At 34.7% G+C, this 134,362-nt stretch overlaps 7 protein-coding genes and 4 long non-coding RNA genes across 11 annotated transcripts; 5 read left to right on the top strand and 6 right to left on the bottom strand.

The window, feature by feature from the left end:
- Positions 1 to 4,317: 4,317 nt before the first annotated feature.
- On the bottom strand, positions 4,318 to 8,238 carry LOC124455573. The gene is made up of 2 exons (XR_006951910.1): positions 8,194 to 8,238; positions 4,318 to 4,521 (listed from the first exon to the last, which is right to left on the bottom strand). It is a non-coding gene; the product is annotated as an uncharacterized LOC124455573 (long non-coding RNA).
- Positions 8,239 to 36,190: 27,952 nt separating this feature from the next.
- Positions 36,191 to 59,430, bottom strand: LOC124455825 (myotubularin-related protein 5-like). The gene is made up of 21 exons (XM_047006444.1): positions 58,888 to 59,430; positions 57,401 to 57,550; positions 57,058 to 57,126; positions 54,884 to 55,049; positions 53,911 to 54,110; positions 52,499 to 52,685; positions 51,263 to 51,433; positions 50,788 to 50,861; positions 50,307 to 50,502; positions 49,351 to 49,484; positions 48,082 to 48,318; positions 46,434 to 46,609; positions 45,941 to 46,200; positions 45,732 to 45,763; positions 45,294 to 45,482; positions 44,913 to 44,960; positions 44,389 to 44,523; positions 42,609 to 42,713; positions 37,623 to 37,889; positions 36,671 to 36,834; positions 36,191 to 36,215 (listed from the first exon to the last, which is right to left on the bottom strand). The coding sequence occupies exons 1-21, from the start codon at positions 59,428 to 59,430 to the stop codon at positions 36,191 to 36,193; spliced, it is 3,528 nt and encodes a 1,175-aa protein (XP_046862400.1).
- Positions 42,472 to 45,349, bottom strand: LOC124455567. The gene is made up of 4 exons (XR_006951903.1): positions 45,294 to 45,349; positions 44,913 to 44,960; positions 44,389 to 44,523; positions 42,472 to 42,713 (listed from the first exon to the last, which is right to left on the bottom strand). It is a non-coding gene; the product is annotated as an uncharacterized LOC124455567 (long non-coding RNA).
- A 2,558-nt stretch (positions 59,431 to 61,988) lies between the features above and the next one.
- Positions 61,989 to 64,395, top strand: LOC124455824 (keratin, type I cytoskeletal 9-like). Its single transcript, XM_047006443.1, has 5 exons — positions 61,989 to 62,115; positions 62,254 to 62,469; positions 63,396 to 63,494; positions 63,558 to 63,608; positions 64,052 to 64,395. The coding sequence occupies exons 1-5, from the start codon at positions 61,989 to 61,991 to the stop codon at positions 64,393 to 64,395; spliced, it is 837 nt and encodes a 278-aa protein (XP_046862399.1).
- Positions 64,396 to 80,945: 16,550 nt separating this feature from the next.
- LOC124455823 lies at positions 80,946 to 92,374 on the bottom strand. The gene is made up of 3 exons (XM_047006442.1): positions 91,698 to 92,374; positions 90,438 to 90,509; positions 80,946 to 81,217 (listed from the first exon to the last, which is right to left on the bottom strand). The coding sequence occupies exons 1-3, from the start codon at positions 91,906 to 91,908 to the stop codon at positions 80,946 to 80,948; spliced, it is 555 nt and encodes a 184-aa protein (XP_046862398.1). The 5' UTR covers positions 91,909 to 92,374.
- Positions 92,375 to 100,208: 7,834 nt separating this feature from the next.
- LOC124455822 (myotubularin-related protein 5-like) lies at positions 100,209 to 107,642 on the bottom strand. The gene is made up of 11 exons (XM_047006441.1): positions 107,499 to 107,642; positions 106,944 to 107,210; positions 105,995 to 106,158; positions 105,481 to 105,643; positions 104,518 to 104,598; positions 102,993 to 103,122; positions 102,317 to 102,453; positions 101,988 to 102,101; positions 101,393 to 101,483; positions 100,940 to 100,965; positions 100,209 to 100,539 (listed from the first exon to the last, which is right to left on the bottom strand). The coding sequence occupies exons 1-11, from the start codon at positions 107,640 to 107,642 to the stop codon at positions 100,447 to 100,449; spliced, it is 1,410 nt and encodes a 469-aa protein (XP_046862397.1). The 3' UTR covers positions 100,209 to 100,446.
- Positions 103,397 to 103,682, top strand: LOC124455572. Its single transcript, XR_006951909.1, has 2 exons — positions 103,397 to 103,444; positions 103,596 to 103,682. It is a non-coding gene; the product is annotated as an uncharacterized LOC124455572 (long non-coding RNA).
- Positions 107,643 to 110,612: 2,970 nt separating the features above from the next.
- Positions 110,613 to 111,099, top strand: LOC124455570. Its single transcript, XR_006951907.1, has 3 exons — positions 110,613 to 110,640; positions 110,707 to 110,944; positions 111,015 to 111,099. It is a non-coding gene; the product is annotated as an uncharacterized LOC124455570 (long non-coding RNA).
- A 2,642-nt stretch (positions 111,100 to 113,741) lies between these two features.
- On the top strand, positions 113,742 to 114,221 carry LOC124455821. Its single transcript, XM_047006440.1, has one exon. The coding sequence runs from the start codon at positions 113,742 to 113,744 to the stop codon at positions 114,219 to 114,221; it is 480 nt and encodes a 159-aa protein (XP_046862396.1).
- Positions 114,222 to 119,156: 4,935 nt separating this feature from the next.
- Positions 119,157 to 119,910, bottom strand: LOC124455820 (protein ANTAGONIST OF LIKE HETEROCHROMATIN PROTEIN 1-like). Its single transcript, XM_047006439.1, has 2 exons — positions 119,424 to 119,910; positions 119,157 to 119,215 (listed from the first exon to the last, which is right to left on the bottom strand). Exons 1-2 carry the CDS (start codon positions 119,908 to 119,910, stop codon positions 119,157 to 119,159), a joined length of 546 nt encoding a protein of 181 aa, XP_046862395.1.
- A 7,542-nt stretch (positions 119,911 to 127,452) lies between these two features.
- LOC124455819 (glycine-rich cell wall structural protein 1.0-like) lies at positions 127,453 to 128,734 on the top strand. The gene is made up of 2 exons (XM_047006437.1): positions 127,453 to 127,462; positions 128,391 to 128,734. The coding sequence occupies exons 1-2, from the start codon at positions 127,453 to 127,455 to the stop codon at positions 128,732 to 128,734; spliced, it is 354 nt and encodes a 117-aa protein (XP_046862393.1).
- The last annotated feature ends 5,628 nt before the right edge of the window (positions 128,735 to 134,362 follow it).

Below are 134,362 nucleotides of genomic sequence, written 5' to 3'. Positions count from 1 at the left end.
CTCCATCCCAAAAAATGTTACAAATAATTACAATTTATTTTTTAAAGCAGGAAGACCCAAATACCAACAAAACTCTCAAAATTGGTAAATACTTGATTCATCATAGTGGGTTTTACTTTTGTTTTAATGCTAAACTTTAAGCTTTCCTTCCAACGAACAAAACGGAGGAGATCGTTTTAAAGTTTGAGAAAGCAAAAAACGTTCTTGTCATACGCACTTTACTTTTATTAAACAACCACTTGTTAGAAATACGTGAGCATTCTATAAAGAAAAATTCCACCAAATAACCATATAAAAGCAACATGTTTAAAATATGTTAGTTTTATGTCATGTAAAAATCCAATTTTAATTTTCATAGCTAGAGTTAATTACTTTCGCGTTCTTTGTAAATATAACATTTCTAAACGATAAATTTCTTTTTTTCTGTCGTTGATTTTGAACACAAAAATGTAAAGACCATTTATTTAGTTCGTGGAGCTTACATCAGATGGGACTTTGATTTAAAGAAAGGAAAAGCTATCAAAATTCTGGTTGGGCAAAAAGCACTTGTTAATGCTTTTTACCAATCTTCAGGAGGAGGTGGAGGTTCTTTTGTTGCAAGGAACAACAATGTTCCACTACTGGTTGCTGGAGGAGGTGGCGGTTTAGAAAATCTTAACAAACGTCTAGATATGATACTAGACAATTCTTCATATGATACTTTCTTTTTTATCATTTCACGCCATTTTATAAATTAATTGATCCATTTACTTTGTAAAGTGACAAATTTTTGCCATCCTAACCGTAATAAAGTGTGTAAGACTTTATATATAGGTTATTTGAAAAGGAAAGCCTTTGAGTAGCTAAGCCAGTTATAATTGTAACTTTACTAAAGTCAACTTGATGGCAAGAGTTGTTCTTCTTGCTTTCCTTAGGAGCTCAACAACATTTATCTTTTTGTATGTTATGTAAACGAGCAAAATACTGTAGAAAATAATTGTGTGAATTCAGTGGTGCCGAAGATGAGGCAGTTACCCTCTCGGTTAAAACACGGATGGGCCTCAAAACACATGTTTGTATGACATTAGCTCATCCGTCCATAATTTTTCATCCACATCTATTATCCGTCCGTCCGTATCCGCGTTTTACTTAACCCAATTTAAACAATCATTGATTAAAAATACGTAAATCGCATATTTCTGACATTGTTAACTACTGTTCCACACAAGTCAAGATAATTTAATTTAAAATTTGTTTCATGAAACATGACATGTAGTCTATAAGTCTTCGTCACGCAATAAATCTTTTGAATCTTTGAACTAAATTAATGTCTTACTTAAATCAAATGTTTCTTTTTTTCTTGCCATTTGTATTTTGCAGACATGAATTGAGAGCATAAATGTTTAAAACAGTGCACTAAAAAAAGTTGTTGGTGTGTTGGTATACCGTTGCTTACTCAAATACTCTTGAGTGCTTGCTATACTCGGTGTTCTCTGACACTTTGCTGCCACATATGGATAAGGTATATTTAAACACTCGAAACAATTTTATAAGCACCTTTCTTATGTTGGTGTGATTGTAATAATATTGCTAACTTGTGCCATGAGTCAAGCAAAAGAATGATTGTTTGTGTTCTCCAATTTACTGCAGGCCCCTACAAGTCACGAAACAAAGGCAGTTTCTTTTATTGGAAAAAAGTTGGAAGTAACATCTTAATTTTGTAATTACTATTGCATGATCAAAGTTGAGGTATTTACAAAGACGCAATGTCTTTAGAGTGAAGAGTTGTTTTAAAATGTTTGTCTACTTCATTATAAAGTATTTAATATACTTTTGCATTTTTAATTGTTCCTATATTGATCTAGGAAACATTGTCTGAAAATTCATATCTACCACGATACATTAAATGTCTTACTGCAATTTGATGTTGTTTCCTATTCTTTTCCAGCAAGCAAACGATTGTTTTTAGTCTAATTTTTGTGTCTTATCATATATTGTTTTATTAACGAATTTCAAATGTCATCATAGCACATGATCACAAGTGAACAAGACAAAGTAATTGCTGCAGACTATTTTTAGCTTTATAAGTTAAAGTATGTTCTTTTATAAACACAATTAATTTATTGCTCCAAATAAGTGTACTGATGTGGTACTCTTTGATTTTAAAACGGCTATTGATATTTATTGTTACTAGGACTGCCATACTCAGCATAGCCATTAGCCAACGCTCTATGTAGCTATTTTTGATTTCCTGCTGTAATTAATGTTTGTGTCAGGAAAATATCAGAAAGAGATTGATCAGGGGAAAAACCTTATTTGAAACATTTTTGAATCTGTCGGTAGCTACATGTAAATATAGATTTTAATTCTACTATTCTTCATCATGATAAGCAAAGGTACAACATGCCTTTTCATATATCTATGTAATACAACAACAACTTTCATATTTTTCCTTATAGAACTGTATTTTTTTGGGGAAGGAATATAGAAAATTGAGACACCTGGATGGGCTTTATGTTTGAGGTTTTGTTTATAAAATTTGTTATAATCAATGCTGGTTTTTTAAAGTATCTTAATGTCACTAAAGTAACATGTGTTATTTGAAATACTACAACATAAAAATAACACCAAAATTTGCAACGTTTCGCGTTATCTGTAATTGCAAAATGTTCTGTCCACTTAGTTTAATAAAAAAGGAACAATATTTATAAACAAAAGTTAAAGAATATTTGAAGAACCAATAAACTCAACTTGATCTAGATTCCAAGTATTTTAAAAATTTCCCCTCTTTTTGACTATTAAAGAGTTCCTCTAATAAAGCTCTAAATTTTGTGTATTTACCTTCTAGTATAATAAGCATACCTTCTATTTTCTCCGTATAAACGTGTAAATTTGAAGGGAATTTAGCATGAGCAGTATCATCAGACTTTATTTCTTTGAAAAATATATAAAAGTAGAGCAAGTGAACAATAGCGTAAAATAGAAGGATGCTTTTTATAATAAATATGTTTCTAGAGAAAGACTGGATTAATTTGAGTTTATAAAGTTTACTAGATTAAATAAAAAAGAAAAAACCAAGAATTCAGTTCTTCAAGAAAATTACTAGAATTGAGCTAAACGTTCTTTCGAAGAACAAAGATATTTATTAATCTCGGATTTTAATCTAGCTTTTTAAAGTAATAAAGAAATTTTTTAGAATCCAAGTATTGTAAAACTTGTATTTTTCTTTAAACATTCAAAACTAAAAAACTGAAAAATGTAAAACTTTATTTATGTCCTAATTTTTACTTAAGTTTTTTTAGTTTTCTAATTTATACGAACAAAAGTTAGAAGCAAGTAGTAGAAAGTTTTTTAACTCGTCATATATAGAACAAACAAAATGTATTTGTAATAAATATAACCAGCCCCAGCCTTGTAGCTATGATAAAAAGCAAGAACAATTTTAAATAAAGTACTTGAGATTTTTTAAAGCATACGTTTATATTAAGTAAAAAGCAGATACTTAAAAAAGTAAAATAGTTGAACCTAAGCAAAGTCAAAAAAATTGTATTTAGGCATATCAGTTTGGAAACAATTAGGAGGAAAAGGCTCTCAGTAGTTTCTAGCCCTAAATTGCAAACCACATAGTAAAACATAAGACAAAAAGAAAACAAGGAAAAGTTTACCAAAAACAAATTTTAGTTGCAATTGTCTTTGGTTCTTAGTAGTTTAATTGAGTTTAGTTTTATTTATATGTTAAAAGAGATTTAAAATAATTTTGCTCCCAAATATATATTGAAGTGCATTACATTGTTCTCAATTTGCTAATCTTTCTTATCTACTTTAAGATAGCTCTACAAAAGGACTATATATAAGAGAATTTGACTAGATAAATGCCCAGGATGGTTAAACGTCCTAAAATAAGATCATTACTCGAAGTAAATCCAATTCCAATTTTACAAGAAACAGCTTTAACTAATTTTATCAATATTCCTGAAATTGTTTTTTTTCTGTTCAGATCGAGCCAAACATAATAGAAAAAGAAGTCATGAATTGTAAACAATAAAGACTAAAAAAATTTCGTATGAAATTTCAAACACTTCAAAAGTTACACTTTAAAACGCTGATATGTGCAATAATATACAAAAATAAAGATGAACAAACCAATACTGTTCAAAGATTCATTAAAAACAACATGATCCAAAGCAAATGATTTTTTTTCGAATTGCCTGCGCTTTCTTATAAAATTCTTTTGTTTGTCATTTTCTTTTATAGAATGAAACACATTACCAAGATATTTTAATGTCGTAGCTACATCAACATGTTCAGGACCAAGTGCTTTTTGTTGAATTTCCAACGCTTTTTCATAACACTCTTTGGCTTTGGCATATTTGTTGATATTATAATACACATTGCCAAGATCGTTTAAAGTCGTAGCTACATCAACATGTTCAGGACCAAGTGATTTTTGTTGAATTTCCAACGCTTTTTCATCATCCTCTTTGGCTTTGACTAATTTGTTGGTATCATAATACACATTACCAAGATTGTTCAAAGTCGTAGCTACATCAAGACATAAAGACAAATAAGCTTAATTGACAAAAACTGGACCCATTGACTCAGTTAACCCTCTGATCTGATAATAGTCTGGTTATATAGCTTCTATAGGTATCACAAAAGTGAAGCCCGATTATAAGTTCAAGGATGCGACAAATTAGACTTTTGCATGGACTGTTTTAAATAGGACACAAACGGCAATATTTCTTGGCCACAGAAAGCATTTTGATGTCAAATTCAATTGAATTACTCCTTCTACCCATGACGTATATTTTCATATCCATCACCGAAAAACAAAGAAAATCATTCATATCATTCGACATAGTTGACTTTTACCCATCGATCACCGAACACCTACTGGACAAATGCCTAGCGTGGGCAAAACAATACACAACAATCACAGAAAAAGACCACACCATTATAAAACACGCAAGAAAATCACTTCTTTTCCACCAAAACAAATCATGGTCCAAACGCAACGCTACCAACACGTTTGATGTAACCATGGGCAGCTATGATGGAGCGGAAGTTTGCGAGCTTGTAGGGCTATTCTTACTCGACCGACTACAGCAGCGGTACGGAAGCAACGTCGGCTTATACCGTGACGATGGCCTTGCAGTCATAAATACGAAATCTGGAAGACTCTGCGACAAAGAAAGAAAAACCCTCTCACACCTATTTGACGAGCTTGGACTAAAAATCACAGCGATGACAAACCATGAACGGACAAACTTCCTTGACGTAACATTTGACCTTAGCAACGACACCTACAAACCATATAGAAAACCCAACGACGAGCCCTCTACATTCACAGATCTTCCAACCACCCACCATCAGTATTACGCCAACTACCCACATCCATCAACAACCGAATTAACACACTCTCATCTGACAAAGACACCTTCGAAAATGCCGCACCAATTTACAACCAAGCTCTTAAACAAAGCAACTTCACCACCCAACTCACCTTTAATCCATCAAACATCAATGTAAACACCACGTACAACAGAAAACGTAACGTCACTTGGTTTAACCCACCATACAGCAAAACGTAAAACTCACATCGCCCATGACTTCCTACAACTTATCGACAAACATTTCCCACCAAATACTATACTCTCCAAGATATTCAACCGACACACAATACGCGTAAGCTACAGCTGCGGCGAAAACATGAAAACTTTCATAACCAGACACAACAAGACTATTTTAAAAGACTTAACCCAGACACAACCCAGAACAAGAACAACCCACCAAAGAAATGTAACTGCAGACAGAAACATCTATGCCCGACAAATGGCAATTGCCTGAAACCCAACGTGATTTACAAAGCCGACGTGACAACGACTGACAACAACGAAACAAAACTTACATAGGTGTTACTGCATGCGCTTTTAAGACACGATATCGAAACCACATTAAATCAATTACGAACATTAAATACCGCAACGAGACAGAACTTTCTAAATACACGTGGACACTGAAAGAAAACAAACGTAACTACAACATTAAATGGGACTTCATCAAACAACTTCCACCTCCGAACAAAACCAAAGAACGTCTTTGCCTTGAAGAAAGGCTACTTATCCTGAAAGGACGTAAAAGAACATTTTAAATAAACGTTCCGATATGTTTAGTGCATGCCGTCATGTAACTTAACTTTTAGTCGATGTATATAGTCAGCAAATAAAATATTATCTGTCAGTTGCCTGAAGATCGCCCTACGGCGTAGAGACAGCAAACAATTGTCCATTTTATTTTAGTTCATTTTATCTTACGCTCTTCTAATATATAGAATATTGAGCGCTCTTTTATCCAGGAATATTATCCATAATAATATATATATATATATATATATATATATATATATATATATATATATATATATATATATATATTTAAAATGAACTAAAATAAAATGGACAATTGTTTGCTGTCGCTACTGGAGTTTCACGCCGTAGGGCGATCTTCAGGCAACTGACAGATTATATATTATTTGCTGACTATATACATCGACTAAAAGGTGTTAAGTTACATGACGGCATGCACTAAACATATCGGAACGTTTATTTAAAATGTTCTTTTTACGTCCTTTCAGGATAAGTAGCCTTTCTTTCTAAGAACCTGCCGTCTTTGCCCAGAACCTGCCGTCTTTGCCTTGACAAGAAAATACAAATATTTGTATTTTCTTGTCTGTGTAAGTTGAGAAAATTACACAACAACATTATTGGCATGTGCACTTAATGAAAGTGAGCATGTGTCTTTCATTGTCTTTCAGTTATAAGTAAAACAAAAAGGAATGGACACATATACATAATGCGTACCTTTAGAAACTTTCATTTTAGTGCAGGTATTACATTTGTGCAAGTTTTGAATTTTGTTAACTCAAACTGCATGATTAGATTTATTATATACAATTTGTTTAGCGTGATATTAAGCAATTATTGAATGAAGTAGTATATGAATTAAGACTTATGAAGGCCAAGGTTTGTTTAATCTACCAATGCTGAGGCAGATAAAACACATTGATGCCTTGATAATTCTTTATATTACGTAAAAACCAATTCAATAATTGTTTTATGATTTATATAAAAAAGCAAGTGTTGCTTAAATGTGAAAAAGGTGTCGTAACGATTAAAGTTTTGTTCACTTGTTTTGTTTCTCGTGCGTATGAGATGGCGATGTAGCGCAAGGTAGTTTCTTATATCCGACTTACGTACGTAGTGGCATTCATATAAGTGGATTTATTCGATTGCTTTTAAATGAATAAACTAAGAAATATTATGATCCATATGTTTATATAAATTAGATTAAGAAGATATGCATATAGCAGACGATTCAGTTTTCCATTTAAGTGGCATCTCTTACAGATAAATATGTCAATGTTGTTGTAGGTGGTAAGACAAATAAAAATGATATATAGACTAACATTTTCTAATAATCATATATGTTATTTTCTTGCAGGTCCGAAAAGGCAACTTATTGGAATCGGCTTAATTAGCATTTTTGTAAATATGTATATTAAAACACGCACAGCAAAGTACATGAATTATAACTTGATTATATGGAAATTAAACTTTAGTTCGTATCTTTGAAAAGGCTGTTTTATGATTTCACAAACAATGCATCATTAATTGTCTGTTAAATGAACGTCGGATAAACGTCAGGTAAACGTTGTATGAACGTCGGATAAACGTTGTATGAACGTTGTATAAACGTCGGGTTTAAGTTGAAATACGTTACATCCCAACGTTCATCCTAACGTCGCCACCACGTTCCTACGAGTTCACAAAAAAACGTTCACCCAACTTTGTCCCGACGTTGAGTCAACGTTAGAGGAACGTTGGAACGCATTTGAAATGTTTTATTTTGATTGTCTCTTAGATCACTTCTTTGTTTGATTAACCAATCAGGAGCAAATTTTTTTAAAAAAATTGCACTCCATTTCCCTTTCCCTGCACCGTGTTTCTTATATTTTTCCACTGGTATTCACAATAAATTGCACTGCTCTTAATTAACCAATGAGAACTTAGAAATTTTTTCATGTATATTATTAAAGCGTAAATCAATAAAACCAATCCAGTGTTGGCTTCTGAGATTTACATAAAAATGGCAATTTTAAAAAATTGACAAATGACTTTTTAATTTCAGTTTAACAATATTTAGGAACATTTTTACCTTTATGAAGAACGTCTTCAGCCAAATTATTTTTCTCGATCTTGCGTAAAGCGGCGGCAAGTTCTTCGTACAACAACTGCTTATTTTCTCGTGATTCAAACCAAAACTTTAGCATTTCAAACCCTTGCCAGATCACTTTACGATTTTCTAGTTCAATTTCTTTTATTCTCGCATCTCTGACATTCAGAAATATTGCCAAATTCTTCCATATATCGGGAATTTCTTGGGCAATCTCTAGCAGAATTTGGTTAATTTCTGCAAAAAATACACATTTAAAAGCAAGTTAATAGCATTTTTTACTTTTGAAGAAAATGTTGGACATCCTACATCAACTATATAAATATACATAGCATGAGACTTGGTAAAATACATCAAAGGTGTGTCGTGTTGATTTTAATACAACTATGGATAACAATATCATAGTGCTTTCAGTAGTAATGTGTCAAAATGCTAGCACCAAATTAGCGTGATCTACTTTGGAAATTTTATCAAAGTGCGTTTTGCTACGGTAAAATTGATTCGTATTTTTTTGCATCATTTAAACTGCATACGCATTTAATATACACCACAAGTTCTTTTGAAAATAGACATGTTTCGACATCTTATGATGTCATCTTCAGTATGAGTAATATAATAAGTGATACAAGGTTTATATAATATGATATGATACATAAATTACAACAATAAAAAGGAAATAAGATAAATGAATGGAGAGCGTCCGAGCGTATTATAAACCAAATATTGTATTGAATTTAAAAACTTGAACATTGAGGTCAGGGTTAGTTTTGTTAATGTGGAGTGCTTCTTTGATTTTAAGGGTGAATGAGGTGCTGGCAGTGTCGATAATTTTGAAGCAAGAGGGTGAATAGTTTGTTTTAGATGAGTGAGATTTAAGAAGGTGTAGGTAGATATGAGAGTTTTTGTCTGTTGTTGTAGAGTTTTTATTAAGTGACCTTCCTATGTAAATGTCCTCTTAATATATACATTATAAGCGGAAGTAATATTCAACAGGAAGTGACGTCTACACATCTTCCCTTTTTAAGTAATATAAAAACTAATTGTAATAAATATTTATACCTATATAAATATACAAAAAGTATCTTTCGAAAGTTTTCTAAGTTCAATCTATTTAGGGGTTTACTCCCATTTCAGTAAAAAGAAATTAAATGAAGGTTAAAGGATTAAAGTAATGCGTTAACTGACTACTTTTCAAGATTTCATCAAAAAATAAGAATTCAGAAACATTAAAATTTTTTTACAAACTGTGTTCGAGAATCTTTCAAAATGGCGGCATGACACTAAACTCATATTGTTTGAAAAAGACTTTTCAAAACACGGGTGCTGATTAGTGCAATGCTCGAAAAAACCGTGTCTATAAAACCCTTTGTTGCACGAGAGTTTTAGTCTCCAAAAATTCTTGAAAAAGTTGCGTGGTTATTGCGGAATTTATTGTCTTTATATTCTTCTTAAAACGTTATTTCATAAAGAAAATAAAAAAAATTATTTGCCCAGTCCTATTGATATATATAAAAACTGTAGAGTTTTTATTAAATCTCTCTCCTATCTAAATGTCCTCTATATATATACATTATAAGCGGAAGTAATATTCAACAGGAAGTGACGTCTACACATCTTCTCTTATTAAATAATATAAAGAATAACTAATTAATAATAAATATTTATACCTATATAACTATACAAAAAGTATCTTTCAAAAGTTTTCTAAGTTCAATCTATTTGGGAGTTTACTAATTCTTCCTGGACGGGTTCGAATTACCTTCGAATCCAGTTCATTGTCCAAAGTACTTGAAGATTCGTTTACTTTATTCTTATCACTGAAACTCAGCTTTCTTCTTTCGTTCAACTCACTGTTTTCCCTCAGATTTTCAGGATCAGGGATAAGATGTTTTCTATTTCTTCTTAAAACAGACTGCTCCGTCCTGACTATATATGATATTGGTTTATCAGTTTTTCCCACAACTACAGCTGGTGATTTTATATCTTTTACCCAAACCTTTTTATCATTACTCAAGTCTGGAAGGACTTGAAGCTCTGTGACGACAATTAAAGTTTTCTGCTTGACGTCGTTTGTAACTTTTTTCGTCCCTTCTCAATTTTGCCGTATCAGCAAGCTTTGGAGTTAACTTTTCGGATATTACTGGTAGATTAGAACGTAATTTCCTTCCCATTAATAATTCTGCTGGTGAGTACCCGTTCTGCAATGGTGATGATCTGTATGCAAGTAAACCTGAATAAGGATCTTCGGATTTTATGATTAAGTTCTTTGCAGTTTTTACAGCTCTTTCTGTTTCTCCATTACTTTGAGGATAGCGAGGACTACTTGTTAAATGTGTAAATCCCCATTCTTCAGCAAATTTGGAAAAAACAGCTGCAGCATACTGTGGACCATTATCCGACACAACTGTTTCTGGTATACCATGACGAGAAAATATGGATTTTATATGATTGATAACATCTTCTGCAGTTGTGCTTTTTTTCAAAGGAGCAATTTTAAAATATCTCGAATAATAATCTACTACAAGCACATAATTTTTTTCGCTATGTTCAAACAAGTCTGTAGCAACTTTCTGCCACGGTCGTTGAGAAAAACACGTTGTTAGTAAGGGCTCTGCATGATTTTCTCTGTATTTACAACAAATGGAACAATCAGTAACCATGTTTTCAATGTGCTTACTTAGTCCAGGCCACCAAACAGATTCTCTTGCTCTTTCACGACACTTACGGATGCCTTGATGGCCAGCATGAATCTTTTCTAGAATATATAAACGTAGCGATGATGGAATTATCAAGCGGGAGTCTTTCATTAACATTCATTTCTGCATTGTTATTGTTGCTCTTTTAAAGTAATAAGGTAACAAGATACTAGTAATTCGATTTCGGTCCGGCCAACCTTCCGAACAAAATTCAACAAGTTTCGTACAAATCGGATGTTCTTGTTGGTGTCGGCGAATTTCTTCTAGCCTTCTCTCACTAGCTGGTATGTTTTGAACAGTCTGTGCAACATAAATGTTCAACTCTTGGGATAAATTGTTATCAGATTTTGTAGGTTGTTTCATAATAGGAGCTCGAAACAATACATCCGCTGCAACCAACTCTTTTCCTGGTATGTGACGATTACCAAACGAATATTTCATCAGCCTCATCTTGAATCTCAATATTCTTGGAGGAAGTTGGTCTAATATCTTTGAGCCAAGCAGAGGAACAAAGGGTTTATGATCAGTTTCTATCACAAAATCCATTCCTAAAATATAATCATTAAATTTCTCACAAGCCCAAGTTGTTGCCAACGCTTCATTTTCAATCTGAGCATATCGTTCTTCGGTAGTTGTCATTGATATTGACGCATAAGCAACTGGTTCCTTTTCTCCTTTCTTATTTAATTGCCAAAGAACTGCTCCTATACCATACGACGATGCGTCGGCTGGCAAAACAGTTCGCTTCGTTGGGTCATAATAGGCTAAAACTGGTACAGAACTTAATTCAGTTTTCCTCTCTTCAAAAGCTTTTTGTTGAGCACCTACCCACTGAAATTCATTCTTTGTACTCAACAGATCACTAATAGGATTTTTTTTTCGGACAAATTTGGAATGAATTTTCCCAATTGATTAAACATTCCCAAAAATCTTCCCACATCACTCACATTTTGTGGCACTTCCATACCTTGTACTGCTTCAATCTTTTCTGGGTCTACTTGAATTCCAGCTTCACTCACTATATTACCTGCAAACTTTACCATCTTCTTAGCAAACTCACACTTCTCAGGATTTAGTGTTACTCCAGCATTGTCACATTTTTTCAGCAAAGCTTTCAGTCTACTGTCGTGCTCATTCTTCGTCTTTCCATGAGCTAGTACGTCGTCAATTATGCTTACTAGACCATCTTGTTTCTCCAGCATCTGTTTCATCCTTTTCTGAAAATGCTCAGGTGCAGATTTAATACCGAAAGGCATTCTATTGAAACAGAATCTTCTGAACAAAGTAATAAATGTACTTAACAAACGAGAGTTTTGTTCTAGTTTTTCTTGCCAGAAACCAGAGTTACACTCTAGCTTCGAAAAATATTTTGATCCTCTTATTTCTGCCAAAAGATTTTTGATCTTCGGAAGTGGATAAATTTCTCGCAAGTCCCACTCATTTAACTTTGGGAAATCAACACAGATCCTTATTTTACCATCTGCTTTTGGAACCACAACCATACCAGCGCACCAATCGGTAGGAATTTTAACCTTTGAAATAACGCCAAGTTTTTCCATGCGCGTCAATTCATCATGAACTTTCTTTGTCATCGTTAAAGGTATTTTTCTAGGTGTGGTTAACGCAAATGGGATAACACCAGGTTTTAACTTAATGTTGTATACTCCGTCTAATTCACCCAGACCTATAAACAAGTTTGGATAAGTAGCCTTTATTTCTTCTTCCATATCACTTGCATCATTTGACTGAATCGCTTCGACTGTTGCTATTAGATTAAAGGCATTGATAGCTGGACGTCCCAAAAATGGCTCTTTCAAATTTTTCACAATATAAATGTCTTTCTCTGTTGTTTTTGAAGTAGCAGTTCTCAATGTTGCTCGAATTTTTCCCGTTACTGACAGCTTTGCTTCATTTGGCCCGAACAATTCTTTATTAGTTGATTGCATCCGAGTTATGCCTGTTTGCATAAACACCGGTTCTGGAATCACCGTCACATTAGCGCCCGTATCAATCTTAAATTTCACTGTAGACTTTCCTAATAATTAGTCGATTGCCCAATTTCGCTCATTTTCTATATCGTTAATTGTCCCAAGAAAAAAATCTCCTGGGGATTCCGTGCTTTTGTCATCAACTGATTGAATTTTCGCGCTTGAGTTACTTCTGCATACCACTGCAAAATGCCCTTGTTTATTACACTTTAAACAAGTTTTATTGTTTGCTGGGCAATCCTCTCTTTTGTGAATAGTTGATCTTCTACATGGAGAACATTGACCGTTTTCCTTGCTCGAATGTTGATTGGGACTCCTATTCTTATTCCCTTTTAACTTCTATTTTTGTGTCGTATCATTACCTTTTTGTCGATTTGTTCTTACGTGACCAATCAGCCCATTTTCACTGTCTCCTTTTAGAATATCGTGATGGTGCTTGACAAGCTCCGATGATTTCACCTCCCTAATAGCTCTCTCCAATGTTAATTTATCATTTTGCATTAGCCTTTGTGAAAGGTTTGCATTTTGTATACCGACGACAATTCTGTCTCGTATCAACTCGTCTTTCAGTGTTCCAAATTAGCAAGTTTCCGCCAGTTTGTAAAAATCTTCCACAAAGTTGACGACTGATTCTTTTTCACCCTGTATTCGTTTATTGAACCGAGCACGCTCGAAAATTGTGTTCGATCGACCAACAAATGGCGATGCAAATCGTTCTACAACATTTCCGTACACCGTAACTCTTTCGCTTATTTGAAAGCTTTTTAATAGATCATCGGTATTGCCTCCCAAAGCATATACCAAAGTATTGATTTGTACTTTATCATCTTTTTCGTCCAAGCCAGCTGCGATGCGATAACATTCGAATCGTTCAACCCATCGCTTCCAATCTTCGGGCTTTTTCGATTCTAATTTTTCTGGCAATGGAATTTGTGTTTGAAATGCCATTTATGTCCTCTATATATATATATTATAAGCGGAAGTAACATTCAACAGGAAATGACGTCTACACATTTTGTGGGATAGGTTATCTATGTAGACAAAATGAGTATTTTCAAATTTGATTTAAAATAGTTGTGATATTAAAATTGTCAATTAAGAATAAAATTTAACTAACTTTCGTTTTTCTTTTCCATGTTTTTCCCTTAGTGAACTGTATCTCTTTTTGGATAGGAATAAAGAAAAGGAGACACCTGGATGTGCTTTACGTTAGAGGTTTTGTGTATAAAATTTTTTACAATCAATGCTGGTTTTTTAAAGTATCTTAATGTCACAAAAGTAACATGTGTTATTTAAAATACTACAATCTAAAAATAACACCAAAATTTGCAATGTTTCGCGTTATCTGTGATTGCAAAATGTTCTAACCGCTTAGTTTTATAACAATGAACAATATTTATAACCAAAAGTTAAAGAATATTTGAAGAATCAATGGAATCAACTTGATCTAGATTCCAAGTATTTTCACGATTTCTCCTCTTTCTGACTATTGAAGAGTTCATGTACTAAAGTTCTAAATTTTGTAAATTACCTTCTAATATCATAAGCATACCTTCTTTTTTCTCCTTATGAACGGGGAAATTTGAAGGGGATTCAGCATCAGCAGTATAATCAGACTTATTTCTTTGAAAAAGATATGAAATTAGAGCAAGTAAACCATAGCGTAAAATAGAAAGTTTCTTTTTATAATAAATATGTTTCTAGGCGAAGACTGAGTTAACTGGAGTTTATAAAGTTTACTAAATTAAATAAAAAGAAGAAAACCAAGAATCAATTCTTTAAGTAAATTATTAGAATTTAGCTGCACGTTCTTTCCAAGAACAAAGATATATATCAATCTAGGATTTTAAAGTAATAAAGAAATTTTTTAAAATCCAATATTGCAAATCTGGTATTTTTCCTAAAATATTCAAAATATTCAAAAATGTAGAACTTTATTTATGTCCTAATTTTTACTTAAGTTTTTTTAATTTTTCTAATTTTTACGAACAATAGTTAAAAGGAATTAGTAGAAAATTTTTTAACTCGTCATATATAAAACAAACAATATATATTTGCAATAAAAATAAATATACGCTTGCCCCAGCCTTGTAGCTATGGTAAAAAACAAGAAAATTTTAAATAGAGAACTTGAGATTTTTTTAAAGCATACGTTTATATTAATTAAAAAGCAGATACTTAAATAAAGTAAAATTGTTGAACCAAGGCAATGTCAAACAAATTTTATTCAAGCATATCGGTTTAGAAAGATTAAGGAGGAAAAGGTTCTCAGTAGTTTCTTGGCCTAAATTGCAAACCACATAATAAAGCATAAGATAGAAAGAAAATAAGGAAAAGTTTACCAAAAACAAATTTTAATTCCATGTGTCGTTGTTTCTTAGTAGTTTAATTTAGTTTAGTTCTATTTATATGTTAAAAGAGATTTAAAATATTTTTGCTCCTAAAAATATATTAAAGTGCATTACATTGTACTTGATTTGCATCTAACTTTAAGAAACAAATCTTTTTTATCCATTTAAAAATAGCACTACAAATGGATTATATATAAGAGAAATTAACTAAATATATGCTTAGGATGGAAAAACGGCCTATAATAGGATCATTACTCAAAATATATCCTAATTTCACTAAAAACACATTTTTAACTAATTTTATGAATATTCATCCAATTGTTTTTTTCTGTTCAGATCTAGCCAAACATAATACAAGAGACTTAAAAAATTTAGTGTGAAATTTCAAACACCTCATAAGTTACACTAAAAAACGCTTATATATGCTATACTATACAAAAATAAAAAATAGCATACCAATATTGTTCGAAGATTTAGTAACAACAACATGATCCGAAGAAACTGATTTTTTTTGGATTGCCTGCCCTCTTTCATAAAATTCTTTTGCTTTGACATTTTCTTTAGTAGAATGATACAAATTACCAATATAGTTTAAAGTCGTAGCTACATCAACATGTTCTGGACCAAGTGATTTTTGTCGAATTTCCAACGCTTTTTCATAACACTCTTTGGCTTTGGCATATTTGTTGGTCCCATAATACACATTACCAAGAGAGCTTAAAGTCGTAGCTACATCAACATGTTCAGGACCAAGTGATTTATGTCGAATTTCCAACGCTTTTTCATAACACTCTTTGGCTTTGGCATGTTTGTTAGTCTCATAATACACATTACCAAGAGAGCTTAAAGTCGTAGCTACATCAACATGTTTAGGACCAAGTGATTTTTGTTTAATTTCCAACGCTTTTTCGTAAAATTCTCTAGCTTTGTCATATTCTTTAGTATAATGGTACACGTTACCAAGATCATGAAAAGTCCTAGCTACATCAAGATGTTCAGGATCTAGTGATTTTTGTCGAATTTCCAACGCTTTTTCATGAAATTCTCTTGCTTTGTCATATTCTTTGATACGATAATACACATTGCCAAGAGAGTTCAAAGTCTTAGTTACATCAACATGTTCAGAACCAAGTGATTTTTGTTCAATTTCCAATGCTTTTTCGTAAAATTCTCTTGCTTTGTCATATTTTTTAATATAATGGTACACGTTACCAAGATCATAAAAAGTCCTAGCTACATCAATATGTTCAGGGTCTAGTGATTTTTGTCGAATTTCCAACGCTTTTTTATAACACTCTTTGGCTTTGGAATGTTTGTTGGTGTCATAATACACATTACCAAGATTGTTTAACGTCGTAGCTACATCAACATGTTCAGGACCAAGTGATTTTTTTCGAATTTCCAACGCTTTTTCATAACACTCTTTGGCTTTGGCATGTTTGTTAGTCTCATAATACATATTACCAAGAGAGCTTAAAGTCGTAGCTACATCAACATGTTTAGGACCAAGTGATTTTTGTTTAATTTCCAACGCTTTTTCGTAAAATTCTCTAGCTTTGTCATATTCTTTAGTATAATGGTACACGTTACCAAGATCATGAAAAGTCCTAGCTACATCAAGATGTTCAGGATCTAGTGATTTTTGTCGAATTTCCAACGCTTTTTCATGAAATTCTCTTGCTTTGTCATATTCTTTGATACGATAATACACATTGCCAAGAGAGTTCAAAGTCTTAGCTACATCAACATGTTCAGAACTAAGTGATTTTTGTTTAATTTCCAACGCTTTTTCGTAAAATTCTCTTGCTTTGTCATATTTTTTAATATAATGGTACACGTTACCAAGATCATAAAAAGTCCTAGCTACATCAATATGTTCAGGGTCTAGTGATTTTTGTCGAATTTCCAACGCTTTTTTATAACACTTTGGCTTTGGAAATGTGTCATAATACACATTACCAAGATTGTTTAACGTCGTAGCTACATCAACATGTTCAGGACCAAGTGATTTTTTTCGAATTTCCAACGCTTTTTTATAACACTCTTTGGCTTCGGCATATTTGTTGGTATTATAATGAAGAATACCAAGAGAGCTTAAAATCGTAGCTACATCAACATGTTCAGGACCAAGTGATTTTTGTCGAATTTCCAACGCTTTTTCATGAAATTCTCTTGCTTTGTCATATTCTTTAATACGATAATGCACATTGCCAAGAGAGTTCAAAGTCGTAGCTAAATCAACATGTTCAGGACCTAGTAAAGTTTTTTGAATTTCGAGACATTTCTCAAAACATTTTATAGCTTTTTCGTATTGTCCAATTTTGTAATACTCCATGCCAAGTTCGTTTGATATCTCAGCTTCATTTTGCTTTTGTGTGTCTTTTTTGAATTTAAAATATTTGAAAATGAAACTCATTATCTTTCTGACATTAACACCGCTAAAAAAAATTATCAAAGTTCATGTACTTTTCGTTATAAATAAATACATAATATAGGTTTACTTCGTTTTTATTCATGTTATTTTAATTTTTAATGTTTAACGTCGATTGCCTGCTTTGACAATTCTGAAACAATTATAAATAACCGTTATCTCTCTGGTCTGATAATAGACTGGTTATATAGCTTCTTTATGTATCACAAAAGTGATGGCCGATAATTTGTGCAACGATATGAAAATTAGATTCTTGCACAGAGAGTTTTTAATAGGACACAAACGCCAATATTTCATTGCCATAGGAAACATTTTGGTGTCAAATTGAATTGAATAACTTGTTCTACCCATGACGTATATTTTTTACTATTAAAAAAGTCGCGAAACTAAAATATTCGAAAATCTACATTGGTAAACATTATTCGCCATCATTCCTTTTTGGTCTTTGATTCTTGTACTGGTGGAAAAGAAAATGATAATATGGTATAACTTTGTTTATTCCCACCCTGCTATTTTGATGCAGTTAGCTCAGCATATTTTATGTGTTAATTATACATTTTTTAAGAAGTGTTTAATGTGATGTTCAAGCGTCAATAGTAAGCTTTAGTAAGTGTGTACTAATATACAGTGCGACTTAATTCAAGAATGAGTTCGAAGTTTGACCGTGTACTGGTTTGGCACGAGAAGGTCTGATGTCGTTGTTGCTTTTTCAAAACTTTATTGCAGTTATAAAAAAAAAACGGAGGTTTTTTACTTGGAAAACCACTGAGTTTTGTGAAGCATATAGCTCTAGCTACGGCTTTATTTCTTAATAATAATATCAACGAATCGGTAATAATTATTTTGCAAGAATATAGGACTCTTTATAGACAGAAAAATCTTTACTAATTTACATTTTATGTTTTATATATTTGTAGTATTTTACTGTTTGCTTACACCCATTTGCATTTAAGATGCGTGGAAGGATAAAAGATATACAAAGTTTTTTCGCAAGTGAATGATATTTTGAAGCTGTTCTATTAAGGCATTTCTGAGTTGCAAAAAATATCCACAAAGTAAAACTTTTATATCGCTAAATAAATACTTACACTAGCTACATGGACAAGGTTCGACTTTACTGATTCAAACGGTGACAAATATTGATGGCGCTTGATATTGTTCAGGGTCAACAATGAGATGGCCGCCGACTCCAGTAACCGATTGGCTATGATCCACGCCAACGTAAGCCAGCTTTGCACCATCGTGAACGGGCAGAACCTCTTTGATAACCCCCTTAAGTTGTCGTGGCAGTGCAGCGAGGGCGAAGCTAACCAAGCAGGAGCCACTCACTTCTACGACCCCAATAAAAGTTCCTAACTGAGAGGCTACTACTTGGTAAAAGAGTTCTTCGAAAAGACGCACAGCACGGAAGTGCCCATCACGGCCGAGGACTACTGTAACAACTAATTTATGATCCTGATCAATCTCAATCTGGATCCTGTCACAGACAACGCAAAAGCGTGAGGCAATCTCACAATCGATTATAAGTTCACGGCAGTGACGGACAGTTCTTTGCGCTCCCCTCCGACGCTACCACGTCAATCAGAGGAACCTTCTGTGCCTCGATCAGTATATGTACAAGATGTCGAAAGAGAAAGGCATCAGCTGGAGCATCGTCTGAGTTATTGCCAATTTGAAGTGTGGAGTTTTGTCGTTATAATGTAATTATGCTAGCAAGAAGCTAAATACAAGAAGCAACATGGAAGGTGGCGATTTGAAAACGCACAACCGCCGTTATCGCGGAGTTGACATCGTGACGCAAACCGCCGTTAGCGTGGGGGTGAACTCGCGACGACAAACCGCCATATGGCGGATTTTTCCCCTCCTACGCATGTTTGGCGTGTGGGGGCGATGTGTCGCCATCGGAGCTGCAAAAGCGATGAGCAAGCCGATCAAGTCACAAATGCTCATGCAGCGTGGAGACTTTCCTTGGGCGTTTACGGGGTTGAGCCTGCTAACCATGCTGATGGAAAAGGGGGCGGGAGACCGGATCGCCAGCCAAATGAAGGCACCCCAGCACGAACGGCAAACGGCAACCATGATCTGCGTGTGGTTGGCTTTACTGCAAAGTCTGTTGGGAGCCGCCACCAGGATGTCTCCTTACGCGAAGAATGCCATTATCCCCTTCGCCCTCAGTGTGCTCAGCTCTCAGGCGGACAACGTCATTGACAGTATCTTCGGCGTTGGTATTCTTAATGGCAACATGTCTCACCCCTCCGACGACTACCCCGTGGAATATGTGCCATCATGCAAGCGGACGAAGGGCGGTGCAAAAAGATCGAGGGCTGGAAAGCCTCGCAAGACGACGGGAACAGTTCGAAGAACACGCGCAGCGCCAACTTCTACAACAAGACGGAAGACGGGGGCGTCGAAGCGCGCAGCGCCTAGAACAGCAGGGAAACGACGGAAGACCACTGGGCGAGCAAAGAATAGTGCCTTGGATGAATTCAAGAGCAAGCTCCTGGATGCTGCAAAGAGAACGGGCAAGAGAGCAGCGAATCACGCAAAATCGAGGCCATTTCTTGGTTGAAATCATCAGCCACAAGTTTTGCACCCCGTCCTCGACCCCAACGAGTGCCCACATTGTCCAGTCGATCAACATTTAGAGCGGTGCATATCTATCCGAAATGGATTTTCTGCTGTTATTTCCCACCTCCGGGTCAGTCGTCCCGACGCCATCACAGGCGCCCGCGCCTCCTCTTCTTTTAAGTGTTATTGCGAGGGATACTAGCACTGGTGGTGGCAAATACCCGCTATCTCCAGGCTTGAATTTTACGAAAAAAACTGGTTTCACAAGCTTCTGCCTTCACTCAACAAATGGGGGCAAAATGTTTTGCTCTTGGGTCAGAGCAATATGGGCAAGAGCTTCTTCATGAAACGCCTTCTTGATAACGTTCGTCCGAAAAGGCTGTACGTCATTTCGAACTCCTCCGCTGATCAATTTATTTAACCTAACACGATCTTGAAGCATTATTCTGTCATGCCTGAATCGATCGAGGATACGAGTATAGAACCGAAATCCTACGTCATCATCGACGACATCCGCGTCATGAATCTCAAATGCGGAACGCCGAGGGAATGCCTCTATAAGTTCTTTACGATGAATAGCCATCATCTGAAATTGAACGTCTTCTTCCTCTCCCAGAGCTTCGACAACATAAAGGGCCGAAGGTTAACACAAACTTTCTCCATCTCTTCCGATTCACGGATAAGTCGAACTTGAAGCGGTTTCTTAATACGCTCTTCAGGCAGCACGGGCAATAAACCTGCTCTCATCTTCAAACTGTACGAGAAACTCTTGACCTTCTTCTAGCGCCTGATCCTCGCTGTGGATTGCACCAATCAGCGATTCGCCTAATATTGCGACGAAAAATCTATTACGGTGAACTTTCAGTGAAAGCTTTGCTTTCTCCGTCATTACCAGAAACCTTTTTGAGCTTGCTATACGTTTCACTGCTTTGCTGGGTCGAAAACTCAGTTTAAGGATTGGCGGTTCTCCGTAATCTTAACGAAGAACCAACGCTTGGAGTTCCGTAACGTAAAAATCGTGCACAACAACTGTAAATATCCTATCAAAGTGTTAAATGTAATTGTGAAAATACAGTCCCATTGTTCGATTGAAATTTTGAGATTAGTGAACCAGCACTTCGTACAGACTGTGCAAAAATTGTTAAATTGGTTCAGTGAACCAGTGTATGAATTCGCTTTTCAAATAAAGATATGATTAATTTATTAACGAAGTCGTAAAAGTTGAACAGGTTTGAAAATCGAGTTTGGTGATTGTGTCTCAAGTCTAGACAATGTAACAGTGGTACAAGAGGACTTTTAAACTTGGAAAACACATATTGCTATAAACATTTTCCATTCACTGGAATGAAAAATGATTCAGCCTTGGAAAAGTATTGATTCAAGCTGACGCAATTTCTTCAGGCAAAGAAAATCAAAGGTGGAAACAAAGCACACTTAAAATTCATGAGGAATATTTAGTTTAAACGTCTCCAATAATTATATTGATGATGGATATTTAGAACCAAAAATCATTCTCCTTGATATTGATGGAAATACGTTTGTAAACGTTCCTGTGATGACAAATCATCCCGATGCAGCTCTGTTATTACGTATTTAAATGTTAAGTGGGGCTTAAATGTGTGGCGAACATCTGTTACATTACAAATATTGCTAATAACGGTAATAAAGTCAGTCTCGAACTGGAGTCATTAATTCTGTTATTTTATCGTAAGTTGAATGGTTACTTTATCGTAAGTTTGAAAAGTTGGCATGCATGTTGCAACATGAAATATTACGACGTTTGTACAAGTACGTTTTGCACTCCAGCACTCGTTAGTCTTTGTAGTAAATAATATCTCATAATTATATTTTAATTAATTTGATATGATATAATTTTGAAGAAACGAAAATGTATGAGATTCTATTTCGTCACTGCTCTACGTCTCTCGGAAGTCATGTGAGATAGAGCGCACGATATCAACATCAGTTCAAACGTAGATTTCACAGCGATCAGTAACAAAATGTTCCTTTCCACTCTATAGTACAAATTTTTTCAATTATGGCTTCTACAAGTGAAGAGTATACGACAAGAGATGATGTCGGAGATGATGCAGCCCTCCTGGGATTTTGCTGAACACGATGAACAAGATGAAGTGATGGAAGAAAGCGAAGAAGTGCAAGTCACATCAAAGAGTTTGAATGTGGCAACCGCCCTTTGTAGGATGAGTGAAGCAATGACTGCAATGATTGACTCACTTAGGTTAATGCAGCAAACGTCAGTATACTCTACAGTAGAATCACTCGTAAGAGGAAAGCAAGTGCTTTAATCCCTGAATCAGGGCATGACGCAGATTGTGAAGTCATGTTAGCACAAAACAAAGAACCTTCGACCAAACAGAACATTCTAAAGCAGAACAACTAGCAGTGGACCCGTTTCTGGAAGAGATTTCGCAGACTCGAGACGAAACTAAGAAAACTTCACCAATCGTGAACGAGAAGCTCGCCTCGATTATCAACCAGTATTTGCTGGATAAGCTGAGCGTCGAGCAATTGAAAGAAAAACAGGCTAAATATTTTAGGCCTAAGAACTGCGATCGCCTTATTGTACCTAAGGTAAATCCCGAAATTTGGGGAAAATTAGAGGGCGTGACTTACAATCGAGTGCCATTTAATCAGCCCTGACGAATGTTGGTTGCCTGCAATAACAGCAGCGAACTGAATATTCATAATGTGGGACATTTAAGTTTTGAATTGTCTCAACGACGACGTGACGCTATACGTCCCAATCTCCATCGAGAATTTAGTACTTTATGCGCATCACATGTTCCCATTACGAAATATTTGCTTGGCAATGAATTGCAAACACAAATTAATCACATTCCCGCATCCAACAAGATTGTCAACGTGACAACAAGTTCTTCTAATACCACTTGGCAGCAGCATTCCAAACAAAGGAAACGACAATGGCACCCTATTTTATCCCGTCATCAGGGCAACACCCCCTATCGGTCGAAGACGAACCAATTCGGGAAGAAACAATCCGACACAATGAACGATTGTAAGTAAAAAAATACTGATTTTTTAGGAAATTCACTCACCTCTGATAAGGAAATCTTATAGACAGTGCCTGGACAAAAAATTTAATTTGACACAAATCCGATTCAAAGAGCTTTACCCAAGAAAATACAGCTACCCGAGGTTGAAATGAACAATATTGATTTAGAAATGAACAACTTACGCAAAAAATGCGTTTTGCAGATTTCTCACCGTGAATCAGGGAAATTTGTATCTCTAAATTTTAACTTGCCCCAAAAAAGACGGTTCTTTTCGCATGATTCTTACTCTGAAATCCTTAATCAGGCATGTCACCATTTTAAAATGGAGTGTGTTTGGTCCGCTATTAGGCCGATGAAACCAAATTGTTTCATGGCATCTATCGATCTCAAAGATGCTTACTATTCCGTACCTATTCACCAGCATATCAAAAATCTCTCAAATTTTGGTGTGGAGGACAAATTTGTCTGTTTTCCTAACGGCCTAGCCATCTGCCCACGAAAATTTACAAAACTCCTCAAACCCGTTTTTTCAAATTTACTTCAAAAAGGACGTATTTCGGTTGGATTTATTGATGATAATGACTGACATCTGACACATATGCTTCACGTGTTCGGAATATTCGAGATACCATCTGCTTATTTAGTGAAGTGGGGTTTTACGTAAATCTTGATAAGTCAGTTTTATTCCCTCACATACTATTACTTTTTTGGGTTTCCAACTCAACTCAATTCTTATGCAAATATTTGTGACGACAGAAAGAGCTGAGAAGATGAAACGCATGTGTCATTTGCTGCTACAAGTTTCTCACCCAAAAAAAGCGATGTTTCTCGGGTTTTGGGCACTCTAACTTCGAGTCTCCCTGGCATAAAGTACGGTCAGTTGCATTATCGCTTGGTGGAAATGGATGAAACGACGCCCTTAAGTAATGCCCTTAAGTTAAACCGGGATAATTTTGAGAAGACATTTACCCTGTCTTCTAAGGCCATTCACGATTTACGATGGTGGCAGTCATCAATATGCACGACATACAGGCAAATTACTCGCAATGAACCTAGCATATTTCTAACAACAGATGCGTCGTTAACAGGGTGGGGCTGCTTCCTAAATGGTGTATGTGCTGGGGTGTAACTAAACCATCTTGGAGGCTTCCAATCATAAAAATTATTTGAAAATTCTTGCGGTATTGTTTGCCCTCGAGTCGTTTTCTTTAGAACTAAAAGGTCAGCATGTTAAGGTATTAATTGATAATACTACCGCTGTAGCTTGCATTAATCAAATATGCATATGCCCACTAAAGGTCTATTAACAAGTTGACATGCAATGTCTGGACCTACTATATTCCGTATGATATTTGGTTGTCAGCAGCGCACATTCCAGGATTACAAAATGTCACTGCGGATCGAGAATCTCGAATATCACGCAGAGAAACATAATGGCAGTTCAACAAGACTCTGTTTACGTGTACCATTCAAAAACTAGGCGTAACTCCGAACATTGAATTGTTTGCTTCAAGGTTCAATAATCATGTGAAATCCTATGTTTCATACCAACCTGATTCGTATTCTGTAGCTCTCAACGCCTTTACGATATCGTGGGCCAATCATACATTCTATGCGTTCTCGCCTTTTAGCAAATTTCGCAAGTGTTACATAAAAAAGTACAAGATAAAAGCAAAGGACTAGTCTTATCCCCGAACTCGCCAACACAAAGTTGGTGGCCAGCTTTAATGCAGATGCTAATAGCTGATCCTGTTGTTTTACCTAGAGGAAGAATGACTTTAACTCTTAGAGCTCATCCGGATGAAATCCACCCTGCCAATGCAAAACTGGAGCTACTACTTTGCCATTTATCGGGAAAATCCTCTCTGATAGAGGCATTTTACCAGAGGCTTCTCAAATCATCCAGCAATCTTTGCGGACCGGTACCAAGAATAAATATCTTACATACCTTAACCGTTGGTGACAATATTGCGATGCAAACAATATCGATCCTGCTGCCTCCTCTGAAGAAGAGGGCATTAATTTTTGTACAAAATTATACCAGGAAGATTTATCTTACAGCGGTATTAATACCACAAGGAGCGCCTTATCTACTATCCTAATGCTACCAAGTGGCATCTCGTTTGGTACACCCACTCGTTGCTAGGTTTGTTAAAGGTGCATTTTTACAAGATAATTTCTTCCTAGATATGCCATGGTCTGGGACGTTTCAGTGGTATTCAAACATCTTCGAAATCTCCTCATTGCAAAAGATCTCAATTTGAAATCATTAACACTAAAAACAGTAATGCTTTTAGTTTTATTATCTGGTCAGCGATGCCAAACACTTTATGGATTGGATATTTCTCATATGGAGAAGAAAGAAGATCGAATAGATTTCCATGTGCACCAACTGCTCAAAACATCTAAACCTGGTAAGCATGCTGCTCCTTTAGAATTTCGGGCTTATCTACTAGAGCTTGGGTTATGTGTATTCAATTGCTTGTCCCATTATCTAAATGCCACTGCACCCATACGAAATGGTGCAAGACAACTCCTATTGAGCTTTTAAAAACCTTATCATTCTGTCACTTAAGCGATCATTTCACCGATGTTTAAAATACGTGTTAAAGGATGATGGTATAAATACTAAGGTTTACAGTGCACACAGTACTGCATCAACTTTTGCGGCAAACGCATTGAATATTTCTATGGACTCTATTATGAATGCAGCTACATGGCGTAATGAACAAACTTTTCAAATATTTTATAATAAACCAATTGAGGCGAAAAACTTTGGCAATGATCATTTTTCTGCCATTTGTGAGTCATGAAATGTGAAATTTCAATTATATAATTTTGTTATTAGTTATTGCTCATGTCCATATTGCTTTACAATCTCACATGACTGCCTAGTGACGTAGACAGTGACGAAATAGAATTAGAAAATTAAACAAGACTTACCTGAAGTCGGAGTTTGATTGAAATTCTATGAGTTACTGTTCAGGATATAGGAAGTCCCCCAACTACTAAACTTTACTTTTAGAATGATGTTAAATACTACTTGCCTTCCAATATGTATAAGGACGTTCGTAAATTTTTTATAAACTGATCTTGATATCGCGCGCTCTATCTCAGATGACTTCCTACTTCCTGAAAAGTAACTCATAAAATTTTAATCAAACTTTAACTTCAGCTAAGTCTCGTTCAATTTATAATTCTATTTTCGTCTTTCGTTAGCATCACCATATTTACAATCCTATAACCTACATTGAAACGTTCGAATTTACCAATGAACAAACATTTACGTACTTGTTAGCAATGAAATTATGAGCTCTCACTATACATATATCGTATATATCTTTCCTGTTTTCTTAAAACCTTTTGCCATCTTTCAAAATCTTTTGGACTAATGTTCCAAAATCACTTTTTTTCAATACAACTTCATAGTACGTCTTAACGCATGCGCACAGAAAATATGCCACGCATTACACAGTTAATGGGTGGGGCTTCGAAATCACTTTATACATATTCAAATCCTCAGTTTCTTTCAACTGATTCTATGATTTGAAATATCTATGAGAAAATCTTGCAATAGATGGAGAAATGACTTTGCTGAAGATTAGATAGAGTGTGATTTTTATGTCGCTCTCAATATATGTGAATGTGAGTGAGCTTTTAGTTTACGGGTATAGACTTCTTCAAGAATTTTTATTGCCGAAATAAATATAAATCCCAATTCCGTCAAGCAACTTCGTGAATATCTCGGGAAATATATTACATTTCGGTCCGAAAGAGAGGGAACAACGAAAATTACAAAACAATTAAGTTCCTACGTAAGAAAGGAATTGTCTACGTTGAGTTTTAAATCGTACGCACTCACCTACCATGAATTAGTTTATTTAAATTATATATAATTCACATGTCGTCGTATGGATGGCTTAGACGCAAATAAGACATTGAAAGGGCTTAGTGCAAAAGCTCAAACAAAATATTTTCTTTTTGAATCACATGAAATTCTGTCAAAATTCATCTATGGTGTGTCTACGCTATATACTAGTCATTCAGTGGTGGATTCAGTGGTGTAAAAGTAAAATTGAGCGTTGTATACCAATTGCTTCTGCGATTTTACTTTCACTAAATGATCCTCATCCTCGAAATAATCCCTGCCTTACAGCGACGCAAAATGCACAAATACAAACGCCAACGCTTCGATCGCTTGTGGACAAATTAATTTGTGACAAGGAAGTCAAATTTGAGAAGGTTACAGCTACTTTGGAAACATCTTATGATAAAAATGTTAGAGATGTTATTTCATTTCTTTTTGGAGAAAGATTGAGCAAACATGAAATAAGCGAAAAAATATACAAGTCACATTTGGAATTATTATAAAAAGAGATGATTGCGTACAAATACATCAATGATAAATGAGAATTCGCCCTGACAAAATCAGTAGAAGCATTCAGGCTTAGTCAAATCGAAGACAACTTCCTGTCACAATTTTAACCAAATTAGCTTCCTTTTTTTTCTTTTTTGTACACAACATTTTGTCTTTTTTTATTAGGTGTTAGATGATCTTGAGTATATTAATATGGCAGTAAGCTTTCAACTTAAATATTTGAATGCCGATTCTATTTTCTTATGCCATGTTTATAATGACACGTGTACTATCGAAAGAATAAGGAAAATTTTCACCAACCTTTGGGACTTGGGATATATCTTTTCCTATTTTCAGTTAGAGATCTGTAACGTATGAAATTCTTTACCAAAAATTAGCTTCTTGTATTCTTTACTTTGTAACAGAGAGGATATATGTTTTGATGGAGAGCCCGGTAGTCCAAGCCTAAAATGGTCTTGACCTTTCTTTTGTCTATACCAAACTTGAAGAGAGTGACCACCCATCGTTTGTGACGTTAATTAAAATGTGATATTGGCTTTGTTGTTGTGACCATCAATGAAGCTATAACCGAAAGGAACTCTGGTGAATTTGCATGAGCTATTATTTTCAGCTTATTTTCGTGCGGAAGTTTATGTTTTGATAAGTCCTTTTTCATTATACAACTAATTTATATCACCATTAGGCAACACACAAGAATTATTTTTATTTGTGGCGAAAACTACCCAACACTTTTAATAAAGTCTATTTATCCTTTCGAAGATTTTGTTTGCGTTATGTGAAAATAACAAAACATCTAAGATCTTTATATAAGGTGAATATCACAATTATTTAAACGCTGTACTTGAATAATTAAAAAATTTATACAGCTGTTTATAAATATATATAACACGAAAAATTACATTGAAAACGTCATGAAACAGGGGCGGATCTAGGATTTTGGATACCATAGGCAAAACATTATGACGTCATTCAGTGCTAAACCTATGACGTCATACTTTGCAAAACATACTACACTATTTATGCTTTCGATAAATTGTTTAAATCAAACAGTCTAATCATTCAGCTATGCAGAATCTTGTAGATCTCAATCGTATAAATACATAAAAACATTGTATATTTATACTTACATATCACAAGGTCGTTGATTTTCACTATTCAGAATATTGAATGCACACAAGACTGTTTTGCCCCATATCAGGGCTCATCAGCATGCCTAGGAACACTTTAACGCAAAACAAAAAATCGTGATCCGGCATGGACAGCCCTGTGAGAGCCGAATTAAGCAGACTGGTTATGGCGCCAGAAGTTCGCCTACACACCTTTGAAAAGGAGTTTGGTTAGAAATGGGTGACTATATGGGATATTTCATGGATGTGATATTGCTCAATTTTTCACACCATCCCAGTCAATTCCAACCCTTTATCCCCCACCTAAAATGAGCACTCTGGTTTTTGAAGGCGCCAGAAACTCGCCTTTCACACCTTTAGCAAATAGCAAAAGGAGTTTGGTTAGAAATGGGTGACTATGTGGGACATTTCATGGATGTAAGATTGCTCAGTTTCTTACACCATCCCAGTCAATTCCAACCCTTTACCCCCCACCTAAAATGTGCACTCTCATTTGCCAACAAATGAGCAGAATGTAAATGTAATGTAATAGTCAAAATAGAGCTTTGTATAAAGAGTCTTTGTGAAGACTAAAATTTGGTGTAAGGAAAAATTATTCTATTTATGCTTAACAATTTTTGTGAAAGTAAATTTATGTCGACAACGGCCGAGTACCATACACGTACTCAGCAGTTTTAAGATTGGAATGTATATAGGGAAAAAAACCTTTATCGGGCGAGCTATTAGTTTGATGCAAATTCTATTGACGTTACTATTGTGTACAACGCACAATAAATGGTTAACATATGGACATTTCAACAAAATAAAAAACTAGGATATGAATAAATTCATGCAAATTTTAGCCTTGTATTTCCAACAGCAAAAGTATTAATAACCTCACCAATATCTGGTACAATTTCCTGATGAATTTGCATCAAGGCCAAACCATTTAAGCGTTCCCCAACCATGGTACTTCGCTGATAGTTTTAAGTGTCCTAAGGGAAGAAATAGATCGTTCACATTCACAAGAGGTAATGGGAGCGTTCCTAAAATACGTAGTAAAATTTTAATGTTTTCAAATCCGGCGAAATGAACAGATTTTAAAGTCTGGGCAATGTTATCAGGAAGGAGGCCGCAGTGGGTCTCCCAATAAGTGTACCACAACCTAAGTTCAGCATCTAAGGCCAAAGGATTTGGCAAATCATCATAATAAAAGTTAGCCACAGTTTTGAATGGCTCTTTCCAATCCACCCCATCTCTTGTCATGGACATCATTTTCGTCGGTACAATGCTAAGGCCTTTATAGACATTCACACTCTCAAGGTCGAATCGTGATTCTAAAGAAGATTGCAAATGATCTAGTAGAGGAAGAGTAATTGCACGTTTATAATACTCAGAAATGGTTGTGTGGGGAATATTTTCCCTGGTCGTTTGTTTGCGCACTGTTCTTGGTTTCCATTCTTCAATGCCAACTTTGCTGCCAGTTCAAGCGCTTCGTCATACCAGGTGTCATGATAAAAATCAGAGGAATTCCTCATGTTCACCACCTCAGTTTTCAAAGTTGAAATTAAATGAATACCATCCATTATATCGATACTCTTACCCTGTAATAACTGTGTTACTGGAAGAGTTGAATCAAGAATATTTCTCGTGATAACTAAAGCAACGACGAAATCAAACCTGTCAATAAGTTGAAACAAAGATGAGGCATCAGACTGAAGCGACGGTTTGAACTCACCATCTAGATTTTCAGACATATCGTTAAGGGTGGTGTATACAGGTACAAAAAGCTCTTGGAATGTATCTAAACCTTCGATACGTTCTACCCATCTAGTTTTGCAAACGTCTGTTAATCTAGTCTTTTCGAGTTTGTTTCTGAATTACGTATATGTTTTCAAAGGGAATATTGCGAGTTTGGGAAATTTTAATAAAATTAGTGGCATTGTTAACATGTTTCAACATATCATTGACAACACGTATACTCAAAGAATCGCAAATGGATAAGTTTAACCTATGACTATAGCAGTGTGTATAAAGAGCCTTTGGGTTAAGCTTTAAAATTTGAGCTGCTAGACCATTAGTGCAACCAGCAACTGAACCAGCCCCATCATAACCTTGCCCCCTACAATCATCTATTGATAAAGTCAGTTCCTTTAGAGCCTCTAAAAGTAGCTTGGCAAGTTGAGCACCACTTAGTCCCCACTTACAAAAAGAAATGAAATGAATTCTTCCCTGATATTCATATCGGTATCAACAAAGCGCAAAACAAGAGACATTTGTTCTTTATGTGAAGAATCAGATGCTTCATCAGCAATAACAGAAAAAACTTACTTTTTGATATCAGAAATAATCTGATTACTGATTACCTGGCCACAACATTTAATGATTTTATTTTGACTTGTTTTAGAAATATAACTTCTATTCTTACCACAATTTTTAAATGATTTTCTAAAACTTTATCCCCTCTCCTAACTCCATAATTGAGTGTTTCAATGAAATTACCAACCCTCCAGATGAATAACAACCAACAGTAGGGTGATACTTGGAATCATCACGATGCCCACGAAGAGGTAAACCTAGACGTCCACAAAAAATGACAGAATCAATAATTGGAGATAGTATTTCCCTATTCTGTTCTATTTCTTTCTTGATACCAGCATCCATGATCATCTCGATAGGCTGCAGAGTACCTGATATTTGGGAACGCAAAGCATCAAAATTGGTGATGTGGATGCATGCAAACCGACTTCCCTCCTTTACTTTTTCCAGCATGTTGAGTGAAAGAGCATTTAGCATTCTTCCAATCTTGAAGAGGTTCAGTAAACAACTTTTTTACTTTACTGGCCTTGCCTGGGAATCTATTGCCAAACAACACACACGATAGACAATACGCACCATTTTGTGAAGGTGAATAGCAAAGCCATTCATGCTGGTCTAGCCAATCATGCCTAAATGATCTGCCATTAGATTTAGGAAAATGATACTTTTTATCTGGTTTATATACATTTTTTATCAAATGACATATTTCAGAATTATCCATACCCTTAACTTTCTCCCTATACAAGGAAACATCAAAATTATGGGTTAAAACAGCAGGTTGCATATCACCAGAAGTTGGAATACCAGGCAATAGTTCCTGGGATGATGTGTGAAGCAAAAGACTATTGGCTTTATTTAATGTCTGAGCAAGAGCTGCAGCAGAAGAAAAACTCTCATTGGGCATCCTTTTAAAAGTTGGTTGGGCAGCAGGCCTATTAGTTGAAGTAAAAAAATTTGAAATGTCAACTGTTTTGGTGCATATTTGGAAAATTTTGACAAATTTTCGTTTCTCTGTTGTTGAGCTGCTAGAATTAGACTGTGTACAGGAATTAGACAATTTTCGCTTCAACCTGTGGGCATGGAAAATGAGAGGCACAAAATGATTAGACTGAAAAGTCTCACCTGGTTGTACAGATCCTTCATGACAAAACAAAATATTAATAGCATCCAAACCTCTTTGGCTTAATAACCGGGCTGAACAATACGATTAAATAACAATTTATATCTACTTTCACCAGAATCAGGATAAAAAGTATGAATTTTTCTACCTAAAACAGAAGATAGGCCCAAAATACAAAGAAAAGATGACCATTTCTGGTCATTACAATTTAAAATAGCCTCCTGTTTTACCAGTTCATCTGTTGTATATCCAGTGTCTAAACATTCTTTAGACACTGACAAAGGCAAAAGATTGTTTAAGCTTTGGGCAAAGTAATCACTGTGCTCACTTATAACAGACAAAAAGCATGGGTGTTGAGCATAAAAAGCAGCATGAATAAATAGCTCAAGCGATGTTAAAATTCGCAAAGTAGGGACCAATGCATTGTTACCTACCAGAACTAGGGAAGCTGAACTGTAGAGGCAATTGCCAGAAGCTTCAGATCTTAAAAAATATTCAAGAAAAGAAATTAATATTTTGTTTGGTAGATTGATTGCATTGTATGAATGAATTGCTGACTGTAGACAAAGATATAGCCTAGCGAAATTGAGATTTAACCATTTTACACGTATATATAAATACTACAATACGATATATATAATTATAATATATTTACCTTATTGCAGTACAAGTCTTTCCGTCATGAGCGTGCTTTGGCACATATATTTCAGCTCCAAAATTTCGACACAGAGTATGGTCGGGGTCATAAATTCTATCTAACAGCTGCTCGTTAGTAAACATAGGTCGAACGTCGACCAATAAACGAGAATAAAGCTCATTAAGGCATTTTAAATCGTTTTGGCCAACGCAGACTGAGCAGTCTCGTATAAATTACCACAACACAATGAAGACATTATAAAATATCACAAAACCGTAAACTGAGCACAGAGGCTGTTCAGAAACAATACGAGTGTATGTTAATTTTCAATTGCCTAATTTGCCTAGCTCAACTATGCTTATCAACAGCAATGATTGGTTGGAATTGCTCGTTAGGCAAAAAAATTGACCAATGAAAGCATACGGTTGCAAAAATTGCCCAATCAGAATACCTATACACGATGTCAAGTTAGGCAAATTCATCTTGTTTAGGCAAATTGCTAACAACCAATCAAATGGCTAGATCGCCTTCTTAACTTAGGCAAAATGGCTGCTTTGCCTAACGACACGGAGCTTTATAGATAATCATACGCATCTGGACTACGATTCATATCAAAATTACGTCATTTAATTGCACAACATTTCTAAACAAAAGTCAGATGATTTGACTGCGATAAAGTGCTATTCATAGTTTCATAATTCGATAAATTCGTATCGAATCTAAGTCGAAGTATATTTTGGTAATTTCACCATAGGCACTTGCCTATGGTGCCTACCCCTAGATCCGCCCCTGTCATGAAATGTACAGAAATGTTAAAACTATCAAGCATTCTATTAAGATTATTTCAAAGTGCACAACTCCATACAGAAGTCATGTAAATTTATACTAATATAAAACTTGTCCTCGCATGCCCTTCAAAAATCGGATCATAAAAATGGGTGTTTTTAAGAAAAAGCAAACACTCAAGAAACATTATATGTTTGTAAATGTAGATCGTCCAGGTTGGTAAAGTCCTGAGAAGGACTGTTTTTGTTGTTGTTGACTGACGTTTCGACAACCTTAGCGGTAGTCATCTTCAGAGTCAAATGAGGAGTAAACGTCAGGTTAGCCGTATTTGTTATCTGGTTCTTACGTCCTTGTATTGTGTATACAGGAAATGTGTATTGTCAATGTGAATTAGTGTGAAGTGAAATATTTTATTTTTAGTTGTGCTGTGTGATTTAGGTGTGATGTTTTTAATTGTAATGTGTGGGTGTCAATTATGTATTGTCATTGTGATCTATAGAGGAACGGGCGCTCACGACTTACAAACATGCACTGCCTTTTTGGTTTCGCTACGTAGATGACACAATCATAGCACTACATGCAGACGAGATTGAATACAACCCTACATCACACAAAGCCACCACAATCAGAACATTAACAAGACGTGTACAAATCATATGTGATTCACCGGACGCTCTACACAACGAAAACAACTATCTCAAACGTGTTTCTGACAAAAACAACTATAACTCTGACTATATCAAACGCAACACTTACAAACCCAACGAACCCAACGAAACGAACAACTCAGTGACAACAGCAACGATACCTTACATCAAAGGTACGTCTGCGACTATCTTGAGTATCTTACGACCATACAACATACGTGTCGCACATAAACCAATCACAACGTTACGACAAGTACTAACGAACATAAAGGACAAAGAACAACCCAACGAACGAAAAGGCAGTTTACAAAATAAACTGCCGACTGCCACGCCTATATCGGGAAACTTGCAGGAACTTAAACATAAGACTTACTGAACACAAACGAGCTACTAAGAAACAAGACAAAAATAATCACATTGCCGAACATCACCGAATCACAAAGCACAACATTGACTGGGACTCGGCAAAATGCATTACTTAGAGTACTGACAATAGACAACGGCTTACATTAGAAAGTTGATATACCAACTTCGAACAAACCCCCCTGAACAGATCACAGCAATTACCGGCACCTTACAAACGACTTATTCACAATACAAACAAACGATCAACTAAAAACATTACACTTCACACTAATTCACAATGACAATACATAATTGACACCCACACATTACAATTAAAAACATCACACCTAAATCACACATCACAACTAAAAATAAAATATTTCACTTCACACTAATTCACAATGCCAATACACATTTCCTGTACACACAATACAAGGACGTAAGAACCAGATAGCAAATACGGCTAACCTGACGTTTACTCCTCATTTGACTCTGAAGATGACTACCGCTAAGGTTGTCGAAACGTCAGTCAACAACAACAAAAACAATCCTTCTCAGGACTATACCAACCTGTACGATCTACATTTACAAACATGCAACGATACTCCCGGGTTCAAACCATTTACTTTAATACAACAAACATGTTAGCCGTTATTGAATTAATACAAAAAAAAGTTTATTGCATGCAAATACATCAATGATAAACAACAATTTACACAAGAAGAGAAACAAGAAGAGATAAACAAGAGAGGTATACTCAATCCTCCTTCACGTTCTTATATGCTTGTATTTCAAACCTCATGTATATAATTTATCTCAAATAATCTGAAGATGTCTTAAGTTAAAGACGAAACGTTATTAATAAATCTTTCTTTATTTTACTATTGTGATGGCTTTTTAAAAGTCTTATGTTGGGCTATTATGTTCATATTGTAAACATAGTTTACTGCTTTAATAACGTCGATAAAGACATCATCAACACACAATCCATACGTTGCGCTAAGTTCTTCTACGTGTAAGTTTTGAGAGATCGCAAAGACGATAATAATTCCTCGTAAATCGACACCAAAGTTTCTACATCTTTGCTAGATAAAGCGCTGCTAACAAGATGTTGAAACAACGCCATCCTTAAATAAGGTCTAGATCTAGCAACAAAAAATTCGACTGATCAACGTACAAGTGCATGCAAGTGCATGAGAATTTTTTGTTCTGCTGGATTTCCACATAAAACCGCGCCGAATTTTGGTAAAAACGAAGGCTCGATAACATGCAGAATGACGTATTTCATGATTTTGACCGATAAGATGTTGAGTTTAAGCTTACCCATGCCTTCAACTTAGTCAAAACTTGCAGGCAACGACGTAGTTAATTAAAGATTCATCATTCATATTATATATAGAATATTGTAGCTTCGGCTTTCGGCTTAAAGTAATACTTCATGTAATTTACTTATAGAAATATCAATATATCGGAGACAAGCAATTTATGCGATAAATATAACACACTTCGAACTTGTTAGATTTCTCTAACAAATTGCGATTTATTATGGGTCATTGATAAAGAATATTTAATTTAGAAGTTGCAGGTCGTGATGGATCTATGAAAAAGGAAAGTAAATTTACTATTACATGAATTTTTCAACCACGTCATGCGACGTATTTAACGTAGTCTGGATCCGCCCCTGTCTGCGCTACATACTTGTCATTTAGCGGTGGACTTAAATTTATATTAGAAGATTAATAAATACAACACTTAATTTGGCTTTATTTTATGTATTTAACGATAAATTCATGTTACGAAGAATTTTTATTGATGTTTAAATCGTCGGATCATCCGATTCCCGGTCTGCATTTAAACTTAAAAACGTCCAATCATATTTCCCTTTAATCATAACTCATTGCTTTAAAGGAACGCAAGACAAATAATTGTTAAATGTTTATTGAGTACTATTGGTTTTGTAAAAGTTTTTACGCTTGTGATTTAAAACAAGCCAAGAATATATTCAAAGTACGAAATCATTAATATGACAGATAAAATAACGCATATTTATACCTGTTGGCATTGTACTTGTCTTCTAACTTCTGTTGTCCTTCCTCTGCAGCAGTTTCTGTCTCATTAATGACTTCTTGATCAAACTCTGGACCAGTGGAGACATTCTCCGAAACAAAGTAACTCCATAATTTCAGGTTGGAAACGTTGCAATGAGGACGAAGCACCTGGGAATTTAGAAATAATGTATTAAATCTGGTTTACGAGGAGAAAATCTTCTAGAGAAAATAAAGTAAACGAGTCCTTGTGAGTAGTAAATATATTTTAGGTGCTCAATAAATTATAATTTTTGTGTTTGTGAGCGAAATTCTAGCAACAAAAATATTTTTATCGTCCAATTTATAATCAAACCTTTCCTATTTACCCAAACAAATTTTGTTTAAATTTTGTTCTATCTCATTAAAAACATAGCACAATATAATTATACACAGACATAAGTATTTCTCTTCGTATTTGTCTAGAGAAGAAAAATATTCAGGTTTAGCCATTCACACTACAAAATTTTACTCTCAGACACGCGTGTCTGTGGGTGAAATCCCGCTAGCTTATCACTGTAAATGGACTTTTTAGGTCGTGCGAGGAAGGATTGGGACTAGTTGAATTGGTGGCTTTAAATTTTTGGCGGGAAGTAACATTCCAGTTCTATTTAGTTCAATGGATTTTACAGTCCAATAAAGTCACTTTAAGTACAACACAACAAATCAAGGATATTCTAGGATTTACTAAATGAAGTTTACAAGTTTAACCAATACACGTATTCAATAAAAGATAAACAAGGTGTCCATTGAAAAATAAACTTAGTTAAATGCCTGTTCTTATTTGATCTTGTTTTAAATCAATTTGATGGTTATTACACAACTACATGACCGAAAAGCATTCAGGTAATTTCATTACACTGCATGCGAACGGTTGCTGCAAAGATTTGCTAAAATATGGCTGCAAATCAACAACTCACCTTTTCAGAATGTTCTTTCGAAAACTTGAAATTATAAAATAATGATGATTTTTTGTGTAGCATGTCGATGTAATCCCAAAGACTTTTTATGTGAGATTTAGAATTCTTTGCATCTTTCTTTTCAGCATCTGATAGCCAACCCATCTGCACACGTTCGTGCTCTGAATCCAGTAAAAACGTACGAAAACGCATGGAGACATGATGATAGGCGAGGAAATGTAAATAATACTCGTTGAATTCGAAGGATAGTGGATACTGACGTAGTATCTGAGAACATAAAAAATATGTAGATATGAGTAATTTTTCCAAACTTTCATAAAAAAATAAATAACTGAGAACACAAACAATATGAACAAATAGCTAAGTCACTTTATCATTAATTTTGAATTATAGCAAATAAAAAAGATGGGAGACAATTGATGTCTAAACATTTCCCACCAAAATTCTTTAATAATATACGGTGTTTTTACTTTACGAAACGAGCGTGTTCTCCTAAGTGAGTCACTGATGGCGATGAGTAACTTATTTCTGGGCCCGAAAAGACCATTGAAAAAATATTGTGCACATGTTCTTAAAATGAATTTAACTATCCAGAGAAGTTATTTTTTGAACCTGATCTATGCATCATTAAGATGTTTATTGAGTCGTACAATGCAAGAAAACTTTGAAGATAATGACCACGAAAGAGTTGCTTTTAAGAGTTAATTGTATATTTCATATTTATAGCGCGAAAAGCACCTTAACTTCATGACTAAAATTTTTGATGGAATAAAGTTTTCAAAAAAAAACCAACAATATGCTTAACACAAGCTTTTGTCAAACGTATTTCTTGTGTAATATAAAAAACACATTCGCACAATACTCAGACGAAGGACACCAGACCATCTAAACTCCAATTTTTTAAGACAACTTTACGAAACAATGATAACCTGATGGACGCCATCAAGAAATTGCAAGAAAACAGGCGTGAAGCCACTTGATTGCGTTGAATGTGTATGATTACAGCGATGTGAGAAACGATGTCCAAAGGACAACTATTCTGTTTCAACTAAAACTTTAAAACCATTAATTGTTCGGTAGTATGGATCTAACGTTACTTGAGCAATTGACGTCACCTACAAAAAACAACATGAAGTATTAACTGTAGTTGTTCGTACGTGAAGCATTGAGTTCTATAATAACTGGAGCGGCTAAGTGGACTGGGACCTGACGCCAAAAAATGGCGGCCAATGGACCTATTTCCGCTGAGATGATGGCTTTGCAGAAAAATTATATTCTCGACCTCACCCTGATGTCTATAGCTAATTATACAGCAATATTCAAAAACAAACAAGATATCTTTTTTTGGCATTTATTTTAAAATGCCAGCACTTCAATCATATAATTGTTGGATATCGTAGTGTCCACACAAAAGGAACATGTCGCTTTTCACAGGTGAGATATTTCTTTTGTTTGTTCATCAAAAATTGAAAAGCAATTGAACTTGAAGCCTGAGCGATAAAATCCGACTGATGTTTTCCTATTTATGTTTTTAAATATCAACATACGTTTGCACTTATTTGTTAATGTGTGAAACCGTAAATCTGTTTGCAAAATAGTTTTCCTGACGCGAAAAAAGATTCTGCTTCGTTTTACTCAGTGGGCAGATACTATAAAGAGACGATCACCCTCAAAGAGAACCCATGAAGTAGAGCAGAGTTTGTTCTGGTCAATTTGCTGACAACATGAAGAGATGATCGGATAGCGAAATGTTTCTGGAATATGCTGCAGTACCACTATTTCATAGATCACTATATTAAGACAATTGGAAGATGCTACTGACCAGAAAGAGTCTAACTGTAAAATGCTAAGGCTGAATACAAACAAAGGTAAATGATTTACCGACTTCCTGTCTAACAGCTATTTGAACTTGGACTACTTCTATGGATAAAGATAATGGATTTAATAAAGATGCCTTGAATGCTTTGAAAGTAAAGGTCAAGTACCAAATAAAGATAACAAGGTTATGTGTGTTTTGATGCCGATGAATTGTCATGTCTTTTTCCTCACTCTTTCTTAAGGGGGAGAGAGAGAAATTGTGAGATTTTCAGAAAAGCAGCCAATTTCGGTAAATCTCAGCGGTAACGGAACAAATCCTCCATTTTTTGGCGTCAGCCACTAATTAAAGCCGTGTTAGGGATAGGCGCTCCAGTTATTATAGAACTCAATGACGTGAAGTAGAGACATTGCCAGTTCAATCATTCAAGGAGTGGAGAATATTCATATATGCATATTAAAATGGACTGAAAAAAAAAACACATTCGATTTCAAAGGAACTGGATATAACAAAACATAATATCTTCCCCTTTAGTATTAAGGGCTTACACTATTATCGCCATTGACTATCGTAAAAATAATAATACAGATAACAAACACACCAAGAAAGATTACACTATAATAATCTGATGTGTGAATTTTTACCACTTATGTATAACCACATTGAATTGTATAAGACCTGGAGGGAACACGTCAACATAATTACTATAAATTATTAGCGCACGGCACGTGGTCAAAATCATGAAAGACGCGGGCTCATGAAATAAAAATTTTATCGCCTACCCTGATTATACCACCACGATTGGGAGTATAGAAAATATCAAAACTACTTTCCTAACATAAATACTTTTTTAAAATTTTATTTATTAAACAATCTGCCAACTTCCGTGGTTTGCGGATGCTGAAATATCGACAGAAAAAGAAACATTTCATGACTCCGGTAAGTAGCACAGTAGTAGTTTTACTATTTTGTTTTTAACACGATACTTGAAGAGTGTTTCTGCGACTAAGTTTTAATTTAAAGTTATTTTGGTCCAGTCTTGTTTGTTCTTCGCTTTATCGCTCGCCAGACGAGGCTAAGCAGCCAATTTTTATCGAGTTTTGCATCCATCTTGTATTATGATCAAGCTAAACTCTACTGATTTGAATTGAGTTTAACTCCCAAAAATGGGGCAGAATTTGTTCATATTTTTTTTAAAAGATGAATGGAAAGTTAAAACGGAGTTGTGTTAAAATTGAATGCAGTGCCTTGCAAAATTAATGAGAACTATGGTATATGCCGTATAATAAAAAAAACTATTAAACTGCTTGTCGGCTCAAATTGACTGACTGTATAGTGTAGACAATTATAATGGGTTTGGAAAGTTGGATTTATGCAAACAGTTTTAAAGTACTATTTAATGTTTCCGTAAGTGAAGTATTTATTGTTATAGTAAACAGGTTAATACTTCAAAACCAAGATAAAAGAAGTGTGCTGAACAATGTGCTAAGATTTGCTCCTACCTTGAAATTTTTGTTCATAGTAGCTTGTGATTATATCATTAATATGCATGAAATTAAACATAATAATGTCTCATCTCACCAAATCCATACTTGGTATGATTCCAGGTGATCCATAAATTCACATTGGATGCATTGGTTACAATGAAGTTAAATGTAGAAGAAGAAAAAATAGATGGCAAAGAACTTATCTGTGTCTTATTATGAATTAGTAGAAATCAATAAAAAGAATTCTTTAAACAAATTGTAAACAAATTGAAATTGCTCATGGTCAAGCAACCTAGTCAAAGAAGCAAAGTCTGTCTTCAACATGTGACCTTTCCAATTATGTTTAGTTTCTTGGTACAAAATACTAATTTCGAGAAAATTGATTTGTATGTCTTTTATTAATATTTTTTTACCAAGAGATAAAAGGAACAAATTCAAAGGCTTGATGTAAAATACAAAGATTTATCAAGTTGTTTATCATTTAATTCCCAATTGTTAGTTTGTACATATAAATAATTAGTATTGGTAGCTGTAAATTGTTCAAACAGAACAGAAGAGTAGTAGTGCTCGAAGGGGTTAGCATTTTTGAAAAATTATATATTGTTCTTGACACATAATTACACAATTCCAAAAGACTCTAAGTAATGCACAATAATATCTATAGAACTTGCTAAATTTCTTCACGTACACTGTCAATTAACTATTTTGCCTTCATGCAGCAATAGACAGAGTGATTTTGTCAAAGCCAATGCACTTTCCAAGTTTCCAAACTAGTTTCCAAGTTTGTTATTTCAATGGAAAATTAATGTAGTTCTGTTCAGTAATAGACCCAAGGTTCTGCCAAGCAGTTTACAAAATACAAATTTCCAACCAACAGTATCATCTTGGTGTTTTGAATTTTTTTTCTTTTTGCAGCTCTTCTAGTTCAACATACTTTCTTTATGAGTTTTTTAGTAGATTTATCAGGTAATGACAATACACTTATGATACTTATCCATGGTAAATTTTCAGTTGACTTATGTCGTAAGACTGAAGCAAACATTTTCTCGCTTCCTTAGGAGCATTTTAACACAGATTTATAAATTTGAGCAAGAAAAATAGTTGCATCAAACTGTTTACAGTCAAACGCACAGAAGCATGAAATAATGTATAAATTTGACGAGATTTACAGGTCTACTAAAGAATGCCGTTTAATTTTCACTTTTAAAAGGTTAAAATATCATAAAATAACTTAAATGCTACAGCCAAAATATGCGTTTCTCTACCGTCGATTTTCTTTATTTAGATGTGTGTGTTTACTGTGTTTTCACGTAATGCTAAAGAATTATTTTCACATGATATGCTGACGGTATGGCAAATTTTTCACTTGTTGTCGTTCATATAAACAGTATTAGAAATCAGGAGGGAGTTAATATTGAAAACAATTTTTAAAGTGGAAGTTTGACTACCAAATCCGCCATTACCGCCATGTTTTTGACAACCGGGTCCAGACACCCTTCCCCTCCATGTCTTATAGAACTCAATGTATAACCAGAGATCAAACTCCACGCTACTAAAAGGAGATCTTACATGAAATATGACCCAATATAAAAGATGCTTTGCAAGACCTCAATGGTTTATAGGAGCATACGTAACAAGTAACTTTAGTAAATAACATAAGGTAGGTGCTTAAATGAAGCTTACTTGTGTAGTAATGTCCCATCCATCTTCAAACGAGACAAGAACAGATGATCCCTGAATGTCCAAAAGATCCACGACAGCACCGGATATCCGAAGTACAAGCGATAACTACAAATGAAAATAGGCATGAGATACACCAAAAAAAACAACAAAAGTCTATGTTTCAATACTTTCTTCTGCATATCTTTCAAGAACGTTCTCGTGGCATAAAAATATACTTCATTGGATAGAGTTAACCATAGGTTGCTGTTTTATATTTATGGGAAAAACGTAAACTAATGTTCTTTTCTATTGACTGTTGACTTTGGATCGTTGCTAGTTGAGATTTAATATATTTTTTAAACAATCCAATGGTTCACAGTAGAACAAGAACGAATTTAGGATCGAGATGTTTCGAGGGTTGTGCATCCCTTCTAGCCTTGGCCAGATGGAATGCAGGAGGGGTGCCGATTTCCTTACAAAATACTAAGTATACAAAACAACTAAGGATGCATCCATTCTAGCTTTGGCCAGATGGAATACAGGAGGGGTGGAAATTTCCTTACAAAATACTAAGTATACCAAACAATTAAGGATGCAACCCTTCTAGCTTTGGCCAGATGGAATACAGGAGGGGTGGAAATTTCCTTACAAAATACTAAGTATACCAAACAATTAAGGATGCAACCCTTCTAGCTTTGGCCAGATGGAATACAGGAGGGGTGGAAATTTCCTTACAAAATACTAAGTATACCAAACAATTAAGGATGCAACCCTTCTAGCTTTGGCCAGATGGAATACAGGAGGGGTGGAAATTTCCTTACAAAATACTAAGTATACCAAACAATTAAGGATGCAACCCTTCTAGCTTTGGCCAGATAGAATGCAGGAGAAGTGGAAACTTCCCAACAAAATACTAAGTATACCAAACAATTAAGGAAAAGAAATTGCGATTGTAGCGTTCAATGGAACAGAGTTTGAACAATTTAACGAAAATAGCCTGACTTTCGGCAACAAGCAGCTACCAATATCTAATCAAAATTAGATGCCTCGCCCCCGTAATATCCGAATCAAATATCAAAAAATATGAACAAACGTAAACTAATGTTCTTTTCTAGTTGAGATTTAATATATTTTTAAACAATCCAATGGTTCCCAGTATAACAAAAACGAATTTAGGATCGAGATGTTCCGAGGGTTGTGCAACCCTTCTAACCTTGGCCAGATGGAGATGCAGGAGGGGTGCCGATTTCCTTACAAAATAAGTATACAAAACAATTAATTATGCATCCCTTCTAGCTTTGGCCAGATGGAATGCAGGAGGGGCGCCGATTTCCTTACAAAATACTATGTATACAAAACAATTAAGGAAAAGAAATTGCGATTGTAGCGTTCAATGGAACAGAGTTAGAACAATTTTTAACGAAAATAGCCTGACTTTCGGCAACAAGCAGCTACAAAATCTAATCAAACTTAGGTACCCCGCCTTAATATCCAAATTAAATATCCAAAAATGAGTATAGTATAGGAGTAGACTGTAAATTACCATGCTTAAACTATACACAGCCGAATATACAAAAGAAATTTGGCATTGGAATACGATTCCATCCTTTTTGACGACGCAAAAATTGTAAATAATGCATTGTCTAGCAACAACAGTTTAGAATTTAGAAAAATCACACAACAGCATGTTGAGAAACGTCACAGTAGAGAACCTGTTGTTAAATATGAGTTAGATTATCATAATACAATTGAATCCATCAATATACATATATTATATAAAACAGCGTAAACCAGCTGATACCTGCTTCAACCAATCAGTATCTTGCAACGACTTGAAAAATGGATCACCTTGTGTTAAATCTTTAGGGGGATTGCTGGGACAGCAAACTTTGAACAACTTACGTAAGCTGGTTTTGAGATCACGTACATCCGGTATCTTGTACGACAGGAATAAAAGACCTATGATTTAACGGATCAATAGATCGTACATTGATGATGTGCATATGAAATACGCTCGACTGCTTTTAATTAAGTTGTTTTGAACGAAAGAATTGTGGACACACAGCAAAAAATATATGATATTTTTATTTCAATGTCGATTTTGAAGCTGCTCTTGTAAAAACTTAATATAGTTGCAACTATTTTCTTGGTGTTATCACATTACGAAATGGTCTCTATGTTGAATGATTTTGACAATGTATTTTCTTTCTTTAAAACGCAAATTTCAACCAACATGGCGAACGTTCCATTGTTTCCTCACTCCCAGGCTGCTCTCAGGTGAAGAGGTTACACACTACATATTGTACGATAGTCAAAATGACATACCTCAATAGGAACGAAATCAATATTAAGATACGAATCTTTCTTTAAATTCTGTGAAAGATAAACGGTAAGGTAAGATATTCAATTGATTAATCTGAAAAAGAATTTCATTTTACAAGCAATTTGCTATAAATATAAAGCAATCGTTCACTAATTAAAATAATTTATCATTATCATATATTTGCAAAAAGCTCGTTTGAATAAATTATTTTTTGCTTAGTGAACGACTATACATATGCTTTATATTAAGCCCTTAATAACCGAGCTCGAGGTCTTTACGGACAAATAACGGACCGAGGTCTTTTTGTAGAGACGAGCCCGTAGGGCGAGCGGTAAGAAAATGTTAAGTCCTAGTTTCAGCAGAGCTTCAGGAAAAAATCTCACCTTTAAATTGCTTTTGTCTCCAAAAACGTACAGTGCAGCAGGCTCCCATCCTTGCTGAGTTATTGGTTTGTCAACGGAATCCACAACAGAAACACGTTTAGATGCCTTGTCATTTGATCGTAGATTCATCGTTGCTTTAGACATGCTGACGTTGGCTGCCAGTGAACGATGTTTCGCCTCCGCTTTATTCTACGATACAGGATTTGAAGACACTTAAAATTAAAAGCATAGAAAATCACGGTTACATAATCACTTAATAATGCTTAAAGCAAAACTTTAAGATTGATAAAAAAAAAGTGATAAATGCAGGTACATTTGCTAATGTTAATAAAACTTAAAGAATGGTAAACAGTCCCTAAATACTTATTTCATACATAAATATTAATCTAAACTTATATCTAAATCACTCAGTTTTAGAAAAACAATTATGCAATTCACTTTCATTAGTTCTCGTTTATTTTTCGAGGATACTTTAATTCAAAATGTGATTTTCAAAAAAAACGAGTAAAGTAATATATATTGCTGTGATACCAAGGGTGGCAATAGATTTGTGTTCATGTGGGAGAGGGGGCGTTGCCTTGGGGGGGAGGGCACCTACATGTTAGGGTAGGGGACGAGGGTTGAAACGATAAATATAAACAACTAACCTAGGGCAGATAAATATTTATCTTGCTCCACGTTGGATGAACGTATTGCGTCAGTGCTTCCACCACTTGCAGCTACACCAGAGTGAATGATGGATGCCACAGAGCTTCGTTCAATGGCAGAAGATCGCCATAAAACGGCGAATTTATTGACTTTATGTCTCCACGTCGCAACAGGAAAACGCATATGGCGATGGTTTTTAGACACGCGTAACAAAGAGTCATCGGTCACGTGTTGTGGCACCACTAAAACAGCTGGGTAACTGAAAGAAAAATCCACATCATGATGACTACTTTATCGATACATGTTTATTCTTTAAAGACTTGTAAATTTACCATTTCGCAAAATAAATGTATTATACGATAGCAAATATGAGTTTTAAAACGCTTATGGTAATAATGAAAGGGTTAAATGCTCCTAAGTCTTATTCGTAAATTTTGAGCATAACAATTCTGTAATTGAAAATTATCTCCTCCATTTTTCTTATAACTTTACCTTCGACAGGCTGCGTACGAAAGATTGACCATAGAAAGCCTCCAAGATCCACTTTTACTCCCTATACGTTCCTCAAGTACAGAGCCAAAGCCAAGTCTTTTATACTCTTCACAATACGGGGTTAAATTCAAGTTTTCAATAACCGGCGAATTTCGTACAACAAAAGATCCATCAACCTAACAGAAAATGTATAACCAATAACATTGCAGAAAAACTAACAATAAAATAAGTAATGGTAGTTAGTGGTAGGTAATGGTAACTAATGGAAACTAATGGTAAGTAATGGTAGGTAATGGTTATTAAGAGCTTAATAATGTTGGGTAATGGTAGGTATGGTAGGTAATGGTAAGTAATAGTAGGTAATGGTTACGTATGGTAAGTAATGGTAGGTAATGGTTATTAAGGGATTAGTAATGGCAAGTAATGGTAGGTTGGTAATGGTGGTGAATAGGTAATGAAAAGGGAATAATAATAGATAATGGTAATGGTGGTAATGGAATGGAATGGAAAATGGTGTAATGAAAATAAATGGAAGTAATGGTAAAAAATGGCAGGTAATGTGGTAATGGTAAGAATGGTGAAATGGTGGAAGGTAATGGTAATTAATGGAATGAATGGTAAGTAATTAAGTAATGGTAAGTAATGGTAAATAATGGGTGGTAATGGTAAATGGAAAATAATAATGGAATGAAAATAATGGAATGGAATCAATGGTAATAATGGAGGAATGGACCAATGGAATGGAAATGAAAAGTAATGGAAGGAATGGAATAATGGAATGGTAGGAATGTAATAATAATGAGTAAGTAATGAAGTAATGGTAATGGTAATAATGGTAACATGGAATGGTAATAATGGAAGTAATGGTAAAGTAATGGGACAATGGAAGGTAATGAAGGAAGTAATGGTAATGGAATAATGGAATAAGGTAATGGTAATGGAATTAATGGAAAGTAATGGTAGGTAATAGTATGTAATGGTAAGTAATGGTAAATAATGATAAGCAATGGTAAGTAATGGTAAGTAATGTGCTCATAAGTTTAAAAAACTTGACAAACTCCGAAGTTTGCAATAAACATGTACAAACAGGAAAATAAATTTAAAACAACGCTTTAATTTTTCCTTCAACATGATTAATTTGGGAATTCTCTTTGCGAATCCTCATTCATGATTGATTTGCGAATTCTCTTTGATTTATTTAACTGGTTGACCTCAGATTGGTTTGCACAGGCCAATACAAGCTCAGTTACTAACCAATAAACGCACGCGTTGTATTGTTTTTATTTTATAAATGCAAGTAAAAAAACACCGTTCGGCTTTATGAAGATATTTTTGTTCCTTTTCCTTCAATAGTGGGTTATTGTCTACTTATATGAACAAAATTTGTTATCGGCTCAAAGTAAAAAATAGAACAAACCACGGAAATTATTCGTTCAAACAACAAGTCGTCTATTGTCACCTTCACCCAGGTATATTTACTATCAACTCTTACTAACCACTCACCTGTTCGCCGCTCACACTTTCTACAGAATCATCAGATGAAAAATTATTTCTAGGTAATCTAGGGGATGATATGCCTCAAACAACGAGTCGTCTATTGTCACCTTCACCCAGGTATATTTACTATCAACTCTTACTAACCACTCACCTGTTCGCCACTCATACTTTCTACAGAACCATCGGATGAAAAATTATTCCTAGGTAATCTAGGGGACGATATGCCATTTCGAGTTTGGCCTCGTTTCATCGATCCTCTCGCTTGCTTTGCTTCCTTTCGAATATCACTAACAGCCCGAGGTATCCTAGCGCCAGTATTGCGCGGTTGATTTTCTGCGGGTGGGATTTGCAGGCGGTTTCTTGTCCGCTTCTTTAAACGAGAATGTGTCTAAGACCAATGAAGGATATCGTAATCGTGTCAACGTTTTACGAAACAGTTCAATTTTCTCGGCACCGACCACCTCATCAAAATAAAGCTTTAACATCTATAACAAATAAATCATTTTTACCGAAAGAGGGCGATAAAATTATGAATGTGGCATGAAATCATCGTGGTGAACAATTTAACAGATTTACTCCTAGCAAATGTGGCATGAAATCATTGTGATGAACAATTTAACAGATTTACTACTACCAAATGTGGCATGAAATCATCGTGGTGAACAATTTAACAGATTTACTACTACCAAATGTGGCATGAAATCATCGTGGTGAACAATTTAACAGATTTACTACTACCAAAGGTGGCATGAAATCATCGTGGTGAACAATTTAACAGATTTACTACTACCAAATGTGGCATGAAATCATCGTGGTGAACAATTTAACAGATTTACTACTACCAAATACATTCTTTTAATAAGCTAAAACGGTAATCTGATGCTTTTCGTATTTTTTACTTCTCTGATTGCTTCATTTCCAAAAGTTAAGCAAAAAATCTCACAATTGATGGAGACATGACTTTGTCGTTGATTAGTGGTAAAACCACTTTTATAAAGCAGTCAGAGACTGTGAGCTTCTAGAACACGGGGGTAATTCATCATATGCAAAGCACCTACTGAACAATACCTACCACTTCTATGGGAGACTTTGTCAACTGAATGAAGAGTGTGAATGGCTTTGACAAAGTTGTAAAAAAAGTTCAACCTTCCTCCCCGGGTAGGATTCCATGCTTTGAAAATATTCCTCAAAGTAAAATCAAGTTTTTCTTGTTAGCCATGCGATTCGTGCAGCATGGGTACATGCATGTGCTTACTGGGAGTATTCAAATTTGAAACATCCTCAAAAACTATATTTAAAGAAGCCTTCCTCACGGGTGGTACCCGTCTCTACCCGCAAATTTTTAGGTTTTGATAACTTTACTGACGACAGTCAGAATCCTATTAACGTCAGAATGTTATCAATGCATGGAGTCAAAAACCTGAAACGTCGCAGATCGCAATTGAACACATTCTTGCAACCAAGATCTAAGATGTCGCAAATACTGAGCTGGGAGTTTCTTATCTCTCACTAAGGATCCAATTGGAAAACTTCCCGTCACGATCATTTCTGAAGCTGAAATTTAAATTACATTGTTAAATACCCATTTTCAAAGTTCATTTTTCCAACTGTTTCATTGATGGAGAGTCTATCACACAAGAAAAAAAAACTGTTTCCTTACAAGTAACTCAAACGTACGTAAGATAGATAATACGTTATCTACTGTTAGATGATAAAAAATCACGTTTGTCATATCGTAAAAGCGCGACCTTTGCCCGACTTTGGTTGGCGTCTTATCTCGATCAAAAAAGAGCGGGAACTTTTTAAAGTATTTTTTTATTATTTTATTTAAACATTCTTTTGGGGAAAGTAAGTATTTCGTTTATGTACGTTGTTCTCTGTTTTCTCATGGGTATATAACAAAAAGACTTATTGACTGAAATCTCGGAAAAAAGTGTTTTTCTTTTACACTCGACTGGCATAATTTTCCTCGGGTAACTGGGCTCCTTCTTAAGTAAAAAACAATGCCCGTTCTTGAGATCTTGGTATTTTGGCTTAAATGACACATGCCAATTGGAGCTTTCGGTATTTATTTAGAAACAAAGAAAGAATACTTTGGACAAAAATAGTTATTTGCTCATTTCATATACTCATAGTCCTATATCAACAACTGGTAAAATATCTTAGCACACGAAACTCTAATGAACAAACTTTAAAAAACAAACAACAAATACAAAGTGTGAAAACAGGCATGATAACATGAAGTATTTACATAGATAAAATTTTGTTGTAAAAACTGCGAGCCTCCACCAATCAAGCAAAAACAAAACATCAATACAATCTACGTATGCACAACATCCATGAACCGAAATTAGTTTTGATAACGTTTAAACTCACCAAATTCATCAAGAGGAGTTCCTTTGAATATAATCCGATAGTTAGTAACAAATACTGCACCTTCCGCAGGGAACATAACAGGACCACCATAATGCACACAAGTGCCAGTCTCCCGACCATCCGGAATTAAATAACAGCGAAGTCCATCCATTTGCATTTCTTCTAAAGGCAACATGGCGGGTCGGATTATCTTAGCCTATTGATATAGCAAATGAAGGAAAATTACATTTTCTATGATATTTATACATCCTTATTTATATCAAGCAAAACCAGACAAGTTTGCCATCGATGCAACGAAATTTTCTGCATTGTGTTTGCAAATGTCATTTTACAATATGGATATAACTTGTTGACAATTTTCAACGAGAAACGATATGGGTGGGTTTTGTTACGTAAATACTCTAAATATTATTGTTCTTTCTCAGTCCTCAACCATGTTTTGAAAATTGTGTATAAATGCATTTCTGTATCGTAGTTGTACCTTTCGAATGGGAGCAAGTTGTTTATATTCTCTGTAAACTGGTTCCAGTGATTCTGTGTGCATAGTCACCACACCTAAAATACAATAATAAAAGCTACGGCATCACAAGATAGCATTCTTCTCGTTTATAACCCGTCTCACACTTTTAACGGAGAGTATTTCAAAAATATTAACGAAAAATTTAAACTATTGTAGTGGACATTATAGAAACTATAATATGAGCATAAAAACGCAACACAATGTCATTTTTTTCAATATCAGGCCCATAGCAGACTTTTGAATCAGTCGATCAAGGTTTCACTTCGAAAAAAAGACTTTGGCTGCTTACTGGACAGCCTCAAACATTAATTTATAATTTTTTCACATGCTTTCAGAATTGATGAAAAATCAAAAAGATGCAGTATTTTGCTGAAGTTAAGATAAAAAATTTCTATTGTAAATAAGTTCAAAAACACACACAAAAAAATATCCCTACTTGGCACCAAGCTGTAAAGAGACTTTAAATGGTCGGTTGAAATTCCTGCAACTGTTCCAACTCTATCCATAAAGCGAATAACAAATCTCGTCACTTCATTAATAATCGTGTCCGTTTCATCATCTTCCCAGTGGTCACCAGCATGGACGTCCCCATACACACTACCCACCCCTAAAACATAAAACATATCCCATGGCAACCTTTGTTCACATGATCCATTCTTTGGGTAGACCACGTACAAATTTCTTATTTTTAGAATTTAGGTCCTTTCAGATTTTCGGAAAATAATGTAAAAAACCGTAATTGTGTTGTGTTAACTCTTTAGACATGGGAATTTTCTTCGGTACCTATTTTGCCTAAGAATGAATGAAGAAACTTATCAAATAAAATATGCAAAACGCGTGCTCTGATTGGTCGATGCTCGTGTTTGCATCAGGCCATCCAAACATGGAAATTGAAATTGAGAATTTTGAATATGCCTGAAAGCAAAGCCGATTTTTTTTGCCTAAATTGACTTGGAGTTCATTTCTGGCATTTGAAATGTGAACTTAAATCACCATTGGTGGTTTTTCTAAATCTTTGAATTCAAAAGCCTCGCTGTAACCCACGTTTTACTAACCTTTAGAGCTTTGCACGCTAGGTATAGTTTAATTTTCGTATTTCCGCTTAAAGTTAACAACACACTACACTTAAGTTATTTTATATAACAATAACTTAACGCTTTAAAGTTTTTAGATGTCATAATCCAAAGATTTTGGAATGTTGCTTGAGTCAAGAAAAGCAGTGCAAACACTCGTTTTCAGCACGTGTTTCCCGCGCTTTTCTTAACTATCGCTTAGTTCCCGTATGTTTGGGTCCGGCCATCAAAACACGGAAATTGTTTATTCTTACCCGTGATGGTATCATTGACATCACTGACAGATCCATTTGTACTTTGAGGAACAATTTTACCGGGATTAGCACGACAATCTGATCCAATACTAGTGTTTGCAATGGATCCATCTACGTTCTCTTTCACCCCTAAAAAATACCAAATTATAATCAATGATATTCGATAACAGTGTAAAAAATAATAAAAGCGCCTTTAAAGTGCTTTAGATCGACTAGTGGATTTTGATTGATTCTATCTGATTGTAATAAGTACAAAAGAAGACAGCACATCCAAAGCCCTGGACACGAGGAATATACTTTCAACAACAATATATTAATATCAATTTACAGTAGAAAGGCGCTCACCAGTATTTTCTAGAATGACATCGTTTTGACGTCTCTTCTTTGGTTTAACCATTTGAGAGACACTGAGGGGTATCATGAGATACACCATACGATTGACGAAGTGGATAGCTTTGCTGAACACGATGCTTTCCTCGTTTGTTACGTATGTCTTTTGTGAATCTTTTGAAAATGTTTCCCACATGCCAAGCTGAATGAAACAAAGAAAACATTAAAACTTGATTTGAAAACTTGAGACAAAACATTTATAATAAGTTTATAGTAACATTTGTAACATAGAACTATACAGTTTAATCACCCGATGCAAACGTTGTAAGCAATAAGTTTTTTGTTCTACCACCTATTGACCTTAATAAAGTAAATCGTTTGAACCCGGGAGTATCGTAACATGTTTGTAGATGAAGATCGTCCAGGATAGTATAGTCCTGAGAAGGACTGTTGTTATTGATGTAGACTGACGTTTTGACAACCGTAACGGTAGTCATCTTCAGAAGAGACAACCTTAGCGGTAGTCATCTTCAGAAGAGACAACCTTAGCGGTAGTCATCTTCAGAAGAGACAACCTTAGCGGTAGTTATCTTCAGAAGAGACAATCTTAGTGGTAGTCATCTTCGTCATCTGAAGATGACTACCGCTAAGGTTGTCGAAACGTCAATCTACATCAATACCAACAGTCCTTCTCAAGACTATACTAACCTGGACGATCTTTATCTACAAACATATTTACTATAAGTTGACCACTACAGACTGTCTTATCAGTTGAGTAATAAAATGCCGCTTTCTATGTCGATTTTATATTGAAATCTTGTTTCATTTTTAAATCTCCTAAAACAATTTTAAAGTTCCAAGTCACTAAAGCACTTCTAGTGCGTGGTCGAAGGATTTAATAAATCTTCCATCACGTTTTCTAAATATTCTCGCTGTCGAGTAATGCAGCGTTTTCAGCAGTTCATGCTGTGCATCAAAGAATGTGTCAGTGGCCTTATGTACGTATTCTGTACTTAGTTAAGTCTTTTTTGCTTAATTAGCGCACGTTTTTACATCTGCATTTGCAACTTGTCCAACAAAAACATATAGGTATCATTTTGATAACAAGACGATAAAAAAAGTGTAATTTACAAAAGAAAAAGGAAAAAACTCTGTATTTGCTAAAAGAAATCGATACAAAAATTGCAAAAATAAAAAACAGAATGAGTCATGACAACCGAACTAGTGTCTTAAGGCAAAGCATCAGGAACAAACATGTTCAACAAGACATGCACAATTCTTCATTGCTAACTCACGCTGCACGTTTCAGCCAATCACATTTAGCCTATTTAAGTAAGGCCTCGACAAAATGGTTTCTCTCGCCATTAAGATAAGAAGACAAATAATCTTCATGTAAAAACACAATCGAGTGAAAAAGTAAGCCTCACCTGCTTAGCAGCAATATCTAACGCTTCATCCTTCACTATCAAATCAGAATCAGATACATCCTGCGGGTAGATACCAGATTTCGTGATCACAATGAGGTCTTTTTTTGGTACTAATGACGGAGGCGATGCTTGCGTGAGGCTGTTCCGTGAGTTTCGTGGAGTGGATAGGCGTTCAAAAATGCTAGAACTATGGGCTAGCACTGCAACAAAAAATGTTCAACTTTTTTTCCCTTATCAGGTCTATAATGCCAGTGTGGAAATGCCTGAACCTGCCTTTGACAGGGAAAAGAGTGGGTTGAAATTGGGACACGAAAACACTTATAGAACATTGTTACCTAAGAGTTTTATTCAAAACTTAGCGATTAAACTTCTCATGAAATGAACCTTCACATGATATTGGAACAGTTTTCTACGTAAATCCGATAAGCCACAACAAAAATGTTAACGAGGAGTGAAAAATATGTGGTAAGACAAACTTTAGCCAATACTGCTTGCATTCGAAAAACTATTATAACAAAGGACAGACGAAGTACTTTCAATATACCCTGAACACTTTGTGTAGAGGGACTAAGAAATTATATGTTTGTTACAAGCTTAAAACAATGACTCGATGTCAGTTAGTGCACTAATGGGTGTTATAATTTATTAAAAAAAAAACAACACAACAAAACCCGTGCACTGATTGGTCTATGGCTGAGTTTGCATCTGATTGGTCTATGGCTGAGTTTGCCATAGTCTTCGCAAACACATATGAACTGAATCAATTAAATCGATCAAAGAAAATTTGAAAATAAATCACGAATACATGTTGCCGGAAAAATTTAATGGTTCGTTTGAATTGATTTGTTTCGCATTGTTGTTATTCAATTGATCTCTGCTCGAGAGTTTACCTGAGCAAACACGAAAAACATATTATTTCTTAACAGAACTTAATAACGTGTTAATTCATGGCGAAAATTAGTAATTTGCTTACGTTTATCGGTAGATAGCCTCTTTTTAGCGCTCGTTCCATCGTATAAATGCTTTATATCCGTTTGAACATCGCTAAAGAATGTTTCTTCCCAAAACTGCGGATTTTGCCAAATGGGATGTTCTTGAACGCAAGGGTATGCAAATTGCATCACTCCTGGTTTTAAGTTCTGAAACAAAATAGCAGTAATTGAACTGATGTGTTTTCTGAAAAACCATTCAGACGGTATTTTATGCGCATTTATTACGTGGGTAGAAATCAGAGACCGTCAGAGTAGGCGATGACTGGCGCTAAATGTCATCCTCGCGCCTCGACGTTTGTTGTTTAGTGTGTGTAAACTGTTTTCCTAGCAGTTATTTGTTAGCGGCTGGCTTTTCAAATATTTGTAAAATGGGAACGCGATAGTACAATTTCAAGGGTTGTATTTGGGCAAAATGTTTGGAGCGATGGCTTGCAATGGATAAAGCGCTAGGTTTAAACTTCCGGTGAGTATCTCAGTGTTTAAAGCAATATCGCCGCACGAGGCAAAGCACTTTACAACCTATAGCACTTTACAACCTATACCGAACGACACTTTAGAACCTATACAGAACGACACTTTACAACCTATACCGAACGACACTTTAGAACCTATACCGAACGACACTTTAGAACCTATACCGAACGACACTTTACAACCTATACCGAACGACAGTTTACAACCTATACAGAACGACAGTTTTTACAACCTATACCGAACGACAGTTTAAACATCGTACTACCAGATTAGACGTGTGCAACTTGCTAGCAAACAGTTCGGACAAAGCCATATTTAGCTAAACGTAACAAGCAAGGAGCTTCGTGGACTTTAATACAGGTTTGAATTGTGAGGAAATGTCTTCACTTGGGTGAGCTCGCGTCACATGATGGCAACTCTTTAAAGGTAACGAACTTACAGTGAAAAATATCTGCTATTGTATGTTATTTTTGGACTTGTGCACCTTGCAAACCATTTCGTTTCTAGTTGTGCGCATAAGTTTTGTAATTTCGCAGTTGAACGGTTTAGTACTTCCGCCATCTTGTTTTCTAAAAACTAATAACTTGTGCGCATAATTTAGCTAATCTGTCGTTATGTTATCCGTGATTCCATGAAACTGGTTTAGACATTTGTTTAGTTACAGTTTATCGAAAGCGATTGCCATAAACAAATATGTAATTTTTATTCAGAGATATTTCAATAAAAAAATGCAAATTTGTTACACACAGATGTCAAATTCACCACTTTAAGGGGACAGTGAAACGAAAATTTTGCTATTTAAATTATATCGTTATTAAAGACTACTCTAAAAAGGACAGTAGACTTCTAAAACTGTTTATTCGCATCTTTTTTATCATCGAAATACTGAAGTTTTTGTAATGTCCAATTTACACCACCTGTGACGTCATATTGACGTCATAATGATCGCTGCAAATTTACAAATTCCTTCAGATTCTGGAAACTGTTGGATAAAATACCATGTACAATTCTACAGCGTTAGCATTTCAAAACAACGGACTCCATACGGTTAAAGTAACATAACAGGTTATTCTGGTTTACCCATTTCTCATTATGACACCAGTGGTTTTGAAAATCGGATACTAGCAAACCTCGACATTAGCAAACCCGACATTAGCAAACCTCACATTAGCAAACCTCGACATTAGAAAACCTCGACATTAGCAAACCCCAACATTAGCAAACCTCGACGTTAACAAACCTCGACATTAGCAAACCTCGACATTAGGAAACATCGAAAACAGCAAACCTCGACATTAGCAAACCTCAACATTTTCAGAATGGACAGAGATACGTAAGACTAAACTGTTTTAGGGTTCAATGAAAACATAATTTAAATCACCAAATTTAATTTTTTCCTTTTACATGCCCTTTAACATCATGTAGTGTACCTAAAGTACAAAGATGTCCCTAACATGAACAAAGTTTTAAGGTTCAATGGAAACATAATTTAAATCACCAAATTTAATTTTTTCCTTTTACATGTCCTATAACATCATGTAGTGTACCTAAAGTGCAAAGGTGTCCTAGCATGAACAAAGGATGGTTGTCCGCGATCATCCATCGACAACTCCCATACAGATACGACGTAACAATCTTAAATACGTAATGACTTAAAATATCATTCTGGGTACATACTTACCCTGCAAAACTCTGACATCAAAGGAAGTAAGGCTGATGCAACAGCACCATCGCTCAAACTCGCATCATCCTGTATAAAAGCAGTAGATGGTTTTAACAAGATACAAATGTTGCTTGAATTTACGATGATTGTTCAATGCGTGCTTTTAAAGACGAGAAAGTAGAAAAATTTTAGAGGAGATGAAGGAGGGGAAGACTCAAGTTTGTCCCGTGCAAAATCAAGAGTATTTTTTGTTAAATTTCGGATACCCCCCTCTCTTCGCAGCCCAAGTAAATCTATCCCAGTACGTACACATAAGTAAAATTATCTATAATTCAAAATTTCTCAAGCATTTATAACATACCTGCAATGCACAGTTCATTAATGTGATAACCAAAACAAACTGATCATGTTCAAGAACAGCTCTATGTTGTTCAGAACGTGCAGCAAGCTCTTGACATAACGCTAGTTGTGCTCCATGTGACTTCAACGCCCTTTGAACGGAGGGTAATGCCTGAAAAAACACACGAAGTAATGGAAAGCTTCATTATGCCAATGTACCACCTACTGATGTGCAGACATGAAAACTTGGAAGAAAAACTGCTCTTCAGAGCAATATATTTGTTAGAATGTTAGAAGGTGTTGATCATGCATGTTGTTGCATTGCTAACGGATGATTACATGAGCCCGCGGGTAGCCGGGAGTCAGCAGAGCGTTAAATCATTTTGGCAAATGGAAAAGATTAAATACTTCACAACAAAAAACTTATTAGAGCAATTCCTCTAAGCTCTGACATTGCAAATTCACAAAACCTTTAAAATGAAAACAAGTAATTTAGCCTGATTTGAAAATTAAAACTAAAATGACTTATGACAATTTTGAAAAGGTCGTACGTTTTGCGCTTAAACTTTTTACTCCTTTCAATGACTCAAAATCATTTCACTCCTCGCTGTGTCCTGGTTACCTGGGCTCATGTAAACTGCCCCTAAGAATTGCTCAATGACATATCAAAACTCTAAAACGGTAGTCATCTTCAAAGTCAAGTCAATACAAACACAAAAAGTCCCCAAAATTGAACTGCACTAACTTCGACATTCAACACCTACACATGTTAAGATACTTCTGGGTTCAATTTAAACTTGGAACAAAACAACTTAAGAGGTCAGGGGCCGGTTGCACGAAGCCTGGATAGCGCTATCCAATGAATAGCAAAAATTTTCAAACTTGTAAAAAGGGCGTTTGTGTTTTTCTCACGACAAAGAAATTTCGTAATCTTCGAAGCAATATTTTATTTCAGCGATTGCACAGTTCAAATCGTACATTTTTCTGTTTTAAAAGATTTTATGAAAGTTCAGAAAAATTTGCTGTCCAGTGGATAACGCTATCAAGACTTCGTGCAACCGGCCCCTGACCTCTTAAGTTGTTTTGTAGATAAATATTTACAAAACACGATAGCAAGGGCCTCCTTTTCAGTTGCGAATATCGTTGTTCTACTGACGAAAGAGCCCGACTAGCATAGCAGATCACGTTATCGACGTTTGTTTTAGGATCTCTTTGTGTTAATATGGCTGATAAGCCAACTGGGCTTGCATCCACTAATACCGACGTTTCTTTTGATGTATCAAAATGACTCATAACTGGACTGTTGGTTAGTGCATTTTTTAACTTGTCATAAGCTGCTTGGTGTTCCCACGTCCATGCAAAGCGCGCGCACTTACGTGTTAGTTTTCGAAGGGGTTCTGTAATGGTAGCATAATTTTGGAAAAACTAAGAGCTGTAATTGGCCATCCCCAGTAAGCTTCTCACTTCGCTGACCGTTGTGGGTATTGTAGTTTTAACGAAGGCTTCTACCTTTTTTGGGTCCGGGCAGACCCCATGTTCTGAGAATAATAACCCAAAAAACTCAAGGTTCTTCTTCAGGAACTTGCTCTTTTGGCAATTAAGTGTGAGATTGTGATCTTGTAATCGGGCAAGAACTTCATCCAATGCACGGTCATTGTCTGCTCTATTACTTCCAAATACGATTATGTCGTCAGCAATGTTCTTGACCCCTTTAATTCCTAGCAATGTTTCCTGCAGATTATGTTGAAACAATTCAGCTGCGGCATTAGTTCCATAGTTTAATCGCTTATAACGATAGAGACCGCAATGAGTTGAGAATGTTGTGATGCTGTGGGATGCTGGACATAGTTCTAGTTGGTGGTATGCTTGAGCAAGATCAAGCTTTGAAAATATACGTGCTCCATTGAGTTCCATGGATACAGCTTCCACAGTTGGTATTGGATGTCTGGTTCGTTTGATAGCCGTATTTGCTATCCGCATATCAACACACAATCGAATGTTACCATCACGCTTGGGAACAATCACCACCGGAGAGACCCAGTCAGTGGGCATGCCTTCAGGTATTTTCTCTATGATGTCATCGTTCTCTAATCTGTGTATTTCACTTTCCACTTTCAGGCGTAGGTGGAACGGTGTTCGTCGCTGTGGTTGTGCAACCGGGAGCACAGAGTCATCAATTGCTAGTCTAATTTGTTTATTTTTTTAACTTCCCAAGTCCGTCAAAGACAGGTGCATGTTTGTCCAAAATGTGATGGAGCTTTGTATCCTTTGTTGTAAGTGTTGAGTTTTCTGGCGATGTGTTAATTTTGTTCAAGTTTATGCTTACAAGTCCAAGTTCTTGCGCTGTTTCCGAGCTGAGTAAACAGCCGCCATCGTCTGATGTCACATATATAGTAGCAACTGTGAACTTGTGTTTTGACTCCGCAAGAACACGAAACTTCCTTCCATCTTGACTGGCGTTTTGAGTTAAACGGGTATGCTTTCACGGATGTGGGTTCAAGCTCAGTATTTCGAAATTTCCGGAAAGTCTTCTTGTCGATTATATTTATGCTTGAGCCAGTGTCAATTGTCATTCTGACATATAGTCCGTTGAGCGATATTGACGTTTCAGGACGTTTAGGCTTGTTGTTGTTACAAACCGCATAACAGTATTCCGAATTATTGTCGCTGCTGCTATCTTTCTCCTCATCAGCCTTTACCGGTCGTATGTCTTGGCGTGGTTTAGCGGGTGTTTTGATTTTCTGCAAGTTTCGGCTGCGACATTGGCTTGCAAAATGATTTAACTTCCCGCATTTGGCGCATGTTTTGTTCTTCGCTGGGCACGGTTTGTCTAAATGGGGGGTAGTTACCTCCACAGTAAAAGCATATCTTCTGTGGTTTATCGGCTTGGGAGTTTTTATTTGTAGGTTTTTTTATTGTATGTAAAACGTGGCTGTCCAAATGCTCTTCGATGTCCGCCGCTTGTACTTTACTTGTTTCTTCACGCCTTGCTTCAAGCAACAGATCTTTTAAGGTATATTTAGGATTGCTTGTTTTCGTACACGACTGGATCGTCCACCAATAACAATTTGAACCATTATCTCAAAATCTACATCAGCAAATTCACAGTTTTTAGATAATGAGCGCAGTCTTGTATGAAATTGGTCGATTGTTTCGGACTCTACTTGTTTTGCTTGTCGAAATTTGTAAACTTCATATAACCGATTTTTCTGTGGTTCAAAATACTCCGTAAGAAGTATTTCCGCTTTAGGAAAATCATCATCTTCTCCCGGATCTGGAAATTCTCGAAATATCTCTCGAATTCGGGGTCCTGCTTGATAAAGAAGTAAAGCCCGTTGCCGAGTTCTATTTGTTATATTACTGGCTATTAAAAATGTTTTAAAATCTGCCAACCACGTGCGCCATCTATTTGCAATGTTTCCTCAGATTTCTTCATCCGGATTGAAATGTGGCATGGGAGATAAAAATGTTGCCATGTTTGCGTTGATATTTTATTCCTCGTCGCCAATGTAATGTTTAGAATTTATCTTCTTCCTTTAGTATCTATCTATTGTGCTCTCTAATATCTGTTTTTTAACAACATTTCTCATTCCTATATATATATATGTCATTGTCACTTTTAAGGGGCGTGTCTACAACACTACAGTCAACACTTGGTGAAGTTTGAAAAATATCACCACCTTGAGGTAACCATAAACATTTGATAACCTCAGCTATGTTTACTTTGTTTATGTCTGCACAGAACTTTATATAGAGTTTCCACAAAAAACTTGTCTGTCATTAGAGAGTTTGCATAAGAATAGATAAGACTCGTCATCTTGTCCAAGTATTCTCATCACATTGCAACTTAGAAGTATTTTTCACGATATTAAGAGCTAATAACATTGCGTTTTTTCTTGTGCGTGTGTTACATGATACCAACTTCTATCATGTAATATCATTATTATATCATATTATAATTTCATATATTACTAATTAGGACATAATCTAGAAGCTTGCTTACATGCGTAAATGCTGTCATTATTTTTCTTTAATAACATTCCAACTATTTAACCTTGTAATGAAATAATGAGCTTCATCCTGTAACATGAACGTTACGTCTAAACAAGGGAAGTAAACAGTCATATGCACAAGTATATAAGGCCCAAACTTATTTTCGTTTCATCATTTGTCTGCAAGATTTCTACTAATGATGGCGAAAGTCAACTTTGGAATATTTTTCACTCTCGTATTTTTCTACGCTCCCATTCAAGGGTAAGTATTCGTTTTACGCTTGCTCCCTCATTCTTTAATCAATAGTCAATTATAGTCATTAATAGTCAATCACTCATGCAAGTATTTAATTGTTGTAATGATGTATAGATCTATGATATTACTTTCAAAACTGCACATTTTTAAAAAAAATTAAACATAACTGAAACTGTACTTTTTAAATATTAATAAAATGCGATTTTGATCAGAAATTTCATAAATTTGTTTTATTAAAGGCTGATTCAGATTAAGATAAAGAAGCAAATAGGAAAATACTTATCTTGTTCTTTAAATATTTCCTTATAACTAGGAATCAGGGTTTGTGCTGTAATGAAATCAAAACACAGGTTGAAAGTAAAATGGATGCCTACAAAGTATTGTGTATAAACAATACTTCACTTTCTCTTGAATGTTGTGATGACATCAAAAAGGAAGTTAAATCGTATGAAAGAGCATATGAATCATTATGCACGAACAAAACTTACGGTAAGTAAACAAAAAAAATACTTTTTCTAATCTATAAACAAATTATCCTGATGAAAAGTTTATTTATACGTTAGCTAGCAATTAAATTGATTTTTCTTTGTTTCACGTCATCTTGCACGAAATATTTTAAATTATTAGGATTCCGTCCATTCAACGTAAACTTTACAAATCTTGGAGCAACTGGTCGTCAAGGTCCAACCTCAATTGGTCAACATTATAATGGTCAAGATCATGTAAACATGGTTAGAGTATTAAAAGGTATCCAGTATTGGACAGTGCCTTACACTGGAACTTATGAAATTACGGCAGTCGGTGCACAAGGAGGTTATGATAAATATGGCTCTACTTACAGAGGTAATAAATAAATTGAACTTTAAATTTGTAATAACGAATGGTTATGATCATGATGGTTGAAACAAAAATAATATTCTTGTGCATTGCAAAAATAACTCTCTTTCGACATCCCACATCAACCACTTTTTACCCAAAAATACATAAACTTCCACATTTAACTATAGTTGAGTTCAAAGAAAACTAATTTACTAAATTATATCAACCAAATTCAGTTAGTTGATTAACTTTAACTCACGTTCCTATTTACATGCATGGGAACTTAATGTAAAACTTCTACACAATCCTTGTAAGAAAAATTATTAAGTTTAAATGATAGCAAATAAGAAGAACATTTTTTTGTCACCTAATAATTTGCTGAAAAGTGTCGAGATGTTGCAAAGAGGAAATCTTTAAAACCATTTAATCAAAAATTACAATTATATTTTTATTAGTAGGAAGACTAACCTAGCAACAAAACTCTTAAAATTGATAAATACTTGCTCCATCATAGTGGGTTTCACTTTTATTCTAATGCTAAATTTTATGCTTCACTTTAAACAAACAAAACGAAGGAGCAAAAAATATTCATGTCATACGCATTTTACTTTTATTAACCAACAACATGTTAGAAATACGTGCGCATTCTACAAAGAAAAATTTCACCATATAAGCATATAAAACCAACATTCTTAAAATATATTAGTTTTATATCATGTAAAAATTCCATGTAAATTTTCATAGTTAGAGTTTAAATACTTTAGCATTCTTGTGAATATGACATTTCTAAACGGACAATTTCTTTTTTCTGTCATTGATTTTGAAGACCATGTTCTTTTTAGGTCGTAGGGCTTACATGAGAGGGGACTTTGATTTAAAGAATGGAGAAGTTATCAAAATTCTGGCTGGACAAAAATGCACTTGTTAATACTGTTTACCATTCTTCAGAGGAGGTGGAGGTTCTTTTGTTGCTAGGAACAACAATGCTCCACTACTTGTTGCTGGAGGAGGTGGTGGTTTAGAAAACCTTAACAAACGTTTAGATAACTGTGATGCCAGCAATAAGACATGGGGAAAAAATAATAAATGTGTCAAACCTTGTGGAAACTGAGCTGGAGGAGTAAATGGACAGGGAGCAAAGCAGGCAGATTCAGGAAATTCAGGTATAATATCAGCTTTTACAATATCTGCTTGTATCATTTAATAAAATGCATGGAACGCCATCTGAAGCCAATAATTGAAGGCAAATCTTACATCAGACAAGCGATATTTTACCACAGACACGCGTGTGTAGTTTTTCGATATTTTCTCGCGGAATAATATTTGACTAAACACGTGCGTCTGAGGTAAATTATCGCGTATATTGAGTAAAGTCGTGGCTTTAAAAAATTATTAAGGTTTTGTATTTCAGGAAGCGTTCCATGCATTTTAGTTCAATGGTTTGTATGCTAATTTTTTTATCAATCAATAAAAAATACGAGAAGTGCTTTTATTTTATGAAATCTTGACAATAAACTTCCACTTACTGTAAGATGCATTTTTAAGTGCAACTAAATTGACGGCAAAACAACGTGAAACTTACACTACTACTTTCATGTTTTTGTAGGAGGCGGAGGAGGTGGATTTTACAACAATGGAAGAAGTAGTAAGCAGTTTGGTGGAAAGTATGGAAATGGAGGAGAAGGAGGTTTTGCTTTTATAAATGGAGGAGCAGGAGGACGTGCTAAAACTAACAATGCTGTTGATGGATTTGGAGGTGGTGATGGAGCATATGGTTATGGTGGAGGAGCAGGTGGAGGTGGGGGCTACTTAGGTGGAGCATCTGGTGATAATGTGAATGGATCTTGTGGTGGTGGAGGTGGGTCTTACAATGTAGGAAGAAATCAAGTAAGCAAGCCTGGTTTTAACAACAAGGGAGACGGATATGTCGTTGTCACTCGAAAGTCGTAAAAGAAAGTCGTCTTTATGCTAAATAGTATCAACTCACTTTCTAACTGTCCATAACACTCTATGAAACGTCTTGTTTCGCAAAAATAAAAAAATTTAAAGTGTTTGATTTACATTCAAGATTAAATTGTTATAAGGGAATAATATTATAGGTTAAGCAAATGAAATAGCATATACTTGTTAATCTGTAATGCACTAATAAATAAAGTAAGTATGTTTTTGGATTCGTTGTTTTAAAACAATATAATAAATTCATTATTTATAAAAATGGCAGAATTCGGGGTAAACATAACTAAAACTTTATTGTTTACAAATAAAATTTCTTCGGATTTTGTAAATAATTTTATTGAGCTTTCGACTCGTTGCTTCAAGCCTTCATCAGAATGATAAAATTATCTATTTACACGTGCTTTTAGCTTGTAGACGCTTAGAGCATCTAAATGGATTAGCGGGTGGATTAATGTGATTGGATGGGGTTAAATGCGTTGTCATGGGTTTTGGTTTATTGTGAATGTGTTGGGCACGTCGATATGTCTTTTTATTGTGTAGTTCTCTTTACTGTACAAAGCTTCTTTAAATTCGCGTGGGTGTTTAGTCCGTGCGCGTCCGAGCCATTGAGCTCTATAAGACCTGGAGGGGAAAAGGGGCCTGGACCCCGTGTCAAAAACATGGCGGTAATGGCGGATTTTAGTGGTCAAAACTTCCACTTAAAAAATGTTTTTCAATATTCACTCCCTCCTGATTTCCAATACTGTTTATATGAACGATAACAAGTGAAAGAAAACATTTACGATACCGACAGCATATCATGTGAAAATAATGCTTCAGCATTGCGTGAAAACACAGTACACACACATCAAAATAAAGAAAATTGACGGTAGAGAAACGCATATTTTGGCTGTAACATTTAAGTTGTTTTATGACATTTTAACCTTTTAAAAGTGAAAATCAAACGGCATTCTTTAGTAGACATGCTAATCTCGTCAAACGTATACATTATTTCATGCTTCTGTGTGTTTGACTGTTTGTAAACAGTTTGGTGCAACTATTTTTCTTGCTCAAATGGATAAACTGTGTTAAAATGCTCCTAAGGAAGCGATAAAATGTTTGCTTCAGTCCTACGACATAAGTGAACTGAAAATTTACCATTGATAAGTATCATAAGTGTATTGTCATTACCTGATAAATCTACTGAAAACTCATAAAGAAAGTATGTTGAACTAGAAGAGCTACAAAAAAGAAAAAAATTCAAAACACCATGACACTGTTGCTTGGTAATTTGTATTTTGTAAACAGGTTGGCAGAATCTTGGATCTATTACTAAACAGAACTACATTAATTTTCCATTGAAATTACAAACTTGGAAACTAAAGTGCGTGGGTTTCTCTGATAAAAACACTGTCTATTGCTGCATGAAGGCAAAATAGTTATTTGACAGTGTAGGTGAAGAAATTTATCAAGTTCTATAGATATTATTGTGCATTACTTACAGTTTTTTGGAATTGTGTAATATATGTCATGAACAAGATATAATTTTTCAAAAATGCTAACCCCTTCAAGCACTACTACTCTTCTGTTTTGCTTAAGAACAACGTACAGCTACCAATACTAATTATTTATATGTACAAACTAACATTTAGGAATTAAATGATAAACAACTTGTTAAATCTTTGTATTTTACATCAATCATTTGAATTAGTTCCTTTTATCTCTTGGTAAAAAAATATGAATGAAAGACTTACAAATCAAGTTTCTCGAAAATAGTATTTTGTACAAAGAAACTAAATAATTGGAAAGGTCACATGTTGAAGACAGACTTTGCTCCTTTGACTAGGTTGACCATGAGCAAATTTAAATTTGTTTAGAATTTGTTTAAAGAATTCTTTTTATTGATTTCTACTAATTCTTCATAAGACACAAAGAATTTCTTTGCCATCTATTTTTGCTTCTTCTACATACAACTTCATTGTAACCAATGCATCCGATGTGAATTTGTGGATCACCTGAAATCATACCAAATATGGATTTGATGAGATGAGACAATAATATGTTTAATTTTTCATGCATATTAATGATATAATCACAAGCCACTGTTGAACAAAAATTTCAAGGTAGAAACAAATCTTAGCACATTGTTCAACACACTACTTTTATCTTGGTTTTGAAGTAGTAACCTGTTTACTATAACAATAATTACTTCATTTACAGAAACGCTAAGTAGTACTTTAAAACTGTTTGCATACATCCAACTTTCCAATCCCATTATAATTGTCTACACTATACAGTCAGTCATAGTGAGCAGGCAAACAGTTTAATAGTTATTTTTGTTATACAACATATACCATAGTTCTCATTAATATTGCATGGCACTGCATTCAATTTTAACACAACTCTGTTGTAAACTTTCTCTTCATCTTTTAAAAAAACACATGAGCAAATTATGCCCCATTTTTGGGAGGTAAACTCAATTCAAATCAGGAGAGTTTAGCTTGATGCCTTGATCATGATACAAGATGGATGCAAAACTCGATAAAAATTGACAGCTTCGCCACGTCTGGTGAGCGGTTAAGTGAAGAACAAACAAGACTGGACCAAAATAACTTTAAATTAAAACTTAGTAGTAGAAACACTCTTCAAGTATCGTGTTAAAAACAAAACAGTAAAACTAATACTGTGCTACTTACCGGAATCAAGAAATGTTCCCTTTTCTGTCGCTATTTCAGCATGCGCAAACCACAGAAGTTGGCAGTTTAATAAATAAAATTTTAAAAAAGTGTTTATGTTAGGAAAATAAATAGTTTTGATATTTTCTATACTCGCAATCGTGGTGGTCAAATCAGGGTGGGCGACAAAAATTTTATTTCATGAGCCCGCGTCTCTCCGCTAACTTTGACCACCAAAATCCGTCATGTTTTTGACCACGCGGCCGCGTGCTAATAATTTATAGTAATTTTGTTGACGTTTCCCCTCCAGGTCTTATAGAACTCAATGGTCCGAGCACCTTATTTTCTGTCTAGTCGAATGTGTGGTTGTTTCCGTGGGTCTATTCTGCCGGTAGTGAGTTCCATAAAACGACGAGATCCGAAATGAACCTTATATGAACAATACTTGAATAGTTTGCCTGATATTTAGGCTCATTATCATGCCAAATACAAGGCTCATTAGCATGCATAGGAACATAAAATTTACTTTACAATAATGCTATTCTAAAAAAGATATAGTCTTTAAAAATTTCTACCAAGTTATCAGGCATAGACCCCCCAGGCCCGTATTCACACCTCTATATAACGAGTTAAATTAGAAATGAGATAATACAAGGGACATTTCATAGATGTAGAAAAGTTGAGACTTCAAACCATGCAAGTTTATTCTTACCCTTTACCCTTCTCTAAATACAGTGCCAGGAAATTTACCTTTGGAAAAAGTACTCAAAATATTTTTCTGCCAAAGGTTAGACAAAGATTATCAGATTGAAAATTTGCAAATAAGGACAGCTTAATGTTATTGATGTTTATTAGGCTTTTCACTAGACTATTTTCTTCTGTAATTTAGGCAAGGTGTGCTATATAGCAATTACCAGTAGCATTGTATGCACAAATGCAAACAGAATGTAATGGTGTAACTAACATGCCTTTAATCATATAATAACATGAATGTTGGTTGATGTGTCATGCTTACTGGTCATGATAAATATCTTTTCATATAATGAAAACTAGTTTAAATGTAAATCTGAAATAATTTTTAGAAATTATAATAAATGATCATCAGAAAATTTACCTAGTGATCATGAAAAATACTTTACTGTTTTGCCAAATTTTAAGATTTATCTGCATACCTATGAACACATTTTTACTATATAGAAAATACTTTTCATACATCAATAGCCCTTAAGTATTTCTGGTAAACAATATGGTATGAGCCGTAGATCAACACATCTTGACATCTCTACATGAGGTGTTCAGTTGGAAAAGGAGACAATATGTGACATGGGACAACATTTCATGTATTGAAATACACCGGTTTAATACCATTCCAGTCAAATTGTCAAAATAAAAAGCTTCATTGATCAAAAAGGTTATATATCACAGGTTATAGTAAACAGCTTCTCCTGTAATCAATATTAGTTTTCTCAATTCTTAAACAATGTGTAGTATAACTGTCCAATAATTGAATGATCCATATGAGTTTTCATATATAAAACAGAATTTTGACGATGAAATCCAAACGATTACAGAACGGGAAATTTTCACGTTTAATGATCACAAAAATTGTAATCATTAAATTTGATAAATAATTTTTGAACGATATAAACATCAGTCCCGTGACTGATTTGACATACACTGGATCTGCCCCTGGCTCGTGTTGTATTTCCTCATGTACACAATTAAAAACTCAATTACCCCTGAAAAAATCATAAAGATAATGAGCGGAAAACTATTTGGCTAATGCATCAACTGCAAAGAAATCCCAGATCATCTCTCGTTAAATTGAAGTTATTACGTACTCTAACTACCATTGAATATAGAAAAGTAATGCCTGAGTACACCATTAACAGAGACTTTATCAAATTCTGAAAGAACATACCTCAGTCAACATAATTATTGCTGTACTTATATATTATGTACAATTTTCAACCTTAGTAAACAGTGTCCTAAGAGATACTATAAAATTTCAAAACCAAAACCTTTAGCAAGATAACTGTGTGATATCAGAACTTTACTTCCCTTCCCCCCCTCCCCTTCTGTAAGCCGCTCCAAATATCATAGTCTTGAGCACACTTTTATGCCAAAACATCATGGCATTAAACCTTAACATTTGTTTCTTTATAGTTTGACTTCGTCTTACTTGTTTCATGGTAGCAATAAGGGGCTTACACAGTTTGAAAAGATCGACAATCAACTCCAACAAAAACCTGTTTTTCATTTTTGTCTTTTTAATTGAAAGAGTCACAATGCCTGCAAAATGTTAATTTATTGTTCACAAACATGCCATTTGACAAATTATTTGAAAGCTTAGACAAATACATTGCTCCTAACATTTTTCTTTTTCACAGAGTCTTGCGGCGACGCACAATCTTAAATAAAATGAAATATCAATAGACAAAGTCAACAGTAATATCATACCGAAATCACTATGTGCGTGCGCGCTCGTCCATAACGCAAGTCTAATTATCCATACGTGTTTCATTTTCTCTCTATTGTTAAGTCTTCACCCGCTGGAACAATTCCTGCCACATCAATAGTAGGAATGACATAGTCTTTCAACGTTGCTTTAGTTTTCAGCGACTTAGTTAACGCAGGATTCATGTTATAGCATGAATCGTCAAAGTTGATCAAAGATGCGATGTAGCCGGAGCTTGAAAATTTGATCGATGTTTACGGACAAAATTTCCCCACTTTCTCCGCCATTTTAGATCCTTATCTTTTTAGTAACAGGATACAATTATATTCTTTTAATAAATTGTGTATTGGTAGGAATGTCTAACTTTGTACTGCCAGCAATACAATTTCTACGTCTGCGAAGGCGTTTATCACTATTAGTTCTATACGCCATGGTTAGAAGTGATCATCGTTGTGACGTCACACGACAAAGAAAAAGTTCGCACAATATACAGCAAAAATCGCAACTTTACAAAACTACAAAATATGTTAGAAGAGACCAATCTTAAATCTGTTTTCGGCCAATGTGTTGATAAAGCGCATATTTTGAAGAAAGTAAATAAAAAAGTGGTCGGAAAATTCGTGGCTGTAGCACTTTACACAAGTCACACATTGAATCCTAATTTTAATTGCAACCAAACTAGGTTTAATATAATGTAGATATTGGACAGGAAAGATCTTTTCTATGACTAAAGTCCAGCTATATGACTTCTCCTCATTACTGGATCTCACCGAGGCTGAAATCTAAATTATAAAATGTCAATTAATTTGGGTTCCCTCTTTCTATAAAGGCAAAGCCTGATATTTTTGGTGTCTTTGATTAAATGAATTAATAAAAAGTAACATATTAAAAAGGCTTTATTTGTATAAACAACATGCAGGATATTTTACCCCCTATATGTTTCAAATGCTTTTTAGCTTTGCCGTTTTCGTGAGCAAGATATTTTAAATTGGGCCTACCCACGAAATTTTGCTCGCATGTAAAGGTTTTTTGGATCGCGTATAAAAGTCAAATATTGCATATATTTATGTGTATAATTTATTCACAAATATAATTATGAAACTTTTGACATGTAAAAAAGAAGTAAATTTATAATTTTTCTTTAATTAGAATAAACCGTGTGAAGCAAAAGGCACTTCATTTTCTATTTGATTATTTTAATTTTTATTGTCATTTTGATATCAAGCTGTACAATTAAATTATAATTTTTTTTTGCCTTCAAGGCAATAAAGTTTTTAAATAAATTTTTCAGATTTTCTATTAGTATTAATAACAAATAAACTCTTCAAAGCAACGTTTTGTTGGCATTTTTTTTTGACGTATAAAATTGAAGATTGAACGAGTTTTTTATGTCCTTACTGAAAACGGACTGCTAGATTAGACAAACGTTTGGCAAGAAATGTATTATTACTTATAGTTATCTCACCAAACTACAACATAAATGGGGCACACATATTGGTATGCCGTTTTAAACCTATTTTCTTACTTAAGTTCTATAAAATCTTGAGCAATGAGCAATAATCACAAAACGAGATGAATACAAAAAAAACGGCGATTTACCTCTCACGAAAACAAAATAAAAGCGTTGACATTACGACAATTAATAAAAAAAATTACTAGTGCAATTGCTACAAAATATATATACTTGCACATACTCTTTATAATTTCTCTCAAATGCATATGTGTAAATCAGTAAAGCAAATAACCACATATTTGCGATTATGTAGATGTTTTCCTCATTTTCATCATTCGATACAACGAACTGTAACAAAGATGACAAAATTTAATTTTGGTTTTTCCCTCCTACTTGTAGTTATCTATGGATCTATACAAATGTAAGTTTCGTGTGCTGGTGTTTGTTTGATCCATGTTTTTCGTCAGATTTTATGTTTATTGAATATAATAAGTTTTTGTTTGTATTTTTATCTCTTTTTAGCTGTTCATTTAATCCGATCTTGACACTTTGCACCCACCTTTCTCATATATATTATATTCCTCGCCAAATATATGCAGTTTTTACAAGGCATTTTTCTTTTTCTCTAGACAGACACTACCATCTTTGGTAACTGTCTTCACTACAATCCTCTTTATTATCATTACATAGAGTGGCGTAACCAGCCCGCAAGTTTTGGTCCTGCTATGTAAATTTTAGATTGCTGCGCATCCTGGGCCAACAGGCAGTGTAGTTTTGTTATTATGGTAGGACTATATTACTCATTGTTATATACTTAATTTTTGAACGGAGAGGCTTCACACGTGGCAAGTATTTTTGACCATCCCATTATACGTACGTACATAATTTAAAACAAAAATCATTTGACATGCTGAAACAGTTATACTACATGAAACATTGACTCTAAAACTATAAGATCACTATTGAGAGTTTTTACATATTTATGGTCTACTTGTAACCGCACATTAACTAAATGTACTTTTGTACGGTTAATGAAAAATTTGTGACGATAAAAGTGTACTTTTGTCCTCCATATGTGATGCAGTCAATGAAATATTCTTGCCGTAAAAAGCGCCGAGAATAACATGAAAGCACATTGCTTTTTCATCCGAGTGGATCGCCTTGATTTAAATCAGCAGCTGTTAATGAAGCCATACTACTGCTAGCATCAAGTATTCGACTAAAAACATTACACTTCACGCTAATTCACAATGACAATACACAATTGTCACCCAAACATCACAACTAAAAACATCACACCTAAATCACACATCACAACTAAAAACATTTCACTTCGCACTAATTCACAATGACAATACACAGTTGACACCCACACATTTCCTGTACACACAATACAATGACGTAAGAATCAGACAACAAATACGGATAACCTGACGTTTACTCCTCATTTGACTCTGAAGATGACTACCGCAAAGGTTGTCGAAACGTCAGTCAACAACAACAAAAACAGTCCCTCTCAGGACTATACCAACCTGGACGATCTACATTTACAAATATGTAATGAAACACCCGGGTTCAAACCATTTACTTTACACCAAGATTTATTATTATCGATAACTAACCTTTCCCATATAAATCATATTAGCTCTGTGATGCATTTTTTGTTTGCAATCAAATCAGAAGTAAAACGATATAAAATTAATAAATAATTTTCGTGATGTTTATTATGTGGTGGAGAAGGTGGATTTTACAGCAATGGAAGAAGTAGTAAACAGTTTGGTGGTAAGTATGGAAATGGAGGAGAAGGAGGTTTTGCTTTTATAATTGGAAGAGTAAGAGGACGTGCCTGGTATAACAATGCCGTTGGTGGATTTGGAGGTGGTGGTGGAGCATATGGTAATGATGGAGGAGCAGGTGGATGAGGTGGTTACTCAGGTGGAGCATCTGGAGAAAATGTATCCAGATCTTATCCTGGTGGAGGTGGATCTTATAATGGAGGAAAAAATGTGAACAAGTCAGCTTGTAATGACAAAGGAGACGGATATGTCATTATCACTCGAAAGAGGTAGATGAAATCATCTTAAAGGGGTAGTCTGACCTTAACACAACTTTCGCTCATATGAAAGTGTATATTGTTCTTACCTCTCTCACGAAATCCTAGGTTTCCAATTCAAATTTAACTCGAGAAATAATGCCTTAAATGTGTGTATTTTTGCCTCTTGTTCGATCGCCATTGTGTACATGCAAGCGAAGCCGCAGTCCAGCAGCGGTTTTTCGTCGTGACGTCACTGCGCGGTGATCGTTGTCAACATAAGACAAAATATACTAGCAAAAGTAGAAATTACGCATAAGCATATTCATCGTTGCATTTTATTTTCTAAGTTTTTAAATTATTTTGCGCAATGGATGCGGATTACTCAAACGATTCCTCTAGTAATTATTCTGGAAGCAGTGTTTCAAACTACGAAGAAATGATTAACGATCAAAACATGATTAAACCATATGCTTATGAGCCGATTGAAACAGACTCTAGCGACGAGCCTATGGACGACTCCGACGAAGTTCAGCTGTTGTAACAATGAATGAAGACTCAGCACAATTTGAGGGAATAGATACTCCGCACTGTATTACAGATAATCCTGTTTTTCGAAATCTTTGTTTAAATTATTGGGTATTACGACTGGCATGGAGTGAGTACAAACAACACTATGGTTCTAGAGCTGAAGAAGGACCTGAACACAAAAGACAAGGAAATTAGAGTACCACTACCATCTTTTGCTGTTAGCTACATTCGAGCACATTTCCAACCACCAGGTCTAGAAGAGGACTTTGTCTATGAGGGTTTTAAATTCGCTGTTGAATAATGGTAATGTAAACTATGTATTATAGCCATATTTATAAGTATCGTTAATGATGAATTATTAATAAATAAAAATATAAATTGGATTTAGTAAATGAACAATAAATACAAATTATAATGGCCAAGCCAAACCAATTCTTTATTTGTGCTATGCAAGGATTTTGGTGTACATAATTAAAAAGTGTCTTTGCTAATGAATTTGCATAGCAAAACAAAAAATTTTGCTACTTTACTATTAGAGATTCTCTTATTATTAATTATAAATATTGGTATATACATAACTATTTTTTGGGGACTGTTTACCCATTCTTGATTTGTGTGCTTGTAAAACACTTTCTTTGTTTGGCTTTTCTATAGATGCAATATTTCTTGGAATGTTTGCTGGTAAAGAAATCTTGTTATGTACATTTTACATTAAAACAGCAGACATCTTCCATCATACCTTGCACAAAGAATATGACTTACTCACCATAATTGGCTTGGCTACCCAATTTTCTCGCCCTTTTGGGAACACGATATTATATCACTTTTCCCCTTGCTGCTTTCCACATTGAACTTGTGCTTGTTTTGTGCCAGTGTTTACATTGTGGTCTATCACTGCCAACTTGGTTCTTGCAAGCATACCTTTATACGAAAAGCACTTTCAATAAAGTATTTTCCCTCCTTCCTCTTGTGCTTATCATGTTCCCAAAAGGGCGAAAAAATTGGGTAGCCAAGCCAATTATGGTGAGTAAGTCATATTCTTTGTGCAAGGTATGATGGAAGATGTCTGCTGTTTTAATGTAAAATGTACATAACAAGATTTCTTTACCAGCAAACATTCCAAGAAATATTGCATCTATAGAAAAGCCAAACAAAGAAAGTGTTTTACAAGCACACAAATCAAGAATGGGTAAACAGTCCCCAAAAATAGTTATGTATATATCAATATTTATAATTAATAATAAGAGAATCTCTAATAGTAAAGTAGCAAAATTTTGTTTTGCTATGCAAATTCATTAGCAAAGGCACTTTTAATTATGTACACCAAAATGCATAGCACAAATAAAGAATTTTTGGCTTGGCCATTATAATTTGTATTTATTGTTCATTTACTAAATCCAATTTATATTTTTTTTAATAATCATTCATCATTAACGATACTTATAAATATGGCTATAATAGTTTACATTACCCTTATTATTCATCAGCGAATTTAAAACCCTCAAAGACAAAGTCCTCTTCTAGACCTTGTGGTTGAAATGCTCGAACAGCTAAAATGGTATGGTACTCTAATTTCCTGCCCAATACATTCCAACACCATCGAACTAGTTTCCTGTAAGCCACATGTCTTTGTCTTTGTGTTCAGGTCCTTCTTCAGCTCTTGAACCATAGTGTTGTTTGTACTCACTCCATGCCAGTCGTAATACCCAATAATTTAAACAAAGATTTCGAAAACAGGATTATCTGTAATACAGTGAGTATCTATTCCCTCAAATTGTGCTGAGTCTTCATTTATTGTTACAACAGCTGAACTTCGTCGGAGTCGTCCATAGGCTCGTCGCTAGAGTCTGTTTCAATCGGCTCATAAGCATATGGTTTAATCATGTTTTGATCGTTAATCATTTCTTCGTAGTTTAAAACACTACTTCCAGAATAATTACTAGAGGAATCGTTTGAGTAATCCGTATCCGTTGCGCAAAATAATTTAAAAACTTAGAAAATAAAATGCAACGATGAATATGCTTATGCGTAATTTCTACTTTTGCTAGTATATTTTGTCTTATGTTGACAACGATCACCGCGCAGTGACGTCACGACGAAAACCGCTGCTGGACTGCTTCGCTTGCATGTACACAATGGCGATTGAAAAATACACACATTTAAGGCAGTATTTCTCAAATTTGAATTGGAAAGAGGAACAATATATACTTTCATATGAGCGAAAGTTGTGTTAAGGTCAGACTACCCCTTTAAAGTTGTGTACTTTTTTTTAAAAACACTTTAGTATCTAGTTGTCTAGTTTAGAACTGTTCAAAACAACATTTTTCAAAATAATAGTTTGCCTATCTGTTAAGACACAAATTGTGGTAGTCAACGTGAATTAGACCGATATTTACTTATATCTATAAATACGAGTAAATTTTTGTGAATTGACAATTATAAATAATTTTTATGATGTTTACTAGGTGGTGGAGGAGGTGGATTTTACAGCAATGGAAGAAGTAGTAAACAGTTTGGTGGAAAGTATGGAAATGAAGGAGAAAGAGGTTTTTCTTTTATAAATGGAGGAGCAGGAGGACGTGCCTGGTATAACAATGCCGTTGGTGGATTTGGAGGTGGTGGTGGAGCATATGGTAATGATGGAGGAGCAGGTGGATGAGGTGGTTACTCAGGTGGAGCATCTGGAGAAAATATATCCGGATCTTATCCTGGTGGAGGTGTATCTTATAATGGAGGAAAAAATGTGAACAAGTCAGCTTGTAATGACAAAGGAGACGGATATGTCATTATCACTCGAAAGAGGTAGATGAAATCATCTTAAAGTTGTGTACTTTTTTTTAAAAACACTTTAGTATCTAGTTGTATAGTTTAGAACTGTTCAAAACAATATTTTTCAAAATAATAGTTTGCCTATCTGTTAAGACACAAATTGTGGTAGTCAACATGAATTAGACCGATATTTACTTATATATATAAATACGAGTAAATTTTTGTGAATTGACAATTTTAAATAATTTTTATGATGTTTACTAGGTGGTGGAGGAGGTGGATTTTACAGCAATGGAGGAAGTAGTAAACAGCTTGGTGGAAAGTATGGAAATGAAGGAGAAAGAGGTTTTTCTTTTATAAATGGAGGAGCAGGAGGACTTGCCTGGTATAACAATGCCGTTGGTGGATTTGGAGGTGGTGGTGGAGCATATGGTAATGATGGTGGAGCAGGTGGATGAGGTGGTTACTCAGGTGGAGCATCTGGAGAAAATGTATGTGGATCTTATCCTGGTGGAGGTGGATCTTATTATGGAGGAAAAAATGTGAACAAGTCAGCTTGTAATGACAAAGGAGACGGATATGTCATTATCACTCGAAAGAGGTAGATGAAATCATCTTAAAGTTGTGTACTTTTTTTTAAAAACACTTTAGTATCTAGTTGTATAGTTTAGAACTGTTCAAAACAACATTTTTCAAAATAATAGTTTGCCTATCTGTTAAGACACAAATTGTGGTAGTCAACGTGAATTAGACCGATATTTACTTATATCTATAAATACGAGTAAATTTTTGTGAATTGACAATTATAAATAATTTTTATGATGTTTACTAGGTGGTGGAGGAGGTGGATTTTACAGCAATGGAAGAAGTAGTAAACAGTTTGGTGGAAAGTATGGAAATGAAGGAGAAAAAGGTTTTTCTTTTATAAATGGAGGAGCAGGAGGACGTGCCAGGTATAACAATGCCGTTGGTGGATTTGGAGGTAGTGGTGGAGCATATGGTGATGGTGGAAGAGCAGGTGGAGGTGGGGGCTACTCAGGTGGAGCATCCAGATAAAATACGTCCGGTTCTTGTGCTGGTGGAGGTGGATCTTATAATGCAGGAAAAAATCAAGTGAGCAAGTCAGCTTTTAATCACAATGGAGACGGATATGTCGTTATCACTCGAAAGGGGTAGATTAAATCATCTTAAAGTTGTGAATTTTTTGGTAAAAACACTTTAGTATCTTGTTGTATAGGTTAGAACTGTAAAGATAACAATTTTTGAAATAATAGTTTGCCTATCTGTTAAGACACAAATTGTGGTAGTCGACGTGAATCAGCGCGATAGTTTCCTATATCTATAAAAACGAGTAAAATTTTTTCGTAGTGACAACATTGTTGTCAAACTACAATTTTTATGTAATAAGACTTTATAGTTGCATCAGGGGTGAGTTTTTATATTCTCCAATGCCATAGTCTAAATTTTGATTGTGAACCTACTCTTTCAATAAATATTTTCAAACCTTAGCTGGTTATAAAAATCAAGCCTGTTTTGCAGTCTGTATTTTGGATAATGTCAATGAGGAATTTTATGATATTTTCTGAATCATTCAATTCGCGCCGTAGTTTTTGAAAGACATAAATGAGTAAGGGCTTTTAAGAAAACATAGGTACGAGTGCGTACATGTGGATAGCCCTGCCCTTATTTCAGGTTAAATGGTGTGTTTCATACTATACAACTTGATACCTTAAGAAGAGAAATTTAAAATGCTCTCTGTAGCTTTAAATCTACACAATTTGTACCTATCTAAAACATAATTTATTTATACTGGTAATATAAACAAATGTTCAGCTATTTTGAATATTTTGCTATTTCAACATGGTATATGTATAATTGACAAAATGATACAGGTACTGTATTAAGCAGTCCCTTTGTGTTAAGCCGTCACCTGCTATGGCTTCAGAAAAATTCATAATGCTTTTATCGTAAGAGAAACCTTTATATATTGAAAGGTTAAATTAGTTACAGTACGTTTATGCTGTTAGCCTGAGTTAGGTCAGTTTTATAAAAAAGTAGTCAGTGCTAGCTGTAGTTAAAAGGTAGTTAAAGTTAGCTAGTTAGCATCGCTATCTTTACAAATATCAAGTTTACACAATCTAATATATACAGCCATCTTTAGAACTTATAGTTCAAATTGTCTTATTTAAATTCAACAAATTCAATAAGAGGAAATCTATTTGATAGAATACTATAATTAGTGAAAAACACTGCGCTTATTCACAAAGAACTGTCGTCAATTATTGGTGTTAAGATTAATATAAACTCAAATCTATCCTTAATTGATGAAGATTATAAAAAAAAACAGAGTAAAAAAAACTTAAATAACCCATGATTTTAAAGCTGAGCGTATGTGTTTGCGTTTAGATTGACAAAAAGATTGACAAAGGCTTTATTTGTCTAAACAACATGCACAATATTTTCACCCCTATATGTTTCAAATGCTCTTTAGCTTTGCCGTTTTCGTGAGCAAGATATTTTAAATTGCACTTTTAATTTAGCATGAGAGAGAAATCACAATGTCAGTGTCTATAATTGGATGCATATGAGTTTGGATTCACTTTAATCGTTGATGTTGGCGTATGCTAAATTTGACTTTTGAGGCAACCCGCCTTCTTCCTGTTTCGCTGTTTTTCATTATTTTTGAAGTTTTATCAATGACCTGCTTCAACACAACAAAAATGGCTTACATACATTTTTTTTCAGCCGTTAAGTATCCTGGCAACCTTAAGTGTTTGCTTTAAGTCGACAACCTTTTACGTCCTCCCCATAGGCGTCCTAGAAATCCGTTTGAGTTTTTTATACAATCGATTTATGTATTGAACACCAATTCTTATTCATGTGCAATATGTTTGTTTAACTTCTATGTCTAACTTTTTATGGTCTAAGCAGTCTTTTATTTTGACAAGGAAGGAAACTTTAAACACAAAATTTACAAGAATGATCGACAGGATATTTGACATTCTTAATTAAAGATCTCCTCAGGCAAGAGATACAAGCAACTTCTGAAAAGAAAATCTGAGGACACATGGGTGTCATATGAAGAGAACTAAAGTCAAGAATGGACATGACATAAAAACTCAAGCAAAAACCTACACAGTAAAATAATCATGGAAGTCTGTCATCATTACCGACAAATCAAGTCATTTAAACATCTTTCATGATCATACTCCTGAGTTGACCAATGACCCTGATGAAGACCACAAGATGAAATTGATTACGTACACTGCCAACAAGTATATCACCCTTCGGCTCTTTAAATACAGCAAGCGTTTTAATGAAACCGTTATATTCAAAATGGACAAGTGAGTTACAGATTCCAGTTAACTAAATTGATTTTGTTTTAAATCCAACAAAATTTTATGAACTGTACAGTATGTAAACTGTTTCCGAGGACGTCTTTATGGTTTCCTGTAAGTTTGAATTATATCGCTTGAAATAGCATTGATGGTTAATTGTCATTTCCTTGCAATTTTTCTTTTGTTTCTTTTCCTATATCCTTATAATATTTAACAGCTCATAGTAATGAATAAATAATACTAAAAATACACTAAAAAGAACCAAATAATTCCTTGTACCTGGAATAATTTTTGCCGTCAAATAATCACTCGGCGCACGTTATCAGGAGGGAAAGTAAATGTTATTGTGCTCAAGCTGGCTTCAACCAATAATGATTAAAGTATGGCAGTTAGCATTCCAGGTATTTTTAATTCAACAAATGGATCACAGTCCAAAATGCGCAATCTTATAGTCAAATATAAAATGTAAACAAGCGTCTTGAAAAAAAAGCAAAACGAAAAGAAATGAAACAAAGAGTTTAATTATGCGGACGATACAAATTAAAAATGATTTATTTTTACTGACAAAAACTAGAAAAATGAAAGCCAACCCTTACAAAACAGCAAGGAAGAGAAAGAAAGCAAGCTTTGTTTTCGGTCAAATAATGCCGTACATAATAAACATTTTAATAACCTCGCTTTTACGATCTTTACTTTACTACGCACTGGGTTGGTGCAAAAAGAACTCGGTCCTCGAGCTCAGTTATTAAGGACTTGATATATATGAAAAAATTTCTCAATTCTGGCTAGCTCGTATATTACAATTCCATTAGAAGTTACTTTTCATAACACCATAGCTTTCACACACGCAGCTAGAACAAGGTAACTACTTTTGGCAGTGTTCATATTTTTTTCCAAACTCGTCTTGCAAACGGTGAATTGAAAGCTTTTCACCAAAGATAATTTACTTAACTTGCGCAAGCCATTGCATTTGCTTTGCTTACTTTAATTTAACTTTCATACCTTTGAAATGTTTTATTTTGTTTGACTCTTACATCACTTCTTTCTCTGATTAACCAATAAGGAGCAAATTTTTTGAAAAAAATTGCACTGTATTTCCTTTTTTCTGCAGCGAGTTTCTTATTTTTTTCCACTAGTATTTGCACTAAATTGCACTGCTCCTAATTAACCAATAAGAACTGAGAAATTTTTTCATGTATATTATTAAAACGTAAATCAATGAAAACAACCTAATGTTGGCTTCTGAGTTTTACATGAAAATGGCGATAAAAAAATGGACAAATGACCTTTTAATTTTAGTTTAACAATATTAAGCAGCATTTGCACCTTTATGATGAACGTCTTCAGCCAAACGATTTTTCTCGATCTTGCGTAAAGCAGCGGCAAGCTCTTTGTACCACAACTGCTTATTTTCTCTTGATTCAAACCAATGCTGTAGCATTTTAAACCCTTGCCAGTCTACGTCACGATCATTTTGTTCAATTCTTTCTATTGTCGCATCTTTGACCTTCAGAAATATTGCCAATTTCTTCCATTTACCTGGAATTTCTTGGGCAATCTCTAGCAGAATTTCGTTAATTTCTGCAAAAAAAACGCACATTTAAAAGCAAGTAAATAGCATTTTTTACTTTGGAAGAAAATATTGAACATCCTAGATGAACTATATAAATATACATAGGAAGACACTTGTTAAAATACATCAAAGGTATGTCATATTGATTTATGTACAGCTATGGATAACAATATAATGGTGCTTTCAGTAGTAATGTGTCAAAATGCTAGCACCAAATTTATGCGATCTACATTAGAAGTTTTATCAAAGTGCATTTTGCTACAGTGAAATTAATTTGCAATTTTTTGCATGATTTAAACTGCATACGGTACGTAGCTATAAATTATCAGCCAACACTGCTGATTGCCCAACATAAAATTCGAAATAAAGCCATTTTTTAAAAACAAATATTTAGTATTTGTAGCGTTTCTTCTTTACAAAAGACATCATCACACAGGTAAATAAAATGATCAAGTGTGCGTTTATATTTACATATTGGATGTGTAGTAATGAGTGTTGGATTACAGTGAAGTGTGATGAACATGATATATATGTATATAAAAATATTATATAAAGTATGAGTGAAGATACTGATATGGAGTGTGAAATGGACGCAAAACGTAGTGGGATATTTAGAAAAGTTCGAGTGGGATGGAACTGCCTTGGTCATTCAATGTAGGTGTTAGATGTGAGAACAGGAGGCTTTCATGGATCATTAAGTCAGGAGTGTAAGGTGACGATGAGATGATACTGAAATCGTCCGAGGAAGCTGTGATGACTTTTTTCCTGTCAGGTGCGAAATTCCCAGGTGCTCTGATATTCTGGTTTAAAGATGGCTTTGGTTTGACCAACATACGACGCATTGCAGCGTCGACACTTAAATAGATAAACAACACGAGATTTCAGGAACTTAGGAATCTTATCGTTAAAAGGAAAGAAGGAGGAAATGTGTAAAGAAGGACGGAAAACAAATCTAATGTTAACGTGAGGGAAGGCAGCGTTACAGAGGCGGTTAAGTTTTGTGCGTATTTGGAGAGAGTGTGAGCCTAAGTATTGAAGGCAGAAATAGTCGAGCATCTTGGGCACTGTGATAATATGGGGTTTGGGGGAAAAGACGTCGTCGAGGAAGAGGCGAACAGTTTTGTCCAAAAGTTGACAGGGGAAACCATTTGAATCAACCAGTTTTCGAACCATATCTAGTTGATTGTAGAACTTTTCGTAGCTTGTGCAGATGCTAAAAGTACGGTAAATAATGGTAGAGATAAGGCAGCGTTTGTAGGTGAGGGGGATGAAGCTATGGAAATGCGTAAAGAATCCAGTGAATGTGGGTTTCCGGTAAACGGATGTTACGAATTTTCCGTCAGAAAGTGTGATATAATGTCTAGAAAGGGGAGATTGTTATTTTGTTCGGTTTCAGAAGTGAAAGTTATGTTAGGATGTTGTTATTTGAGAAAGTTGTGGAACAGAGGTATGTGATTAGCAGAATGAAAAAGAAGAAAGCAGTCATCAACGTAACGTCTGTACAAGAAGGGTTTGAATAATAAAGGGCAGTTAATTAACCATTTTTGTTCGTGATGTGACATAAAGATGTTAGCAGAAAGTGGTCCTAACGGGCTAACCATTGCAACACCGTCAACTTGTTGGTGCACTTTACCGTCAAAGATGAAATGACAGTTTTTTACATCTAATGTGAGTAGGCTATGTAGTTGGGATCGTGAAAAATTGTTGAATGAGGACGTGTTAGAGAATAAGGTGCTAAGAATGATATCAATTGTTTCGTCCACAGGTATGTTAGTAAAGAGTGACTTTACGTCAAAGCTTGTCATAACAACACTGCGTGAGTTGGTGTTGCTGTTTAAGAGTTCTTGAACAAACGAAAAAGAGTGTTTGATGATTAGAGTGCTGGTTGTGAGTGGAGTGAGCATTGGGACAAAGAATTTAGCGATGTTGTAAGAATAATGGTTGATGGATGAGAGTATGGGTATGAGGGGTCTGGTCAATTTATGAACTTTTGGCACTCCGTATAGAATACCTATTTGGGATCCAGTGGGGTATAGTACCTGATACGTGTTTTTGTTGATAGCGTTTGACGCTAACAGTGTTTTTAAAAGCGATTTCACTTTGCCTTCGAGTTGTAGGGTGATTTTAATGGGATCTTCGTTAAGTAGTTCAAATTTAGTTTTGTCGGAAAGAATACCATCCATTTTCTTGTTGCAGTCTTCTTTATTAAGTATTACTATGCCGTTGGCTTTGTCGGGTTTCATGATGGCGTGGTTGGTGTCATTTTTCAAGTCGTTGAGACAGTCCATTTTATGCATGCGCGTATGCAATACAGCAATACATGCGCGTGCAATATGTAAATATAAACGCACACTTGATCATTTTAATGTCCTGTATGATGATGTCTTGTGTAAAGACGAAACGTTACAAATAATAAGTAATTTCTTAAAAAAATGGTTTTACTTCGAATTTTATGTTGAACAATTGCCTTCTTAACACGAATTCGTTTCTCGCCTGTCAAGTCCCTCGCTACAACACTGATGATGTAAACAATAATTTATTTTTGCATAAAGAATGTGTCATTATGGACTTTGCAGCGAGAAGAATTCCCTAGGTTTTTCAAGAATATGCTATTATTCGGCTCAGTCCTCTATAGAGCCTCTTTATTCCTTGTATTGTCAATTTTACACAACAACTAACCATATTGTAATCATACAACAATAAGCTATAAATGCGCGTGCAGTGTTATGCGCATAACGGTGTTGTGCTTTATAAAATTATTAGAATGATAAAAGAAAACAAGAATGCCGAGTAATAGCATGAAAGCATGAGTGTTACAGGGAAAATTATACTTTTCACATATTTACTGCATTTGACTTGGTGTGCTATAATGCTAGAGTCGTTTAAGTAATAAAATGTTTTCGAATTAAGTTATAAGCCCAATGCCAAATATTTGCTGTTTCATTTCTTCATTTCTTAAAACCATATGACTAAGTAGGAATTATCGTGCAGCAACCTGATTTATCAGCAACCTGTATTTAGAGTTAATCCGATCAAAAACTGATGATGCATGACAATCTACCTAACTTATGATAAATCCATTACTCTTGGAAAGCATTGTAAAAATCTAATAGCATTAAATAAGGTCAGCAAACGGGAGGTTGCAGGAATATCAGGGAAATTGCACCAAGCCTCCCAGGGGTTATGAATTGTCTTTTCTGCTGTGGAGTGGTTGTCACTTTTATGCTTACATAACACTGCATCGTCATGATTATAAAACACATTTACGTTGTGGCTACAGAACGTTAAGAAAAGCTTCTACCTGATTTTACATAGAAGCCTAAATGCAGTACTTACTACAATGTCTCACTCACTGGACTGATTGCGGTATGTAAAATTAAAGAAACACAGTCCATAAAATTTAAGACTTCTAGTAAGTCTATTATCAGGGCAATGATAGAACATTAAATCTCAACTACAGCAAAGGACGCCATATTGGAATCTTAGAAATAAGGTCCAAAAAACCATATTTTACACATTTCGCTAGATGGAAAAAATCTTTGTAGAAAGACAAATTAACTTTTTAAATGTGATGATAGAAAAGGCAGTCAACTTCCTTGCCCAAAGATTTAAATGTGTTGGCTACAGTGCAATTAATACGGCCAAATCATCATTAACTATAATAATTGCAAATTGTGAGATCTTTTAAAGAAAACAGACTGGTGTGAGAATTGGCAAAAGTGATATTTGAAATAAAACCAGCTTTCCAAAACGTAAAGTAATATAGGATGTTAGAAAAGTATTGACATGCCAGAATTTAATAACGCTGACGCCAGAACTCGAACTTAAACAACACAAACCTAAATTAGTTATGCTGCTGTCAGCCTGTTACTTACATGGTGACAAATGAGTCATAATAATCATAAGCTTGATTTTCAACTGTTGCAAAAACAAGGAAAACATATTCATCACTATAGAAACAAACTAAAACTCACCAGGTCAGTATGCGTATTTCAAACAAAAAATTTCTGTTGATCTTCACTAATTTTTATTGAAGAAAATATTAAATTTTGTAATAACATGGTTATTACAATACGTTTATCATAAAAATCAATGCAAACTTCAAAAATTTATGTTTCTATCTATAGCTAGTGACATAGCTGATGAAAAGTTGAAGTTGGAAAATGAAACAAGACTTACTTTTACTCCAGTGAATTTTAGGTTATCGTTTGCGTAAAATACTGTTGAATGTGTATGCTTTTTATCTTATTGCTCTTAGGCCATGGGCCGAATCGCGAAAAGTCGTTTTGAAGTAACATCGGCATGCGTCTACTGAGGAACCAGCTGAATTTCACACAATAGGTAGTTTATATTTAACAAATAGATATTATTTAAGCGTTGTCTATACAGATTTAGATACACGGGTATAACGTCATTTGCGATAAAAACTAAAGAAGTTACACCAAGCCACCGGGGCGAGTATTATTTCACTATTATTAGACTATTATTTCACCGAACAAACGAAAAATGGCATTTTTTCTCTACTTGACTGAACCAAAAATCATCAATACCATGTTCCAAGTCTATTTCTCTACTTCGGTTTGTTAATAAAAATGCTAAGTCACTCGTGTGGTCTTGATCTACTGTGTAAAATTATGACTTTGAGAGACTTATAGTCGTCTATATTTCTGTCCACAAGCCTTCTTTACTGAGTCATTACTTGCAATACGAATATAGATTTGGAGCCTTGTCATACTACATGTAGAGTGTACTAAGACAGTTCTAGCACAACGCTCAACTATAACGATGTTTCACAACTACAACAAAGATGTCATGTGCACTGCAAACGGCTGTGAATTTTGGTTATGACAGCCCAATTAAAATTCAAAAAGTTAATAAACAGCAAACTAAAAAATTAAAAAAATTCAGTCATAGCTCAACAAATCTCATAACATAACAACGCAAAAACGACATTTCAGAAACCATCTATCAAACTTATAGTTTAATATTGAAATAACAAGTCGCTCTAGTTAGGTTGAAGCAACATTGACAAAAAAATTCATTCAATATTCATTTCTTATCTTATAAAAACCAAAAAGAAAACGATGAATCACTACTATTCTGAGTAGTATTTGAAGTAAATTTCGAGTAATAAACTCAAATTGAAAGGAAATGTAGGTTTGAAATTCATCTGCATGGTTCCAAAGAATCTCACGTGTACTGAATTACAAGTCGCCAAAAGTAAAAATTAAAATATGTCGATCGTTTTGGTTTTCTCCCTTTCTTGCCTATTTCCCTGTTTTGTTCTCTTCTTAGCATTTGAACAAAGCAAAACCGATTCAACAATCGTAATGGAATTTACAGAGTGCAGGTATGAGTACAAAACAAGAACTCTGAAGAGCAAAAATTTTCAGCGAAAGACAAGTTGTCATCGTAAAGGTCGTAAATCATCCCTAGAATTTAACGCGGATTCCAACATCATTTCGCCTTATTATACATGGAAGTTTTCTTCATTTAAAAGTATAAAAAGTAAAGATAGACCAAAAAGCCAAGTGCAAATGATGTTAATTTTTAGTTAGCACTATTTTTGATATGCATAACGCAAAAAACTCGTCATCCAGTGAGCAACTTCAGCAAGCTTTGTTGTTCACCATTGTTTATCAAGTGTAGTGAAAGACTTTTCACCCTAACGCTACCTAATTGGTTGAGAGAAAGACTCTTTTTGCGTCGAAGACGTAAAAACATAACATTGATTTCACCTTTCTCGTTTCTGATCATATAACCAAGATAAAATAATCGATTTTTCTCTTTTATGCGCAAGTTAAACAATTGACATACATCATCAAGTTGATAAGTTCTACTAGAGCAACGTGATGGTTAAATATATTTTGGTTCTTCGATGGACGCATGAAAAAATCACAATTTTCGAAGTTGGCCCAAGGCCGTTTCGTTTCTGACTCATAACAAGAAAGAATTAAAATTAACTTATGACTTAAGATAGAATTCTCGTTCAATTTTCAAATTAACACCAATAACCTTTAAACATTTCACGCATATAAAACATAAAGTGCCACCTAGTACATAGATGGGAAAGTTGGTAAAATAAATTGCTTCACACGGCAATGTTGTCATCCCTGTTTTTTTATGATTTTAGGATCGAAATTATGCACTGAAATATTTCGTCCGCAAGATTTATATCTCTTGAGTTTTTATAATTTTTATAAATTTTTGCATTTTCAATAATGCTTGCGAGTTAATAAAAAATATTTTAACATAAATAAGGTAAGGCGCACATGCTCTAAGATTTGACTCTATAGCTTTTTTGATGTAAATAATTATTCATGTTTGCATTAAAGCGTCATTATGGACTTTGCAAGTGAGAAAACTCCTTAGCTCTTTAAAGAACAGGCCTTTACTCCTGTCTTTTACCTGTAGAGTCTTTTAACTCTTCGTATTGATGATTTTAACACACAACTAAACGTATTCTAATCATACTACATTAAGAAATACATGCCCCTCCATGTTAAGCATACCAATGTGTATAAAATATACTTATTACAATCGATGGTGTGTAAATAAATGCACATAACGATGTCATATTTCATAAATGTATTAGAATGATATAGGAAAACAAAAATGCAGAGTGTTTGCATGAAAGCAAAAGTGTTACAGCGAAACTTATTCTTTCCACAAATTTACTACACTTGACTTGGTGTGCTATAGTGCTATAGTCGTTTAAACAATAAAATGTTTTGGAACAAGATATGAACTCCTTGCAGAATATTTGCTGTTTCCTTTTTCCATTTCTTAGAACCATTTGACTATATAGAAATTATCGTACAGCAATCTGATTTCTCAGCAACCTGTATTTAGAATTAACCCAATGGAAAACTGATCACTAAGGCAATTTCACTATTTTATAAAAGCCACTATTTTTGCAAAGCATTCCAAAAACCTAATAGCATTACATAATGTCTGCAAACCAGAGGTTCAAGGATTATTAGGAAAATTATACCTAGCATCCCAGGTGTCATTTATTGTCAATTTTACTATATAATGTTTGAAAATTGAAAAACAACAACATTAAGAAATGCATTGGAAATTTAATGCTTATATAACACTGCCTAGTCATGATTCTAAAATACAGTTAAGTCGATGTTACAGAATGTTGAGTTTTATACATGATTTCACATAGAAACTCAAATGCAGTGATTACTACAGTGTCTTACTCACTGGTCTAAGTGCGAGATTTGAAAATGGATCTAATGGACAACATAAATATTTAGAATCACCAAGGCTGTGAAGATGTTCATGGGTTATTTGGTAGCATTTATCCAACAAAGTAATGTCTCATTCTACAAATCTAACTCAAAGTAACACAGCCCGTAAAAAAATAAGGACTACTTTTTTGTCTATTTTCAAGGCAAATATAGAACGTTACAACATGTCAACGATATCAAAAGATATCATTATGGAATCATAAAGGCAAAGGCGTAACTAGAACGTTAATTAAGGTACGGAGAGTGTATAATCATATATTCAGTTGTGCCATTCTGATTTCTTTTAAAATTCAATTCCCTTTTAAAAGAAAACAGTAGGGCACAACGGAATATATGAATATGCACCCAAAATTAACGTTCTAGCTACGCCTCTTCTTAGAGGGAATCTTATAATGCATATATTTTGCTGAATGGAAAAGAATCTACGTAAAAAGACAGATATTAAGCCGGCTTTGCCAAATGTAAAGTAATATGCGATGTTAGAGAGGTATTGACTGCCAGAATTCAGTAATCCTAACGTAAAAACTCTACCTGAAACAACATACAGTTAAACTCGTTATGTTCCTGTTTCTTTATATGGGGGCAAAGATATTAAACCACTTTTATAAGTTTTATAGAGAACTGGTACCAAATCAGGAAAAACTTATTCATCGCTGGAAACAAAGTAAAACACACTTGGTCGGTCCGTGTATCTGCACAAGAAATTATCTGTTATTTTGGCTCAGTTTTTATTTACGTGTATACTAAATAATGTAATAATATGATTATTACAATAGGTTTCATACTATAACAATTTCTGCAAACTTTAGAAATATCATGTTTTTACGTAGTGACGTATCTGATGAAGAGTTGGAGTTAAAAAACTGAGCAAGACATATCTTCAATTGAAGTTATAGGTTTTAATTCTAGTCGTCATCATGATAAGCGAAGCCATAACATGCCTGTTCATATATCTATGTAATACAACAACAATAACACCCGTGCATCTTCCTATATGGTTTGCGTTAAATACTGAATGTTGAATTTGTATTCTTTACATGCCACTCGTTCTCACAAATAGCAAGAAAGAAGTATAATCAAATTTTTCCTTAAGCCAAGTTGTTCAGTTTTTAAATTAACTGCATGCACAGAGATTCACATATTTCACATGTAAAAATAGTGCAACCTAATGCAGATATGAAAAAGTTTGTTGAACTAAATTGTTTCAAGCGTAAATGTTGTCATGCCAGTGTTTATTGTCTTAAGATCAAAATTATGCACGGAAGTATTTTGCTCCCAAGCTTTATGTCTTCTAAGTTTTTATCTTGTTTTTTAATTTGTTGTACATTTGATATTGTGCGTTCACAAAAATATTGCCGCATAAAGAATGTAACTTAAACATGTTGTAAGATTTGAATCTTACTTTATGCAGTAAACTAGTTGGTTTAAGCTAAGTGTTTTTTGTAAGATACGTTATCTATGTAGTCAAAATGATTGTTCTCAAATTTGATTTAACATAGTTGTGATATTAAAATTATCAATGAAGAATACAATTTAATTAATTTTTGTTTTTTTCTTCCATAGTTTTCCCTAGAGAACTGTACAATTTTTGGAAAGGAATATAGTGAGTCACCTGGATGTGCTTTACGTTTAAGGTATTGCGTACAAAATTTGTTCTAACAATGCTGGTTTTTTAAACTATTTTAATGTCACAAAAGTAATATGTGTTATTTGAAATTCTACAACCTAAAAATAACACCAAAATTTGCAAAGTTTCTGTTATCTGTTTATGCAAAATGTTCTAACCGCTTAGTTTTATAACAATAAACAATATTTATAAACAAAAGTTAAAGAATATTTGAAGAATCAATGCAATCTACTTGATCTAGATTCCAAGTATTTCCACGATTTCTACTCTTTCTGACTATTAAAGAGTTCATGTAATAAAGTTCTAAATTTTGTGAATTACTTTCTAATATAATAAACATACCTTCTTTTTTCTCCGTATGAACGTGTAAGTTTGAAGGGGATTTAGCATCAGCAGTATCATCAGACTTTAATTCTTTGAAAAAGATATAAAAGTAGAGCAAGTGAACTATAGCGTAAAATAAAAAGTGGCTTTTTATAATAAATATGTTTCTAGGAAAAGACTGAGTTACCTGGAGTTTATAAAAATTACTAAATTAAATAAAAAGAAAAAACCCAAGAATCAATTCTTCAAGTAAATTATTAGAATTTAGCTACACGTACTTTCCAAAAACAAAGATATAGATCAATCTAGGATTTTAAAGTTATAAAGAATTTTTTAGAATCCAAGTATTGCAAATCTGGTATTTTTCCTAAAATATTCAAAATAAAAAACTGAAAAAATGTACAACTTTATTTGTGTCCTAATTGTGGAAATTGTGTCCTGTGTTTTAATTTTTTTAATTTTTACGAACAATAGTTAAAAGCAATTAGTGGAAAATTTTTTAAGTCATCATATATAGAACAAACAAAACATATTTGTAATAAAAATAGCTAGCCCCAGCTTGTAGTTACGGTAAAAATTAAGAACAATTTTAAATAGAGTACTTGAGATTTTTTTAAAGCATACGTTTATATTAAGTAAAAAGCAGATACTTAAAAAAAGTAAAATTGTTGAACCAAGGCAAAGTCAAACAAATTGTATTTAGGCATATCAGTTTAGAAAGATTTAGGAGGAAAAGCTTCTCAGTAGTGTTTTGGCCTAAGTTGCAAACCACACAATAAAGCATAAGATAGAAAGAAAACAAGGAAAAATTTACCAAAAACAAATTTTAGTTGCATGTGGCGGGTTAATATAGCTTAGTTTTAATTATGTGTTAAAAAGATTTAAAATATTTTTGCTCCTAAAAATATATGAAGTGCATTACATTTTTGTCAATTCGCATCAAACTTTAAGTAATAAATCTCTTTTATCCATTTACTACAAATGGACTATATATAAGAGAACTTCAATAAATATATGCTCAGGATGGTTAAACGGCCTATAATATGATCATTACTCCAAATGAATCTCAGTTTCACTAAAAACAGCCTTAACTAATTTTATTAATATTCCTCAAAATTTTTTTTTCTGTTCAGATCTACCCAAACTTAATGCAAAAGAATTCAAGATTTGTAGACACAAAAGACTTGAAAAATTTAGTCTGAAATTTCAAAAATCTTATAAGTTACACTAAAAAACCCTTATATATGCTATAATAAACATAAACAAAAAAAAACATACCAAAACTGTTCGAAGATACAGTAACAACAACATGATCAGAAGAAACTGATTTTCTTTGAATTGCCTGCGCTCTTTCATCAAATTCTTTTGCCTTGTCATTTTCTTTAGTACGATGGTACACTTTGCCTAGATTGCTTAAAGTCGTAGCTACATCAACATGTTCAAGACCAAGTGATTTTAGTCGAATTTCCAACGCTTTTTTATAACACATTTTGGCTTTGGCACGTTTGTTGGTCTTATAATACACATTACCTAGAGAGTTTAAAGTTGTAGCTACATCAACATGTTCTGGACCAAGCGATTTTTGTTCAACGTTCAACGCTTTTTCGAGAAATTCTCTTGCTTTGTCATATTCTTTAGCATAAAGGTACACATTACCAAGAGAGTTTAAAGTCGTAGCCACATTAACATGTTCAGGACCTAGTGACTTTTGTGCAATTTCCAACGATTTTTCATAACACTCTTTGGCTTTGGCATGTTTGTTGGTCTTATAATACACATTACCAAGAGAGTTTAAAGTCGTAGCTACATCAGCATGTTCAGGACCTAGTGATTTTTGTGCAATTTCCAACGATTTTTCATAACACTCTTTGGCTTTGGCATGTTTGTTGGTCTCATAATACACGTTACCAAGAGAGTTTAAAGTCGTAGCTACATCAACATGTTCAGGACCTAGTGATTTTGTGAATTTCCAACGCTTTTTCGAAATTCTTTGCTTTGTCATATTCTTTAGTCATAATACACATTACCAAGATTGTTTAAAGTCGTAGCTACATCAACATGTTCAGGACCTAGTGATTTTGTCGAATTTCCAACGCTTTTCGTGAAATTCTTTTCTTTGTCATATTCTTTAGTACGATGGTACACATTGCCAAGATTGCTTAAAGTCGTAGCTACATCAACATGTTCAAGACCAAGTGATTTTACTCGAATTTCCAACGCTTTTTCGTGAAACTTTTTTTCTTTCTCATATTCTTTAGTACGATGGTACACTTTGCCAAGATTGCTTAAAGTCGTAGCTAAATCAACATGTTCAAGACCAAGTGATTTTACTCGAATTTCCAACGCTTTTTCATAACAATCTTTGGCTTTGGCATGTTTGTTGGTCTTATAATACACATTCCCCAGAGAGTTTAAAGTCGTAGCTACATCAACATGTTCTGGACCAAGCGATTTTTGTTCAACGTTCAACGCTTTTTCGAGAAATTCTCTTGCTTTGTCATATTCTTTAGCATAAAGGTACACATTACCAAGAGAGTTTAAAGTCGTAGCTACATCAACATGTTCAGGACCTTGTGACTTTTGTGCAATTTCCAACGACTTTTCATAACACTCTTTGGCTTTGGCATGTTTGTTGGTCTTATAATACACATTACCCAGAGAGTTTAAAGTCGTAGCTACATCAACATGTTCAGGACCAAGTGATTTTAGTCGAATTTCCAGTGCTCTTTCGTGAAATTCTCTTGCTTTGTCATATTCTTTAGTCTCGTGGTACACATTGCCAAGATTGTTTAAAGTCGTAGCAAAATCGACATGTTCAGGACCAAGTGATTTTTGTCGAATTTCCAATGCTTTTTCATAACAATCTTTGGCTTTGGCATATTTAATGGTATTATAATACACATTGCCAAGATCGTTTAAAGTCGTGGCTACATCAACATGTTTAGGACCAAGTGAATTTTGTCGAATTTCCAACGCTTTTTCATAACACTTTTTGGCTTTGGCATATTTGTTAGTCTTATAAAACACATTACCAAGATAGTTTAAAGTCCAAGCTACATCAACATGTTGAGAACCAAGTGATTTTTGTCGAATTTCCAACACTTCTTCGTAAAATTCTCTAGCTTTGTCATATTCCATATTGCGATAATACGCATCCCCAAGAGCTTTTAATGTCGTAGCTACATCAATATGTTCAGGACCAAGTGATTTTTGTTGAATTTCCAACGCTTTTGCATAATACACTTTGGCTTTGGCATATTTGTTGGTCTTATAATACACATTACCAAGAGAGTTCAAAGTCGTAGCTACATCAACATGTTCATGACCTAGTAATTTTTGTTGAATTTCCAACGCTTTTTCGTAAAATTCTCTAACTTTGTCATATTCCATATTGTGATAATACGCATCCCCAAGAGCTTTTAATGTCGTAGCTACATCAATATGTTCAGGACCAAGTGATTTTTGTCGAATTTCCAACGCTTTTTCATAACATTCTTCGGCTTTGGCATGTTTGTTGGTCTCATAATGCACATTACCAAGAGAGTGCAAAGTCGTAGCTACATCAACATGGTTAGGATCTAGTGATTTTTGTTCAATTTCCAACGCTTTTCGTGACATTCTATTGCTTTGTCGTATTCTTTAGTATCAAAGTACACATTACCAAGTGTTTAAAGTCGTAGCTACATCAACATGTTCAGGACCTAGTGATTTTGTTCAATTTCCAACGCTTTTCATAAATTCTCTTGCTTTGTCATATTCTTTAGTATAAAGGTACACATTACCAAGATTTAAAGTCCTAGCTACATCAACATGTTCAGGATCTAGTGACTTTTGTCGAATTTCCAACGCTTTTTCGAGAAATTCTCTTGATTTGTCAAATTCTTTAGTACGATGGTAGATATTACCAAGATTGTTTAAAGTCGCAGCTACATCAACATGTTCTGGACCTAGTGATTTTTGTCTAAATTCCAACGCTTTTTCATAACACATTTTTGCTTTCTCATATTCTTTAGTACGATAATACACATTACCAAGAATGTTTAAATTCGTAGCCACATCAACATGTTCAGGACCAAGTAATTTTTGTCGAATTTTCAACGCTTTTTTATGAAATTCTCTTGCTTTGTCATATTCTTTAGTGCGAGAATACACATTACCAAGCTTGTTTAAAGTCGTAGCCACATCAACATGTTCAGGATCAAGTGATTTTTGTCGAATTTCCAACGCTTTTTCATAACACTCTTTGGCTTTGTCATATTCTTTAGTACGATAATACACATTACCAAGAATGTTTAAAGTCGTAGCCACATCAACATGTTCAGGACCAAGTGATTTTTGTCGAATTTTCAACGCTTTTTCATGAAATTCTCTTGCTTTGTCATATTCTTTAGTACAATGGTACACATTACCAAGATTGTTTAAAATCCAAGCTACATTAACATGTTCTGGTCCTAGTGATTTTTGTCGAATTTTCAAAGCTTTTTTATAACACACTTTGGCTTTGGCATATTCTTTAGTACGATAATACACATTACCAAGCTTGTTTAAAGTCGTAGCTACATCAACAAGTTCAGGACCAAGTGATTTATGTTGAATTTCCAACACATTTTTATAACACTCTTTGTCTTTGGCATGTTTTTTGGTATCATAATGAACAATACCAAGATTGTTTAAAGTCATAGCTACATCAACATGTTCTGGACCAAGTGATTTTATTCGAATTTCCAACGCTTTTTCATAACACTCTTTTGCTTTGTCAGTTTCATTAGTACGATAATACACATTACCAAGAATGTTTAAAGTCGTAGCCACATCAACATGTTCAGCACCAAATGATTTTTGTCGAATTTCCAGCGCTTTTTCGTGAAATTCCCTTGCTTTGTCATACCTTTTAGTGTAAAGGTACACATTACCAAGATTGTTTAAAGTAGCAGCTACATCAACATGTTCTGGACCAAGTGATTTTTGTCGAATTTCCAACGCCTTTTCATAACACTCTTTGGCTTTGGCATGTTTGTTGGTCTCATAATACACATTACCAAGATAGCTAAAATTCGTAGCTACATCAACATGTTCAGGATCTAGTGATTTTTGTCGAATTTCCAGCGCTTTTTCGTGAAATTTTCTTGCTTTCTCATATTGTTTAGTATAAAGGTGTACATTACCAAGACTGTTTAAAGTCGCAGCCACATCAACATGTTCTGGACCAAGTGATTTCTTTCGAATTTCCAACGCTTTTTCGTAAAACTCTTTGGCTTTGGCATATTTGTTGGTCTCATAATACACATTACCAAGATAGTTTAAAGTCGTAGCTACATCAACATGTTCAGGAACTAGTAAGGTCTTCTGAATTTCGAGACATTTCTTAAAACATTTCTTAGCTTTTCGTATTTTCCGATTTTGTAATACTCCATGCCATGTTTGCTTGATATCTTAGCGTCATTTTGCTGTTGTGATTCTTTTTTGAATTTAAAATAATTGTATTTGAAATTCATTATCTTTCTGACATTTCCACCGCTAGAAAAATTTATTAAAGTTCATGTACTTTTCATTATTAACAAATAGGCAATATAGGTTTACTTCGTTTTTATTTATTATTATTTTAATTTTTAATGTTTACCGTCTATGGCCTGCCTTGACAATTCTGAAACATTTATAAAGCCAAATAACAGTTAACTCTCTGATCTGATAAAAGACTGGTTATGTAGTTTCTGTAGGTATCACAAAAGTGAAACCCGATAACACATGCGACGATACAACAAATTAGATTCTTGCACGGACAGTTTTTAAATGGAGACAAACGCCAACATTTCATGGCCATAGGAAACATTTTGATTTCAAATTGAATTGAATAACTTGTTCTGCCCATAATAAAGTAAATGGTTTGAACCCGGGAGTATCGCTACAGGTTTGTAAATGTCGATCGTCCAGGTTGATATAGTCCTGAGAAGGACTGTTTTTGTTGTTGTTGACTGACGTTTCGACAACCTTAGCGGTACTCATCTTCAGAGTCAAATGAAGTCAAATATCCATTTCAAGTATCCAAGAGTCAAATATCCATTTGACTCTGAAGTTCTACTACAAAGGTTGTCGAAACGTCAGTCAACAACAACAAAAACAGTCCTTCTCAGGACTATACCAACCTGGACGATCGATATTTACAAACTTGTTCTAACCATGACGTATATTTTTGATTATTAAAAAAGTCGCGAAACCAAAATATTGGAAAATCTGCGTTGGTAAACGTTATCTGCCGTCATTCCTATTTGGTCTTTTAATCTTGTACTGGTGGAAAAGAAAATAATAATCTGGTACAACTTTGTTTATTCCCACTCTGCTATTTTGACGCAGTTAGCTCAGCATGTTCTATGTGTTAATAATACACTTTTAAGTAGTGTTTAATGTGATGTTCTAGCGTCAATAGTGAGCTTTAGTAAGTGTGTATTATTATACTGTGCGACTTAATTCAAGTACGAGTTCGAAGTTTGACCGTGTACTGGATTTGCACGAAGATGTTTGTCGTCGTTGTTGCTTTGTCAAAATTTTATTTTAGTTTTAAAAAAAGACCGAGTTTTTTTACTTGGAAAACCACCGCGTTTTGTGAAGCATATAGCTTTAGCTACGGCTTTATTTGTTAATAATTATATCAACGAATCGGTAATAATGATTTTGCAAAATGTAGGACTCTTTATAGACAGAAAAATGTTTACTAATTTACATTTTATGTTTTATATATTTGTAGTATTTCACTGTTTCTTTACATTCCATTTGCATTTGAGATGCATGAAAGTATAAAAGATATACAAGAGGACTTTTAAACTTGGTAAACACATATTGCTATGAACATATTCCGTTCACTAGAATTAAAAAATGATTCAGCCTTGGAAAAGTAACGATTCAAGCTGATGCAATTTCTTCAGGCAACGAAAATCAAATGTGGAAACAAAGCACACTTTAAATTCATGAGGACTATTTAGTTTAAACGTTTCCAATAAATATATTGATGATGTATATTTAGAACCAAATATCATTCTCCTCGATATTGAGAGAAGTACGTCTGTAAACGTTCCTGTGATAACAAAAGATCCCAATGCAACTCTGTTATTACGTATTTAAATGTTAACTGGTGCTTAATTAATGTGTGGCGAACATCTGTTACATTTCAAATATTGCTAATAAATTCATAAAGTCAGTCTCGAATAAGAGTCATTACTTCTGTTATTTTCTCGGTACGTTAAAATGAATACACTCTTATTGGCGTAAACTTGTATTTTTCTTAAAATGAACGTCTCTTCACAAAAACGCCTCATGAATCATTATTAGATTCAGTGAATGGTTACTTTATCGTAAGTTTAGAAAGTTGGCATGCATGTTGCAACATGTAATATTACGACGTTTCTACAAGTACGTTTTGCACTCCGTCACTCGTTAGCCTTTGTAGTAAATAATACCTCATAAGTACACCTCAATTAATTTGAATTTATATAATTTAGAAGAAACGAAAACGTAAGAGATTCTATTTTCGACCTTCGTTAACATAACAATATTTATAAACCTATACCCAACGTTAAAATGTTCGAATTTACCAAAGAACAAACATTTACGTACTTGTTAACAATGAAATTATGAGCTCTCGCTATAAATATATCGTATATGTCTTTCCTGTTTTCTTACAACCTTTCGCCATCTTACCAATATGAGATGACAAATATTCAAAAATCTTTTTTTTTATTACAATATAGTACACAGTCGTCAAGTTACTAGCCAGAAAAACGGTGAATTCAACGCATGCGCACGGAAAATATGCCAAACATTGCACAGTCAATGAGTGGGGCTTCGAAAGCACTTCATGCATATTCAAAGCTCAATTTCTCTCAACTGATTGCTTGATTTGAAATATCTAGGAGAAAATCTTGCCATAGATGGAGAAATGACTTTGCTGATGATTAGATAGAGTGTGATTTTTATGTCGCTCTCAATATATATGAATGTGAGTGAGCTTTTAGTATACGGGTATAGACTTCTTCAAGAATTTTTATTGCCGAAATAAATAAAATTCCAATTCCGACAATCAACTTCGTGAATATCTCGGGAAATACATTACATTTCGGTCCAAAAGAAAGGAACAACGGAAAATACAAAACAATTAAGTTCCTTCGTAAGAACGGAATTGTCTACGTTGAGTTTTAAATCGTACGCGCTCACCTACCATGAAGTAGTTTATCTAAATTATATATAATTCACATGTCGTCGTATGCAAATAAGACATTGAAAAGGCTCAGTGTAAAAGCTCAAACAAAATATTATATTTTTGAAATACATAAAATTCAGTCAAAATTAATCTATAGTGTGTCTACGCTATATACTAGTCATTCAGTGGTGGATTCAAATTTATATCAGAAGACAAATAAATACAACGCTTAATTTGGCCTTATTTTGTTATATCTATAAATTCATGTTAAGAATAATTTTATTGATTTTAAATCGTCGAATCGTCCGACTCCCTGTCTGCATTCAAAACTTAAAATCGTCCAATCATGTTTCCTTTAATCATAACTCACTGCTTTAAAGGAACGCACGACAAATAGTTTTAAATGTTTATTGAGTACGATTGGTTTTGTAAAATTTTAACGCTTGAGAGTTAAAGCAAGCCTTGAATATATTCAAAGTACGAAATCATTAATAGTACAGATAAAATAACCGATCATCTATGACGTATAGTAATTACAACTTTATTTATTTTTTGTTAACATACCTTGAACTGATAGCGACTTCAAATTTCTTAAACTCATCTCATAAAAACATCATACGCATCCTTCAATTCCGTGTATAATAAATGTTTTTATGCAAAGGAATTTGAACCTTCGTAGGTGTATATTGTTATGTAAAACAAGGGTATTACACCATATGATTTTTATTGTTGTTAATCATAACATTTTTAAAATAATATAGTGAACATTGATTGAGCAAAACATTAGGTGTATATTTGAATTATAACTTTGCGATGTTTTTATCGTAGTGCATATGCACGCTTTAATACTTTGATCATTTATCTAGTACTTATAATTAAATGTTATTTATAAATAAATTGCACAGAAAGAGTGTAAATGCTGATATATTTTTAGCATAATATTGAAATGCCGGCTGATACAATTTTCCTAAAACTTTGCTAAAAGGTCAGAACGCAACCTCCTCCAGCGACTTTTCATATTATTAAGATTCGCTAATATGTTCTACTAACACAATGTAAACGAGAGTCTTCACGTCCTCCATTATATTTCGACCAGCTGCACACAAGCCATTTTCCTCATCCAGGTAATTCAATAGAAATCTATAGTCATTATTAGAAGGAAATCTAGAAGCTTTCTTGCATGAGTGAGCATATTTTATAGAACTGCACAGAAGTTTTTATTCTGGTTTTTATTGTGGCATTATTATATATATATATATGTAAGTAATTTAACTATATTGCATGAGAACAACTTACAGGGTACAACTTATTGAGGACAATTTACGAGGCACAGCAAATTGAAGATAACTTATACGGCGGTGTACGTTGACAAAAGAACACCCTACAAGTCTTGGAGACATCAACTAAGCCTTTTTGACTTCTGTACCTTTAATCTGTTTGGAAAACCTATTGTGAATCATTGTTGGAATCACGTACACTAGACTCGGGGTACGGTTCAGACTGAGCAGATAAGTTAAACTCGTTAGCCTACCGTTTGATAGTAGTGAGACTCTTATTGTTAAAATACGTAATTGATGAAAAATAAATAGCTTCACTGATTATATCTGGTGTCACACTATTTTTATAACATGTGGAAATACAACGAAAATTCGTATTGGTTATTTCAGTCATGTTTATTTGAAACCTGTGCGTGTCTCAAAATGATACTATTATTTAAAAAAATTAAAATACATACATAAATTACCCTAAATATGCGTTCTAAAATGTTAAAATATTTCACATATGCACAACATTTCTTTTGATTATAATGAAATTCCTGATTGGATCGTGGAAGCTCTACGTATCCAAGCTTTGTAATTTAGATATCCATTTCTTGGCTTCTTCCTCCGTCGCAGCATACAAATTATACAATCGTTTCTCTGTACGAAGCTATAGAAGCATATAAGGCAGTGAAAATAGTCTTTAAGAAGAAAAGTATTTTACATGCATGATAGTTTATATCGGTTTTATTTCAAAGTTTTAAAACAGGGTTCAATGTTATCAGCGTAAAATATTTAATTGCTTTTTCAATGTCAATCTAAATCAACTAAAAGTGGTAAAGAAAGGATCATCTTTAAGCTTCAGGGAAAATTTAAAAGTTCATAAAAGAGCTTATTCCCATTATTTAATACTAGCCACCCTTACATAGTTTACAGAAAATAGCAAGCACGATTAACCAAATGGTTTTCACACAATAATTTAAACCAATCAAAATTCGTGATGATTTAGAGCACTTTAAAGCTTCAAACAAGCAACACAGCGATGAAAGATACACAAATATATTACTTACGTCGAAAAAAACTTGCTTCTCGTTTGCTAAAAATATCAATGAAATTCGCAATTTTTATAAAAAAAACACGACAATACAATAACAGCACTTTTACAATCATGTAATCATGTTTACAGTTTTATCGTACAATTAAATACGTAATTGCAACTTGTTCCATACTTAAATATATTATTAATTTTTATATACAGAAATAAATATCCTTTCCACAGATACCAAAAAAGCTTAAAAATTTGCAATTCATTCAAGCCGGTGCACAAAGACATTTGCTCTTAAGGTAATATCCCAGGAGAAGTTTTAATTTGGAACACACAACACCCTCCGCAAAATCCAAAGTTAACAGAAAAGTCGTTTTTCTCAGTTATGCAACCAAAGTCAATAGAGCATTGTTTTAAAAGCTCATCAAAACCATGGAAGAAATAAGACTATAGAGCAAAATATTGAAATAAAACTTACAATTCAACTGTGACATTTCACATGAAATAATTTCAGATAAGTTGACAACACCTTGACAATGAACATCGCTTACTTCATCATAGTAACGAAGCTACAAAACCAATTAATTTGTGAAAACATAGACATCGTAAAATGTTAAAGCTAAGGACAGCAAATTGCAATGAACTAGAAATAAGTGCATCGAATAATTTGCACAGCTTAAACTTTGCGATTTTCACCATCAAAAAAGTCGGAAGCTTTAAATCATGGACCTCCCGTTCTCAGAAGTTCTTTTAACAATTCCATGCTCTGTCAGTAATGTAACGATTTTAAAATGCACTTTTGTTACTCTTGCTTTTAACGTGATGTCACAAATAGAACAATGAAAATTTAACGTGAAATCACAAAAATAAGGTATCGCAAAGTATGATTTGGACTAAATCAAATAGGCACAAAGCTATGGTAAGAAACAACAAAGTTAACCTTTCTATAGTAATTTTTAACAGAAACCAGTAGACATTGACAATCTGAAGCTTTATTTTACACCGTTTTCCATCTTTCATTATCACATTCCATCAAAATATCGTTCGCTAAAATTGCCAATAAAGAACAATACCTGATGTCTTTCCGTATCCAATACAAAATACCGTTGCTTCCATTGTTTGAATAAAGCACCTCGTTTCCATAGATACCCACACAAAAATTTCGAAGATTTGTTTATACTTGGAGACTATGGAATGATAAAGATTATTCAAATGACTAATTCATGATAAATCAGTTTGTCTAGTGTAACTAAAGCTTAATCCGGTATAAATGAGTAATATAAAGTGAAACTTAACAATATCTTCTTTGTTTACATATTATATAATTATAAATTTAAAAGTGAAGAAAAATGTTTGCAGTTAACAAACATCAATGGAAGTTCACTAGTGTACTATATTGTACCTCGTGTAAGCTTTTGTTACTAGTTGATGGCATTCTATCATTCTGGTCTTTTAGATTCTTGTAATTAGGACACGTTTTAGGAACACGTGATAAGCATTTCTCGTGACAGTTGTATCCACATTCTGTGCATCTGAATCCTATAAAAAACACATATTAAAATACAAAAGAATTTTTGGTGGTAGGAGACAAAATCTCTCCACAAAATATATCGTAACTACAACGCGTGGTGAACAGTTTTTGGGTATCAAGATGCCAGGACCGAGCCAAGTCATTTTAATTCATTTTGGATAGACTTGCTTGAATAAATTTCTTAAATTATTAAATTATCAACGGTACACACTCATTGAAATTCATGATGGACAAAAGCGGCGTCACAATCATCATGAAATAAATTATCAGTTGTATGACATAACAATTATCATAAATCTAGCAAAAAATATTGTCTGGCTGCGATTGTTTTACTTTGATTTCAGAATTAAATTTATACTAGGGTATATTTAACTAACATGAACGCGCGTGCATTCTGCTATAAAGCTTTGCTAGTTGTAAAATTTTATTAGCAAAATTTCCATAGAAACTTTGCACAGTAGACAAGATAAAGAAGCGTGTTTATAGATGCAACGGAAAGTCAACTGTATGGCCATCATAGATAGATAGATACACAAGCAAACCATACCTCCTTTTCCAATATTCCATATCACTTGTAGACAGAAATCGCAGTTGGTTGGCGTAAAGAAACTGTGAGGTTCAAATGAATGAGGTCGTGAAAAACCTTGGTTACTGTAGTCTTCGATTTGAAGTTTCCCCTGAAATATAAAAGTAACATCTGTCACATAGTATGTAGCTTTAAAAGAAACTAAGTGAAATCAGTTTCTACAAGGTCATCTTATAAAAGTAACAAAAATACTCTCTACTTCAAAGGTATAAATACGCAGCAAAAGTTGTAGAAATAATTTTGAACTACAAATTTAAGCAATTGCTGTCTATTCTTCGCAAAACACAACAATGTTGACATTTTTTAAAGCTAAGATCATAACAGACATGGAAAGCCTAACAAACGTAACAAAGGAATCAACGTATTATGAAAATTTAAACAAAACAAATTATTTACTGAAACCAGTACAAATGGTGTGTTGTCATGTGAAGTGAGCCGCCACATGATAGGTCACTTAACAAAACAAATTATTTACTGAAACCAGTACAAAGGTGTGTTGTCATGTGAGCCACCACAAGGTAGGTCACTTAACAAAACAAATTATTTACTGAAAACAGTACAAAGGTGTGTTGTCATGTGAAGTGAGCCGCCACAAGGTAGGTCACTTACAAAAGTTCCAACATTAAGATGTCAATTTTACCTCCATTTCAGTAAAAGAAATTAAATGAAGATTAAACTAATGCGTTAACTGACTACTTTTCAAGATTTTATCAAAAATCAGAATTCAGAGACATTAAAATTTTGTACAAACTGTGTTCGAGAATCTTTCAAAATGGCGGCATGATACCAATCTCATATTGTGTGAAAAACCTTTAAAAACACGGGTGCTGATTAGTGCAATGCTTGAAAATACCGTGTCTATAAAACCCTTTATTGCACGAGAGCTTCAGTTTCTCAAAATTATTGAAAACTTGCGTGGTTATTGCGGAAAGTTTTAAGGCAAAATATAAACATGTTATTAAAATTCAAGAATTCATTGTCTTTATATTCTTCTTAAAACGTTATTTCATAAAGAAAATACAAAAAATATTTGCCTATTCCTATAGATTTATATAGAAACACTCGTGAAATTTTAAAGAAACTCGAAATTTTGGCAAACACACGCACTTCGTGTTACTCTTTACCATGTAATTTATTGTTTCTACCAATCACGTGTTTCTAAAACTCTCTAGAAACTCAGAAAGTGTTTTCTAGTTCTTAAAGAATACAACATATTCCAAGACAACATGAATACAATTTCATGGTTTAGTGCTACCAGCACAGCAAAACTAAATGTTAAAAAAGTTCATTTTAAAAGTTACCAAACTGATACAAAAATCCTTTTGTATATAGAAATTATTTTACCAAAATCACAAAATAGAACGAGTATATTGCATGAACGAGAATATTAATTTAATATCAGGTAATCATAAAATGGTCATTGAAGTTATAAATTATCTACAATCAATATAAAATTAATCATAAAGAAAAGAATCATAAATACTACCTCAAGTATTATGTCCATTGTATCTCGTTTGTGTAGTACACCACTACGGACTCTGGAAAGTTCTTCATTGTATGTTAAAAACTGTAAAGAAAAAATGCCAGTCAGTTATGGTGTTCATTCGTACCAGGCAAACACCACAGTCTGTGATGGTATTCATACCATGCACATACTCCAGTCTGTAATGGTATTCACCATGCACACACTTCAGTCTGTAATGGTATTTATACCATGCACACACTTCAGTCTCTATTATTCATACAATGCATATGTAATGGTATTCATACCATGCACACGCTTCAGTCTGTAATGGTGTTCATACCATGCACACACTTCAGTGATGGTATTCATACAATGCACATACTCCAGTCTGTAATGGTATTCATACCACACACATACTTCAGTCTGTAATGGTATTTATACCATGCACACACTTCAGTCTGGTATTCATACAATGCATACACTCCAGTCTGTAATGGTATTCATACCATGCACACACTTCAGTCTGTAGTGTTATTCATACCATACACACACTTCACTCTGTAATGGTATTCATACCATGCACACACTTCAGTCTGTAATGGTATTCATACCATGCACACACTTCAGTCTGTAATGGTATTCATACCATGCACACACTTCAGTCTGTAATGGTATTTATACAATGCACAAACTTCAGTCTGGTATTCATACAATGCATACACTCCAGTTTGTGATGGTATTCATACATACACACACACCACAATCTGCTACGGTATTCATACATACAATGCATACACTACAATCTGTAATGGTATTCACACCATACACACTCCAGTAAGCAAAAGTAGTTATGCTGCCTAAATGAGACCTAAAATATGATATTCACAAGCCATTTACAAAGATCCAGTGGATGACCTTTACTTAATGTCTACAAAGTAAAAGTAAAACAACACGTCACAATGAAAGTATATTTGCTATAAATACCGTTTTCGTTATTTTAGGCTGTTCCAAACGCTGCCATATATTTTTCCAACGAGTTGCGTGTTTGTCAGCCTCTTCTTCGATGCGATTATATTCGTACAAATGATATGCACAGCTACTATTGTCGTAATGAACCGATCCACCAAACATACCACTTCGACAGCGTCTAGTAAACAATGTGAAGCGTTAGCTATTTTAGTCAATAATTTACGCACGTTTGAATATTATAAGTCACTTTTTTAAACATATAGTAAAGTTTGCAACAAAAAATTAAGCATGCAAGGTACGAATGGCATTGAACTTATTTTTTAATAGAAACATGCAAACAATGGAAGTACTAAATAATGTTTTAATGGAAACATCCTAACTATTAAAGTACTCAATAATTTTCAAATGGAAACACGCTAAGTATAGTAGTACTTTATTAATTTTTAATGGAAACACGCAAATCGTAGAGGTACTTTGCTACGTTTTAAATGGAACGCGCTTACTTCTTAACGCAATAACTTATTCATACCTGTTGGCATCGTACTTGTCTTCTAACTTCTGTTGTCCTTCCTCGGCAGCAGTTTCTGTCTCATTTATAACTTCTTGATCAAACTCTGGACCAGTGGAGACATTCTCCGAAACAAAATAACTCCATAATTTTAGATTGGAAACGTTGCAATGAGGACGAAGCACCTGGGAATTTAGCGATAATGTATAAATCTGGTTTAAGAGAAGAAAATCTTCTACAGAAAATAAAGGAAACGAGTCGTTGTGACATAGTAAATGTATTTTAGATGCTGAATAAATTATAATTATTGTGTTTGTGAGCGAAATTCTAACAACAAAAATATTTTTATAGTTCCAATTTATAATCAAACCTTTCCTATTTATACAAACAAATTTTGTTTAAATATAATTCTATCTCATTAAAAACATCGCACAATATAATTATACACAGACATAAGTATTTCTCTTCGTATTTGTCTAGAGAAGAAAAATATTCAGGTTTAACTATTGACACTAACAAATTTTACTCTCGGACAGCGTGTCTGGGGGTAAAATCCCGCTAGCTTATCACTGTAAATGGACTTTTTAGGCCGTGCGTGGAAAGATTGAGACTAGTTGAATTGGCGGCTTTAAAATTTTGGCGGGAAGTAACATTCCAGTTCTATCTAGTTCAATGGGTTTTACAGTCCAATAAAGTCACTTTAAGTACAACACAAATCAAGGATATTCTAGGATTTACTAAATGAAGTTTACAAGTTTAACCAATAAACGTGTTAGATAAAAGATATACAAAGCGTCCATTGAAAAATAAACTGAGTTAAACGCCTGTTCTTCTTTGATCTTCTTTTAAATCAATTTGACAGTGATTACACAACTGCATGACCGAAAAGCATGCAGGTAATTTCATTATATTGCATGCGAGCTGTTGCAGCAAAGATTTGCTAAAATATGGCTGCAAATCAACAACTCACCTTTTCAGAATGTTCTTTCGAAAACTTGAAATTATAAAATAATGATGATTTTTTGTGTAGCATGTCGATATAATCCCAAAGACTTTTTATGTGAGATTTAGAAGTCTTTGCATCTTTCTTTTCAGCATCTGATAGCCAACCCATCTGCACACGTTCGTGCTCTGAATCCAGTAAAAACGTACGAAAACGCATGGCGACATGATGATAGGCGAGGAAATGTAAATAATACTCGTTGAATTCGAAGGATAGTGGATACTGACGTAATATCTGAGAACATAAAAAATATGTTGACAAAATATGTAAAATATGTAGATATGAGTAATTTTTCTAAACTTAAATGTAAAAATAAAAAAAGTAACTAAGAACACAAACAATATGAACAAATAGCTAAGTCCCTTTATCATTAATTTTGAATTATAGCAAATAAAAAAGATGGGAGACAATTGATGTCTAAACATTTCCCACCAAAATTCTTTAATAATATACGGTGTTTTTACTTTACGAAACTAGCGTGTTAAGTCCTAGTTTCAGCAGAACTTCAGGAAAAAATCTCACCCTTAAATTGCTTTTGTCTCCAAAAACGTACAGTGCAGCAGGCTCCCATCCTTGCTCAGTTATTGCTTTGTCAACGGAATCCACAACAGAAACACGTTTAGATGAATTGTCATTTGATCGTAGATTCATCGTTGCTTTAGACATGCTGACGTTGGCTGCCAATGAACGATGTTTCACCTCCGCTTTATTCCACGATACAGGATTTGAAGACACTTAAAATTAAAAGTATAGAAAATCACGGTTACATAATCACATAAGAATTCTTAAAGCCAAACTTTAGGATCCATAAGAAAAAAGTGATAAATGCACATACATTTGCTAATGCTAATAAAACTGAAAGAATGGAAAATAGTCCCTACATACTTATATTGTAATACATAAATATTTTACAAAAATCCACAGTATTCATAAATTTATAGCGTAGAAAATCAAGCTATATCTAAATCACCCAGTTTTAGAAAACCATTATACAATTCATTTTTATTAGTTCTCGAGGATACTTTATTTCAAAATGTGATTTTCAAAAAAACGATAATCCACAAAACCGTACCCATAATTGTAGTAAAGTAATATATATTGCTGTGATACCAAGGGTGGCAATAGATCTGTGTGTATGTGGGAAGGGGGGGGGGCGTTGCGCTGGGGAGGGCACTTACATGTGTAGGGACGAGCGTTGAAACGATAAATATAAACAACTAACCAACGGCAGATAAATATTTATCTTGCTCCACGTTGGATGAACGTATTGAGTCAGTGCTTCCACAACTTGCAGCTACACCAGAGCGAATGATGGATGCCACAGAGCATCGTTCAATGGCAGAATATCGCAATAAAACGGCGAATTTATTGACTTTATGTCTTCACGTCGCAAGAGGAAAACGCACATGGTGATGGTTTTTAGACACGCGCAACAAAGAGTCATCGGTCACGTGTTGTGGCACCACTAAAACAACCGGGTAACTGAAAGAAAAATCCACAATATGATGACTATTTTGTCGAAACATATATATTTTTCAAAGATTTGTAAAGATTACCCTTTCACAAAATAAATGTAATATGCGATAGTAAATATGAGTTTTAAAACACTTATGGTAATAATGAAATGGTTAAATGCTCCTAAGTCGTATTCGGAAATTTTGAGCATAACAATTCTGTAATTGAAAATTATCTCCTCCATTTTTCCTATTACTTTACCTTCGACAGGCTGCGTACGAAAGATTGACCATAGAAAGCCTCCAAGATCCACTTTTATTCCCTATACGCTCCTCAAGTAGAGAGCCAAAGCCAAGTCTTTTATACTCTTTACAATACGGGGTTAAATTCAAGTTTTCAATAACTGGCGCATTTCGTACCACAAAAGATCCATCAACCTTAACAGAATATATATAACCAATAACATTGCAGAAAAGCTAACAATAAAGAAACTAATGGTAGGTAATGGTAAGTAAATGTTAGTAATGGTAGGTAAGGGTAGACAATGGTAAAAATGGTAACTGTAATGGTAAATAATGGTAATTTTATATGGCAAGGGTCACTTCCGGCTAAATGGCGCGCTTTGATTGGCTCAGAAACATTTTTGTCGGTTCATTATTTTCCCGTAATCGACCACGGTCCAAAATGCTTAATTTTACAGTCAAAATTAAACAAACTTCGTAAAGCAAACATCAAAACGCAAACTAAACCAAACAAAAAAACATTTACGAATGTGATTCGAAGGAAAAACACTTGGAAAACAGTTAAACTATCCAGACGATACAATTTGAAACGATTTATTTTTTATGGACGAAAACTAGAAAAGTGAAAATCAATTTGTAAAAACATCAAGGACGAGAAAGAAATCAAGCTTCGTTTTAGGTTAAATAATGACATATAATAATCCTTTTAATAACCTCGCTTTCTTGGTCTTTACTGAGAAATAAAGGATGCGCTTAGCATAGTATGAAGCATTTTCATATAACTCAATGCTGGTGAGGCACCGCAGTATGGTGGAAAGATTTTCATTTGCAATCAAGACAACAGAACAAACATTGTAAAGACAATTTCCATCAGCCAATGTACTAAAACAAGTTGAGTAGAAAATATTACTATATAGTTATATAGTTGAGGTACATAAATTATTTTTTTAATGTTAGAGAATGATCATGTCCAAAGCAAAGAGCTTCAGCTATACAACAAATTAGCAAGCTTAATGTTATGTATTGAGAAAGAGGCTCATTATTTATTTATCTATAGGGTACAGAGCAGCCAGCTTGGAGAATTAGTTGCAATTTTACGGCAAACTTTATAAATTGAGAAGGATAATTATTATTTATATAACAATAGGGTACAAAGCAAACATCTTAGAGAACGAAATTGCAGTTTTATATAAAATTCTAAGAACTGAGGAGGTGGCTTATTTGTAAAACTATATGGTCAAAGCAACCAAATTTCAGGAATGCAGTTCCAGTGTAATGGCAAGCATTAAAAATTGAGAAGTAGGATAATTATTTATATACATCTTTTGGTACAAAGCAAACATTGTCAGGGACACAGCTGCATTCTTATAGCAAGCTTTAAAGGGGTTATATCACGAATTTTAGCCCCCCTTTTTTATTAGCTAAATTGAAAGACCTTATTTCAGTGATTTTAAATCTGCAATTATAATTGAAATTGGATTGGTGAAAGTGATTTTATGGACGTTCAAAGTCACGATTTTCAGCATTTTTTTTGCGAACTTTTTGATCGGTATGCTAATGAGTTGTGACGTAGATAGTTGAACACATATATCAACATGGCGTATTCTACTAGTAATCTTAATAAGAAACGCGGAGGAAAACGCTGTGTTGCTGGCGGACCTAATCAAATTAGTTGCGCCAATGATTCAAAAACAGAAGGAATGTCGATGCATCTGTTTCCTAATAAAGAAACAGAGCCGCAAAGACATAGAAAATGGGTAAATTTTGTGCGTAGACATAGACCGGGTTTTGAGGCTTCCTCTACCTCGTGTCTGTGTTCTGCGCATTTTGAAGATTCTTGTTTTGACCTTAATTTGAGCGTGCAAGTCAAGCTCAAAAGAAGGTTGAAGAAAGCTATCCCAACCATTGACGTGGCTGGGATTCCTGAACCATTACAGGACGAAATAACCGATCGAAAGCGCAGACAAGTAAGTTTACGCTTGTTTATGTTAATTTTTCTTTTGTCATATGTAAATTCGATATATGTTTTGTAGATTATTCGACATACTCTCCATAAGCCATCGCTGAAGGAAACATGTTCTCTCGATGAGGAAGTACCATCTACTAGTGATGGAGCTGAGCATGTTGAAGTATGCACTGGGGAAGCAAACGATTCGCCATTTGAAGAAGAACTACATGCAGTTGGTGAAGATATTTGTGAATCCCAGTCTCCATGTAAATCGTGCCATCGTCTTAAGAAAAACTTACATCTTTACAAAAGACTTTAAGCTGGTATAAAAGACAAAAGCATCTTTGAAGAAAAGGCCCAGAAGTTGCAAAATGATCTGCATTTTTTCCTTAGTGGAACAGCAAAGACAGCAGTTACAAGACCTAACAGATGATGCAGATCAAATATTAAATAGCTCTGGGAATAAAAGTACTGCAAATGTACTAAATGCAAAGCTCCAATGAAAGGACATCCTCGAGGTCAATGCTTCACTGAAAAAGAATAAATTGAAGTTGGTAGATGATAGGGCAGTGGTCAGACATTGCTTGGAGCCTGTCTGGAATGGAGAAGTAAGGCACCTCCTTCCCACCACCAGCCTGAGAGTTCACCTTAGGCAAGTGATAGTACCCTCTAGCCTCCCTATCTGGGCACTGATATACACACCTTTCCTGATGATTACAGTATTAATATAACATTGAATGGTATGTATACTTGTCAGATTGAAGATGACTATCTCACTCGATTGTGCAACTAATTAATTTTCATGAATAATTTTTTTTATTGTAGTTTAATGCTCAACATGCCCTTTGTGGATGCAGTGCACTCAAGTGTGAAGACCTTATAAGATAAGTTCATGTGGCTTGCTATTTTCCATTTTTACATTTATGCTATGATTTAATTCCATATAATTTTTCTTTTTTTTTCCCAGACTGACATTGAAGAAAAGATTTTCTTTACCGTATAGTGCATCCATGTATCTCCTATTTGGTTTTCATCTAGGCATATTTCCTGACCATTCTAAACTCAGCAAAGAAGGCCAACAGTCTCTACAGTGCACAAGTTAAAAGACCTTTCCATCATCGCCCCTCTGATGGTATGTAACCTTTTGTGTTACCACTTGGATATGCTTTCCGAATAAAGTGGTAAACACAAGCAGGTAAAGGCCGAGTATTCTCCCATCCCATAGACCCACAAAACCATCGCATCAACCATCTGTATGCCACAGCTCTCAAGTACCTGAAGTAAATAAAAAGGTTGGACTAATTATTGTTGATGAAACAATGTTGATGATAACATTCTTTCTCATACAATTTACAATCTTACATATTTAATGATTGTGATGCTTGGCGGCGATAAGCACGTCCATTCCTATCTCTCAATAGTGGCCCAACGTTTTCAAGGACAGCCTCATGAACTAAAGGCCCAAATTTGGCATGCTGTGTTATGCATGATATTTTCTCAATGCTGCCATCGAATGTCATTTTCTGCAAAGCTGGTCCTATTTCCTTACAGCATCTGTACTCTAATGCGCCTTCTAACAAATCGGTATGACAGCATTGACAATTACACCTGAAACGTGGGAGCATTGTGGTTTATAAAGTAACTTTATGTATATTACAAACAGGAGAAAACAACAACTTACCATTCACCGAGTGGAATTACGCCATCACTTCGTTGTTCTAAGGTCGCAGGAGAATTCCATCGGGATCATCTGGAGTATGCACTTCATCACCATCTCCTGCGAGCGGTTCATCGTCATATGCGAAGTCGTTTAAATGCTCGACATAACCCACGGATTCCGAGCTCGAATCAGATACGCATTCAGACATCGAATTCGAATTATCTGAGCACTGATTTGAAGCCATACTTTCCGGACAACTTGTTTTTTAATATTTTATTGAAAATACTGTCATTATTTGTTTTTAAGACAAGAAAAACGACAACAAAATCACCTCCTATAATATAATATTATATTGACGGAAACAGACGTGTTCAACTATCTACGTCACAAGTATCAATATGGCGTCGTAAAAAATTCGCAAAAAGTACCCGACTTTGGAGGCAAAATTAAGGAACTTATATTTATCTGTTTAAGTCCAGCGACATGTCATAGTTCTTCAAATAATCCAAATTTTCAATTAAGCTAATAAAAAAGGGGGGCTAAAATTCGTGATATAACCCCTTTAATAATTGAGGAGGTGGCTTATTTGTACATATATCTAAACGGTAATGTTACAAAATAACCAGCTTTTGGGAATAAAGAACTTTGTCTTTTTATAGCAAGCTTAAGTATTGAGAAAGAGACTTACTATTTATATGATCTATATGGCACAAAGCAACCAGTGTGTTTCGAAAATACAGTTGCAGTGTTATAGCAGGCATTAAAAATTGAGAAGTAGCATTATTTTATACGCATTTATATCAATAGGGTACAAAGCAAACAGCTTCAACAAAAAAGCTGTAGTGTTATAGCAAGGTTTAATAATTAAGGAGATCACTTATTTTCAATGAAAATACGAGGTCATTTTAATGAACTTTGAGTGACTGACCACCATATTAATTCCATTTGATACATACAACATTTAGGGCCATAAGCATAATTGAGTGATTTTTATCATCTATAGCAAGTAACTACGTCAGAATCTTACCTTACTGATGCACAAAGCACTATATGGCATTCTGACTCTGCGGAAAAGGCAATTCTGAAAATTCACAAGATCATACTCGTCGTTGTTATTCCAATTTTGCTTGTTCAAGCTCTTTGCTCTTGCACCAAAAAGCGTTCACAAGTTTCTTCAGCTTAAAAATCTCGATGGAAATACCTTCTTGAATATTCAAACAACTGAAACTTCGACTTAGTATAGCGCAGAATATTAATACTCGCAGTGTAAGAGACCATGGTAGATATAATAATTATCAATCACTGTTATCAATATCTTGCCGTGTGGTTGCCGGCTTAGAATTGCGCCAACGTATCCTCTGCGTGTCCTAAAAGACGACTAAAAGGGGTTGGTGTAAGGAAGGGCATCCTACCGTAAAACTTTTGTTCCAACAAAATTCATGAACTTTGGAAAAGAAGATATGGCCCCCAGTCCCCGGCAGCCCTTCAGTGGGCAGGGGGTGCGAAGAATCTCCGGATCGAATGTTGGTGGAAGTGTCACCCTTCGGATAGGCACAGTGAACGTTGGGACAATGAAGGGAAGGAGTGCAGAAGTGGCGGACATGTTGAAGAGAAGGAAAGTTGATGTGTGTGGGTTTCAGGAGGTAAGGTTTAAAGGTGAAGGTACGAGAGTCATAAAGGGTGAAGATATTGGAGCGAGATTTAAGTGGTTTTGGAAGGGAAACGGAAGTGGCACGAATGGTGTTGGCTTTGCGATAAGAGAGGATTGGGCGAAGTCGGTTGTAGCAGTGAAGAGAGTTTCGGACAGAGTCCTGAGAGTTGATGTAGTTATTGAGGCCGAAGTTGTGAGTTTCGTTGTGGTGTATGCTCCGCAGGTTGGACGAAGTGCGGAGGAGAAGGAAAAGTTCTACGACAGCGTGTATGCAGTGAGCAGACATTAGAGGGTGATGCTTGGTGATTGGAACGGTCATGTGGGAAGCGTAAGAATTGGATACTGTGCGCATGGAGGTTTTGGAGTTGGTGATATGAATTCTGAAGGCGAGGCGATATTGGAGTTAGCAGCGAGTTGTGGGATGGTGGTAGTGAATACGTGGTTTATAAAGGAAAAGCAAGCTGTGACGTATGAATCTGGTGACAGTAGGACGGTGGTGGATTATATACTGGTGAATGAAGAGAGGAAAATGTGAAGGATACAAAAGTGATTGCAGGAGAAGAATGTGATCCAGCACAAGCTGCTGGTCATGGACTGGAGAATCAGGAGGTGAAGAGGAGAAAGGTTGAGTTAAAGGCAGGCTTAAGCTGATTACGATCAAATGAAGGAAAGCAGTGTTTTCGTGACGAAATTACGACATTGAATGAGGGTGAGACGGTGGAGGAGCGATGGACGTGCTGGAGAAGGGTGTTTTAAAGGCAGCGGAGAAGGTATGTTGTAGAAGTAAAGGCGGTGTAGTAGAAGAACAGGCATGGTGGGATCAACGAGTCAGCGAAGTGATTGGCGAAGAAGTTGGCATTTAAAAGGTGGAGAAAGTCGCGGACTGAAGCAGATGGATCGATTACATCCGATTCAAGAAAAAGGCGCGAAAGGAGGTGGCTAAAGCGAAAAATCAGGAAGAATGCGGATGAAAAGCGTTGTTTAGAACTGCTAGAAGAAGAAGGAGAGGAACGATAGGTGCTCCGGCGTGCAGAACCGATGGGGAGTTGAAGGTGTTGGAAGACAGGTTAGAAGTGTGGAGGGTACTGTGATCGTTTGATGAATGTAGAGAATGAGGTGGAATGGAGAAGTTGAAGCGGATGAAGTTTTGGGCCGTGAAATAGTGACTGTTGATGAGGTGGTGGCGGCTCTGCGCAAGATGAAGAAAGGAAAGGCGACGGGACCGAGTGAAGTGGTGCGAAATGTTGGACAATGTTATGTAAAGAGTTTTGAAAGGGCTCAAAGATGCCGAGAACATTGAAAGGCTGTACAAAGGAAAAGGAGCAGCGACGGTATGTGGGAATTACAGGACTATTAAGCTGATGGAGCATGCGTTGAAGATAGTAGAGAGAGTGTTTGAAAGAAGGTTGAGGGAAGTTGTTCGGATGGGGGAAGAGCAGTATGGATTCATACCGGGGAGAGGAACGACGGATGCGTGTTTTGTGTTGAGGCAGCTGCAGGAGAAATTTTTGTAGAAGGACAGAGAATTGTATATTGTGTTTGTAGATTTGGAGAAGGCGTTTGATAGAGTTCCGAGAAAGGAGATCGAATATGCGCTGCGTAAGAAAGGTGTGACAGAGAATATGGTTCGGGCAGTTATGGAGACTTATGAAGTTGTAGAGGCGGTGGTTACGGAGGAAGGTGTTAGATCTGGTGTTTTTGAGGTAAAAGTTGGTGTTCATCAAGGTTCAGTCTTGTCGCCGTTACTGTTTGCTTGTGTGATGGATGTACTGACAGAGGAAGTGAGAAGAAAAGAAGGATGCTGGTGTTTGTTGTATGCAGATGACATTGTCTTGGTGGCGGAGTCGAAGCAGAAAGTCATGGAATGGTACCGAGAATGGAAAACGGCAATAGAAGTCAAGGGACTGAAAGAGAATGAGGCAAAGACGAAGGGCATGAGACGCTCGAGGCAGATGGAGGTGAAGGACAGTGATAAATGGCCATGTGGTGTGTGTGGGAAAAGAGTTGGAGTGAATTGGATAATGTGTGGGAAATGCAGTAAGTGGGTTCATGGAAGATGTTCAGGTGTCCGTGGTGCATTGACAAGAGTAACTGATTTTGAGTGCGGGACGTGTCGAAGTGGTGGGCGAGTCGCGATTGAACGGTTTGAACTGGGTGACGTGAGTTTGGAAGGTGTATCGGAGTTTAAATATCTGGGTGATGTGTTAAATGATGGTGGAGGTGCGAGCAAGCGGTGAGGAACAGAGTTCAAGCAGCGTGGTGGAGTTTAGAGAGTTGTCGGGAATGTTGTGCGGAAAGTCGACTTCGTTGAAGCAGAAGGAGAATTGTATAAGGCATGTGTTAGAAGTGTTTTGGATATGGAGCAGAGTGTTGGGCGCCGAAAGCAGAGGACCTGAGAAGATTGGCGTCGACGGAAAGGAGAATGCTTAGGATGATGTGTGGTGTAACGTTGATGGATAGGATTCGAAGTGAAGAGATTAGAGAAAGAGTTGGTGTTGAGTGTATCGAGAATTGGGTAAGGCGCCAGCGTTTGAGGTGGTTTGGGCATGTGGAAAGGAGGGAAGAAAGTGCTGAAATTCGTAGAACGTTGCATATGAATGTTGATGGAGTCCGCAAACGAGGTAGACCGAGAAAGAGATGGATGGATGCTGTGAACAGTGATATGAAGGCGATTGGTATAACGAGAGATATGGCGAGAGATAGAGACGTGTGGCGTGGAAAAATCCATGGACCGGTAAACCCCCCTGGCGGGGATTAATACTGGCCGGTATATAAATGTTGTTTGTTGTGTTGTTTGTTGTGTTGTTTGTTGTTATCAATATCGTTGATTTTGGCAAGTTGTTTTCCCATCTGCAACGATGTCACAGTCATTGCGCAACAAAATTATGGCTATGGTGTCGATCCAGATCTCATGGTGTCGCTCACACAAAATGCTTGCGCTGTGATTGGCTTGACACTTGACACCCTTCCACGATTTCAAAAGATAGCAAATTGCGCAACATTCCAACCACCGCCCATTCAGATATTATTTGTGACAAAATTTGTACAAAAACTAACAAGGAAAACCAAGGCGTGGGGACTAAGCTTAGCTGGTCTGGCAGGGCCTGGCCGCTATGCCACACAATAAATCTTATCCAACAGAAAAAAATATGGAAAAACAAACACAAAAAAGAAATTGTGGTACAGTTTGAAGTGCAACATGAATTCAAAACAATTTATTAAAATTGAGCACGGAAAAGGCAGATATTCTTGTATAGAAGACCAAGACAAAGCAAGCAGTTGACACGGTGACACGTTAGCTCACAGAGCTGAGCTTATAGATGACTTTGATACTCAGACTAAAGCCTCATTTCCACCTATCGCATGAATCAACTCGCAGCTCGCTGCGATAACTCGCAAACTCGCGACTAGTATTTTTTATGACCTCGCAGATAGTTCAGATTTTTCAACTATTTTTTTCTCGCAGCTATTTGAAATAAAAATTCACCAATGAAAGAAAGGCTACTGATCCCGTGGCATCGTTTTTTAGCATTATGTTATTTTCCCCATTTTTTTCAAAAAACAAACTACAAAATGTCGGATAGACAAGAACGAAACGAAAGATGGAGCGATAAAAAGATCGAACTTTTAATCGAAACTGTAAGAAAATGCATGGCAATGTGTGGCAAACGAAGTTGAACTACCAGGTCAGTCCGAAAACTCTGAAAAATGCTAAATAACAGTATAATTTTTAATTATTTTTCTATTTTGTCTTCAAAGTTTCATCATGTCGAGCGAAAGGGAAAGGATTAAGAGATACTTTTTCAGAAAATGTAAGAAATCAGAATTTATCTTCTGGTTCTGGAACAGGAAAAGAAATAAGATGGAAATGGTTTAGAAGCATGGATTTCATCAGGGAAACCATATTGCACAGAGCCACTTCAAGCAACCTCAGTTGCAACCAAAGCAGTGAAAAACTTCATGAAATTGATGAGGAAGATATTGTTACGAGTGATTCAAATGAAATTGAGCAACACAGCATTGGAGCACTAACATCAACTCCAACTACAGAGAAAAACAAGAGAGGGTTGGAGTTAAGTCCAGTTGGAAGAAAAAAATTAAAGCACTCCCCCATAAAAAGAAAAACTTCTGAGGATCGAAAAATTGACCTAGAAATATTAAAAATTTTGAAAGCAGATGAAAAGAATGGCAATGCCAGTGGAAACCAAGGCAATTCAGTAGAGGATGATGGTATGGCATATGGTAAATATGTTGGAGTCACATTAAGCAAGTTTGATAATTATCACAAATCATTAGCCAAAATGAAGATAGCACAAGTTTTGTTTGAGGTGGAATCCAGTTTGATAAATTTTTCACAAGTCCTTGACCAAAAAGACAAAGAATAAATCAACTATATCATAAACTGTCTTAAAACATTGTTATAAAGTTGAATTTCTTTGTAAATGATTATGTAATTGTAAAGGAGAGCTGTTTTACTGTTTGCACATGTTATATTCTATATATTTGCTTTCAGCTTTGGTTTTAAGAAACAAGACAGGATTTTTTCCCAAACTATATTAACATAAGCTACATCTAATTTAATAAAATTTACTTAAAATGTCATTTGCTTTAGAGAAAAAAACTGAGTTTACATTAGCAATAGTTAAACTTGTAAGAATGAAAAATACCCATGCAAAGAGGAAAAGAAAGTTGAAAGAATAAATCAAAGTCATTCAAGGTTCCCATTAAAAGATATATGATTTTGCCGCCATGGAACTTCACCCTCTGGTTTTATGAAATACTCTTTAAATTGATCTCGTACTTCTGAGGCATCTTTCTTATAAAAATTTCAGCCTTGTCTCCCAATTGACTTTAAGCCTTGTGCATTCTCCACAGAGGCTCTCCATGAGCCCAATAAAATTTTTCCATTTCTAAAATAAAGGGATAAAAATAATAATTCTCTTGCAAATGAAATCTCTTCTCAAATCTGTCTAAGAAGTCAAGAATATTTCACATCAGTTTGAGTTCATCAAAATTGTTTCATTACAATTTTTGAAATATGGTATTCTTGAAAAAAATTAAGAAATCTAATCATACCTGTCCTCACTGTCCACAAAACCATGGGGTAAATACTGTCTAGAACATGCTGGTTGTTTTGCCTCCGTCTTTATCAGGAAATTATGAAGTGCAACTACAGCGATGGTAATCCTCTCAACTTTCATAGGTTTGCCAATAATTTCTCTTCTCAATATTCGAAATCTTGAGGCAGCAATGCCAAATGCATTTTCAACAACACTTCTGGCCCTGGAAATGCGATAGTTGAAAATTTGCTCATGTTGTGGTAGAAATTTGCCAGGGTAGGGACGTATCAGATTTTTCATCAATGGAAATGCTTCATCACCAACAAAGACAAAAGGAAAAGTACTCATTCTATTACTTATGCAGCATGGTTCAGGAAGTTGAAGAGAATTTGACAGCAACCCAATACCTAATTTAGAATTCTGAAACACACCTCCATCACTATGACGACCATTATCGCCAATGTCAACTAATATGAATGAATAGTCTGCTGCAGCAATAGCCATGAGAACAATGCTATGCCAGTATTTATAATTATAGTACAAACTCCCTGATCCTGCTGGTGCTTGTATTTTTATGTGCTTGCCATCAATGGCCCCACAACAATTAGGGAAGTTCCAGATTCTTTTGAATTCATCAGCTATTTTTAACCTCTCATACGGTGAACTGGGAGCTTTCAAATATCCTTTTGACAAAAGAGCATTCCAAATTGCCAAACAGGTATTCGAAATAATTCTGTGTACAGTTGTCACTCCTATTCTATAACTGAAAGACAAACTTCGTGGACTGTCTCCTGATGCTAAATAGCGAAGTGTCAACGCTAATCGTTCTTTTGAACTAATGACATCACGACTTTTATGGCTCTTTTGAATAAGGGAGCCTACAAGGCCATGTAAGTAATCGAATTGATCAGGTGACATCCTAAAATAGTGGAAATAACCTTCGTGGTCTCCATCTCGTAATTCCTTCACTGAAGTGAAAAATTCGCTATGTTGAGATCTCTTTTGGAATATTGGCCTGATCCAAAAACGTTTGCGGTATTTTTCACGCTGTCCTCTTCGACTTCGCAAATAGAGTAAAAGAACTATTTGCTTTCTAGTCAAAGGACTCATTCTTCACTCCTTAAGCATCCGCCATATTTTTTTCTTAGCTCGCTGAAAAACAGTTATCAAACAACGAGTACTCGAAACAGACATGAACAATTGCGAGTTCTCGCAGCGAGCTGCGAGTTGATTCGTGCGATAGGTGGAAATGAGGCTTAAGCTTGTTTACAGTTTGCTGGCAGACAGATTTTTCCCAAGGGAGGTTAACAATTGTTTCCTGTGTTGTCTAAAAGCACTCGATTAAACTTGCCTCTTAGCAACACGTAAACAAATCACATCATCTATAAAATAATGTTGGTATCATTTACACACAGATATATCTATCTTTATGACCCTGATTTGTTAGAAATTTATTTTTAATGGCCAGTAAAAAAGGATGTTCTTCTACTGCACTTTGATTGTTATACTAAAACATGTTTAATCTTGTGACCCTTGTCTATTTCAAATTTTCACCCTATTGCTAGGGTTGGTTAAAATAAAACAAATTTTGTACTTATTTAACCAAATCTCTTTTAGTGACGAAAAATTAAGTTTAGGATGCAAAAACACGTATCATGCACTATTTTTACGATGTTTTTGTAATAGGTAAGAAAGTTGCTTAAATATGCACAAAATTTTTCTTTTTTTACCACACTCCGTTTTAGCGACGAAAAATTGAGTTTAGGATGCAAAAATATGTTTTATGTACTAAGTCTACGAAATTTTTGCGATTAAAAAGAGAGTTGGTTAAATAGGAAAAAATTTGTCGTTTTTTAACAAACCTCCTTTTAGTAAAGAAAAACTGAGTTAAAATGCATAAACATATATCATGCACTATTTTTGCCATGTTTATGTAATTAAAAAGAGAGCTGGTTAAATATGTACAAAATTTCTCGTTTTTTAACCAACCCCCTTTTAGTGAAGAAAAACTGTGTTTAAGATGAAAAAACATGTATTATGTACTATTTCTATGATATATTTGCGATTGAAACGATTGCTGGTTAAATATGTACAAAATTTGCTTTATTTTAATTAACTCCGTTTTAGTGAAGAAGAACTGAGTTTAAGATGTAAAAACATGTATCGTGCACTATTTTTGCGATATTTTTGTAGCTAATTGAAACGCAAAACAATCTTCAAATTCGAAGGACGATTCCTTCACTTTCTTTCCTTGATCTATGTCTACTTTTAAAGCCATTTTCGTTTTAGTAAGACAAAAATTACCAAATAACTTTAACTCAATAAAATTGTAACGTGTTCTCCTTTTTTATATTTGCAAAAGAAACAAGAAAACGGATCTAATATTGCTTTAAGAATAGAAAACAATTGACAATTTTAATTAAGTTTTATCGTGTTTCAATTAATCATGTCATCCAGTAGCAAACTTTCGCTCATTTTATGTCGTTTCCAGTTTACACGCGCGCGCCCTGTTTACTTCCTAGGACTGGAAACTAATTGACACGGGTAAGAGCTCCGTTTACTTCCGGGACCATACCTGCACCTTAACTACTTTAACATCGCTTATTTTGTTTTTTCGTATCTAGAACATACAATTGTCAAATTTTATCAAACTTTCTTAAGTGATTGTTTTTTATAATGTATAAAAAATGTGACTGATCATAAACTATTACTGTGCTCGTATGAAAAATATTCAAGTACTTAAATTTATATTAGGGGAAAGCAAATAAAAATATGATTTGCTTTACATAAGCCAGAGTATTTTTTCAGTTATTTGGGACTAAAGAAACCCTTCATTTTGGGCAGGCGTCAATGATAATGACAGTTGAATACTTTGCGACACAAATTGTAACGTGACGTAACAATTTATTGCAAAAATATTTATCATTCGGAAAATCTACTATAGTGTTTTCATCAGTCGCCAATTTGCTTTGAAAATTACATATAGTGAAATAAAATTTCTGCTAATTTCATGTACTGTTAAGCATCGATACTTTGATGTACTCCCCAAACTTGGGCTATTTGACGTCACATGCAAACGCTCCATAGAATTAACAAGCCTAGATTGTGTTATCAATTTCGTTAAATTTTGCTAAAATGTCAAAATATGCTCAAAATGTTCCCAAAAGTTTAAAAAGTTGCTCGCAATAAATTTTCTATTGTATTCTTGTTAGTATAAACAACTATGAAATTTCTTTAAAAATACGCCCGCTGATTGATCGAATGCTTGAAAAAAGTGCTTCTAAGGATTGTTGCACGTGACGTCAAAGCGGTCATAATGGGGGCATTGAAGTAAATACATGCAACGCTACCTAAAATAATTGGAGCCGTGGTTTTACCCCAGACACGCGTGTGTAATGTTTCGAGATTCTCACGGAGTGAAAATTGATTAGTTGAACAAGAAACTTGAAGAGAAAATCAAAAATAAAATCGAAAAAGACATTTTTTTGTTTGTCGTTGCATGTTTGTGTTGACGTTTGATCAATTTGACAAACAAATTCAGTTGCTTCCTTCTTTGCACTTATAATAACGTTCGTAATAATGTTGTTGTTTAAGCTCTATTGAAATAAACAAGATGAGTATTTTTAATGGTCATTTAATGTAAATAGATTATTGATCTGTTGAATTTCGTCTGTTTACAACTTCGTTTTTGATACAGAAACAGTAAAAAAATACGTAAACATGCTTGGAAAACAAACAATATCTACATAAAACATGTTTTTTGAAGCTACATATATTTATTAAATCGACGTTTGGCAGCCCGTGTAAAGAAAAATACATCAAAGATAACTAATCTTATATATAAATACCCCCCAAACAACTTCTCCTTTCTTGAAAAAAGACGTGCAATGAATAGTTTACCGTCTTTTCAACAACTTTTTGGTTGTCAATGCTTTTAATGCTCATAAAGAAGACGTTGATTGACTCTTGCCTAAATTCAACTATCTAACGAAATCTTGTCAAGTCTATCGCTTGTGTTGAGTCAAGAGAAATAAAGAAGAAAGCAATAGATCTTACCTGTCAATATGACCAAAAATATCTTTTTCGTGTTTTTTTTTTTTTGAAATAAAGGCCGATTTCTTGTTAATTTTCTCTTCGAGAAAAGCAACACTTCAATGTTTATCCTGTAATTGTCACCATGATTTTCACCACGTAATTCTGGAGTGAAATCCCGCGTGTCTGGGGTAAAATCATGTCTTTAAATAACTATTAGGGTCTCGTATTGCAGGCAGCGTTCCATTTATTTTAGTTCACTGTGTTAGGGAGAGAACATCAAAGTGCCGATGCTCAAAATTAACATAAGTTCTTTTCATTATAAGCGATTTTTCCAAAACATAGCGACTAATGAAAACACTCTATAGCTTTATAATGCACGGAATCTTTTCTAGAAAATCTAGCAGACTGCATGGTTTGCTCAGGAAATTTGAATGGTGAAAAAATAAACAAAACGTCATTTAAATGATGAATTTAATGACGAACATTTCTTTTCAATATATTTTTGAAAAGCCTATTTTCTAAAGAAAATACAAACAAAGAATATAACTTTTCATTCCAATATTTTTTTCCTGTGAAACAAAGTACCCGTTTTTTTCATTTTCAGAAGCTTGTGCTTTTATGCGAGGCCATGGAGTTCCAATTAATAGAATTATTTCTGATAAAAAAGCAATAATTTTGATTTGTTTAACGTTATAATTGGATAATCTATCGTTTTTGATCGTGGAGCTTACATGAAAAGAGACTTTAAAATAAACAAAAGAGAAATTATTAAAATTCTGGTTGGGCAAGAAGCACCTGTCAATACTCAAAGCCAAAGTGCAGGAGGAGGTGGAGGTTCTTTTGTTGTTAGGAGCAACAATGTACCACTACTGGTTGCTGGAGGTGGTGGCGGTATAGAAAAACTGAACAAACATTTAGATAACTGTGATGCGAGCACTAAAACATCTGGAAAAAATAATAAATGTGTCACACCTTGCAAAAATTGGGCTGGAGGAGTAAATGGGCAAGGAGCAAAGCAAGCTGATTCAGGAAATTCAGGTTGTAGCAGATTTTGAGTTTACGGTATTTAGGCTCACATTTTTAATAATTTGAATTCATTACGAGAAAAACTTTGTTGTTAAGGGATACTGATTTAATATTTATGAGCTCTAACCATTACACCAAGATTTACATGTTTGTAAACGTAGATCGTCCAGGTTGCTATAGTCCTGAGAAGGACTGTTTTTGTTGTTGTTGACTGAAATTTCGACAACCTTAGCGGTAGTCTTCTTCAGAGTCAAATGAGGAGTAAACGTCAGGTTAGCCGTATTTCTTATCTGGTTCTTACGTCATTGTATTGTGTCTACAGGAAATGTGTGGGTGTCAAATGTGTATTGTCATTGTGAATTAGTGCGCCTACTCAAATTTACACGGCCTGATATCTTGCAAGGCCAAAAATGCAAGGCCATTAAGGCATTCACGATTTCTAATTGATTTCGACTTCTACCACTTATATGCGAAATCGGATTGGAGTATATACTAGAGATCAAGTGCGTCAGAGACAAACAAGTCATTTGCATGCTGAAATTGAGACAAAAACTTGAGTTGAAAGTAGATGCCTTTTAAAAACGCAGTCTCGGTCAAAATAAATAAAATTACATCAATTGCCTTTGGAACGCTTGCCTTGCTTTAGTGCAACGAATCGGTCTTTGACAACAGTGTCTGTTCGCCTTTTCCTCTGATTGTTGAGGAAGACGTTACAAATAATTCTTATTTCCCGGTTATTGGCGATATCTTCGTGCTGTTCGCAGACGAACCCTTCGTTACACAAAACGGTTTTCAAAAGATCCTCCGCAACAAATCGCGATGGCAAGCTAAAGTCTTGAATAATGTTTGCTGCTGCATTCAGTACAGCAAATCCATGAGCAACAAAATTACCCAACGCAGCAGATGGTTCCTTCAATCCGCCACGAGAAAGTAACTGCACATATGGCGAAACACCATTATTGGTTAGTAGTTGCTCACAGCAACTATTGCAAAGCTTAATCAGCTTTTTTGCAATGTACCCAGCAACGTTATCAGAAATTTCCTTAGAAGCATCCGTCAAACATATTCTTATAGACTCAGATATGATTGGCTGCATGGAGTCTCTAAATTCTGCTACTTTTTCCGGTGATTTTTGATCGGTGACTTTGACCCCATCATCAATGTCCAGTCCTCCCTTCACAAGGCTTTTTATTTTTAGAATCTTTTCTGAGAATACCACATCTTTTAAGCCGACCAAAAAACGATCACCACTCATTTGGTGGTACTGACCATACCGTTTTTCCAATGGATCACTCTGGAAGCGCGAAGTCAGCACGTATGAATAAACCTCACTTAAAAGTTCTTCAATTAAAGCAGCATGGCAGCGAAGGTTGCATCGAAGCGCATGACTAGTTTGAGCAGTAAGATTGAATTTGTCGCAATTCGGCAATTTAAGGTTATCCCACTGTCTACAAAGGCTCTCAAGAATTCGGGTTTTTTGTCATTGAGAGCTGCAGCATTCCCAAGGCGATTAGAGGTGTTAAATCGGGATTTTGAATTTGAAATTGTCCACCAAATATCAACAAGGTGCAGGAAACTTGCAATGTCGTCGGCTTTGTCAGGAAAATAATGTCTTATGCCGGTAGCAGTTGAACGTGAAAAAATGGCTAAAGCTAGGGGTACATTCTGTTTACAATTTCCCGGCTGTAAAACCTTCGCACTAAGTTCAGGCGCTGCCCTTAATTTGCCTCAAGTTTATGATCTTTCTCGTACACCTCATGAAGTAACCGCCACGAAATAGGGTCATAAAACATAGTAAAAATTAGGAAAAAGAAACCTTTTGCGATTCAGCTAATTATTTCTGATGTTCTTCACCAGGTGAACAGAGTCGAAAAACAGATAGGTCTTCTGACTATTCAGTGTGATATACAGATCATCAACACAGGCGCCACACGCAGAGCGCAATTCCTTGTATGAATTGACGTTCGAAGAATGATCATCCGATACAATTCCTCTGACACGGAATCCATTTTCTTGACGTAGTTTCAAACAGGCTAAAAGCTCGTCTTTTAACCATTTCCCAGTTATTTGTTTCTTGGGAAGGGCTTTCACCACATATGGAATGTTACTTTTAACCCAACGATCATGAAACATACCACACCTTTATACCGCTCACCTTGTTCATCTGCGGCATATGATTCACCAGTAATGTACTCCTCGCACTTCTGAAGAAACATGTCATCCACTATCAGAATCACATCATCAGAAATACTGCCGTTGTCTTTAAGAAGGTTCGCAGCTTTCAATGCATCGATCTTCCCAGCTGTTATTCGCCGGAGGAGAGACACAGATGGCAATTTAAACTCTTCTTGCAGCAGTTTCTAAGTCTGTAGAGATGTATAACGTAACAAGAGGGCATACCGAATTATATTTGCTGAATACACAGGGCTCTTCTAATATTTCAACTTCCTTAACTCTTCCAAAACACCGCTAGAGGATAAGCTCTTTTGTTCAACATAGGCAGGAAAATTGTGGAGCATACTTTTACTCGTCAATTTACACTGACCTCTACGAAACCACTCGGGTAAAGGAAGCGGGGCACCTCGGTGGTAAAGGCATACGCGCAGATCAACATCCACTCGGATGCAAACTGTAACTTCAGGATCAGATTGTTCATTCTTTTCCTTTTTGAAAAAAATGGCATGGTCGTCATGGCGAGAAAACGAAAACTGGTGACCAAGTTCGTGGAGCAGTGAGTCGTTAATGTCACCAAAATCTTTCATTATATCAAAGTGCTTGAACTTGTCAAACTCATCTTCCTGAAAAACGTGTTGAGTCGGAGGTTTTCGAAGCTTTGGGATTGAAGGTTGCAGTGAAGGATGATCTTTCAGGCTCTCTGGATGGATGGTTGGAATTGGCTTCATTGACTTGATGAGGCGAGGATACTTGGTATTTTGCTGGATATACTTGTCCTCGAAGTGATGTTCGCATATAAACACGGATTTTAGTTCAGCGGTGTCATGAGCTACTCTGTTCAAGAACAAGCGCCATATCGGTTGCAGCTCCTCGTCTTTTGTAAACTCGAATACAGTCCCAATAGCATGTCCTTTGTATTTGGTGTAACACCCAGCAACGCTACATTTGTTTGGCATTCTGCACTGCAACTGACGAACAACTCAATCAAGATCTTATCACAAACACTCAACTAACCAAGAGAAATTCACTTTTTCAAATAAACAACTTCCTCAATAACAATCAATTCAGAAGAAAACAGGAAACGATTCATGAAAAACTTCCTGCCTGTCATGCTCTATTTTTAGATTTGAGGAGAAAACTTGATGACTCATTGAAAATTCAATGGCCTTGCATTTTTTTGCCTTGCTATGGCAAGATATCAGGCCGTGTAAATTTGAGTAGGCCATGGTGCGAAGTGAAATGTTTTTAGTTTTGATGTGTCGTTTATGTGTGATCTTTTTAGTTGTAATGTTTGGGTGTCAATTGTGTATTTTCATTGTGAATTAGTGTGAAGTGTAATGTTTTTAGTTAATCGTTTGTTTGAATTGTGAATAAGTCGTTTGTAAGGTGACGGTAATTGCTGTGATCTGTTCAGGGGGGTTTGTTCCAAGTTGGTATACCAACTTTCTAATGTAAGTCGTTGTCTATAGTCAGTACTGTAAGTAATGCATTTTGCCAAGTCCCAGTCAATGTTGTGCTTTGTGATTCGGTGATGTTCGGCAATGTGATTAGTATTTGTCGTAACGTTGTGATTGGTTTATGTGCGACACGTATGTTTTATGGTCGTAAGATACGCGAGATAGTCTCAGACGTACCTTTGATGTAAGGTATCGTTGCTGTTGTCACTGAGTTATTCGTTTCGTTGGGCTCGCTGGGTTTGTAAGTGTTGCGTTTGATAAAGTCAGAGTTATAGTTTTTGACAAAAACAACGCACATAAACCAATCACAACGTGTCGCACATAAACCAATCACAACGTTACGACAAGTACTAACGAACATAAAGGACAAAGAACTACCCAACGAACGACAAAGTGCAGTTTACCAAATAAACTGCTCCGATCATTTGACTCTGAAGATGACTACCGCTAAGTTTGTCAAAACGTCACTCAACAACAACAAAAACAGTCCTTCTCATGACTATACCAACCTGGACGATATGCATTTACAAACATGTAACGATACTCCCGGGTTCAAACCATTTACTTTACACCAAGATTTATTATTATCGATAACAAACCTTTCCCATATAAATCATTCTAACCCTGTGATGCATTTTTTGTTTGCAATCAAATCAGAAGTAAAACAGTATAAAATTTATAAATAATTTTCGTGATGTTTATTAGGTGGTGGTGGAGGGGGATTTTACAGCAATGGAAGAAGTAGTAAACAGTTTGGTGGTAAGTATGGAAATGGAGGAGAAGGAGGTTTTGCTTTTATAATTGGACGAGCAGGAGGACGTGCCAGAACTAACAATGCCGTTGGTGGATTCGGAGGTGGTGGTGGAGCATATGGTAATGGTGGAGGAGCAGGTGGAGGAGGTGGTTACTCAGGTGGAGCATCGGGAGAAAATGTGTCCGGATCTTGTGGTGGTGGAGGTGGATCTTATAATGCAGGAAAAAATCAAGTGAACAAGTCAGCATTTAATGACAAAGGAGACGGATATGTCATTATCACTCGAAAGAGATAGATTAAATCATCTTAAAGTTTGTGTTTCTTGGAAAAACCTTTTAGTATCTCGTTGTATAGTTTAGAACTGTTCAAAACAACATTTTTCAAAATAATTGTTTGCCTATCTGTTAAGACACAAATTGTGGTAGTCAACGTGAATCAGCACAATATTTACCTATATCTATAAATACGAGTAAAATTTTACGTATTGACAACATTGTTGTCAAACTACATTTTTTATGTAATAAGACTTCATAGTTGCATCAGGGGTATTTTTTTCAGGGGCATTTTTTTCATAGTTGCATCAGGGGCATTTTTTTTCTTCAGTGCCATAGCCTAAATTTTGATTGTGATCCTACTCTTTGAATAAATATTTTCAAACCATAGCTGGTTATAAAAATCAAGCCTGTTTTTCTGTCTATATTTTGGATAATGTCAATTAGGAAATTTATGATATTCTCTGAGTCATTCAGTTTTTGAAAAACACAATTGCGTAAGAACTTTTAAGAAAACATAGGTACGAGTGCGTACATCTGGATAGCCCTGCCCTTATTTCACTTTAAATGGTATGTTTCATACCTTATAATTTGATAACATAAGAAGTGAACTTCAAAATGCTCTTTATCGCTCTGCATCTACCCAATTTATTCCTATTTAAATCATAATTTATTTATACTGAAAATATAAACAAATGTTCAACTATTTTGAATATTTTTCTATTACAACATGGTGTATGTACAGTTGACAAAATGATACAGGTACTGTATTAAGCAGTCCCTTTGCGTTAAGCCATCACCTGCTATTGCCTCAGAAATTTCATAATACATTTATCGCAAGAGAAACCTTTATATATTGAAGGGTTAAATTAAATACAGCACGTTCATGCACTTAGTCTGAGTTAGGTTAGTTGTAAAAAAAAGTAGTTAGTGCTAGCTGTAGTTAAAAGATAGTTGAAGTTAGCTAGTTAGCATCGCTAACTTTACGAAGCACAGTTAAATATGGCGGCGTTGCTTACGAAATATATTAATGGACAAGATGTTGTTGATTAACAAGGTTTTTCATATGGTTATTTTCCATCTTCCGTGACAAAGGCTTTTTACAATAAGAGCTTTGAGGGCGGTATACATTTTTCGTTGCTGTATACATCACAAGTACTTGTTAAGCTCATAATTTCATTGCTAACTTGTTAGGAATTGAATTATTATGAGCTCTCACCATATATATATCTTATATATCTTTTTGTTTTCTCACAACATTCCGCATCTTCCAAAATCTTCTGCGTATGAGGTGACTGACATTCCAAAATAACATTTTTTTTTATATAAATTCATAGTACCCCGACATCAAGTTACTAGCCTGAAAAATGGCGGATTTAACGATTGCGTAAAGAAAATATGCCAAGCATTACACCCGCTAGTTACCCTTCTTTGTATTTCTTTTATATCCAGGGATGCCGGAACTGGGGGGGAAAAGGGGGCAACGCCCCCCCTTGCCATTTCTGGAGATGGGCAGGGGGGGCAAAAGTGCCCTACAGGTTGAAAATTTATTGTTTTTAATCCAAGATAAAGACTACTTAACCGTTGTGGGATATTGCATTCTTTTGATCTTAGCATTAAAATTGTTGTAACTATGTTAGTTTCACTTTAACATTTCTTTGTTTTAAGTAGGTTTTGTAAGTTCTTTGTTTGTTTAGTTAATTCTTCTTTTTTGTTGCAACGCGTGAGAACTTGAAACCCAATGAAACAGTGAGTACTGCTAATGACGTAAAGGAAAGCTCGAATTATGTAATTACCGATAGTATAAATAACATGTAAATAATTAACTATAATAGATAGCGTAAGAATACTCCAGTGATGTACTTGTAGATTGTTTGGCTTGTAAAATAAAAGTTGCAAAAGGAAGAGTGTTAATGAACCAGCTGAGGAGCGGTTCCTCGACAACCGTGAAATGTCATTTTTTAAATGTAAACAACTAAAAATCACAATACGTTTGCAAATTCCTTTCATTATAATCCAAATAGTGCCAGGAACATAACGTATAGCAAAGATATTTTTAATGGTAAACATCTGCTGGCATAAATGTCTTAGTCACCTAAACACTGATGACTTTGAAAGGGATATTTCTTGCATCTTATCGCTTTTTCTGCAATGCCAAGAGCAGAAAGATGTAAAAAAGATTCAGCAAATGCATTAGCGAAAGCAGCTGCTAAACCAGGTCAATCTAAAATAACATCGCTGTTTGCAAAAGGAAACACAGGCTATGATTTTGATTCTGCTTCAACAATTGACACTGTAATAACTGTCAACACTGAAAAAGCCTCAGACTGTGAGTCACAAAAATGGTCCAAACCGAAAAGTCTCATATAAATTATATCACCCGTATTCTAAAAGCCCACAGACACTTAATGAATGGGTCTTAAAAATCACTTCATAATTATTCGAAGACCGCAATTTCACTCAACTGATTGCTTGATTTTAAATCTTTAGGAGAAAATCTTGCCATAGATGGCGAAATGTCTTTGCTGATGATTAGATAGAGTGTGATGTCACTCTCAATATATGTGAAAGTGAGTGCGCTTTTAGAACACGGGCATAGAATTCTTCAAGAATTTTTATTGCCGAAATAAATATAAATCCCAGAGCATCGACGACATTTCCGTCAAGCAACTTCGTAAATATCTCAGGAATCATATTTCATTTCGGTCCAAAAGAAAAGGAACAACGGAAAATACAAAACAAATAAGTTCCTTCGTAAGAAAGGAATTGTCTACGTTGAGTTTTAAATCGTAAGCACTCGCCTACCATGAAGTATTTGATTCAAATCAAATATCTAATTTACACAATGTAATATATACAGCCATCTACAGAACTTATCGTTTAAATTCTCTCCTTTAAATTCAACAAATTCGTTAAGAGGAAATCTATTTGATAGAATTCTATAACTAGTGACAAACACTGCGCTTATTCACAAGAAACTATCGTCAATTATTGGTGTTAAGATTAATATAAACTCAAATCAATCCTTAGTTGATAACGATTATAAAAAATTACATATTAAAAAAAATATTAAATAGCCCACAATTTAAAAGCTGAGCGTATGTGTTTACGTGACAAAAAGATTGACAAAGGCTATATTTGTATAAACAACATGCACGATATTTTACCCCCTATATGTTTCAAATGCTTTTTAGCTTTGCCGTTTTTGTGAGCAAGATATTTTAAATTGCACTTTTAATTTACCTTAGGAGAATAATCATGTCAGTGTCTATAATTGGATGAGTTTAGATTAACTTCATTCGTTGATGTTGGCGTAAGCTAAATTTGACTTTTGAGGAAACCCCGCCTTCCTCCTGTTTCGCTGTTTTTCATTATTTTTTAAGTTCTTTCAATGACCTGCTTTAAAACAACAAAAACGCCTAAAATTTGTTTCAGCCGTTGATTGTTCTGGCAACGTTAAGTGTTTCCTTTAAGTCAACAACCTTTTACGGCATCCCCATAGGCGTCCTAGAAATCCGTTTGAGTTTTTTATACAATCGATTTATGTATTGAACACCAATTCTTATTCTTGTGCAATATGTTTGTTTAACTTCAATTTTTTATGGTCTTAGCAGTCTTATATTTTGACAAGGTAGAAAACTTTCAACACAAAATTACCGACCGTTAATTCAAACATTTTCAGAAAACCGTAAATATTCCATAGATAAATGAAAAAACATAGAAAACAACTGCTGCACAATAATAACGTTTGTTTTACTATATTTTTGCAGCTTTTTCAACATTAAAATTTGTTTCTATTGTATGAAAAACATCAATGTTTTACAGTTCGTAGCAAAATTTTTTCAAAACGCATATAATTCAGGTCCACTTAACTTGTTATTCGTTATGTTTTTGAATGTTCAAAGGCATCGCAGATTGGCAGCATTCAATTCACAAACTGTACTAGCCATGCATTCTGAAAACATGCGTAAGCAAACATACGTGCATGGTGTTAAACTAAATTGCGCGCGTGAGAAGCATTGAACGTGAATCAAAGAAAGTAATTAATATTTACGCAAATCGATTGCACATAAAAAAGTTTTCATGGCTACCTGTGGCACTCCTTTTTGCTGATATTTTATTGAACTTTCGACACGCAATATGACATATACCTGAGCCCAGAGTCTTAACTAGAAATTTAATTGGGGAGATGCATATCCATATATTCCGTTGTGCCCTACTGATTTCTTTTGAAAGTGAATTGAATTTTAAAAGAAATCAGTAGGGCACGACAGAACCCAGACTCTGAGCTCATCTATGGCAAATACAATTAAATTCTTGAATGTTTCAATGAAACTTTAGAAAGCATAAAACAGTGAGGCTACAGTGAAATTTACAAGAATCATCGACAGGGTATTTGAAATTCTTAATTCCAAATCTCCTCAGGCAAAGGGATACAAGCAACTTCTGAAAAGAAAATCTGAGGACACATGGGTGTGATGCAAAAAGAACCTAAAATGAAGAATGGACATGACATAAACTCAAGCAAAAACTCATGCAGTATAATAATCATGGAAGTCTGTCATCATTAGCGACAAATCAAGTCATTTAAACATCTTTGATGATCATACTCCTGAGTTGACCAATGACCCTGATGAAGACCACAAGATGAAATTGATTACGTACACTGCCGACAAGTACTTCACCCTTAGGCTTTTCAAGTACAGCAAACGTTTTAATGAAACCGTTATATTCAAAATGGACAACGGATTTACAGATTCCAGTTAACTAAATTGATATTGTTTACAAACCAACAAAATTTTATGAACTATTAATAAACATTACTTATCGACCGTGAACTGCATAGAATAGAGAATATATAGAAGGGCAACTGCAGGTGAAACGCGTGGCATATTTTCTTTGCGCATGCGTTAGGTCCGCCATTACTCTGGCCAGTAACTTGACGCTGGCGTACTTTAAAATAATATTGGAAAAGTGCGATTTTGGGATCATAATCGCCTAAAACGCAAACTGTTTTGGAAGATCATGGAATTTTGTGACAAAACGTGAAAGAAATATGGTGAGAGACCATTATTTAATTGCTGGCAAGTCCGTAAAGGTTTTTTATTGGTAAAAATTACATGTTTCAATGTAGGGTGTTTATTTTACTGCTATAGAGTTGTCAGTATGTTAGGTGAATAGAAGTCCAGAAGTAAAATCTCTTGCATTTTCGTCCATTCTGAATTATAAATTTCAAACTTTTGAGGTGTTATTATAAATGTATTATTTAAAACCCAAACTTGTCAGAGTTTTACTTTTACCAACGCTGTAATATTTCAGGTTGCAACTTGCCAACTTGCTAAACTATAAATCAAGTTAATCAACCAGCTAACCAAGTAATCCAATAATGATTCATGATGCTTGTGTGTGAATTATAACTGATAATATTTTGCAACATTCAGTTTCAAACCATGGAGGGTTTGTTTATCATTTTAAGCATGAGTGAAATGTTAATATGTTAATAATTGGGCATTTTTAATACCAAATGTAGTTTTAGTGAGGTATACACTCTGTTTGCCTTATTTATAAATTTTGCCTTGCTGTGATTTGTGCTCTATTAAATTTATTACCAATAGTTATGATTGATTTTCTGATATTATTTTCTAGTTGTT

This window comes from Xenia sp. Carnegie-2017, unplaced genomic scaffold (genome assembly GCF_021976095.1).
Source record: "Xenia sp. Carnegie-2017 unplaced genomic scaffold, XeniaSp_v1 HiC_scaffold_4, whole genome shotgun sequence".
Taxonomy (NCBI): Eukaryota; Metazoa; Cnidaria; class Anthozoa; order Malacalcyonacea; family Xeniidae; genus Xenia; species Xenia sp. Carnegie-2017.
Note: the sequence above shows the minus strand (reverse complement) of the source record. Positions and strands in the feature narration are given on the sequence as shown.

What these genes read in the sequence shown, in the direction of transcription:
- LOC124455825 (XM_047006444.1), bottom strand. Translation starts at nt 59,430, where the DNA reads ATGCCCACTGACTGGGTCTCTCCGGTGGTGATTGTTCCCAAGCGTGAT. An exon ending in TGTCATTCTAGAAAATACTG is followed by an intron (nt 51,434 to 52,498) that starts GTGAGCGCCTTT and finishes TTTATGTTTTAG; the next exon opens with GGGTGGGTAGTGTGTATGGG. An exon ending in TGCGATCTGCGACGTTTCAG is followed by an intron (nt 48,319 to 49,350) that starts GTTTTTGACTCC and finishes CATTGGTCTTAG; the next exon opens with ACACATTCTCGTTTAAAGAA.
- LOC124455824 (XM_047006443.1), top strand. Translation starts at nt 61,989, where the DNA reads ATGGATGCCTACAAAGTATTGTGTATAAACAATACTTCACTTTCTCTT. An exon ending in ATATGGCTCTACTTACAGAG is followed by an intron (nt 62,470 to 63,395) that starts GTAATAAATAAA and finishes CATTCTTCAGAG; the next exon opens with GAGGTGGAGGTTCTTTTGTT. An exon ending in GGCAGATTCAGGAAATTCAG is followed by an intron (nt 63,609 to 64,051) that starts GTATAATATCAG and finishes ATGTTTTTGTAG; the next exon opens with GAGGCGGAGGAGGTGGATTT.
- LOC124455823 (XM_047006442.1), bottom strand. Translation starts at nt 91,908, where the DNA reads ATGTGTTATAAAAAAGCGTTGGAAATTCGACTAAAATCACTTGGTCTT. An exon ending in TGTATCTTCGAACAGTTTTG is followed by an intron (nt 90,510 to 91,697) that starts GTATGTTTTTTT and finishes TCTTTTTCAAAG; the next exon opens with AATTAAAGTCTGATGATACT. An exon ending in TCATACGGAGAAAAAAGAAG is followed by an intron (nt 81,218 to 90,437) that starts GTATGTTTATTA and finishes TTTTTTTTGCAG; the next exon opens with AAATTAACGAAATTCTGCTA.
- LOC124455822 (XM_047006441.1), bottom strand. Translation starts at nt 107,642, where the DNA reads ATGTCTAAAGCAACGATGAATCTACGATCAAATGACAATTCATCTAAA. An exon ending in AGCCTAAAATAACGAAAACG is followed by an intron (nt 104,599 to 105,480) that starts GTATTTATAGCA and finishes TTTTCTTTACAG; the next exon opens with TTTTTAACATACAATGAAGA. An exon ending in TGAAATGTCACAGTTGAATT is followed by an intron (nt 100,966 to 101,392) that starts GTAAGTTTTATT and finishes TGATATTTTTAG; the next exon opens with CAAACGAGAAGCAAGTTTTT.
- LOC124455821 (XM_047006440.1), top strand. Translation starts at nt 113,742, where the DNA reads ATGGCCCCCAGTCCCCGGCAGCCCTTCAGTGGGCAGGGGGTGCGAAGA.
- LOC124455820 (XM_047006439.1), bottom strand. Translation starts at nt 119,910, where the DNA reads ATGTCACCTGATCAATTCGATTACTTACATGGCCTTGTAGGCTCCCTT. An exon ending in TGGTCGTCATAGTGATGGAG is followed by an intron (nt 119,216 to 119,423) that starts GTGTGTTTCAGA and finishes TCGCATTTCCAG; the next exon opens with GGCCAGAAGTGTTGTTGAAA.